The 144,179-nt window shown below is 35.5% G+C and overlaps 10 protein-coding genes and 3 pseudogenes across 12 annotated transcripts; 5 read left to right on the top strand and 8 right to left on the bottom strand.

Annotated features, from left to right (window-relative positions):
- The first annotated feature begins 2,338 nt into the window (after nt 1-2,338).
- LOC142608179 (transcription initiation factor TFIID subunit 7) lies at nt 2,339-6,033 on the top strand. Its single transcript, XM_075779890.1, has 6 exons — nt 2,339-2,463; nt 3,146-3,268; nt 4,263-4,396; nt 4,489-4,608; nt 5,169-5,240; nt 5,724-6,033. Exons 2-6 carry the CDS (start codon nt 3,148-3,150, stop codon nt 5,883-5,885), a joined length of 609 nt encoding a protein of 202 aa, XP_075636005.1. The 5' UTR covers nt 2,339-2,463; nt 3,146-3,147; the 3' UTR covers nt 5,886-6,033.
- Nucleotides 6,034-22,350: 16,317 nt separating this feature from the next.
- Nucleotides 22,351-26,439, top strand: LOC142606712 (IQ domain-containing protein IQM2-like). Its single transcript, XM_075778048.1, has 9 exons — nt 22,351-22,584; nt 23,429-23,950; nt 24,051-24,165; nt 24,254-24,319; nt 24,420-24,508; nt 24,614-24,701; nt 24,789-25,019; nt 25,181-25,282; nt 25,398-26,439. The coding sequence occupies exons 2-9, from the start codon at nt 23,472-23,474 to the stop codon at nt 26,211-26,213; spliced, it is 1,986 nt and encodes a 661-aa protein (XP_075634163.1). The 5' UTR covers nt 22,351-22,584; nt 23,429-23,471; the 3' UTR covers nt 26,214-26,439.
- Nucleotides 26,440-33,973: 7,534 nt separating this feature from the next.
- On the top strand, nt 33,974-38,246 carry LOC142607837 (uncharacterized). 3 transcript variants are annotated; one of them, XM_075779480.1, is made up of 11 exons: nt 33,977-34,238; nt 34,416-34,480; nt 34,702-34,773; nt 36,059-36,287; nt 36,392-36,636; nt 36,751-36,960; nt 37,071-37,163; nt 37,266-37,367; nt 37,459-37,812; nt 37,937-38,016; nt 38,145-38,246. In XM_075779480.1, the coding sequence occupies exons 4-11, from the start codon at nt 36,074-36,076 to the stop codon at nt 38,146-38,148; spliced, it is 1,302 nt and encodes a 433-aa protein (XP_075635595.1). In that variant the 5' UTR covers nt 33,977-34,238; nt 34,416-34,480; nt 34,702-34,773; nt 36,059-36,073; the 3' UTR covers nt 38,149-38,246. The 3 variants fall into 3 exon arrangements, with proteins under 3 accessions (XP_075635596.1, XP_075635595.1, XP_075635594.1); XM_075779481.1 differs by lacking the exon at nt 34,702-34,773 and having other exon boundaries at nt 33,974-34,238; XM_075779479.1 differs by having other exon boundaries at nt 33,998-34,238; nt 37,937-38,246.
- A 2,711-nt stretch (nt 38,247-40,957) lies between these two features.
- On the bottom strand, nt 40,958-44,467 carry LOC142608027 (protochlorophyllide-dependent translocon component 52, chloroplastic-like). Its single transcript, XM_075779731.1, has 5 exons — nt 44,438-44,467; nt 44,250-44,339; nt 43,988-44,171; nt 43,664-43,852; nt 40,958-41,515 (listed from the first exon to the last, which is right to left on the bottom strand). The coding sequence occupies exons 2-5, from the start codon at nt 44,324-44,326 to the stop codon at nt 41,450-41,452; spliced, it is 516 nt and encodes a 171-aa protein (XP_075635846.1). The 5' UTR covers nt 44,327-44,339; nt 44,438-44,467; the 3' UTR covers nt 40,958-41,449.
- A 1,034-nt stretch (nt 44,468-45,501) lies between these two features.
- LOC142608134 (IQ domain-containing protein IQM2-like) lies at nt 45,502-48,354 on the top strand (annotated as a pseudogene).
- A 28,736-nt stretch (nt 48,355-77,090) lies between these two features.
- LOC142606470 (uncharacterized) lies at nt 77,091-77,816 on the bottom strand. Its single transcript, XM_075777814.1, has one exon. It carries the CDS (start codon nt 77,814-77,816, stop codon nt 77,091-77,093), a length of 726 nt encoding a protein of 241 aa, XP_075633929.1.
- A 2,673-nt stretch (nt 77,817-80,489) lies between these two features.
- Nucleotides 80,490-86,569, bottom strand: LOC142608140 (protochlorophyllide-dependent translocon component 52, chloroplastic-like). Its single transcript, XM_075779849.1, has 7 exons — nt 85,772-86,569; nt 84,459-84,646; nt 84,003-84,092; nt 83,741-83,924; nt 83,417-83,605; nt 81,497-81,684; nt 80,490-81,112 (listed from the first exon to the last, which is right to left on the bottom strand). The coding sequence occupies exons 1-7, from the start codon at nt 86,294-86,296 to the stop codon at nt 80,857-80,859; spliced, it is 1,620 nt and encodes a 539-aa protein (XP_075635964.1). The 5' UTR covers nt 86,297-86,569; the 3' UTR covers nt 80,490-80,856.
- A 2,821-nt stretch (nt 86,570-89,390) lies between these two features.
- LOC142606469 (protochlorophyllide-dependent translocon component 52, chloroplastic-like) lies at nt 89,391-94,706 on the bottom strand (annotated as a pseudogene).
- A 5,660-nt stretch (nt 94,707-100,366) lies between these two features.
- On the bottom strand, nt 100,367-105,377 carry LOC142607128 (protochlorophyllide-dependent translocon component 52, chloroplastic-like). Its single transcript, XM_075778551.1, has 7 exons — nt 104,779-105,377; nt 103,356-103,543; nt 102,892-102,981; nt 102,624-102,813; nt 102,309-102,497; nt 101,278-101,465; nt 100,367-100,901 (listed from the first exon to the last, which is right to left on the bottom strand). The coding sequence occupies exons 1-7, from the start codon at nt 105,301-105,303 to the stop codon at nt 100,646-100,648; spliced, it is 1,626 nt and encodes a 541-aa protein (XP_075634666.1). The 5' UTR covers nt 105,304-105,377; the 3' UTR covers nt 100,367-100,645.
- A 13,058-nt stretch (nt 105,378-118,435) lies between these two features.
- LOC142607039 (protochlorophyllide-dependent translocon component 52, chloroplastic-like) lies at nt 118,436-122,865 on the bottom strand (annotated as a pseudogene).
- Nucleotides 122,866-124,565: 1,700 nt separating this feature from the next.
- On the bottom strand, nt 124,566-128,012 carry LOC142606467 (uncharacterized). Its single transcript, XM_075777813.1, has 5 exons — nt 126,918-128,012; nt 126,606-126,701; nt 126,348-126,524; nt 125,522-125,788; nt 124,566-125,297 (listed from the first exon to the last, which is right to left on the bottom strand). The coding sequence occupies exons 1-5, from the start codon at nt 128,010-128,012 to the stop codon at nt 124,566-124,568; spliced, it is 2,367 nt and encodes a 788-aa protein (XP_075633928.1).
- Nucleotides 128,013-134,094: 6,082 nt separating this feature from the next.
- LOC142607330 (uncharacterized) lies at nt 134,095-136,305 on the top strand. Its single transcript, XM_075778779.1, has one exon. The coding sequence runs from the start codon at nt 134,414-134,416 to the stop codon at nt 136,094-136,096; it is 1,683 nt and encodes a 560-aa protein (XP_075634894.1). The 5' UTR covers nt 134,095-134,413; the 3' UTR covers nt 136,097-136,305.
- A 1,984-nt stretch (nt 136,306-138,289) lies between these two features.
- Nucleotides 138,290-143,787, bottom strand: LOC142607332 (putative cytokinin riboside 5'-monophosphate phosphoribohydrolase LOGL1). Its single transcript, XM_075778781.1, has 7 exons — nt 143,523-143,787; nt 143,312-143,409; nt 143,092-143,122; nt 142,921-143,020; nt 142,683-142,753; nt 140,105-140,248; nt 138,290-138,623 (listed from the first exon to the last, which is right to left on the bottom strand). The coding sequence occupies exons 1-7, from the start codon at nt 143,616-143,618 to the stop codon at nt 138,546-138,548; spliced, it is 618 nt and encodes a 205-aa protein (XP_075634896.1). The 5' UTR covers nt 143,619-143,787; the 3' UTR covers nt 138,290-138,545.
- Nucleotides 143,788-144,179: the final 392 nt, after the last annotated feature.

Genomic DNA, 144,179 nt, shown 5'->3' with positions numbered 1-144,179 from the left:
TTTACCAACCAACCACCTGCTACCCTTATTGAAAGTATCCACTTCTTTTTTCATTGCAGCCCATATGTGAGAACAAGGAAGTCTATTGGCATTAGCAGCAACTCTTCTTCTCTAATTACAATATTTCAGCTTCAGCACTTTAATCCAAAGGGCCTCATTTTCAGTGTGGAATCTCCAATTAAACTTAGATAGGAAAGCTATATTCTTGCCTTTAGTTGATTGCAGCCCAAGCCCCCCTTCCTCCTTAGACTTTATCACCTTATCCCATCCAACCCAATGGATCTTCTTGGCTGACTTCAACGATCCCCAAAGGAAATTTCGATTAACTCTATCTAAATCATCCAAAATTCTACGGGTCAAAGATAGCTCTTTATTTTCGTACTCTAAGGTCCATTTGGGATTCGCTTATTTTGCTGAAAGTGAAAATGATAAAATTAAGATAAACGATCAAATTTTACAAAAAACTACCATGTATGACTACATTAGGTTAACAGACACAGAAAGGAGGCAACACGACGACTCGTGTAGTAGGTGGATGGATTACTCGTGTTGGACGGACAAGGAAGTAGACAGATACAAAGTGGACGGTGGCAAAGCCACGTGACGCCCACATGGTTTAATTGGTCCTCAAGGAACTTCAAATGGAAATGACTTATGCTCCACAATTAGCCCTAGTCAACAGAATCTTTATATGGAATGGATCTCGTAAAATACGTGCATTTTTTAGGATATTATCTACAAGGAAATATTCATCTTCACCAAGAAAACAAGGTCAGTTCTACACTATTATAAAAACCCAAAACCCTTAGAGACCAAAGTATGTATAATTCACCCCAACTCTAACACTTTAGAGTTATGAAAATTTTCTAACTTGACCTTCAGATGGTATTTGGCCGACACCACACTGATACTCTTCGTAAGGTTTTCTTATTCTCTTTGTGCTATGTAAGTCTTGTCTGGGGCACGTGAAGACTGTGTGACTTACTGACAATTTTTTGTATTATTAGAAAGTATTGTAGATAAAGATAAAAGTTAGTTGAAATAGTATAGTGGGACCTATGTATTAAGAAATTTAGACCCCAGTTGATAGAATTAACAAATTTTAAACCCAAGTTGTTAATTACATTTAATATGAATAAATATTGTTAAAACAAACAAATATCTATATTATACACAACAAAATAGTAAATAAGACAAGATATGATGATCCAGAAAAACCAATGAAACAAACTAGTTTCAAAATAAAAAACCTGGAGAGAAACCTTTTCGAAAAGCATACTACTATAATAAGAGAGAAGTTTCAGATCTAGTACAAAACCTTTATTTATAGACTCTACAATTCTTGTAGATGAACTTATAGCAGAAACTTTCTACCGCTTCAAAACCTCTAAACTCTTCAATATATGAATGTCACCCTTTTGCACGAATCCCAATATGTGATTAACCAATAGTGCACGAATCTCAGTACATGATTAACTCCAACAACTTGAAGAAAATGTCGTTGGCTACAAAATTTTTCACTTTATCAACTATGAATATCAAGAAGTAATTGGTTACAAAACTCTAAGGTGCAAAAAACGTAGTAACTTCTTACAAAGTAAGGCACTCGGTCACTTTTTCATATGTTATTATATATTCACTCAATGCATATGTGACGGCCTTTAAAATAAGCGTTATATATGTCTAAGGTTGTGAGAAAATAAACCCTATATAAATATTTCAGCACAGGCCGAAAATCAGATATGAAAATTCTGATTTTGTAGATCTCGACAGATTTAGTTTCTGTCGAGCTTTCTTTATTAAATCTCGATAGATACCGTTTTTGTTAAGCTTTTGTCGAGTTTTAATGAACAATATTTTTTCACTTGTTTCTTGGTCAGACTTGCATGACTTCAATACTTAACTTGAACACTTGTTTCTTGAAATACTAAACCCATCTTAGATCTACCAAATTACAAGTAAAGTGCGTTTTGTAAAAAGATTAACAAATTACATAAATATGTTCTTACACTATGAATAAGACAAAAAAGTGTAATGAATCTATGAATAATAGCAAAAGTAAACTGAATGGTAAAATAAGTTAGTTTTTAGGTTGGAGCTAAACGCACACTAGATACCAATTGATTTTGAAAAATGCTACGTTCATAATATTTTTACAGCATTTTCACGACAAATGATAAGAGATTAGTTATTATTAATTTAAGCGAAAATTAAATCTGAGATCTGTTGATCAACCCAGATCTTTTATTTAACAGAGACTTTACCGTGCCCTTGTCTTTCATGCACAATTACTATATTGCCACTTACCTATAAAAATAACAACCAACCCCTTTTATTTATCAAAGTTTTGTTCCAATCTATAACCTCTTTAATTGTTGAAGCTCTGAATGTACAAAAAGAACTGATCTGGGCTCTCTCAATCTCTCATTTCGTTTGGAGTTCGTGGAGTTTAAGGTTTTTGAGGTAAAAATTTGTGGATAATATTTTTGAGGTTCTATTAATCTCTGCGTTTTTTTGTTGTTGTTTTGGGCCTGGGTCTGGCTCTAATAAGCTTCAGAGAAAACTGTGTACTTGATGTGTGAATTGGGATTATGGGTTTTTTTTTTTATGCAAGCTGCAGTCTTTTTTATCTTTATTTCGCGTTTTGTTAGATGGGTGTGTGCATATGGTTAAATTTCTTTGTGTTTGATCAATGAAGTCTTATAGTTATAGCTGAAGTTGAAAACTTGATTCTTGAAACTGATTTTTGGATGTGGAAAACCATCAATTTGGTCTGTGGGTTTCACTTATCTGCGTTTTGATTATTAAAGTTTCATTTTTTTTTTTTTAGTTTCTTTTATTAGGCATATGGAATTGAAATTTTTGGTTCAGTGCCTTGGAACAAGCGGTGATTATAATGCTTTTATAATTATTGTTGATCGGTAATTGTCTTTGGCATGTTTTCTCTCTTTCTACAATTGATTAGTGTTTTTTTTTTTAATTGGTATATGTTATCCTGTTTTGATAATCCTATAATGATATGAATGCAATTTTAATCTAAAATGGATGGGTTTTATATTAAATGAAGAAAATTTTGATTTAGTTGATTTGGGCGGTTAGTTTTTTTTAATTAATAAATTGATCGGATTTGGTGTTGTTTTTGTAGTAATGGAAGAGCAGTTTATACTCAGAGTTCCACCTTCTATTGCAGAGCGATTAGACCGCCTTTTGAGTGAGAATGAAAATGCTTCATCTTCTGAAGACAAGTCATTGGATTTGTCATTTTCTGGTGAGAATGTGCTCTCCCTGGCCAAACTTGCTTTTTATTACAACTTATGTGATGTTCTTGAAAGCAAAATTTGACTAATCTGAAGTCAGAAATTTTTTTTTTAAAGGGAAGCAAAAATTTGCATAGATTTGATGACAATTGACAATATCTAAAGCAAAAAGATGATGCTTTAGGACTGCTATGCATTCATTGATCATTTATGTGCCTAATGGGCTGTTTTGTTCATTAAATCTTGCATTCCCATCAAAGCTCACATTCCCAAAATCTTGGATCATTGGAATCATATTCCTAGGAATGCATGACATTTGGCTTGCCAGGCATGCTAAGTGCAACCGATGATATTTTATAAAAGCACATGATGAGTAACGTTACACTTTTAACTTCTTGTTATTTGTTAATGATCGAATATTGACGTTTCTATCTGTATTTTTTGATTGGTAAGTTACACACGCTCCCGATGGGTCTTGAACCCACGACCTCACCCTCCACCTAAGACTCATAAGGAGTTGCCAGTATAGCTAGAGCTCATTTTGATTTAGTTTATTGTAAGTTAGGTTGCAGCTACAGATTCCCCCCCTCTCTCTTCTTTTTTGAACACAAAGAAATGATTTCCTTTAAAGAAGTTGCCTAACTGAACGTTTTCAAGTTAAGTTGCTACTATTTACAAAAAAAAAAAAAAAAAAAAAAATTTACTCAAATTGGAACATGTATCTTTGTAATAGTCCTTTGTTCCCCTCCGCATGAAGATCCCCTTCTCCACCTCTTTCTCTATGTTGTTCCAACTTCCATTCACCCTTTAGAATATGTTCTTAGATTGGAAAGTAATATCTTTTATTCTGTTAAAGTAGGCTTTGGAAATATATTTTTGTTAACATAGTGGTCTGCCTGGTGTAAGAGCAAACAGTGAGGAAAAAAAAAAGATTTCATATCCAATCATTGTTGGTTGATCTACCTTCTTAGTCTAATTGTGAACTTAAAAAATCTTATGTTGCAGAGGATGGGAGGAGTGGCACATTTGTCATTGGCAATGATCGTTTTCCAGCATCTCTCTTGGAGCTTCCTTGTGTTGTGGAATCATATAAAACATACGATGACAGTGTGTTGATCAAGACTGCAGATCTTGGTCAGGTAGAGTGCACTTTAGTGCTATTGTGATTGACATAATTAAAGATAATATTTTTTCTTCTAATGCAACTGTATGAACTCCTGGGTTGTAACAGATGATTATGGTTAGAGAAGCAGATGATGCTGCTCCAGATGTGGTGGAGTACAGACATGGTCTCACCCCTCCTATGAGGGATGCTCGAAAGCGGAGATTTCGCAGGGAACCAGATCTAAATGTAACTATTAGATTTACTTGTTATTTTTTATAGTAGCTTGTCATTTTGCATTAGCATAAGGGAATTTTTTATCATGACATATTTCTCTAATATAAATATATGCTAAAGTGAGGGAGTGATTAATGAAGCCCTAAACCTTTTCTCAAATCTCTCTCTCTCTTCTCTTCTCCTTTCCTCTTTACTAACCGTAATTTTACAGTTCAACCATATCAAAAAGTCATTGTGAAGCTTTCTCTAGTAACTTCAAATTATATTGTAGGAGAAAGTAGGGGGAACAGAAAATCTACTATTACCCTGGCATAAGAATTTTCATTTCTATAATAATGTATCTGTAATTGTAGAGAAACTTTTATCAAAGAGGAAACTGTTAGTAGTAAGAAAAGTCGCATTATGCATGTAATTTGTGTGCAATATGTCTTCTAATAAGAAGTGACTGTTTTATCAATATTTGAAACTATGTGAAGTCTGGGGTTTCTTAGGATGTTATTATGTGGCTTTCTCTTCATTTTCCTTTTTCAATCTGATGTCTGTACTGATGGAAACTTTGTCACATTCTGCAGCCTGAACTTGTACAGCGTGTTGTGAAAGATATGCTGAAGATCAATGCTGGTGCAACAGCTGAGAATGTTGATATCCTTTTATATTATGTACTTTTACATAATTGAGTTTCTAGATTCACAAGTATTTTTAAGCAACACACACAATTGTACTAGTAGGGAACTAGTCTAAGCTATCAATGTTGGTTTAAAATCCAGCAGCTGATTGGAGTAGTATTTGCAGTAATGGCTGCCAGTTTGATTTGAATCCTAAGATATATGGAGAGTGGAATTGAGTACTATACTACAATTGGAAGTATGTTATGATGCTTTGGTATCTTTGTTTTCAAACGTCTAATGCAACATGTCACTAAGCTGAGTGTGTTAGGTCAAAGCACTTGGTACATGTACATTGTTTCACAGAAAAGCATAATGATAATGGTTAAAGTTTTCCTTCTTGTGAATGATGGAATCAGTCATGTGCCATGATGTAACACTTGGATTGGCAGCTGTTGCGATGTGAAGATTTGCATACCATGTTTTTATATGTTGATAATTCCTTGACTGAGTTGTGCACATGCTGAAATTGCTGAGCAAGAGGAAGATGGAGATGGAAGTGTTCGTAATGCAAGCAAAAAACCTGTGCCTGCACCTGTGACAAAGGCTGATGCTCCAGAGACTGGAACAAATGTTGGGGAGCCTGACAGAAGTGACTCCGACGAGTCAGACGACTCAATTTGACTCTAAGCCGGTTTTAGAATTTAAAATATGTTTATAGGAGTAACAAGAGTTTGCATCTTGCAATTTGGCTGTTTAGTTTGAATATTTTGATGAGAATATCTGAAGTAATATGGTGGTAAATTAAGAGCACTGCCCAAGTCTGCTTGTACTTTTTTTTGTTTGCTTAATTATTGCAATCAGCAATTCCTTAAGTAAGAAAACAGGATTTTAGAATGCTGATCCGGCTTGTCCAACAAATTTGCAATCCTACATGTGAGGTCAGACATATGGACTGTCTACTTTTGTGGAAGTTGAAGTTAGCTCTCCCTATAAAGTGTCATCAACCTCTGAAGAATCAGTTAAGTTATAAGCAAAACAGTTTTGGAGAAAACTCTCTATTTTGATGTCTAGAACTCCCAATTCTCAAAGCCAAGTATTTCCCTAACACTTCACTCTTGGATTGTAAAACTAAACCAAAAATAAAGTGATTTGAATGGAGTCTGATAGGATTGCTTACGGGAGGGTCTACAAAAATATTTGTAGAGTTAAATTGCCTTGTAGATTTTTACCGTATAAGATTTCCCATAGTCTACCTATCAGAGAAGAAAAAGTGATGGACATCTGAAATCATAAGTGTCCATGTATTCTGCAGTAAAGAAGGCACTTGGTCACCTTTTCATTCATTTTGGTTTGGAGTGTCTCGTGCAGTTTGTTTAGGCTGTGATCTTAAATTAGAACTAATTACACAGAGCCAAGCTTAATCCTAGATTATTCAGGGTAAAAAAGACTCAATCCTAGATTGGTTGATTAGCTGGCTTTCATAATTTGGCTCTGATATGGTCAGCTGGGTGAGTTGAGCTTTTAGCCAATGCAATGGGTTCTTTTTAGAAGAACCAGTGGTGTTTGAAACTTTCTCATGACAGAGACCCTTGACATCTTCTTACTTCTGATATTAAATATACAAAGGGATTGCTCAACAATGTGAAAGTGAGCCTTAGGGCCACAACATGCATAAGGAGGCTTTCTAGCTTGACAAAAATGTCTGCAATAACTTTCATGACCCCCCTAAGTGGGAGATAGGCATGCTTACATAGAAATCAGGATGTTGGATTTTTGGTGAATATTTTGATTCCACTGTATTAAAAAGTGTGTTGAGTGTATGATTACAAATCTGGGCCAAACTGAGGCTGACCTTAAGCTGATTTATCTCTAGAATTTAACTTGGGCCTGATCAAAATTTCACAAAGTCAGTGACTATGCAGCATGCAGCCAATGTAGATTGGGTGAGATGAGACATGTTCCATGCATGACGAAGCCAGCTAGTATTCTGACTATCATGCTGGAAATTCTGGAACATGTCTTTAACTCAGTTATACATTCCCATGTGCTCCAAAACCCAGGATGGTTCGACTTCAAAAATTAATTGCCAGATCTGATTTTCCGTAGTACCATATCCTGCCTTTGTACCCAGTATATGCTCATATGCTGTAACAGTCTCTATGTTCTAAACCTTGGATTCCTCTGCATTTTGCAGTAATGGTCATTAATTGTGAGATTTGGGCAACACACTCTGTACACTTATTGGAAGAACTTATATTATTTTCTTCCATAAAACCTTCTGTCATATAAGAGTAGCCCTGATCCTAAGGCCTAGGGATGATTTCATTTTTCTTTCTTTGGTGAAAATGTTCACATGGGTTTGAGCCTAGAGAGTGTGAACTGTGAGGAATTGTTTACTTTAAGCAGCTAACTCTTGATTGCATCCTTTGAACTAGTGAGACTCCATGCACATATAATAATTATTTGAAATCTCTAATGCTATCCTCTAAGGATGGTTGTTGGCAAGTGGCAACTTGGCATTGTGAATTATAAATGCCAGCTTGTTCATTAGGTATGGTGATGGAGCTCTCAGTGTTGACCCTATCCTGTGAGCTTGAATTACAACTTATCTGCAGAACCCTCACTACCAATTTGATTTCCTACCAAATTATTTCTGGGGTTTTGTAAAATATAAATGGTCAACTAGGGTGTGCATGGTCCAGGCATTTGTTACAGTTTTGAGTATGAATCTGAAGCTCATAAACTATCATGTGCTGGACTGTGTGCAGCTCTACTTGAGACATTATGAAAAAAAAAAAATGGACTCAAAAGTTTGTTGTTGCATTTTTTGCTTCTTATTTTGGGGGCTGAATAATGTACTTCATCATATTATGTGGTTTTATTAAGAGCTTAATGAACGGATTATAGCATATATTGAAAATTATTGTTAAATAATAATAATAATAATAATAATAATAATAATAATAATAATAATAATCTGTATTTAAAATTATTTCAACCACTAAACATGTTTCTGATTTGTTTAGCTGTAGGTGTTCTGATCACATCATGCATGCTTCTTTGCCATTGTATCTATCATGCATGCATGCTGCATAATTGCTTGATGTTTTCTTAAATTTTTATTATAAAATTATATTTAAACATATCCAACAAAATCAGAAAACATGTCTATAATTATTACATGGACAACCACTGAACATCTCTTCTTCTTTTTTGGGGTTTCGTACATCTAATGTGCTCACTTGCCATTGTATATTATAACATTGTCTCTGAAACCAACAATGCATGAGAAAGCCCCAGTATCCAACCTAGGTGAAGAAAAGAGGGGAAAATACAAAGCTTGAGTTTTTGATGAGCATAATTACTATGTGTTTTCTACTTCTACAAAGTCAATTTGAAGTTAAATCAACTCGGTGTGTTCATTACTAGTAATATGTCTATTTTTAATGGGCAATTTCTTAGTTGTTGTAACTTAAACTTTTTAATTAAATTTGAACAGAATGATGTATTGACCAATGCTGAATAGTGTTATCTTTCTCATTGTTTTTTTTTTTTTTCCCTTTCTATGTGAAAAATAATTTAATTAAGGATAATTAAATTCAATGCAACCATCTCTTTGAATTTATTTGAAAATTGTAAGGTACAATACCAAATAAATATGTGTGTAAATATTTTTTATTGGTAAGTTGCACACACATTCAATGAATTTTAAATCTATGTTTCCATCCTCTATTTTACTAGTTTAAATCTATGTTCTCATCCTCTATTTTATTAAGCAAGGTTAGGGATACAATTTTTTTTCATATATGCTATAAGCAGTACATATTAAAAGTGGTGCCAATAATAGATCCATGGAAGTAATATTGTTCCAATTACGAAAAGTTATGTCAATAGTTGGGGAACAAATCGAATACATACATTTCTAGATTTACTCAATTATTATTATAAAGCGAGTATTTTATTAGCCTTCAAATATAGAGAAAGTCAACAACAACCTACTGCAAGACCATTGGCCTAATAACTTATTGGTGCTTCATTTCTTCCTTGCAATGGAGGAGATTTATAGATTGATTGATACCTCAATTGTTTAAAAAAGCACTGCACACACACAAACACAACTTGTAGGAAAGATGTGTAAGAGAAAATTGCAAAGTAACTTGAAGGAAATTGATTTTGTGGGGGCAGCAGGAATACAATGGGTTTAGAGTGAATATGCTCAAGCCTTAACCACAACCCAACTAGGGTTGATGCCACCCCCAAACTACAGTCAGTACGATAATCAAAATGGTTTTAAAAAAAGGGGACATTGAGACTCACTTTTTTTGCGATATTAAGCGAAGATTTGGATTAGTTTAAAAAAATATAATTGTATCTTAAAAAAAAAAGTCATACACAAGCAAATAAGTTAAAAGGTTTTTAACAAAAAGAAATTCAAAATGTCATGATAATAATTTTCATTGTGGCATTAGCACAACTCTTAGAAATGTAAGACTCAAAAGTAATTAGCTTGTTAAATAAGAGTGGTACAAAATATAGGACTTAAAATTGGTAGTGGTGGTTAAGTTTTTTGAGAGTTGTTGGGCAAAGGAATAGAAGAATGAGAAAAATGCTTGACTTTTACTTCAAGGATTGAATGGGTTCGTTACTTTCCTCGGCTTTATCTGAATCCATAGGGACAAGTTGAATGTGTCATCCTCATCCCTTTACTAGAAAGGTTGATTTGTCATAGGAATGTGAGACATTTTGGGCGTCTAAAATGGTTAAGAAATTTTTCATAGGAAAAAAAATTGGGCTGACCATTTCCCATTACTTATTTATTTTTTGGTCTTGTTATTTGACAATTGACTCGAGTGCTTGCTTGACAAGTTGTAAGCTACACGAATCACAAAGTTGCTTAACAAGTACTTAAAGGGAGGGGGGTTGGGTCCATCTTATATCCCAACAATTACAGCCCTTTTAATTAAATAATAAATGGAGTAGAACAATAAATTTCATTATTTTTTTAATTAATAAATAATATTTTTGGCATGTACTATTTTAGTAGGTATATGTAAAAGTAATATATGTGGTAGGCTTATGTGAAAGTGGTATTCCAATCATACCCCCACATTTTTCTCTTCTTCTTCTTCTTTTTTTTTTTCCTAAAGTAAGATTTATAAATTATTAAAAAAAAAACCTTACTGTTGAATCAAAAGAATTGTTATTTTGTATAACAAGTATATATAACATACTTGTTTCTCAAAAAAAAAAAAAAAAAAAATATATATATATATATATATATATAACATACTTTTCACATCAGGTGGACTTTATAGATGTTATATATATTCGCTATATTGAATACTACATTGAACCAAAGAGTTATACGGTACTACTTGAGCTAAACGCTTTTGACGATATTCTAATAATAGCTTGTCACCTTGACAAATAGTAAAATTTTGTAACTATCATTGCTCTAAATTATCGACTAATAACCACTAGTGTATCAATAAATAGAAATTGACTTTGACTACATCCTATTTTCCTAAGTAAATGTGGTATAAGAAATACCTTAAAATTGGGTATATAAGGTATTTGAATGATAACTATTCTTCTAATACTACGAGAGCTTGTGACAAAATCAAGTATTCAAATTAAAATAATTTCACTTCTAGTTCCATATATGATGTCTTAACTCTTAACCTATACAAACAAAAATAATAATATGGTTCCCTAGAAGGTTTTGAATTGAATTTTCGGAATTTTTTTTTCTATTTATAATTTTTGCACTTGATTGACCACATCAAAATTCATGCTTTCATTCAACATTCAAAGTTTTTACTTAAAAAAAAAAAAAAAAAAATTCAACATTCAAAACTAGTCATAACCTTTTTTTTTTTTTTTTTGAGAAAGAAAATTAGTCATAACCTAGTGAGTGACTTTCATGAAATTCACTTGGAAATTTCAATGCAAAAGAATTGTTGATGTGAAATGTGAATTGTGAATCAAGGTCAAAGAGCCGACACTACAGCAAACCGACTATAGCTCTTGTAGATAAGACATAACCTTTTTTGTCTCTAAACCCAATATGGCATCATTTACTCATTTGTGGAGCCCACAGTAGCTAGCTACTACCTCAAATACCGTCCATCACATCTGGGTGATGCAAAATCGACGGTGATGCTGATGTTTCGACTTCTGTGGGACCATCCATCTTGAATACTGAAAAAGACCTTTTTGTGGGCCATGGTTACACCCCTTATCAGCCTACCTTGGTTCAAACACTTGACCATTGAATCAATTCATGGATGACCAAAGAGGTAGGGAGAATATTTTGTATACAAATTAAAGTCATGACTCATGAGGCACTATCATTGGGAAAAGATTAAAGATATATGGACACATGTCCAAATTTTAATGCATGCACGGGACAAAAACTTAACCCAAGATATATAAGGTTTATCGAGTAACATTAGTAAACTGACACAATAATGAATATGATTAATAAATTTTAAAAATATAATAAATAAATATTTAAATAACTTTTTGTGATTGATAACACATTAATTTGTAAATGTTGTCTAGTAAAATTTATTATATTCCTAGAATCAGGCCAATAAATTTTACAATATCTATCAAATGATTAAGGTGATAGTATTTGATTAATGTATAATACAAATGAGATAAGTGGTAGTCCTAATAAAAATGATTTTACACTAATCACAAATGTAATACCTCAAGAATGGTGTATTGTTTTGTTGTATTTTGTATAAATGGTCCAATTCTTTTGATGTACTTTTAAGTTCCAACACCTAAAAATGTACATAATTTTTCATCCAAAAAAAGATGTACATAATTTTTTCATTGATAATCTAAGACATAATGCGAAGTGAGAGAGATAAGTACCATCAGATAGTGCATATATCCTCACAAAACTAGGTCCATTTTTATCATTTTCGAAAGTGATCATTATGTTTGAAAGATGAGTAGATAGTGCATATATTCAGAGTGACAAGCACTAATATTACACCTCGAGTCCTCAATGGAGTTAGTACTTTTGCCTCTTATGTTATTTGGCGGTGTGATAGATCTGTTCCAATGATTTTTTCAAAGAATTTTTCACCCATCGATGATGGGATGGCCCCATACTCAATTAACTTTCCATATGATGTGACCATATGACAAGCATTGGAAAGTTAATTGAGTCATGGTGGTCATCCCATCAAACCAACCACAAACCCTCTATGTATTTTTCACCCCAGTGTTACTTTTGCTATTATGTTTAACGAAATCTTGCAACATGTGACAAGCACATACTTCTTACTTAGGTGGAACAAACTTAAAAGACTGAAATGTCCTTCTTCAAAATTAATTAAAATAGCAAGATTCTGTTAAACTTAACAGCAAAAATAACATCGAGGTGCAAAGTGTGATAAGTGTAATAGTTTAGGGTGTAAAGTATAATCTGGTGAATAGTTTAGGGTGGTAAAATATAATTTTCCCTTTTTTTTTTTTTATTAAAAGTGGTTTATTTGCCCATAAAAATTAAAAATATAAAAATAATTAACTCGACTGTATTGGGTTTTTTTTTTTTTTTTCCCTACAGTGTTTCTCAAAGTTTTCACCAGAGACTAATTACTGTTCGAGCCCGGTGGGCCCACGAAGGGGTAAAGCGCTGGCCTAAGAAATTCTTTTCAAAGTGTAGGTAGCAGGACTCGAACTAGGGAGTACACCCAGTCGAGCCCAGTACAAGCACCTTGAGACCGAGAGTCTAACCAACTCGGCCAACCCCTGGGTTGTATTGGGTCTGTTATCCTTAACAAATGGAGAAAATCTTATAATACAATAAAATCTTATAACATTGTCACAAACGCCCTTAACTTGACCTATGGTGGGTCTGAGTGTTATAGTATTATTTTATTTCATTATATTTTAACTTCTGTTAGGCTGACAATTCACCTTATTGAGAACATGTATATTAAATTAGTAGAAAAACCCTAATGAATGCCCTAACCAAACCTGGCCTATTATAAATGATACAATTAATATATCAAAATTACCACGTAACTGTAAAATATTTTAATAAATGTTAGATTGCACTCATTAAGAAGGAATCAATCAAATTCCTCTACATCGAAAAATAAGAAAAACAATTACCCTCTTAACTAAATACTTGCAATTAAATACGAAAGCTAATTCTTTCAAAAAAATACGAAAGCTAATTGATGATTAAAATTATAAATAAAATAAATAAAAACCTTACCCTTAAGTCATGACTTTGACACTTAGTTAACTGGATCCTGTATACTTTTAGCAAAAGTAACCCTTTAGAGCATTCGTATCAACTTGTGCAAAAATTATTGTCTATTTTCGCATAAGAAACTATTTTTTTCTATTTTACATATTCACTTTTTAAAACACCACACATCGAATTATCTATTTTACATTTAATTTCATTAAAATATAAATTTTTCTTGATTTTTTTAATTGTTTCTCTTTCTTCGCGCATAACAACCATCATCCATTTTTTTTTCCTTTATTCTCGAGATATGTAAAAAAATACAGTTATAGTAAAAAAAAAACTTATAAATTTACATAATTAACAATCATCAAACACTATTTTATCTCATTTACCAACTCACCCTACATTCGAATTAGGGGTGTGAAACCCCCTAGTTGCTATTTTTAGCAACCCACCCGCTCAAATTGAGCTTCATTTGAGTGTGGGTTGCTAAAATTTTTTAGCAACCATGAATAGTAAAACAGCACTAGCAATGGGGGATGTAAAAAAAATATCTATTTTACATCCTCAAACACTACTTTATTTATTTTACCAACTCATTCAACAATACACTCAACTTCTAAATTTTTATTTTTAAATACAACCCAATAAAATAATAATAATCTCATCACATGCGCTCCGCACAAGCGATGAGGCTCTTTTTTATTTTGAGTTTAATGTAATTTGAAAATTTATCTACTGTTAGTGAGGTTAGTTACACAATAATGGATTTTTAAGAAACTAAAATTTAAGAATTAAAATGAAATAAATAGCTAGGTTTAGTGTATGCTAGTTTGTAGGGGGAAAAAAGTATTAAACGTGCGTGAGATATATTTAAATAAAGAATAGACTAATTTTTAGGAAAAAAGTTTCTCTATTATTATTATTTTTTAAATTTTGTTGAACTAAATTTTAACCCTACTTTTTATTTTTTTTAAAATAAGTATTATCTAATTAAATTAGAGGTATTTTTGACATTTTTTAAAACCATAACCTATCAACTCATTCTCTCTCATCTATCTCATTCATCTAATTATACTTTCATATACTTTTCATATACTTTTATATGTTGCATTGACGTCTAACAACCATGAATAGTAACGTGTATATACAACCTTTAACAACCCAAAAAAAAAAAACAACACGAGAAGGCACAACACAACTACAAAAACACAAAAGAGAAGAGTTGACGAGTAACGTAGGAGTGGAATTAGGAATAGGAAGAGTGAGACGTGGTTCGAGAAGACAAATCCAGCAAACGTCAACATGGAATGAATCTAACTAAGCTGACCTTTTCTACGCTATTGCTACAACAAAAAATAATTAAATAATAATGTGGTTTTGCTAAATAGTTTGACTTTCTTCTGTCTCGTGTCCACTTTCCTAGTTTTTGTGCAACACGAAATTATGAATACAAAACAGTAGTACAATTTTTAAGAAAGTTTAGTTTGGAACTTTGGATAGTACACAATACCAATTAAAACACGTCGGTGCCGCTTGGTGAGTCACGTACGTATAAACGCGTTTCCATTAGGGTTTCTCAGAGGCTTCACAGTAAAAGCAACACACACTACACAGCCACACCAGCTGTCCTATTTATTTATTGATGACCCGGAGACCAGAGTGTCCTCCAGCCTTCGTTAGGTGGCGGTTACCCTCCTTTGATTATGGGTCCGTTTGGATACAGCTTATTGCTGAAAACTGAAAACTGAAAACTGAAAACACTGTATCAAAATAATTTTTAAATGTGTAAATAGTGCCGTGGGTCCCATTTTTAATTTTAAAAATTCTGAAAAGTGAAGTTTGTGGGTCCCGTGAACAGTACACGGGACCCACAAATTTGCTGAAAGTCAACAAAATCGGCTACTGTTCATGCACAGTAGCATGAACAGTAGCCGCTTCTCCTATGAAACGCGTGAAGCAGAAGGGCAATATGTGGATTTTAAAAATTATAATTCAATAAGGCATACTAGGTGGCGGTTACCCCCTAGTATTTTATAATTCAATGGTTTTTTTTTTTTTTTTTTTTTTATATAGGTTACAATATAAGGCTCTTGGTCATGTGTAAAGATTTGATAAATTATGGTGTTTTTCAACTTTATCCTATATGATTGTTCTTAATCATTATATCAATATGCTTAATTAATTATGATAAGAAAATTTAGGCCCATAGGTTGATATTAAGCTAAATTAATCAACTAGTCACCAATTATAAAACAATAAGTGACAAAGTAATTAATATAATAATTAGAGACAACCCCAGAGGGCTTTTCTTTACAAATGTTCTCTATGTTATAAAAAAAACATATACATATATATATATATATATATATATATATTAATAGCCAAAGTTTAGATAAAATCTAATTAAATTTCAATTGGATTATCAATTTTGACCATATGTCCTATTGAATTTTTAATTTTTGTGTCAAGTGAATTATTGAGTGTAAAAATCAGAGAGTCCAAAGCCAATTAGATTCTAAATTGAATTTCAATTAAGTCCAATTATGTGTCACGTGTCCATTTAATTTTTGTGACAAGTAAATTATTGGGTGCAAAAATCAAAGTCTAAATCTAATTAAATTATCATTATATATATATATATATATATATATATATATATATATAATGAGAAACCATTATATATTTTAGAAATATGTGGTTTAAAAAATATTTAAATTAATACCATGTATAATTTGAACCGTATAATTTTTTTTTAATTGTACTCATACATTAGTCAATATGCATAGAGTTACACTAATAATAATAAAAGAGGTTGGGGACAAAGTGAAAACCTATGGACGCATTCAAAGGAAAACCCGTCACATGGGTTCCCAAGTCCTAAGAAGAAATTCACTAATAAAATTGAAGTTGTACACTTGAAATCATAAATTTGACCATATATTATACCCTGTACATAACTTATTGACATGATCCATGATTAGCTCCAATAAGCCATTTGGACACTTTCATCTTGATTTCCTTCGCAAATCGCATTTGTAACTTCAAGAACCACCTTGAAAGTTTTGATATACACAATAAATGTATTAGGATGACTGTGTGGGTTGAGCCTCAATCACCAAACATAAACATTGTCCTGAGATTTGAATTTTGAACTCGTAAAAAGTAGGTTTAGGGTCTCTATTTTGTGGCATACAACACAAGCTTTCTAAATCTTTTTTTAGTCAACTATAATGTGCCCTTATATAGTTATGCATATAGGGCATGAGTTTTAGGTCATTAACTGATTTAGTGTCCGTTTGACAAAAATTATTTTTGCCAACTTATTTTACTATTCAATTTATTTCTACTATTATTCATGAGTCCTATTGTACTTTTGATACTATTCATGAATCTCACTATACTATTTTAGTTAACTTTTACATTTATCTATAGTATTTTAAGCAAAAAAATTTCAGTTTCAACAAAATAAACAAATCCTAAATAAACCCTTAAATTAAACAAATTAGAAAGCATGATTAGGGCACGAATTTCAAGTCAATAACAAGTAAATCATTAAATGATATGAGATTTACATTCTGCTTTTGGTGTTTGATTAGGTTTGACACTAAATAATTTTGAACTTCTGACCCACAAAAAGAAAAAAAAATACTCACGAACTTCTTCACAAATATTTTTTTTCCCTCCTTAATTATATATAGACACTGAAATATTTCATGTGTTTTATATTACACACGACATTTTCTTAAATTCAAGGTACCTAGCAATTATAATTAATTAGGAAAATATTAAAGCTATTATAAATTTTTTACAAATTAATGTGATAATAAATAAAATTGGTCACACTTCAATAATATAAGTAAAATGTTTAAATTATTTTGGACAAAATTTAGTTACAAAATTGGTTGTAGCCTAAGGTTAAAACTTCATTTTAAAAAAAATTAACATTACTATATGTTTTGAAAATCTAACCATTGAATTGCATTTTTTTTACGCTGTTAATACACATGTCAAATTTTGTGTCAATAAGATATTATCTACTATATAATTTATAAGCTTATATTTTATGCATAATTTTAAATTACAAAAAATTGCAATTTAAACAATTTATTAATTACATAGCTATTGGTATTTAATTTTCTAGAAATTTTGCAAGTATGAAAGATATAAGAAAAAATGAAATCAAATAGTGGATTTATCAAAATTCACTTCCAATAAAAGTATATTGAATAATACTGCAACCAATTTTAGCTAAACTTTGTCCATTATTTTTGCAATAAATTATAAAAAAAATGTTAGATTATTATAATCTCCATTTTTAAGATATTCAAAATATTTTATAAATCGATAATATAGTAACTTAAACTTAAAACTTTTGAATTTAAATTACGTCTTAAACTAATGAATCCATCACCTCCAAATGTACAGGTTAAAAAGTCAAAGTCTAACACACTAATGCTCAGCATTTTACAACACTTAGAATAATAATGCAATTAAGTAATATTCATGTCAAATCTAGATAATTGACAAGAAACCTATACAATATTTTGTTCCTTCTTCTTAGGGGTCGGCATATCTATACACAGTTTCCATGTTATTATCAGACAAAGTCCACTCACTCTCTGTATGCCATTCATGTGATTAGACTGTGATGCAATGAGAGTTTTCTTAACAAATCATTTCCATAAAAAATCATTTCCATGAAAAATTGAAGGTTCCTCCTTGGGCCCTTTTACTACAAAATTTACACTAAGATAGCGCCGACCGGCAAGGGATTTGCTTGTCTAAGGTGTTAGGTACGTGTGTACAACAAAAACCTAGCAGCGCCACGTGGCTGAATGTGAAGCAGACACGTGGAAAAAAATGAGAACACCCAAGTCCACGATTCGTACGGTGCAAAGTACCCATCAAAAATACATGGAGATCTGAAATTTGACAGTTGTAGGTGACGATTATTGTTCGATTTCTTCTGATTTTTATTTCTAAAAAATTATTAAACTATATTATCAAAAAAAATTGAACATAAAAAATATAAAAAATTTGATGGGGTTGACTAGATGTGATTCAAAGAAAACAACTGCACTGGGGACGAGGTTTACATGGACTGGTTCATTTATGAACTACGTTGGCTAAAGTGGGTTCCAAAGGGTTATTTATTTTATATTTTTATTACAGATCATTTTTTTTGGATTTGGAGACCGACTTTTTGATACTTGGATTTTGATATCTTTATTATTATTATTATTATTTCTCAAAAAGTTATGAAAAGACACAGAATTCAAAATGATTTTGTCAAAAAGTTCACTACTAAAATGTTTAAATAATTGTATGATTTTGCTGTATGCTACTTTTCAGCCGACAAAAATACATAATTTTTTTATACTGCACTTGGGTTTTTTCCGGGTACGCGTGATGTACTTTTACAAAAATAAATATGTACACATGATAAATCTAGAAATGATTCGCAGCTAATTATAGCATATGAAGTGTCAAGCTTTATTGTTTCACATTTTACCCAAAAAAAAAAAAAACACTTTATTGTTTCACACACAAACTTGATTTGGTTTATTTTTATTTTCGTTGATTTATTTTATTTGAAACATAAATTAGGTAGAAATATTGCCATATCTATTAGACAATAAAATTTTAAAAAACTATACATAAAGTTAAATAAAATTTATGTCTAATAGTCAGTTCTATTGAACACATTATAATACAAACACGTGTTTCTATAAAATTTATAAAGTAACACATTTTGTGTGCGAACAATACGGTAAATAGAAGTGAAAAACAATATTCTCATTGACATAAGTTGAATCTTTGAGGAAACAGCTAGAAAGCACAACTAGCATTTGGTACTCCCAAAATATGTTACTTTCACTCTGCTTTTAACATTCTAACAAGTAACAATTAATTAGCACCAAAAAAAAAAAAAAAAGAGTAGCTAGCAGCATTGTACAAATTATGATGAGCGAGATCGTTCATATAAGAGAATAGTATGTTGCTCTATTTGATGAGTATTGAATAAATTTGGTTTCCCATTAATATTATTAACCACTTGCAAGTTTGGTACCATTAGATTTCAAACCTTCACAGTACACCAATATTTTACATTGTCCATTTTCTCTCGAAAAGAATATGCTTAAATTAAATCTTTAGGTTATACTGGCTCCTCTTTTGGGGTAAATTAGGATCTTCTTGACCCATAAAGACAGAAAAAGCGACCCCCAAAGCTTTCTTTGGACTTTGAAGGGATCAACTTGTACGTGTGGAATGGTGGTGTTAGAGTCTAAGTATATAGTTTTCTACTAACATTAATGCTACCAAACCTTTTTAATTTTTTTTTTATAGAGTCTCAATCTATTATGTTCGTTTATGATGATTATATTTATTATTATCAAATCAAGATATCAAACGGTTTTTGGTATAGGTGAAAATTGAATCATAAATCTCTTATTAAATCATCAAAGATATTATTAGTTGGACTAACTAGAACTCACTACACTATTATTTCTATATATTAAAAATTTTAGAATTTAATTTAGTGGGGGTATTAAGGCGGTGTACCACAACAAAATATAATTGCACTCGAACCAAAATACATGCGCAATCCTCCATAATCAGTGATAGCATTTATGCATATAAATAATTAAAGGGACAGATAATATCTATGTATTAAAGTGCCAGCATAAGATTGAAAGCTTCACGTATATTATTAAACTAAGGACAAGCTTTAGACTTTAAAAGGACTTTTTGTTGTTATTATTAACCCATCTTACACTTTCCTTTGGTATATTCAGGGTCAACCTGTGGGACATACTTGGAAGAATGCATGGAAGTTTCAATTTCAAAGACCTTGAAAGCTAGCTTTCACTTTCTAAAAAAAAAAAGAAACATTCAAAATATTCACAAGGGCCAAAGCAACAGTATAAGGCAAAAGAAATTTCAACCTAACTCATATATATCCAAAAAAAAAATCCAATAGCAACTATGTCATGTCTTACACCACCGTAGCCTGCAAAGCTTCCTCAAATAATGACTTTGTCAAAGAAATGTAATATAAATACATACATACATACATACATACATACATACATATATATATATATATATATATATATATATATAATAAGAAAGGTTAGTAACTCAAAAAATGTCATAATTCTTGTTACAATTCATCACGTTACGAGTTGTGAAAGATGTAGATATGGATCTACATAAATTTACTATTTTTTTTTCACTACTCATAACTTGTCATGTGGTGAGTTATGATAAAAGTTGTGAAGTTTTTTTTTCACTAGCATTATATATAATCTAAATGATACTCCAACTAAACATGTCATATGTGAGGTAAGCTTAATTGGGTTTAACTGTTTAAGCTTAAACGAAAGGCTTGGGAGTTAAGTAACGTTACTATTTTTGCTAAACAAGGTTACGTTACTTATTCTAGTGGAGGTACCTAATCATCCAAATTAATGACATAAGCAGTGGCGATAGATCATGATGAGTAAGTCAAGTCGCACTTGTTATTGAGTAACTACTATGACTTTTTAGTGAAATTGACACAAACTTCATGGCCATGGAATAGAGTTACGATGATTATTTCCAAGAAAGTTATATATAAAGATATTCCTACACTTTACTATGAACAGAATGAGAACAAATATATGGAACATACCGTCACTCTATTAAAAAAAAAAAAATTGTAGCTTATTTATTTAATATTGTACGAATACAAATTCTCTGTACCACTTTTTGTGTTCTACTTTATATTTTACCTATTACAATTTGTCATGTTTTTATTTTTTTCCATTTAAAACTTTGGCTATATTATAAGAAAAATTAAACAAACATATAATAAGTTGTGATTGATGGAACATAAAGTAAAATACAAAAAGTAGTACAGATGATTTGTATTCCTTAATACAACCTTTTAAAACCTTGTATTTTTTTTTATATGCAACTACATGTTTTAGTTTTGACAACTTTCAGCAAATAATAAAATTGCAAAACGCGCCGGTTCTTAAATTAAATTCAACCATGGTTGCATTGATCTATGAACAACATTTTGTATTTAAATGCCCTTGAAAGAATATATACTATTTTTGCTACATTTAATATAGCTTGTCTCATATCTGTAGACAATGTAACCTTGTAGCTCACATCTTTATTTATTTATTTGAGAAATAGCTTACAACTTTGTTAGATATATGTGAGACATGTTAGCAGTTTTTCTGTGTAAATGAAGAATGTTCCTCTATGCCTTAATAATATATTTACCAAATTATGGCTGAATTTTTTCAATGAAATATTCAGGTTTCTTCTATAAAAAAATAACAATATAATTGAATTCAAATGGAGAATCTTAGATACAACAATACATAAGAAATTGTACATATATTTTACCCATAATTTGTAAATATAACTTCTTCTTCTTTTTTTTTTTTTGGGTAGATCTCATAAAAGCTTAGATGTTTGAAGCACATTCAATGCTTGCTTAATGGCCTAAGGTTAAATTATATCATGGCATACATTAGGATTCCTAAAGTTTGAGGGAAGGAAAGTAATTTGGTAGCTAAATTATCAAGCAAAAGGGAATTACCAAAAAGCAAGAAATTTTAAAAACAAAGAAAATAGAGTTCAGAGAACAGAGCAAAAGGCCATAACTTCTTTTTTTTTTTTTTTATAACTTTATATATAGAACAAAAATTAGACAAAAGGCAAAGAAATTTATACATATACAAATATAAAAAAGAGAAGAAAAGAGAGGGAAATTACGTCCGCAGTATTGTCCTCCCCACGTGGTTGGAAAATCAAAACACATACACACATACACAAAAAATAAAAATACAACACTGAAACCTCTCTCTCTCTCTCTTTCTCTGTCCTACATGCTATATAAACAATCGTCGGCTTTGGTAACCTACGTTCATATTTTTAGCTCTGAAACTTGTAGTACAAAGCTTTTGTATAGGAAAGAAATAGAGAGAGAGAGGGAAGCTATTAACTCTCTCTTTGCAATATTATCAAAGTCCAAACCTCACAAAAAACAGTCAAAGCTTAAATCTTTTTGCACACACCCCATTGAATTCGGAACTCTTTGCTCCCATTTCCTAGCTCCTCATTTGTTGGTTCACTCAGTATAGTCCTTAATTTAAGGTACAGTCCCTAATAATATCTCTCTCTCTTTTATAGTTTTCTATTTTTTCTTGTTTCTGTATGTATTTTTTGTCTATAGAGAGGGAGCTACAACAAAAATGGTATTACAAATGTGACATTTCTGCATTATTGTTTGTTCTTATGCTGGTTGGATTAAATTCCTGTTCTGGGTTTTTGTGAATTTTATCTTCATAACATGGTAATGTGTCTGATTTCTTGGATTCTTTGCTTGAGTATTCGTTTTTTTAGATCCTTTTACTCTTTTTCTTGATGGGTTTTGTGTGAAACATTTGGAAGATTATTCAGCTCATGTAAAGTATTATTCTTTTAAATGAAATGGCAAATGGGTATTCTGGTTTTTCTGTGTTGGCTTTTGGTTACGAAGATATGTGTTTGTCTTCAGAATAAATATATTTTCTGATTTGAAAAAGATTTTTTTTTTTTGGGTTATTGTTTTTGCAGATCGTTGGTCTTTTCTAATGGGTTTTCAGCAACTTGTTTGATTAATAGGATAGTGACTTGCTTGCTTACCTTTAGCTATATCAATCTTTGAATGTTCTACCATATGGATATTAGGAGAAAATGCGTGTCTTTGGCTTTTTGGGGTGCTAGATTCAATTGATTTTATCTGTTAATTTTGCATACCTGGTTGATTATATATTGTTGTTTCCATACGCTTTTTTTAGATTCAAGCTTGTATTTTTGTTTGTCTTGAAGTTTTTTCTGGTTTCCCAGGTTGGAAAGATGATAATTTATTAATTTTACAGTTAATATTGAGTCCTTTAGCATTATCAAATATGTGACACTCCCACTCACATCTTTGTATTTTGTTTTGTTTTGACAGGAATTTGGATTGATTTGGTTGTTTATACAACCTTCCTTGTCAAATGGGGATTTCTTTTTCCTGCCCATTTGCAAGATACAGTGATGTAGAAGATGGCCTCCGGTCTATTATTGTCAAGTCCATCAATTTGGAGGACGATGAACTTAAAACACCAGTGCGATCTATCAGTATAAGCGGTTGTGATTCTGAAATCCCCCCATTGATATCCTTAGGTTCTGGAAATATGACAATAGAAACATCTGTTAGCTTTAAAAATAGAGAACTGGAAAAAATCGTCTCAGTAAAGGCTCCTTCACAAGACGAAGAATGCAATATACCCATTGAATCAAACAGCCCAAAAAGTGAAGTGATGGATAATCAATCCCCAAGACCAGATGGTGAAGTGGGGATGATCCAACAATCGCCAATTTTGGATCCCAACAACCCCAAGCATGAAGCTGCACTAAAGTTGCAAAAAGTGTACAAAAGCTTCCGAACCAGAAGAAAGCTAGCAGATTGTGCAGTCCTGGTTGAGCAGAGCTGGTATGTGTCCTTTTTATTTGCGTGCAGCAACACTGCCCTTTTATTCATGTATCTGATGTGTTTTTATCTTGTGCTAATGCAATTATATGTCATACTATAGGTGGAAACTCTTGGATTTTGCTGAACTCAAGAGGAGCTCTATATCATTCTTCGATATTGAGAAGCATGAAACTGCTATTTCACGATGGTCAAGAGCAAGAACCAGAGCTGCCAAGGTAAATTTCAAACAGATTGATATATGCTTCTGATTTATGTTATATACTTTATCTTGATGTCTAATATCTGTCCTCTTTGTTAATGCAGGTTGGAAAAGGTTTATCTAAGAATGGTAGAGCACAAAAACTTGCTTTACAACACTGGCTAGAGGCTGTAAGTCAATTACACCAGAACATAGTTGGCTTTTACTGATTTTTCCCTGTTTTTTCATCAGCCTTTACTGATTTCAATTCTTATTATTCATCTGAAACAGATTGATCCACGCCATCGATATGGACATAATTTACACTTCTATTATAAAAAATGGCTTCATTGTCAGTGTAAAGAACCCTTCTTCTACTGGTAATTTCCTTTAACCAAAATGATTTGCTTCATAATAAGAATTTTGATTCCAGATGTTCAAAGAATTTGGATTTGAATATACTTATGCTGGTTTTGGGAATGCAGGCTAGATATAGGAGAAGGGAAGGAAGTAAATCTTGAAAAATGCCCTCGATCGAAACTTCAACAGCAGTGTATCAAGTATTTGGGTCCGGTGAGCCTTTATTTCCTCACTTGATCATCATCTATTTCAATTTGTTTTCATTTTATTTACTAATAATTTTTTTCCAACTTTTAATAGATGGAAAGGTTGGCCTATCAAGTTGTTATAGTAGATGGAAAGTTCTTCTACAAGCAATCAGGGGAGGTCCTCCACACCACCAGTGATGCTAAGTGGATTTTTGTACTTAGCACATCTAAGATTTTGTATGTTGGCAAGAAGAAGAAAGGTACTTTCCAGCATTCTAGCTTCTTGGCTGGAGGAGCGACAACTGCTGCTGGGAGATTAGTCATTGAGAATGGCATCCTAAAGGTATAGATATTATATTAAAGTATATAGAATTTCCATCATAAAACATGAAAGAAACTTTTGTTAAAAACAGTTATAAAAGGCTCATAGATTTTTCTTACTATTCACCGTAATCCTCGTTTATGGCAAAATTTACTGACAACAATTTCTACTACTTTCAACAGGCAGTTTGGCCTCACAGTGGTCATTACCGGCCTACTGAAGAAAATTTTAAGGACTTCATCTCCTTCCTCAAAGAGAACAATGTGGATCTCACAGATGTCAAGGTAAAAATAAAAAGCTTAATGTTCTTTAAAATAAAAAGCTTAATCTTTTTTCTATTATTATAAAAAATAAGTTAAGGCCAATATGCTGAGAATGCCATTTTTCTCTTATATTCAGACAAGTCCAGATGATGAGGAAGATGAATCGCTTGGAAAGCAAAGAAGCAGTATGCATCTTAGAAGCCACTCATCTGATGAGGATGTGACTCAGAAGTTGAGTGGTTCGGAGACTGAAGAGAACAATACTGAAGACTTGACTCATGTAAAGACTGATTCAACAGGAGAAGAGACAGATGCTGCATCCGAACTGTCCAAATCAAGCCGATTACGCAGTGTCAGTAGAGAATTGGTTAATCTTGAAATACCAGAAAGGCATGAATTGTATGAGAGTTTAGAAAGAGAAAATCAAGATATTGAACCAAGTTGCAATAGTTTGCCAGTGGAGCCTCTGGCTGATGGTTATGAAACAGCTGAAGAAGGATTTACTTCTGAACAGGATGGCAAGGCTCAAAAGCAGAACTTGTCTGATGAAGAAGAACATGAAGGGAATGAAGTAGAAATCATTCCTGAAGAATCAATTCTCAAAAGGATCAATTCACATAAAGAAATGAAGTCATATCAACTAGGAAAGCAGTTGTCTTGCAAGTGGACAACAGGAGCTGGACCCCGAATTGGTTGTGTGAGGGACTATCCTTCAGAGCTCCAGTTCCGCGCTTTGGAGCAAGTGAACTTGTCTCCAAGAAGTGTTGCAGGTTCAAGATCAAGCTTCTCTCCTCGACTCATTTGTGGGTTGAGCCCAAGGGTATTGACACCATCAAGCTCTAGTAGGGAAATGACACCAAGCACAAGTTCAGTTGAGGAAGGAAACTTATCAGAAAGAATTAATCCCCATTCAAGAGTACAGTCCTCCCCATTGATTAGAGGATCATCATGAATAACAGAATTTCCTAATTTTTCATGAGTTAGAACAGATTACTGATTCATACATTCTTTTTGTGTAAATAGAAAGGATGATATAGAAATTCATTGTCATTCTCTTCATTTACAATCATGTATACGTTTTTTTGTTTATTCATCTTGTACAATATAAGATGACAATTGTAAAATTTCATGGGTTTGATGCCCTTTTAATACAAAAGAAGGTATTCATTTTTCTTAAGCAATGTTCTGTTACCGAACCCTCATACTATGACATTTTGAGCGCATTGAATGCTGTTAATCACTAAGATTGGATGAGATTTTCTAGTCCATTATTGGCCAGGTCAGATAACTCTCACCATTTAATCTATTTACTTTCTCTTCTCCACTGTTGGCTGTGTTTTCTAGTCTTGAAAGCGATAAATTATATGAGCTCCATAGATCCATTAAGGTTTAAAACCATAAATTGGTGCCCAAAAGCTTTAACTTGTATTTGGATAGGAGGGGAGTGAACATACGAATATATTCTTGTAACTCTTTTTGTGATTGTGATTTTGGATTGGATATCTGTGTTTTGTACCAGTGTGTTAGGTGTATACCAAGTCAAATTGGATTATATAAGTGATTATGAGAAGTCCTCATTGTAAGTTTATTAGTCATTTTGGGGTATTGTACAGCTAGTGCTTCCTTGGTTGTGACTCTTCATGTACAGTTCCACCCTAGAGCATGGAAGGAAATCCTGGCCTTGCATGTACAGAACAAAGAGAAAGTAACACAATGGGGCTATTAATGTTGACTCATGACTAGCTCACTAGCTAACAAATTATTAACAGTAACAGTGCTTGTTTGGATAAGTCTTACGCGCTTGCATGTTGACCTCACATACTGGACCTGCAAACTATTGAACAACTTATGGGAGTTGTTAACATTATTTTTTGCCTCAACAACTAGAATGCTCCGTTTGTGATAGGTGGAGCTTGAGTTTGAATGAGATTGTACGTTTTGAAAAACGAGTAAGGGACACAAAAATATATTCATTTGTTACCTCAAGCCGCGTTAGAAGGTAGAGGGCTATAAGAAAAGTTATTGCATTGCTTGTGAATCTTTTGATATGTTTACCATATATAATGTTATAAGGTCCAAATTTATGTAGTATAATTCTGTTTAGTTGGAGAATTATGCTCCAGCCTCGAGGTAGGTATAGTTAAGAACGAGTCTACATAGATAATCACAAAATAAATATTAACTTGTTTCTATTCCACGATATATGTCATTCTCAGAAGCATATATGGTGAACTTTTCCTGCTAGAGTTTTGAACTTGCAAAGAAAAATAAAGAGATATATAAATCTTTCTTAGAAGTGTAATATTTTATTGAAAAAGCATTAGGTCTTGTAAACAAAATAATTGGTAAACGTTCTTTTTTGACTGAAAAGGTAGAACCTTTGCCGGTAAACTTTCAAAGATACCGCATAACTCCTCATATCCACCCTATTTTCCACCGACTAATGTAAGGATCTAACATGGAAATTTTCTCTTAATTTTCCATTTGAATTCATTCTTGTCGGAGAACTATAGGTTAAATCTGTACGTGTATTTGTGAGCTGGCTTGATATTGATCTGTTTTTAAGTTAAAAAACTCCACCAATTTTGAAAATAACACAGTTTTCCTCCAAATCAATAATTTATACAATCATCAATGTGTTTTAATTACATAACTTATTTAGTTATTCTGAAAGTGGTTAAGAATTTTGTGACTCAGTGACATTGCTTGGTTCTCTCTCGAAAAATAATCAACTACAAAAAATCTGAGTTTAGGTGGACTTTTTTTAACGTTGCTATATCCCACGCAATAGTTGCAAAATATATTATGTTGGCAAAATTTGCCAAATAGTATGTTTTTAGAAAAAATTTAGGAAAGTAGCATATAGACGAAGTTAACTAAGTAGACTGTTTTTGAAACTCGAGTTTGTTAAACTCAAGTTTGACAAACTTGAGCTCCAAAAAGTAGTCTACTTAACTAATTAGCTTTAGCTGCATGCTATTCACTATATATATATATATATATATATATATATATATATATATATTCTAAAATAGTACTATTCATCAAATTTTATATATATATATATATATATATATTCTAAAATAGTACTATTCATCAAATTTTGCCTTTTATGTTTGGCAGCAACTTTATAGACTATAGTGAAGTTTTATAAAACTGCTACAATAGAATTTTTAGAAATGTCACAATAGTCCAAACAATACAAATAATCTGAGTTGTTGTTAGGGGTTATTAGACTTTTAAGCCTTTTTAGGGTTAGGGTTATGGTGCTTTCTTGAATGATCCATTTGCTTTGCTATTTGGTTTTTCAAGTTTCTTGAATAATGCTCAATTGAGGTGACCAAAATGTAAAATTGTTTTTGTTATTGTTTTCCATGATTAAAAAAAAAAAAAAAAAAAAAAAAGAAGAAGAAGAAGAGGAAGGAGAATAGGTATTTATTTCCTCTACTAACCCAAGTAGTTGCATTAAGCAGGAGAAGAATTGTTGCAAAGTTCATGGATTGCTTGTGGTTACTTTAATATCAACAGTTCTTCCAGGACCACATTTGATTAGAGTTGTGGCAAAAGTCATAGCGGCACACAAAATTTGTGTTAGACTTTCTCTTATATCAGGCATCAACTAATAAAATTCTCTGGGGCATACGACTTTGATGAGAACCAAAATGACAATCATATTCAAAGATGCAAATCCTTGGCTGAACGGCAATCTAATCATAACTTGAGTTTGTCAAACTCGAGTTTGATAAACTCGCGTTCCAAGCTTCCAATTAGTATTGGTGCATACTGCTTGGAACTCGAGTTTGTTAAACTCGAGTTTGACAAATTCGAGTTCCAAAAATAGTTTACTTAACTAATTAACTTCAGCTGTATGTTATTCACCAATTTTTTTTATTTAAAAATGGTACTATTAGCAAATTTTGCCTATTATGTTTATCAGCACTTTTATAAACTACTGGCCTCATCACATGCGACTCACATGTGTGATGAGACTCTTTTTATTTATTTATTTTGAGTTTAATATGATTTTTTAATTTGAATTTATCTATTGTTAGTGAGTTTAGTAAGGGATTTTTATAAAACTAACATTTAGGATTTGAAATGGAGTAAATTGTTGGGTTTTGCACGTGCTAGTTTTTTTTTTTTTTTTTAAATGTATCAAATATATGTGAGATATGTTTAGATAGAGAGTGTACTAATTTTTAGGAAAAAAGTTTTTGGTAGTTTTTTTTTTGTGAATTTGGTTGAATTACAATTTTAACTCTATTTTTTATTTTTTTAAGAATAAAGATTATCTAATTAGCTTATGAGTATTTTGACATTTTTTGAAGGCATAACTAATTTTTTAAATTCTCTTAATATATAGAGATTTGCAAGTGCAATGAGGCTCTTTTTTTATTTTGATTTTAATGTAATTTTTCAATTTGAATTTATCTATTGTTAGTAACGTTACATCGAAAGGAATTTTTAAGAAACTAAAATTTAGGATTTTTTTTTTGAGAAACACACACACACACACACACACACATATAGGGGAAGAGGGATGAGATAAGTGAATATACTTACACGCTAACACCAAAACTGCATGTGGCAGTTAGTGTCGCAGAGCAAGTGATAAACTTCTTCTCTATATCACATTTTATCGATGTGGGATGACTCAATAACATTGAGTATTATTATTATTTTTTTTTGAGAAACACACACACACACACATATAGGGGAAGGAGGATGAGATAAGGGAATAGTCTCACACGCTAACACCAAAACTGCATGCAACAATTAGGAAAAAATGGAGTAAACTGCCAGTTTTAGTATGTGCTAGTTTTTAGGAAATTCTTTTATCAAATGTGTATGAGATATATTTAAATAAGAGAAATGACATGTCCACAATAATTTTACAACAAATCCTAAGTGGTAGATTGTTATTGGTTGTTATTGTTGGGGTAAAAAAGTAATCTTAGTGTTAGGTTTAAATTTGAACCAATAACAACTAACCATCTGTGATTTGTTGTGAAAATGTTGTGGACATAGCATCTCTCAATAAATAAAGAGTGTGATGCTATTTTTTAGGAAAAAAATTTATCGGATTTTTTTTAATTTTGTTAAATTACAATTTTATCCCAATTTTTTAATTTTTAAGAATAAAAATTATCTAATTAGATTAGGGGTATTTTTGACATTTTAAGAAGCCATAAATAACTTTCTAAATACTCTTAATATCTATCTATACTACTATTTATTTAATACTACTATTTAAGAGGTTTCTCTTGTTTGGATTCCTCATTTTCATGGTTCTAAAATGCCACTATATCCCTATGTTTAAGTGGAAACAAAATTAAAGGACAATTCAGTAAAAATACAGCTTTAACTTCTACTAAAATATTGCCTAAAATATGTAAATTAAAACTCATACACTTTAAAATCCACAAGTTTCTATTTCTCACTTTCTATCTCTCATTCTTATTCAGATTGAAGATATTTAGTTTAGCTCCACATCCTCTTTTTTTCTACTTCTACTTTCGGATTTGATTTCTAAACAATTTAAACCAACAATGTTAGAGGCTCCAACAGTTTTTTAGGTTCTATCTTTTGTAAGTTCCTATTTCTTTTTCTTTTCTTTTATTTATCATTGACTTTCTTTGAGTTCTTACTTGCCATGGCTGCCAAGTACTTACCTGTGGGTGAATGTGATTAGGGATTCAAAGATGTTTGACAGTTATTTATTACTTGAGGGTTGTGACTTAGAAATTTCAAATAAGAGGGTTTGTGCTTGAACTCGCTTCTTGAGAAAGGATATTAGTAAGGCTCTTTCTTTTTCTTTTTGCAAACTCTATTTTGGTTTTTTTTTTTTTGGAATTTACACAATTTTTTTAGAAGATTAGGCTACTTGGTTTGGTCTTTTTTTTTAATAAGAATTTACGCTTTTATTTTTTATTTTTGTAGGGGTAGGAATTTACGCTTCTTTCTATTTATTTATTTTTTCTAAATCTCTTCTTCCCTATTTGAAATGTATTTTCTATTTACGTTCAGTTACTCCTTAGTCCTCCCTTTCTTACTCTCTTATTTTTTATTTTTTTACTCAAATATACTCTTAATTGTTCAGTTACTCCTTTTTGTTTTTTAAATCCTTTTTATAGGGTAGCATGTTGGGTTACTTTAAAGAAAAGAAAGAAAAAATGTAAAAAAAAGAAGAAAATCTCCTATCAAAATCACGGTTTTGTTTTAAATCTCAAACAAAAATAATTAAATTTAAAACAAAGTGATGAACATCAATTGGTTGAAGATAAACTTCTTAGATTCAGATCCTCTACTAATAGATTTCTTTAAATCTTAATCATTTTTTATCTGTACTACTTATAAGACGATTTCTTTCTTTCAACTGGATTATTTTTAAGTCAAAAACATCATACTAATTTCCTTCTTCTTCTTTTTTTTTTCCCCCACGTTAAGACCTTTTTTTTTTTTTTTTTAATTTTTAATTTTTTACTTTCAACAACAGAAGTTGTTAAATTTAGGTTTTTTTTTTAAGTTTCTTTTCACGTTTTTTTTTTTTTTTTATAAATATTTCACAGTCGGGTTCATTCGATAAGGATGAGGTTTTTTGTTTTGCTATATATTTTTCACATTCTTTTTCATTATGTAAGGATGAGTTTTTATTTATTTATTATTTTTATTTATTTTTTTATAGAACTGTTGATGTAGGTTACCGTGGGATAAGGATAAGGGTCACACTAATTCTTCACGTTGATCTTTTCAATTTCCTAAAATTTAGCCTTTTTATTTTCTTTCAAAAACAGATATTCTAAATATTAGGTTTTTTTCTTTATATATATATATATATATATATTTTTTTTTAATACAAGATAGAATTCTACTTTAACCTAATTTAAGTGTATATGTGTGTGAAACTCCCTCCTAGAGACTTGAACCCCAACCCTTGTCCCCCACACCTCACAAGCATTTATACTTGTGGAGTGACCACCGCACTAAGGGTGCGCGGTATATATATATATATATTTCTTTTCACGTTCATTTTTATTCTGTAGGGATGAGGGTTTTTTTTGTTTTATTATATTTATTTTTACCTTTTTCATTTTGTACATACGGATGAATTTTGTTTTGGATAGAATTATTGATGTAAATTACCGTTGGATAAGGATAGGTTTTAAGAAAAAAAAAAATTTATTCAACTTACTGTGGGTTTTTGTTTTGATAATTAGGGTTGTTATGAAAATACGAGTTAGTGGGAGGGTGTTTTTATTTTTTATTTTTAAAAATACTTATCCTTATCCCAATCTTTTCAAATACTACACCAAAAAATAAATTACAGTTATTTATTATTATCATTTAAACAAAGAAATGCACGTTTATCCTTTTTTTTGTTTGAAAAAATAAAATCATGTACTACTTTCAAATACAGTTATTAAAATCACGTTTTAAAAAATATCTATCTTTCATCTCTTTTTTCAAAATTATATTTCTTAGATTGGACTTTTATTTTTTGTTCCAAAATACCCTAAAAAAATAATCAATAACTCCTCTTAGAATTAGGGTTAACAATGTCAAACAAGAAACACCACTCAACCTTCCCTTAAAAACATAAACTCAATGAGCATATGCTTGATTTGATTTTTTTTTTTTTGACACAATATGCTTGATTTGAATTTAAGTTATCATAATTTTTTTTATATATATAACATGTTATCATAATGTTGTATATGCTACAAAGTTCATATTTGTAACAAAAAAGTAATAAATTTTGCAATGTGAAAATAGGTTAATGACAAATGCAACTAGAAAGCAATTAGAATGGGGAACAAAAGATATTGCTCCACCAACTTCTTCACCAAAGCTTGTAGTTTGGATATGATTTTTTTACGATGTTTCTAATGTAGTGAATTTATATACAATTTCTTTTAATGTAAATATTTCAAATTCCTTACACTGATCCATTAACTTCTTAATAATGGATTCCATAAACATTTGCACACACTATTTTTAACTCATTATAATTACAAAATCATATTATACATTTTTTAACTTGATGTAAATTTTTTATAATTATTTTTGATAGCCTAAAAATAAACACTAAGCATGCATTCTTTGTTATTGGAAAAACTAGCCTCTAGGCACACATGTTGTGTGTGCTTAGAGACTCTTTTATTTTTTGGTAAAAGTTAATAATTTATAACTATTATAATTTGAGATTTCTATATTTTTCAATCACAAAAAATAAAACCTAGGTGTATGATGAATATTATACATTTGTGAGCGAATTTTTTTTATCGCACTCTTTAGGTTTTTTTTGTGATTGAAAAAAAAAGTAATAATCTCAAATTATAATAGATACAAATTATTAACTTTTACCTCCAAGATACTAGTATAGAGATAATGACGTTCTATAGAAGTGCCACAATAGAATCATTAGAAACTTCTCGATAGTCCAAAGGGCACTTGGAAACTGCTGCAATAATATTAAGGGCCTATTTAGTAATGTTGTTCTAAAAAAGTTGTTTGTATTATTTGAAAATACATGTGAGTAAAAAAGTATATAAAAATACATATAATATTGTTTAAAATTAAAAATTGTTATTTAAATTGTGGTACCAAATACCCAATAAATTTCAGCCAAATAAAATTTTTTTTGGCCTTTCCCGCATAAAAATACCGTTTTTCCCACCCACTTAATTTTTTTTTTCAGCACTCCCTCAAAACCTCACTCACTCCCTCACAAACAACAAAACCCTCTCTTTTTCCTTTCTCCTTCTCTCTCTCTCTCTCTCTCTCACACACGGCCCAGCCACCGTCGCCGCCGCCCAGCCCAGCCGAGCCACCGTCGCCACCCCATCTTACTCTGCCGCCGCCTCACTCCCTTCCTCACTCCTTCACAATCACGATCGTTCCCTTCTCTCTCTCTCTCTCACTATTTCCTTCTCCCCGATCTGTCCTCCTCTCTCTTTCCCTTAGCTCTTCCCTCACTGTAAGTTTTGATTTTTTTTTTTGAAATTTGGGTTTGGAATTGGTGAAATTTTTTATGGGTTTTGTGGCTTTTTTCTTCTAAGTGTAAATATGGGTTTATTACATGGGTTTTTTGTGTGATTTTAGAGTCATTTGTTCAGTTTAGTAAATTTAAGTTCTTAATTGTTGATTTTGTTAGGTTTGGATGATGATGATGAGCGGTTTGTTGTTGGGGATTCTTTGATTCTAAAAGATCTTGGTCAGGTGATGACTTTTTTGTTTGTTATTTACTAGTTTCAAACGCTAGCAAAAACTATAAAACGCTGCTATAAACCGAAAAATTTATTTAATCATTTAAAATATTTTGGATATTTATTTTGAGTATTAAAAGAGAATATAGATTAGTATATGTTATTGCTAGTAACAATGATATAGTTAGTAAGTGTATTAATAAACTCCTTATAATTTATACTCTTCTTTTGCAGGTTAAAGATTGTGATAAGTTTGGGTTTTTTTATTTATTTATTATAAAAAAGTGTGTGCTTGGCGTTGGCATAGTAAGTTTTCTGCCTAAATATTTGTAAAATGTTATATTTGTGATGTTGATAATTGGTTTTGTGGTGGGTTGTTGAGTTGGAGCAAGCGGGTGGCTTGCATGGTGTTATAAGGCGGTTTCAATTGGTATTGATAGTGTTTATTAGTTTTAAAAATTTGGATGGATATTGTTGAGATATGTTTGTTTGATTATTTCATTTCTTTCACATGCTAAACATGCAAACTAGATATGGTTGTTTATTAGTTTTAAGATTCTGTGTAATCTTATTTGCATGTCTATGAAACTAAGTGTGTATGTAGTTGTGTTTTAAACCTTTTAAGTTAATGTGTACTCCTATTTGCATAGATTTCGCTTATTAGATTGAAGGGCTTCATGACTTAGTCCATTTGACTTGACATGGTTTGTACATATGAATATAAGGTTGACTTGGAACTAAGCATTTATGAAGAAGTTATGTTTTAAACCTTTAAGTTCATGTGTATTCCTATTTTCATGGTTTTTGTTTATTTATTAAGAGCTTCAAGACTTAGTCCATTTGTGTAAATGAAAATATGGATAGACTAGATGTGGTTTGTTTATTAATTTTAAAGTTATGTGTAATCTTATTTGCATGTTTATGAAACTAAGTGTTTATGTAGTTGTGTTTTAAACCTTTAAGTTTGTGTGTACTTTTATTTGCATAGTTTTTGCTTGTTAGATTGAAGGGCTTCAAGACTTATTCCATTTGTGCGAATGAAGATATGGATAGAGTTAATATGGTTTGTACATGTGAATATAAATTTGACTTGGAACTAAGTGTTTAAGAAGTTGTGTTTTAAACCTTTAAGTTCATGTGTACTCCTATTTGCATAGTTTTTGCTTATTTTATAAGAGGTTCAAGAGTTAGTTCATTTGTGTGAATGAAGATATGTATAAATCAGATATGGTTTGTTTATTAGTTTTAAGGTTACGTGTAATCTTATTTGCATGTTTATGAAACTAAGTGTTTATGTAGTTGTGTTTTAAACCTTTAAGTTTATGTGTACTCCTATTTGCATAGTTTTTGCTGATTAGATCAAAGGGCTTCAAGACTTAGTCCATTTGTGCGAATGAAGATATGGATAGACTTGATATGGTTTGTGGTATATTTTTGCGGTTATCTATAGTCTTATATGTATGTTTATAGACCTAAGTGTTTATGTAGTCTACATGTGGTTTTTGCTTATTTCTTAAGAGGCCTAAGACCTTTCTTTGTGTGAATAATGCTATGGATAGAAATAGATATTAATCCTATTTGTTTATATTAGTTCTTGAAGGTAGAAATGAAATTGAGAAGTAGAGTTATACGTGACGGTTCGGTAAGGCCGTCACAACAAAGGCTGTCACGACAAAATCCGTCACGACAAAGGCCGTCACGACAAAGGCCGTCACGACAAAGGCTGTCACAACAAGCTTCTACAGACAATATGGATCATGGGTCACAACAAGAAGTGGGCGAATCATCCACAGATAATTCATCAAATGCACAAAATGCTGGTATTTTATATATTTCTAAGATCAAATATTGATAGTGGTTAATATTGTTTGACATAGGTTTTTATTGCATCACATTGGTTTTAATTATTTTATTTCCATTACAGTTGTGCCACTTGTTGAACGTGCTACTCGTGGTCCTAGCAAGTACTCATACATTTGGAATCTCCCTGAAAATCAAAAGATTGAATTGCCACTAACTAGTAATAACCAACCAGTTAAGAAGGTAGGGAGGCATTTCACAGGTTGGTTGGGTACAATTGCACGAAAATCCCAAATGTGCCCAATTAAATATGAGAGTTGGACAAGAATGCCAAATGAATTTAAAGAAGAGATATGGAATCTTGTTCAGGTATTAATGAAGTTATAATTTATAGGTGTATTATTCTATCTTGTACTAAGTTGTACACAAGTGTTTTAACTTGATATAAATTTTGTAATTTTTTAACTAAACTATTGCATGTAGTCAAAATGGTGTTTGCCTGAAGAACCTACTCGTTTGGAGGCAATGAAGCTAATGACATTGTCAGCAGTTGCGGCTTGTTGGAGGAATCACAAGGCAAAGTTGAAGAAGAAGTATTTTCTAGGAAGCGGAAATAGAGCACAAGTACCACCAAATGTAGATCCTGAAGATTATGAAGCCATTGTTAGGCATTGGAATTTACCAAAAACAAAGGTATTGTTTGACATTGATATGCTTAATTATTGACCACACATTCAAATATCTACTTTGAAAACTATATTCAAATAATACTTTGTTTAAGTATGTAATTTTTTTGAACGCAGGATCTAGCTTTGAAGAACAAGAACAGCCGTTCCAAGCAAAAAAATTTACATACTGGTGGTTCAAAGAACTTTGCTTCATACTCTGAAGAAATGGTAATGACTTAATAATTATCTTGTAAATGACTTATTAGATTGTTCTTAAGTTTGTATGGAATCATTATTCCTAATTAAATAAATGTAACGATTATAATGTAGGTAACAACACTTGGGCATCCTGTAGAGCGTGCAGAATTATATCTTAAACTCCATCTTCGTAAAGATGGTGCTCCTGTTAACCCTGAAGCAGAAAACAACATTGTAAGTAATATCATGATTTTCCAAGTGTAATATTGAATCTATTAACACTGTTACTTTCTAATATGTTCTTATGTTCAATTTTGAATATTAGGAAAAAATCAATGAATTGTTGAGTGAGCCCTCAAATCGTCTACAATCAACTGATCTCACTGGTAGTATTGCATGGGCACCAGATGATATATATTCTCAAGTGTTTGGTAATGAGCGCAATGGTCGTGTTCGGGGTGTGGGATTTGGCCCAACTCCAAGTGGACGAACTATTAAGAATGTTGCTGCAATTGGTCAAATAAGAAGCCAAGAAAGGGATGTTGAAGTGACTCAGTTAAGGCGTCAAGTGGCTCATTTGACAGAGAAAATAACTCGATATGATAACTTGGAGGAGCGAATGACCCAAATGGCTAGCATGATGCAACTAATGCAAAATCATTTTTCAGAAGTTAGTCGGGTATAAAATTTTAATGGTTTAAGAATGTATTTAGTGTTTACATTTTTTAATTATGGCTACTATTATTGTGTTTCTTAATATGATTTCTTTATTAACTTATCAGTTACTCTTAATCTGTATTCAGGGTGGTTTCGCTTTAGATCAACAATCTCCAACTTCTCGTAGATCACAAGCTTCATCACATCAAGAAACTAGCTTCTCGCGGTAAATGCAGTGTTTTAAGGACTCTATGGACTATTAAATAGTTGTTTTGAGCAACTACATTTATTTTGGAAGTGTTGTACTTTGTTTATAATATTGTCATAGTTTTGGTGGTTGTTTTTATTGTGCAGGTAGACAAGTGTTTTGTTAAATTCAAGATGATACTTTAGACATGTTATGTATTGGTACTATATATATTTGAAATCTATGGTTAATATGTGTTAGTTTGGACATTTGTTATTGTGGAATATTGATGATCAATAGGTCTATTTGATTTATTACAAGTTTGTGTTAGTTATTGTGGTATTTATGAATAGGTTTTTATAGTATTTTTAATGACAAAATGATTTAAAAAAAAAAAAATATATGAGCAAGTTTTAGCGGCGTAAACACTTTAGCAATGTTTTAAAACATCGTTATAGGATTGATTATTTGCTGCATTTTAGGAATGTTGCTAAATGTATTTTTGTTATAACGAAAATGTCATATTATTTGCCACATTATTTTAAACGAAGTTTTGCTAGAGCATTTCTTAGCAGGTAGCTGTAATCAATATGTAATTGATTTCATTATGAACTCATGAATAATTATTGGTTTGTGTGATACATAGTAATCCATACTTTTATGAATGAGTAATTTCTTAAGAAGTTTTAGAACGAATTAAATTCTTTAGAATTATAATCTAAATACAAATATTAGAATATAAAAAAAAATTATTAGATAATAAAATTGAAAATGAGAATTTTTTTTTTCATTCTTTTGCAAATAAGAACACTACACATCAATGAATTACACTTAAAAGTCATTCCCATTATGATTCTATAATAGTCTTCACAATGATATCTATTGCATGCTAATATGGCAAACAAATACAAAGCTAAAGAATGCAGCTATCGACTCGCATGTATAACTTGTACGTGGTTGACTTCTTGGTTGCAATTTCCTGGCATAACAACTAGGCCATGAAGACCCAACTCGTTTTCCATGTTTTATTGCAACTTTACTAGTTTACATGTTATTAATATACCATCTTAATACGAGATATCAAGCCTTATACATACTCAATTCATATATATTTCTAAGCTTTATTAGTATATACTGAGAATTTTTAAATGAATAATAATGGAATAGACAGGTTTTTTGTATGCTGTGAATATGGAAAGGCATTAACATGCAGCAGCACAACTTCAACAATGAGTCGCAATATGATGAAAATTACAGGTAGAAACACTGACCAATCTGATAGATTGTGTTCCTCTTAATTCCAATTCACTAGGGCGCTAGTGATCCTATATATCTCTAAAATCAAGTTGATTTCTTATACCCCCACTTTAAGATTAAGGGGGTTGTTAGATTGCATGTTACTCTTCAATACATAATGCTGTACTTCTATACATACCGCTGGCAAGCGCAGTGCATTCAAAATTCATTAGGGTACATAGAGAGCCAATCAACAAGGTTAGCAAACATGAGTTGGGAACGTAAAACCCTTCCTAACTATGGCCAACTTATTTCAAAAGTTTTTTAAAAAAAAAGAAGAAGAGAAAGAAGACAGGTCATTGCATACGTGATACTGAGACATACAACCATAAGTACTTAGTTGCCAAGGTTTTAAATTTTAGTAGTGTTTATTACACACGTTAATACACACCTTTATCCATTTTTAAATTTTAGTAGTAGTTGTTGTTGTCGTTGTTTTATTATTATTTTTCTTGTGTGCAAAGACATGTGCATTATTGTATGTGCAACAAGTATTTGCCTTTAAATATATGTTTCGGTTAAAAAAATCAAGAACAACAAAATATTGGTAAAAACTATTGTAGTCAAGATATTGAAGAATAAAAAAATATTGAGTCAAGAGTAAGGATGTTTAAAGAATTCTATATATATATATATATATATATATTAAAAGGACTTTAGATATTGGTGAAAGTACCTGAAATCTCATAATAAGTATAGCTAATTGGATAATTCTTTAATAATTATATGATTTTGAGCTATAATAACAGCTTCAACAATCCATCCTAACCATTTGAAAATATTGACAAGGGAGTAAGTATGTTCAAAGAACTCTAGACACCAATTTTTTATATCTAATTTTTTTAGAGGCTTGAGATATTAGTGAAAGTACCTGCAATCTCATAATAAATATTAGGTTTTTTTTTTTCCTGAGAAGAATTAATATCAAGGTAATATAGCTAATTGGATCATTCTTTTGTACTTTTTATGATTTCTAGTTATAATAATACCTTCAACAATCCATCCTAACCATTTATTTTAATTACTATAATCACAGCTAGTGATGGACAAATTGATTATCCCAATATAAATGTTTAGGATTATGCGTGTATCATACCCCAAAAAATAGTAGATGTAATTGTGTAAATAGGAAAAATGTTTGAAATATATATATATATATATATATATATATATTCGAATCTCATTTTAGAATATCTTAGAAAATATATGAAAATATTAGGCTAATAAAATATTAAAATAACAATTATTACAAGATCTCTTAGAAGTTTTGTGGTATACTCAAAAGAAGCTCAACCTCAGTAAAAATTATCTCATGAGATGACTTCATAAAATATTTCTCTCATAGTATGCGTGAGTCCTACGTATTGTCAGAAGGGTGGTCTCATAAAACCATTTCATGAGATAACATCTCCAGTGTTCATAGAGCAGCAGAGGAGTGCTGTATTGTTTTCTTGTTTGTTTTAGGCTCATACAACAGAACATTATCTGTGCTGCATATCTATGCAAGGAGGAAATTGGAGGCATTTGGAAAGATTGTAACATTATGTACAATGGTTTTTGATTTTTTCTCTTCCTATATTAATAAATAAATAAATCTAATATGTATAAGCATATGATGTTACCAAATCGTAATAGTAATAAACAAGTGAAAAAAATGAAGTTTGAAGTTCTTGTTGTGCAAGATACAAGTAGAAGGTTGAAGCTCTTGTTGTGCAAGCACACCTGTATCTGAGCATTAAGCAAGTATTTTTACATACAATAAGTTGAGATTTGAATCCAGGTTCTCATTTTTAAGAGAATCAAGTAATGTCAATGAGTTACAAGACTCTTCACAACCATTATGCAAGATATAAACACAAAAACACCAAAAGAGTGATTTTTCTTTATGCCAGTTTCATTAACATTTACTGTACACACATTTATGCCATGCCATATTAACACCACCAGAAATGGTGTTTTAAGGCTGGATACTAAGTTAGACTAGCATCAGTGAAAAGCATGATCATAGCTGTGGTAATGGAAGTTTTTGTAGATGAAGTGAGCCAACAATCTGGAAGTTGCATAGAATAGTACTGCCAGCAAAACCATTGTGGTTCTGGCAAATGCTGAAATTGCACCCTGCTTGGCTGCAGCAGCAATCCCAATTGAAACAATAGAGACAACTTGGAGGACAACTTCAAGTGCATTGAGACCTTTTTATGAAATATTGCAACTTCGGCAGTTCACCACATGGGACCAGTACCTGAAAATGATTGTGAAGGATAATTTTTTTAAACCAATTCTCATATATGAGACGCAGTACCAAGGACCACCACATAAAAAGATATATAAGCATGTATTGACCACATTAGGGACTTCCTAAATCTTCTAAAAGGTCTCAAATTACGCAATAATTTTCAGTGTCCTCGGGCCTTGGCTTTTTACGGACAGAAAAAGAAAAGTCTCAAGGTATTATAACATGTTTAACAGTGTAACAAACAGGTTTAGCTTCTATGCTTCTACAAAGATCTATCATGCTCTTGTAATATGTTCTCCAAAATGATACTAATTTTCAGATTATCAAAAAATTGGTTAGCCATTTTCTAAATCCAATCACAAGGGCATCTGACTTTGTTGGCACAAAACAAGCTTTAAGCCAATTGGCATTCCCTACATCCATTATCTTACGCTCTGGTAGAAAGATCTCAAGAGTCAGATGCTACTACTACAATGTGATAATGCATTTAAAGAACAGCAGTCACAACCAATTTGTTTTTCTTCCTGCATGAGACTCGACTAAAGACTAAAGCTTAGGTGGGAAAAGAAAGAAAACTACACATCACAGCAGGGTAAATCACAATTTCGTAGTGGAAAAATATGTAGGGAGCAATTTCTATCCTATCAAATAAAAAGTTACATTAGAATTGTTGGACATTTACATGGAATGTAATTTTAAAAAATTGAACCATCTCTGTGCAGTGTCTAGAAAATAATAATAGTAAAGAAATGTTGTTATGCTGCTATTAATAATATATGAAAGAAGATTGAACTGGAAAGTGATTTTGCCAGTTACTAGTACTGCCTAGTAAATATTTCTGAATTTTAAATTAAAACTTAGTTTTACTAGCAAAAACAAGAAAATTAATAACTAAATTGAAACGTTGAAGATCCTACATAGTTTAACCAATGAAGTATCATATTTATACGTCAGAAAGAAACACGAGATATATGGTTGTTTTATGGGGAAACAGTGGAAACACAGCCTAAAGAAATGATCCATGATGTATTCATTGGGCAAGTGAAATGGATAAGCAGTAAAAGGAGTAGTGCTATAATCTTCCATGATGAGGATCCAGTCAGAATAGCAATCTTCATGTAATTGTTCACTTTGCCAATGGGGTGTCTGGTACCACTAGAAACTTATAGTTACTAATTTCCTTTCTTAGGGATAAAATTAATGGTCCGTTTGGATTGAGGGGGAGTAAAGTAGAGTAGAATTGACCTAGAATTAACCTATTTTCAGCCAACTCTACTCTACTTCCCCTCCTTCCTCCTCAATCCAAATGGGCCCTAAGGGTTTTGCTTATTGAATTAGGAAAGAAAAGTGAGCTAGAAGGGGTTCTGATGGTTGTAAAGGTTGGCCTTTAGCAACTCTCCCTCTCTCTCCTGGCCAAATAAGGTTTTAGCAACGCTCACTCTATTAATAAAGCTATAGAGTTCACCTGTACACAAGGCTTCTAAGGGTGGGGTCCTAATAGAGCATGGAGTAAAATATTGTAGGTATCATCTCATTTACCTAAGAAATTCCACTAATATTGTCAGTATGAGATTTATGCAGTCTATCTTTTGCAGCCCAAGTGGAAGAAAGGGGCAGCTTCAAGCATTTAACCATTTCTCAAGGATAAGTTCCTAGGGGTCATTTAAGTTACTCAATTAACCCAAACTATTAAATTAATTTTTACACTAATAAGTTGAGAACACAGTAAATAAAAACACTATATTTATGTGAAAAAAGGGTCAGGGATGTTATCTTCCAAAGGAAAACAGATACTATCTTTTCCCATCCTTTGACTTTAGCTCAAGCTGAAGAGGGCAGGGTAAGGAGGGTTGATTCTTAAGTTCAAATCATTCCCCCAAAAAAAAGAAGTATATTCAGTGTTGCTTCTCTTTCACTCTCAAATTACATCTGGAAACCTTGCAGGTTGGATTTATAATTTATTTAGAGTAACATCCTACATTTTTATCTTTTAAAATAGCAGAACCAAGGAATCTGTAGTAAGGTTGACCCACTGATCCTACCAGTAACTTCGATAGTAACTTGTCAAAAGCAAACGTAATGTATAATGGAATAAACCAGTTACCTAGATAAAAAAGAATAATTTGTAATAACATACAAAGAGATGGGAATCACCTCTATGTGTAGAAGATATAAATCAGAGTCTAGAATCAGGTTTTGTCCCACATGAAACATCCATCGTGGCACGACTTTATCAATCCAGACACCAAAGTTTCTTGGGAAGGTCCATATCAATCTGCTATTCCCTGGACTAACTGGAATACAAATGAAAATTAAAATGAAACTCCGTTGCACTGATGTTTCCTGCATCAACCAAGATTTACATAAACAGAAGCACTAAGGAACAAAAAACGAAATAAATAAATAAGAATTAACCAAAAATTTCGCAAGTTTCATTTGTCATTTATGTAGGAAAGATTAATCAATCTAAGGGATAACCTTTTTGGTTCCCACTGACGATTCAGATCCATTAGCTTGATCCACAGGCTTAGTATACGCACAAAACACACATGGGGGAAGAAATTTGCTATTGCTCCATCCCTGATCTGCTTTGATCCCATTGATGTCTAACTCTTCAATCATCAGTTCAAGTGGTCTGCCCCCCTCTCTATCAGCCTTCACAGTGAAGGCAACTTGGTTTCAGTCATCAGATAGGACAGCAAAACTTATTAACTGAACATAAGGATTATTCAAAACTTATCTGTCTTTTGGTCGTCGAGTTTGCATTATTCCATGATGAGCATATGGAACATGAGCAGGGTCCATAAGATTCTCCATCAATACCTCATATCTGAAATTACAAAATTGATATATTCCCCATCAGATTTTCTAGAGTAAGGAGGTAAGATATAAAAAGAAAAAGCAAAACCCAAATTACAGGTGCCCAACTTTTAGTGTGTTTGAAAACCTTCCATATGATACTTATGCCAAATAAAAAGGAAGAAGAAGAGGATATGAACTTTCTTATGACATTAGCCAAAATAAACTTTGTTATTAATACTTTGTCCTTCAACATTACATGTGCCTAAAAGTTCTATAACATATAGCAAGAAAAAAGGCCAGATATTGACTTATTAGAAAAAATGGAGTCTCTAACTCTTTTATAGTTTTCTATTTTTTCTTGTTTCTGTTTGTATATTTTCTGTCAATAGAAAGGTAGCTACAATAAAAATGGTATTACGAATGCGACATTTTTGCATTATTGTTTTTTCTTAAGCTGGTTGGATTAAATTCCTGTTCTGGGTTTTTGTGAATTTGATCTTCATAACATGGTAATGTATCTTATTTCTTGGATTCTTTGCTTGATTATTCGTTTTTTTAGATCCTTTTACTCTATTTCTTGATGGGTTTTGTGTGAAACATTTGGAAGATTATTCAGCTAATGTAAAGTATTATTCTTTTAAATGAAATGGCAAATGGGTATTCTGGTTTTTCTGTGTTGGCTTTTGGTTACAAAGATATGTGTTTGTCTTCAGAATATATATATTTTCTGATTTGAAAAAGATATATTTTTTTGGGTTATTGTTTTGCAGATCGTTGGTCTTTTCTAATGGGTTTTCAGCAACTTGCGTGATTCATAGGATAGTGACTTACTTGCTTACCTTAGTTATATCAATCTTTGAATGTTCTACCATATGGATAATGCTATTAGGAGAAAATGGGCGTCTTTGGCTTTTTGGGGGCTAGATTCAATTGATTTTATCTGTTGATTTTGCATACCTGGTTGATTATATATTGTTGTTTCCATATGCTTCTTTCAAATTCAAGCTTGTATTTTTGTTTGTCTTGAAGTTTTTCTGGTTTCCCAAGTTGGCAAGACGATAATTTTACAGTCAATATTGAGTCCTTTAGCATTATCAAATATGTGACACTCCCACTCACATCTTTGTATTTTGTTTTGTTTTGATAGGAATTTGGATTGATTTGGTTGTTTATTCAACCTTCCTTGTCAAATGGGGATTTCTTTTTCCTGCCCATTTGCAAGATACAGTGATGTAGAAGATGGCCTACGATCTAGTTGTGATTCTGAACCCCACACCCCCCCCCCCCCCATTGAAATCCTTAGGTTCTGGAAATATGACAATAGAAACATCTGTTAGCTTTAAAAATAGAGAACTGGAAAAAATGGTCTCAGTAAAGGCTCCTTCACAAGACGAAGAATGCAATATACCCATTGAATCAAACAGCCCAAAAAGTGAAGTGATGGATAATCAATCCCCAAGATCAGATGGTGAAGTGGGGATGATCTTGCTAATTTTGGATCCCAACAACCCCAAGCATGAAGCTGCACTAAAGTTGCAAAAAGTGTACAAAAACTTCCGAACTAGAAGAAAGCTAGCAGATTGAGCAGTCCTGGTTGAGCAGAGCTGGTATGCGTCCTTTTTATTTGCGTGCAGCAACACTGCCCTTTTATTCATGTATCTGATGTGTTTTTATCTTGTGCTAACGCAATTATATGTCATACTATAGGTGGAAACTCTTGGATTTTGCTGAGCTCAAGAGGAGTTCTATATCATTCTTCGATATTGAGAAGCATGAAACTGCTATTTCATGATGGTCAAGAGCAAGAACAAGAGCTGCCAAGGTAAATTTCAAACAGATTGATATTTGCTTCTGATTTATGTTATAGACTTTATTTTGATGTCTAAGTATCTGTCTCTTTGTTAATGCAGGTTGGAAAAGGTTTATCTAAGAATGGTAGAGCACAAAAACTTGCTTTACAACACTGGCTAGAGGCTGTAAGTCAATTACACCAGAACATAGTTGGCTTTTACTGATTTTTCCCTGTTTTTTCATCAGCCTTTACTGATTTCAATTCTTATTATTCATCTGAAACAGATTGATCCACGCCATCAATATGGACATAATTTACACTTTTTTTTTATAAAAAATGGCCTTCTTCTACTGGTAATTTCCTTTAACCAATGATTTTGCTTCATAATAAGAATTTTGATTCCAGATGTTAAAGAATTTGGATTTGAATATACTTATGCTGGTTTTGGGAATGCAGGCTAGATATAGGAGAAGGGAAGGAAGTAAATCCTGAAAAATCCTTGATCGAAACTTCAACAGCAGTGTTTCAAGTATTTGGGTCCGGTGAGCCTTTATTTCCTCACTTGATCATCATCTATTTCAATTTTTTTTTTCATTTTATTTACTATTTTTTTCCAACTTTTAATAGATGGAAAGGTTGGCCTATGAAGTTGTTATAGAAGATGGAAAGTTCTTCTACAAGCAATCAGGGGAGGTCCTCCACACCACCAGTGATGCTAAGTGGATTTTTGTACTTAGCACATCTAAGATTTTGTATGTTGGCAAGAAGAAGAAAGGTACTTTCCAGCATTCTAGCTTCTTGGCTGGAGGAGCGACAACTGCTGCTGGGAGATTAGTCATTGAGAATGGTATCCTAAAGGTATAGATGTTACATTAAAGTTTATAGAATTTCATCATAAAACATGAAAGAAAATTTTGTTAAAAACAGTTATAAAAGGCTCATATATTTTTCTTCCTATTCACCGTAATCCTCATTTATGGCACAATTTATTGACAACAATTTCTACTACTTTCAACAGGCAGTTTGGCCTCACAGTGGTCATTACCGGCCTACTGAAGAATATTTTAAGGACTTCATCTCCTTCCTCATAGAGAACAATGTGGATCTCACAGATGTCAAGGTAAAAATAAAAAGCTTAATGTTCTTTAAAATAAAAAGCTTAATCTTTTTTCTCTTATAATAAAAAATAAGTTTAGGCCAATATGCTGAGAATGTCATTTTTCTCTTATATTCAGACGAGTCCAGTTGATGAGGAAGATGAATTGCTTGGAAAGCAAAGAAGCAGATTCATCTTAGAAGCCACTCATCTGATGAGGACGTGACTCAGAAGTTGAGTGGCTCAGAGACTGAAGAGATCAATACCGAAGACTTAACTCATGTAAAGACTGATTCAGCATGAGAAGAGACAGATGCTGCATCCGAACTGTCCATATCAAGCCGATTATGCAGTGTCAGTAGAGAATTGGTTAATCTTGAAATACCGGAAAGGCATGAATTGTATGAGAGTTTAGAAAGAGAAAATCAAGATATTGAACCAAGTTGCAATAGTTTTGCAGTGGAACCTCTGGCTGATGGTTATGAAACAGCTGAAGAAGGATTTACTTTTGAACAGGATGGCAAGGCTCAAAAGCAGAACTTGTCTGATGAAGAAGAACATGAAGGGGATGAAGTAGAGATCATTCCTGAAGAATCAATTTTCAAAAGGATCGATTCACATAAAGAAATGAAGTCATCTCAACTGGGAAAGAAGTTGTCTTGCAAGTGGACAACAGGAGCTGGACCCCGAATTGGTTGTGTGAGGGACTATCCCTCAGAGCTCCAGTTCCGCGCTTTGGAGCAAGTGAACTTGTCTCCCAGAAGTGTCGCAGGTTCAAGATCAAGCTTCTCTCCTTGACTCATTTGTGGGTTGAGCCCAAGGGTATTGACACCATCAAGCTCTAGTAGGGAAATGACACCAAGCACAGGTTCAGTTGAGGAAGGAAACTTCTCAGAAAGAATTAATCCCCATTCAAGAGTACAGTCCTCCCCATTGATTAGAGGATCATCATGAATAACAGAATTTCCTAATTTTTCATGAGTTAAAACAGATTACTGATTCATATATTCTTTTGTGTAAATAGAAAGGATGATATAGAAATTCATTGTCATTCTCTTCATTTACAATCATGTATACATTTTTTTGTTTATTCATCTTGTACAATATAAGATGACAATTGTAGAATTTCATGGGTTTGATGCCCTTTTAATACAAAAGAAGGTATTCATTTTTTTTAAGCAATGTTTTGTTACCGATCCTCATACTATGATATTTTGAGCGCATTGAATGCTGTTAATCACTAAGATTGGACAAGATTTTCTAGTCCATTATTGGCCAGGTCAGATAAGTCTCACCATTTAATCTATTTACTTTCTCTTCTCCACTATTGGCTATGTTTTCTAGTCTTGAAAGTGATTAATTATATGAACTCCATGGATCCCTTAAGGTTTAGAACCATAAACTGGTGCCCAAAAGCTTTAACTTGTATTTGGATAGGAGGGGAGGGGATATACTAATATATTCTTGTAACCGTTTTTGTGATTGTGATTTTGGATTGGATATGTGTTTTGTACAAGCGTGTCAGGTGTATACCAAGTCAAATTGGATTATATAAGTGATTACAAGAAGTCCTCATTGTAAGTTTACTAGTCATTTTGGGGTATTGTATAGATGTAGTTAGTGCTTCCTTGGGTTGTGACTCTTCATGTACAGTTCCACCCTAGAGCATGGAAGGAAATCCTGGCCTTACATGTACAGAACAAAGAGAAAGTAACACAATTGGGCTATTAATCTTGACTCATAACTAGCTCACTAGCTAACAAATAATTAACATTTAACAGTAACAGTGCTTGTTTGGATAAGTCTAATGCGCTTGAATGTTGACCTCACATACTGGACCTGCAAACTATTGAACAATTTATGGGAGTTATTAACACTATTTTTTGCCTCAACAACTAGAATGCTCCGTTTGTGATAGGTGAAGCTTGAGTTTATATGGGATTGTACGTTTTGAAAAACGAGTAAGGGACGCAAATATATATTCATTTATTACCTCAAGCCGCTTTAGAAGGTAGAAGACTATAAGAAAAGTTATTGCATTGCTTATGGTCTGCATTAAAATCTTTTGATATGTTTACCATGTATGATATTATAAGGTCCAAATTTGTGTAGTATAATTCTGTTCAGTTGGAGAATTATGCTCCAACCTCCAGGTAGGTATAGTTTAGAACAAGTCTACATAGATAATCACTAAATAAATATTAATTTGTTTCTATTCCACGATATATGTCATTCTCAGGAGCATATATGGTGAACTTTCCTGCTAGAGCTTTGAACTTGCAAAGAAAAATATAGAGATACATAAATCTTCTTAGAAGTATAATATTTTATTGAAAAAGTATTAGGTATTGTAAACAAAATAATTGGTAAACTTTCAAAGATACCGCATAACTCCTCATATCCACCCTATTTCCACCGACTAATGTGAGGATCTAACATGGAAATTTTCTCTTAATTTTCCATTTGAATTTATTCTTGTAGGAGAACCTTAGGTTAAATATGTATGTGTATTTGTGAGCTGGCTTGATATTGATCTGTTTTTAAGTTTAAAAACTCCACCAATTTTGAAAATGACACAATTTTCCTCCGAATCAATAATTTATACAGTCATCAATGTGTATTTTAATCACATAACTTATTTACTTATTTAAAAGTGGTTAAGAACTTTGTGACTCAGTGACATTGCTTGGTTCTCCCTCGAAAAATAATCAATTACAAAAAATCTGAGTTTAGGCGGCCTTTTTTTTAATGTTGCTATATCCCACACAATAATTGCAAAATATATTATGTTGGCAAAATTTGCCAAATAGTATGTTTTTAGACAAAATTTAGGAAAGTAGCACATGGATGAAGTTAATTAATTAAGTAGATTGTTTTTGGAACTCGAATTTATTAAACTCAAGTTTGATAAACTTGAGTTCCAAAAACAGTCTACTTAACTAATTAACTTTAGCAGCATGCTATTCACTATTTTTTCTAAAATAGTACTATTCAGCGAATTTTGCCTTTTCTGTTTAGCAACAACTTTATAAACTATAGTGAAGTTTTATAAAACTGCTACAATAGAATTTTTAGAAACTTCGCAATAGTCCAAACAATACAAATAATCTGAGTTTTTGTTGTTGGGGATTATTAGACTTTTAAGCCTTGTTAGGGTTAGGTTATGGTGCTTTCTTGAACGATCCATTTGCTTTGCTATTTGGTTTTTCAAGTTTCTTGAATAATGCTTAATTGAGGTGACCAAAATATAAAATTGTTTTTCTTATTGTTTTCCATGATAAAAAAAAAAGAAGAAAAAGAAAAGGGAAAAAAAATAAAAAGAAGAGGAAGAAGAAGATGTATTTATTTCCTCTACTAACCCAAGTAGTTGCATTAAGAAACAGAAGAATTGTTGCAAAGTTCATGGATTGCTTGTTTACTTTAATATCAACAGTTCTTCCAGGACCACATTTGATTAGAGTTGTGGCAAAAGTCGTGGTGACATACACAAGTTGTGTTAAACTTTCTCTTATAGAGCAAGCATTAACTAATTAAATTCTCTAGGGCATACGACTTTGATGAGAACCAAAATGACAATCATAATCAAAGATGCCAATCCTTGGCTGAACAGCAATCTAATTATAACTTGATTTTGTCAAATTCGAGTTTGGGCTAGAACTCGAGTTTGATATATTTGCGTTCCAATTAGTATTGGTGCATAATGCTTGAAACTTGAGTTTGTTAAACTCGAGTTTAACAAATTTGAGTTTAAAAAAAGTCCAAAAACAATCTACTTAATTAATTAACTTTAGATGCATGCTATTCACTAATTTTTTTTTCCAGAAATGGTACTATTCTTAAATTTTGCCTACTATGTTTTGCAGCACTTTTATAAACTACTAGAATCATCACATGTGCTTAGCACGTGTGATGAGACTTTTTATTTTTGTTTTTTAGTTTAATATAATTTTTCAATTTGAATTTATCTTTTGTTAGTGAGGTTAGGAAGAGATTTTTATAAAACTAAAATTTAGGATTTAAAATGGAGTAAATTGCTAGGTCTATTGTGTGCTAGTTTTTAGGAAAAAAAAATGTATCAAATATATGTGAGGTATGTTTAGATAGAGAGTGTACTAATTTTTAGGAAAAAAGTTTTTGGTATTTTTTTTTTTTAGAATTTTGTTGAATTACAATTTCAACTCTATTTTTTATTTTTTAAGAATAAGAATTATCTAATTAGATTATGAGTATTGTAAGTGCACAATTGCACCTGGACCCAAAGACAATCACGGGCTCAGGGCCAATGAGCCTTAAACAAAAAAATTTGTAGAGTGTGGGCTTGAAACCTAGGTTAGAAGTGCTGGGAGCTTGATAACAGGCTTTTATAAACAAATACAGGTAAATAACGCACGATAATTGCAAATGGATCTCCTCGGACTCGAGCCGAGGACTACTTCTTTATTATTTCTCTTTCTTCCTTAAAGATTACAATTTCTTAATTTCTTTCTTAGTCACCCTTCCCCCTCCTCTCTGGCCTCCATCCCCCTTAAATACTTCCTTTTTGTCACACTTTTTGGACAGTGACTAGAAGTTTCAGCCCTACCGTTCAGGGGTCACTTCCCCATTAATGCGGCCAGGGAGGTAGGTGCCGAGCTTTTAATGCAGAGGTGGCAGCCTTTGCACTTGATATTTTCTTTAACACTGGTGCATCTAGAAGGTTCAGGGTGTCCCCCTTTAACCATTAGTCTTTCCAGAGTTGTGCCTTGACCTTCATAATGAAATCTTGAATTCTCTTGGGTCGATCCGAGGAGGAATTCACCCTTGGTTGTATCCTCGGAACCTCGGCATATGGGTCGATTCGTAGAGTTTAATTCTGGAGCAGGTCGGCCCTTCATGCTACAGTCCAAAGGCCCATATGCCCATTTGGGTTCTTTTACTCCCCACAATAGCCCCTCAAAACTCTATTTTTCATCATCCGAGGAGAAAAATAGGGTTTTGATCCAACGAACACTTTCCCCACACTTTCTGTAAATAACTACACGTGTGAAAATCGTTTCGCGTTCCAGAGGGTGCCACTTGGCGGTTTTATTTTCAAAAACGTGCGCATTTATTACCGTAAGTTATAACTTGTCCCCCATGTTCAACGGTGAGATGAGCATCCAACGGTCCTTGTTACTCCGTGAAAATTTGGGCGGGACAAATACAATTTCGAGGCCGCTTCCCACACGTCGTGACGCTTCGGGAACCTGCGCCTTCATTTATTTCTCCAGAGGCTAATCCCATCAAAACATCAATGATCACCTTTTGTCTGCACAAATCCGTGGAAACTCGCACAACTTCAAGTCTGTAAGTTCCTGTTCCTTTTTTTTTTTTTTTTTTCTCTTAACCCTTTCTCCTCGGACCCTGTCCTTGGCTCCCCTTGTAATCATTCTCCCTCTTAGAATTTAGCCTTTCGTTCCTTTTTGATGGGAAGGTTCAAGTGTCTAGTTGATACCGCCGCTGGGATGGAAGGCTTTAGAGCCAAGTATCGTATTCCCAGCGACGTAGGTTTAAAATACTGCCCGGTGGAAGCATTGGCTGGTTCTAGGAAGGCTGGAGAGGTTATCATCCCAATGGTAGCCTTCGTAGAAGGTGGGATGACCCTCCCAATGAAGCCTGTAACCAGGGAGTACCTCCGCAACCACCGGTTGTGTCCCGATCAGTGCGCCCCAAACGTTTTTAGAGTTTTGGGTAGCGTCGACGCTCTAAACGAGCAAATGGGTCTGAACCTCACCTGGCATGATGTCGTCTTCATGTACGAATGCCACAAACTCACTAGAGTAGGTTACTACATCAAATCCTGCTCTAGCGTAGTTAGGTTGATCTCCTGTTTGCCCAAATCCAATAAAGGCATGAAGGATGACTACCTCATCGTCTCTGGCAATTGGCACGACGACCCCCACTGCCCTGTTGAGTGGGGAGATCTAGGTGCGACACCTTAGGATCTAACTTCCCCTAACTTCCTAAATCATCTAGGAATATGTATTGGCATTTACTTGAGCGTCTGACTTTGATTTATTATATGTTCTACGTATCTGACCGTATTCTCTTATTTTGATGTTTCTCTTTGCAGATAAGCAAAACGTGCGTCCGCGCTTAAGCCACTGCAACGTTGCAGACTTGAACAGAGTGCTACGCTCCGAGGTGTTTGTAAGCAGAGACCTACAACTTAGAGCGGCCCATTTGATTTTAGGGTACGATCCCGTCTCCTCGGACTTCCAGGAGATCGAGAACGCCATAATCGCGGGTGACCGAAGGCGTAGGAGAATTAACGTAGCCAGACCCCACTTTTTGGCCGACCACGACATCCCTGACGCCCCACATACAGTGTTGTACACACAGCCCATAGCGGTAGTTCCCCTCGCTGTGCACTCTCAGGCTATTGACGTCCCAGAGGAGCGAGTGTCTTCCTCGAACACATTAGACGAGGAGATAGACCAGTTTCGGCTCAAGGACTCCCCACGACCTCGCGGAAACCCGTTTGTTATCATTTCCGACGAGGAAGAAGAAGAAGCTGAGGCCTCTGGGATCGCGGGTCTAGTGATAGCGCGTCCAGACGACAGTTCCATTGAAGAAGAGATGGACAAGCTAAAGGATCTTATGACCGATAGAGGCGCCCGAGTGGCAAAGAAGGGGACACGGGGGTCCCAGGTTCCCCCGGTTTTACCACTACCTCCTCCTCCTCCAGCCGACCCTAAGCCTCCAGCCGAAGATCCCAAGAAGAAAAGGAAAGCGGAGGTTGAGGGGCTGGAGGTGAAAAGCAAAAGAAGATGAAGCAGCCCGTGCTGGCCCAGCAGCAGAAGTTGGACAAGGGCAAAGGGCGCGCCCGCTCAGTTGAAAGCGGGGAGATCAGAGACGTGGCTGAGGTGCGCCGAGCACTAGCTACCTGGTCTCCTGACTTGAGACTAGACGGCGCTCCCATTCCCTGCCATTCCAGCATTAGGGCGGTCCAGCAAGGCCACGCTCACCACTTAGCCGAGGTGCTGGAGCGCCCTCTTCTGCTGCCCAAGGACATGGAAACCTTGGAGAAGATGGGCCAGCCGCAGCTGTTCCTCTCGTTAAAGAGGGATTTAGCTTTGGTAAGTTCCACCTTTCACTCGTATCTTATATTCACTTGTAAATACTTCAACATATTTAACCTTCCAACCTTTTTGCAGTCAATCCAAGAAGTTTTCGCGGCTGAGAAATTCGTGGAGGATTCTCGAAAGCGCGCTGGGATGGAGCAAGAACTAAGGCAAGAGGCAGAAAAGTCCTTAAGCCAGGCCCTAGCCGAGAATGGGAAGCTCACATCAAGGTTGGCCGATCTAAAAAGAGAGAGAGATGGTGACAAGGCCAGCCTAAAGACGATGGAGACCCAAGTGGAGGGACAACGTAAGCTCCTTCGTCAAAAGGATGACGAGCTCGCCCAAGTCCAACAGGCACTCTCTGACTTGGAAAAGGAGCTTACGAGGGCTAAGGAGGAGGCTCGCGCCCATAAGCACGCACTGGAGGCTGCGAAGAGGGCCAGTTATCAGGAGGGGTGACTAGAACGCAAGAAGAGCTGACAGAGGCTTTTACGGCTTTGTGCCGAGAGTACTGTCAGCAAGTCTGGGGAGAGGCCATGAATGCAGTAGGGGTTCCTCAAGCTTCCGAGCTGAGGAAGCCCGAGAACATCTGGCTTCCCCTAGACATACAGGAAATTGAAGACCCTCCTATTGCTGCCTCTCCTGCCCTTCCTCCTGTGGTGGAAGAGCTCGTTCCTGCTCCTACAGAACCTGAAGGTTCCCATAAAGAGAAGGACGAGTGCGGTGGTGCCGAGAAGGAGCAGATCCAAAGCGTAGAGCCCCCCATTCCTTCAACAGACAAAGGGAAACAAGCTTTGTCCACCTTTGAGCTGGAATTGAAGAGTACTGAGGCTGGCAGTAGCTCCCTTCAAGACCCCCTTCCCTAGTTTAGGGCCTAGCATAGGAACTTTCTGTACTCCCCTTCTTTGTATATAATTAATGAAGAAAACTTTTATTCAATTTTCGTTCATGTTGTCTTTGTTTTACTTTATTCTTTTGGTGCTTGCCATGAAAGTTTTCAATAACAAATAGTTAAAGGGAAAACAAAATAAATAAGTATAATTCCACCATGCAAACCACTATGACTTCAAAACAGCCACATAACTTAATTTAGACATCAAATAATGTCACAGTTAGACAACTCACATAACAGTTAAACCTTTTGTAACCTGACGTATTGCTTTCAGTAGGATGTAAGGTTTGAAGACCATTCCTTACAAAAATTTGTGTAACACTTAAAAATGAAGAATTTGAGATCCAAATTAATGAATGGTGAGATAATGATTTCCACAAAACGGGTGATAAGAATAAGAACAGTGACAAGATATTAAGAACAGTGGCAAGGTTTGTGGTCCGAGGACTACACTTAACCAAGTTTCTGTTTGATTCTTAAGACTAGTAACTTCCAATGTTAATTTCCCCAAAGTAGAAGGTCCGATGACACGGCATAACTAAGGTTCTGTTTAACAAATGATAAGATATCAATTTCCACAAGGTTTGTGGTCCGAGGACTACACTTAACCAAGTTTCTGTTTGATTCTTAGGACTAGTAACCTCAAATGTTAATTTTTCCAAAGTAGGAGGTCCGAGGACCCGGCATAACTAAGGTTCTGTTTAACAAATGATAAGATATCAATTTCCACAAGGTTTGGGGTCCGAGGGCTACACTTAACCAAGTTTCTGTTTGATTCTTAAAACTAGTAACCTCAAATGTTAATTTTCCCAAAGTAGGAGGTCCGAGGACCCGGCATAACTAAGGTTTTGTTTAACAAATGATAAGATATCAATTTCCACAAGGTTTGTGGTCCGAGGACTACATTTAACCAAGTTTCTGTTTGATTCTTAAGACTAGTAACTTCCAATGTTAATTTTCCCAAAGTAGGAGGTCCGAGGACCCGGCATAACTAAGGTTCTGTTTAACAAATGATAAGATATCAATTTCCACAAGGTTTGTGGTCCGAGGACTACACTTAACCAAGTTTCTGTTTGATTCTTAAGGCTAGTAATCTCAAATGTTAATTTTCTCAAAGTAGGAGGTCCGAGGACCCGGCATAACTAAGGTTCTGTTTAACAAATGATAAGATATCAATTTCCACAAGGTTTATGGTCCGAGGACTACACTTAACCAAGTTTCTGTTTGATTCTTAAAACTAGTAACTTCCAATGTTAATTTCCCCAAAGTAGGAGGTCCGAGGACCCGGCATAACTAATGTTCTGTTTAACAAATGATAAGATATCAATTTTCACAAAGTTTGTGGTCCGAGGACTACACTTAACCAAGTTTCTGTTTGATTCTTAAGACTAGTAACTGCAAGCGTCAGAGGTACTCATAACTTTGAAATGTTAACTGACAAAAGCACATTTTATTAATAATAATACCTTCTAAGATTATTTACATTCCATGGGCGTGGTACAATTCTTTCATGTAGGTCAGCTAGCCGATATGACCTTATGCCTGCTACTGAAACAATGCGATAGGAGCCTTCCCAGTTGGGTCCTAGCTTACCCCAAGCTGGGTTCTTAGAAGTGCCTACAACTTTTCTTAGTACAAGATCACCAGGGGCAAGTGGCCTTAGCTTCACGTGGGCATCATATCCCCGTTTTAGCTTCTGTTGATAATAAGCCATTTGGACCATAGCTGCCTCGCGTCGTTCCTCGAGTAAATCAAGACCTTTCTCCAGGAGTCCATTGTTATTCTCCGGGCTAAAAGAGCTCGTCTTTAGGGTGGGAAAACCAGATTCCAGAGGCATCACCGCCTCGGCTCCATAAGTCATAGAGAATGGCGTTTCTCCCGTGGACCTGCGCGGTGTGGTCCGATACGTCCACAGAACATGAGGGAGTTCTTCTACCCATTTGCCTTTCGCATCGTCCAACCTTTTCTTAAGCCCACTGACTATGACCTTGTTAAAGGCCTCGGCTTGCCCATTTCCCTGAGGATAAGCTGGGGTGGAGTATCTATTTATGATACCCATGTCACCACAATATTGCCTAAAGGCCTTGCTGTCAAATTGAACGCCATTGTCTGAGATAAGTGTGTGTGGTATACCGAATCTAGTGACAATATTTTTCCAGATAAACTTCTTGGAATCAACATCTTTGATATTTGCCAAGGGCTCGGCCTCAACCCATTTAGTGAAATAGTCTGTTCCCACAAGAAGCCATCTTTTGTTTCCTGCAGCTCTTGAAAATGGCCCCACTATATCCAATCCCCATTGGGCAAAGGGCCAAGGACTGGAGAGAGGGTTAAGAACCCCACCAGGTTGATGAATATTAGGGGTGAACCTCTGGCATTAATCACATTTTCTAGCATAGTCCTGAGCCTCTCTCTGCATATTGGGCCACCAATAACCCTGAGTAAGAGCTCTATGGGCTAAGGACCTTCCCCCAGTGTGCCTTCCACAAATCCCTTCATGCAATTCCTCCAGTAATGCTTTCGTTGATTCAGGGTGCACACACAACAAGTACGGTCCTGAGAAGGATCGTTTGTACATCTTCTGGTCCTCGGACAACCAGAAACGTGGCGCCTTTCGACGTATCTTTTCTGCTTCAGATTTATCCTCAGGAAGGATATCATTCTTAAGAAAAGCTATAACCGGGTCGATCCAACTAGGCCCAGGCCTTATCAGATGAATGTGAACTGTGCTGACGACGGTAAGAGTTGGCTCCAACAAATCCTCCACAAGGATAACCCTGGGCAAGTCTTGAGCCGAGGACGTCGCCAACGTAGCCAAAGAATCTGCATGGGTGTTTGTACTCCTAGAAATATGAGCTAAGACGAAGGAGTCAAATTCAGCTTGCTGACGCTTGACCTGGGCCAAATATTCCTGCATTCTAGGGTCTCTAGCCTCCATGGTCCCCATGACTTGGCCGACCACTAACTGAGAGTCCGAGAACACATGGATTTCCTTTTCACCCATCCTACGTACCATCTGCATGCCTACCAAGACTGCTTCATATTCGGCCTCATTGTTAGTAGCCGAGAATGCCAATCTCAAAGATTTCTCGAAGACAATTCCCTCTGGGGACATTAGAACAAGTCCAACACCAGACCCTCTCTGATTAGCAGCCCCATCCACATACACTTTCCAAATCGAAGGCACTGCGGCCGTGATCACTCCAACTGATTTTCCATCCATATGTGCTTCTTTTAGAGTTTCTTCTAACAGTGGTTCAGTAAACTCTGCCACCAAGTCAGCGAGGACCTGGGCCTTCACCGAGGTGCGAGGCTTGTATTTAATGTCAAAAGCCCCTAAAATGGTTCCCCACTTTGCCACCCTACCAGAGTAATCGGCGCTGCGTAACACCGCCTTGAGAGGCAATTGGGTCAGAACCACTACGGTGTGAGACTGGAAATAATGAGGAAGCTTGCACGTGGCATGAACTATGGCCAGAAGCGCTTTCTCTAAGAGCAGATAGCACACCTCGGCCTCATTCAAAGACTTACTAACATAGTAGACCGGTCTTTGCACCCTGCTTTCATTCCTTATAAGGACCAGGCTGACCGCGTGGACGGCCATTGCCAGATAAGCAAACAAGACCTCGTCCGCCTCGGGGCGAGACAAGATGGGTGGCCGAGAAAGATACTGCTTAAGCTGCTGGAAAGCCAACACGCAGTCCTCGGTCTATTGAAATCCTTTCCATTTATTCAACAATTGGAAGAAAGGGCGGCATCGGTCAGCTGACCGAGAGATAAACCTATTCAATGCAGCAATCATTCCGGTCAGTTTTTGGATCTCTTTTGGGTTCCGAGGCGGCTGCAAATCCTGAATAGCCTTGACCTGCGCTGGGTTCACCTCTATGCCTCTGTGAGTAATCATGTACCCCAAAAACTTCCCGGACCCCACGCCAAAAGAGCACTTTGAGGCGTTAAGGCGCAGTTTGTACTTTCTTAGCACCTGGAAGGTGTCAGCTAGATCTTTGATGTGTGAAGGTATTGTTTTGCTCTTCACCACCATATCATCAACATACACCTCAATAGTCTTCCCTAGTTGCTGTTCAAACATTCTGGTCATCATTCTTTGGTAGGTAGCCCCGGCATTCTTCAACTCGAATGGCATGACCTTATAGTGGTAGTTCCCTGTTGGAGTAATGAAAGCAGTCTTCTCTTGATCCTCCAACGCCAATGGAATCTGATGGTAACCCTGGAAAGCATCCAAAAAACTCATTCGAGGATGTCCGACAGTGGCATCCACCAGTTGATCAATACGCAGTATTGGGAATGAGTCCTTGGGGCAGGCTTTGTTCAAATCTGTGAAGTCCACACATACTCTCCACGTTCCATTCTTCTTTTTAACAACAACCGTATGCGCCAACCATTCGGGGTAGACAAATTCCTTAATAGCCCCAGCCCTCTTGAGTTTGAGCACCTCTTCCTTCACAGCCTTGGAATGCTCTTTGGACGAACGCCGAGGTGGCTGCCTTCTCGGAACAATGGCAGGGTTGACATTCAAACGATGGCAAATGAAGCTCGGATCTACACCTGGAGCCTCATACGGGTCCCACGCAAAAACATCAATATTGTCCTTCAGAAATTCCAACAACTCCATTTTCTCCCTGTATGGCATACGTATGCCGACTTGGAAGAACCTCTCTGGATCATCGGCTATTAAAAACTTCTCTAATTCCTCACAATGAGCCTCCTCTCCAGTCATCATTCTAGATGAATCAGGAGCGGTTAACTGTTATAAGTCTTTGGTGATCGAAGCCGACGACTCGGCTTCTGCCTGGTGCAGTACTGCAGCCGACATGCATTGCCTGGCCACCGATTGGCTGCCGAGGATTTCTTCAATACATTCCCCCGAGGGGAACTTAACCTTAACATGCAAGGTAGAGGAGACAGCTCCAAGAGCGTGCAGCCATGGCCTGACGAGGATGGCTGTATATGGAGAGTACGCGTCAACCACAATGAAATCCACCTCAACCGTTTCTGAGCCGGATTGAACGGGCAAACGGATTTGTCCCTTCGGCACAATGGCTCTCCCTTCGAAGCTTATAAGTGGCGAGTCATAAGGAGTAAGATCTTCCAGCTTCAATCTTAACCCCTTAAATAGATCAGGGTACATGATATCTGCACCGCTGCCCTGATCTATCATCACCCTCCTTACATCATAATTCCCTATCCTAAGCGTAACTACAAGAGCATCGTCATGGGGTTGGATAGTCCCTACCTTATCCTCCTCGGAATACCCTAAAACGGGCAAATTTAGCTTTAACCTCTTCGGTCTGCAGCCCGACTCCTCGGCCTGAGGATGTGAAACGGCCATCACCCTGGTGGGAGCCGAACCGATCCTGCCAGGTGCAGCAAAAATAACATTAATTGTTCCTAAAGCCGGCCGAGATGAATTATTCCTCTGATTGTTTGAGCCAGATTGACTGCCCGGCCCGCTAGGTTGGCACAAGTGTTGCTTCAGTTTTCCTTCACTGACAAGCTGCTCCAAGTGGCTCCAAAGGGTCCGACAATTCTCGGTAGTGTGGCCCACATCCTGATGGTATTGGCAGAAAAGGTTCTGATTCCTCTTCGCAGGGTCTCCTGCCATCTTACCAGGCCATTTGAAGAAGGGTTCCTTACGAACTTTCTCCAACAGCTGATGTACTGGTTCTCGGAACACAGTGTTCACGGCCTGAGGTGCTGCCGAGCCGGACTGCCCAACGTAATCTCTCCTCGGCCTGTTATTGTGGTACCTGTCCGACCTGAAATCCCTTCTCTCCTGCGGGATAACCTTCTCCTTACCCTTTCCTTGCTATTGGTCTTCCTCCACTCTCTTGTACTCGTCAATACGGTCCATGAGGCGATGTACACTGCGGACGGGCTTTTTAGTCAAAGACTTTCTCAGGTCGTGATAAGTAGGAAGGCCTACCTTAAAGGTATTAAGCGCCACCTCATCAAAGTCGCCATCTATTTCATTAAACATCTCCTAGTAACGGTCGGAGTATGCTTTCAGCGTCTCCCCTTCCCTCATGGTCATGGATAACAGCGAGTCCAATGGCCGAGGTACTCTGCTACACGTAATGAACCGCGAAGAAGAATGCTTTAGTAAGCTCCCCAAACGAACCTATAGACCCCGATTTAAGGCCGTTGAACCACCTCATAGCAACAGGTCCCAAGCTAGAGGGGAAAACTTTACACATCAGGGTCTCGTTGTGAGAGTGCACCGCCATCCTCTGGTTAAAATGACTCACATGCTCCACCGGATCAGTCCAGCCATTGTAGATGGTAAAGGTGGGTTGAGTAAACCTCCTGGGAAGCCTCCCCTTCTCAATCCTCCGTGAAAACGGAGATTTGGAGAGTTGGTGCAGCGCCTGACTCATAGCATCGTTCCCTAAGCCCCTGGAAGGAGCCTTCTTGCGTCTGCAAGCTGGTTGGTCATCCTCCTCACCAGAGGACATTGCACTGGGGGGTGAGCATGATCTTGAGCTGCAGCTACCTCCCCGTTCCTCCTCTGAGGAAGGATTAGATGAGGATGGTGAAGACCTACGTCTGGCGCGGCGTAACTTTCTCTTCAAACGATTAATCTCCTTCTGCATGGCTTTAGCTCCATCCCCATGGGTGGTGCTGCCCCCACCATGAGTATGGCTATCCCCGGGGTATTCTATATGGACGCTTCCCTCACGATCCCTTTGACGCTCAAGACGCTCGAAAAGATCCTCCGGCTGTGATCCCTGTGACTCTGCATGGTGAGAACCCAAGCCTGCCATAGTGTTCCCACTCCTTCTAGACTAGAGTTCCCACAGACGGCGCCAATTGTAAGTGTACAATTGCATTTGGACCCAAAGACAATCACGGACTCAGGCCCAATGAGCCTTAAACAAAAAAATTTGTAGAGTGTGGGCTTGAAACCTAGGTTAGAAGTGCTGGGAGCTTGATAACAGGCTTTTATAAACAAATACAGGTAAATAACAAATGGATCTCCTCGGACTCGAGCCGAGGACTACTTCTTTATTATTTCTCTTTCTTCCTTAAAGATTACAATTTCTTAATTTCTTTCTTAGTCACCCTTCCCCCTCCTCTCTGGCCTCCATCCCCCTTAAATACTTCCTTTTTGTCACACTTTTTGGACAGTGACTAGAAGTTTCAGCCCTATTGTTCAGGGGTCACTTCCCCATTAATGCGACCAGGGAGGTAGGTGCAGAGCCTTTAATGCGGAGGTGGCAGCCTTTGCACTTGATATTTTCTTTAACACTGGTGCATCTAGAAGGTTCAGGGTGTCCCCCTTTAACCATTAGTCTTTCTAGAGTTGTGCCTTGACCTTCATAATGAAATCTTGAATTCTCTTGGGTCGATCCGAGGAGGAATTCACCCTCGGTTGTATCCTCGGAACCTCGGCATATGGGCCGATTCGTAGAGTTTAATTCTGGAGCAGGTCGGCCCTTCATGCTACAGTCCAAAGGCCCATATGCCCATTTAGGTCCTTTTACTCCCCACAAGTATTTTTGACATTTTTTGAAGGCATAACTAACTTTCTAAATTCTCTTAATATACAAAGATTTGCACATGCAATGAGGCTCTTTATTTATTTATTTTGAGTTTAATATAATTTTTCAATTTTAATTTATATATTGTTAGCGAGGTTACATTTTTTGAGAAACTAAAATTTAAGATTTGAAATGGAGTAAAATTGCTAATTTTAGTGTGTGCTAGTTTTTAGGAAATTATTTTTATCAAACGTGTATGATATATATATATACTACTATTTAAAGAACTTCCCCTGTTTGGACCGAATTTTTTTTGTTCCAAAATGCCCTTACACCCCTAGGTTTAAGTAGAGACAAAACTAAAGGATAGTTGGGTAAAAATATAGGTATAACTTGCACTAAAACGTTGCTTACAAAATAGAAATACTTTTCAACTAACTCACTTTTTCAAAGTAACTATACGTTTATTTTTTTTTAAAATAGAAAAATAAGTTAAACAACACACAATGCTGTTTTTTTTTTTTCCCTTAAAAAACAAATCCCATGTTTATCCAAAACCAAAACTAATTATCTGAAAAAAAAAAAAAAACTAAATATATATATAGACTTGTTTTTTTGGATAAGTAGATATGTTTTTGATTCATACTAAAGCACTGCCTACAAAACAGAACCACTCTCCTGATGGTTATCAAATTGCTTTTTTTTTTTTTTTGTGGTAAATGTTAATAATTTGCATCTATTATAATTTGAAATTAATAAATTTTTAAATAATAGAAATACCTAGATGTGTGATGAGTGTTTTGCATTTTAGATAAAATAATTTACTCATCACACCCTTAGATTTTTTTGTGATTGAAAAATATAATAATTCCAAATTATAATAGATTCAAATTATTAACTTTTACAAAAGAAAAAAGAAAAAAAGAAGAGACACATGTGCTCATAGACTAGTTTAAATAAAAAGTGTGGTGCTAATGTTTAGGAAAAAAGTTTACCTGATATATATATTTTTAAATTTCGTTGAATTACAATTATAACCCCATTTTTTTTTAATTTTGTAAGAATAAAGATTATCTAATTAGATTATGAGTATTTTTGACATTTTAAAAACTTATAACTAACTTTCTAAATCGTTTTATAGAACTGCATGGGCCTATTTGGTACATATATTTAAATACATATTTTCAATTTTTAAACAATATTGTATATATTTTTACAAATTTTTTCAGCCAATAGTATTTTCAAAAAATACTAAAACAACATTAACGTCCGATCTTTAGAAATGTGGTAATAGTCCAAAGAGCACTTGGAAACTGCTAAACAAATTTTTTTTTTTTCCTTTTCCCGCAAAAAATATCGTTTTTCCCACCCACTTAAAGTTTGTTTTTTTCAGCACTCCTCCCTCAAAACCTCACTCACCCCCTCACAACAAAACACTTTCTTTCTCCTTCTCTCTCTCTCACGGTCCAGCCACCGTCGCCGCCACCCAGCCACCGTCGCTACCCCTTCTCCCTCTGCTGTCGCCTCACGATCGTTCCCTTCTCTCTATCTCTCTCTCACGATCTCCTTCACTCTGATCGGCCCTCCTCTCTCTTTCCCTTAGCTCTTCCCTCACTGTAAGTTTTGATTTTTGTGAAATTTGGGTTTGGAATTGGTGAAATTTTTATGGGTTTTGTGGCTTTTTTCTTCTAAGTGTAAATATGGGTTTATTATATTATTTAGTGAATTGTTTATGGGTTTTTGTGTGTGTGTGTGTGATTTTAGAGTCATTTGTTCAATTTAGTAAATTTAAGTTCTTGATTGTTGATTCTGTCAGGTTTGGATGATGATGATGAGCGGTTTGTTGTTGGGGGATTCTTTGATTCTAAAAGATCTTGATCAGGTTATGACTTTTTTGTTTGATATTTACTAGTTTAAAATGCTAGCAAAAAACTATAAAACGCTGCTATAAACCGAAAAAATTATTTAATCATTTAAAATATTTTGGATATTTATTTTAAGTATTAAAAGAGAATATAGATTAGTATATGTTATTGCTAGTAACGATGATATAGTTAGTAAAAGTATTAATAAACTCCTTATAATTTATACTCCTCTTTTGCAGATTAAAGATTGTGATAAGTTTGGGTTTTTTTATTATAAAAAAGTGTGTGCTTGGCGAGAGAATAGTAAGTAATTTCTGCTTAAACACTTGTAAAATTCTATATTTGTGACGTTGATAATTGGTTTTGTGGTGGGTTGTTAAGTTGGAGCAAGCAGGTGTATTGCATGGTGTTATAAGGCGGTTTATATTCATATTAGGTGTGTATTATATTTTGAATTTTTGGTGGATATTTTTGAATTTTATTTATTTTTCCAATACTTGAAAGCATTCTTAAACATTCAATATATTGATGTTGATAATTGTGTTGGTGTGAATTGTTGAGTTGGAGTAAGTAGATGGCTTGTATGGTGCTAGAAGGTGATTTAAATTGATATTGAGAGTGTTTGTTAATTTTTAAAAATTTGGATGAATATTTTTGAGTTATATTTGTTGATTACTTTTTAAGCATTCTTTATTGTGATATTGATAATTGTTGAGTTGGAGCAAGCGGTTGACTTGCATGGTATTATAAGGTGATTTCAATTGGTATTGATAGTGTTTATTAATTTTAAAAACTTGGATGGATATTGTTGAGATATATTTGTTTGATTATTTCATTTCATTCACATGTTGATTTGCAAACTAGATACGGTTGTTTATTAGTTTTAAGATTACGTGTAATCTTATTTGCATGTCTATGAAACTAAGTGTTTATGTAGTTGTGTTTTAAACCTCTAAGTTTGTGTGTACTCCTATTTGCATAGATTTTGCTTATTAGATTGAAGGGCTTCAAGACTTAGTCCATTTGACTTAGACATGGTTTGTAAATGTCAATATAATGTTGACTTGGAACTAAGTGTTTATGAAGTTGTGTTTTAAACCTTTAAGTTCATGTGTACTCCTATTTTCATAGTTTTTGCTTATTTCTTAAAAGCTTCAAGACTTATTTGTATGTTTATGAAACTAAGTGTTTATGTAGTCTACATTTGGTTTTTGCTTATTTCTTAATAGGCCTTAGACCTTTCTTTATGTGAATAATGTTATGGATAGAAATGGATATTAATCCTATTTGTTTATTTTAGTTCTTGAAGGTAAAAATGAAATTGAGAAGTAGAGTTATATGTGATGTTTCGGTAAGGCCGTCACGACAAAGGCCGTCACAACAGGCTTCTGCAGACAATACGGATCATGGGTCACAACAAGAAGTGGGCCAATCATCCACAGTTAATTCATCAAATGCACCAAATGCTGGTATTTTATATATTTCTAAGATCAAATATTGATAGTAGTTAATATTGTTTGACATAGGTTTTTATTGCATCACATTGGTTTTGATTATTTTATTTCCATTATAGTTGTGCCACTTGTTGTACGTGCTACTCGTGGTCCTAGCAAGTACTCAGACATTTGGAATCTCCTTGAAAATCAAAAGATTGAATTGCCACTAACTAGTAATAATCAGCCAGTTATGAAGGTAGGGAGGCACTTCGTAGGTTGGTTGGGTACAATTGCACAAAAACCCCAAATGTGCCCAATTAAATATGAGAATTGGACAAGAATGCCAAAAGAATTTAAAGAAGAGATATGGAATCTTGTTCAGGTATTAAGGAAGTTATAACATATAGGTGTATTATTCTATCTTGTACTAAGTTTTACACAAGTGTTTTAACTTGATATAAATTTTGTAATTTTCTAACTAAACTATTGCATGTAGTCAAAATGGTGTTGTTTGATATTGATATGCTTATGCTTAATTATTTACTACACGTTCAAATATCTACTTTGAAAACTATATTCAAATAATACTTTGTTTAGTATGTAATTTTTTTGAATGCAGGATCTAGCTTTGAAGAACAAGAATAGCCGTTCTAAGCAAAAAAATTTACATACTGGTGGCTCAAAAAATTTTGCTTCATACTCTGAAGAAATGGTAATGACTTAATAATTATTTTGTAAATGATTTATTAAATTGTTTTTAAGTTTGTATGAAATCACCATTTCTAATTAAATAAATGTAATGATTATAATGTAGGTAACAACGCTTGGGCATCCCGTAGAACGTGCATAATTATACCTTAAACTCCATCTTCGTAAAAATGGTGCTCCCGTTAACCCTGAAGCAGAAAGCAACATTATAAGTAATATCATGATTTACCAAGTATAATATTGAATCTATTAACATTGTTACTTTCTAATATGTTATTATGTTCAATTTTGAATATTAGGAAAAAATCAACGAACTATTGAGTGAGCCCTCAAATCATCTGTAGTCAACTGATGTCACTGGTAGTATTGCATGGGCACCAGATAATATATATTCTCAAGTGTTTGGTAATGAGTGCAATGGTCGTGTTCAGGGTGTGGGATTTGGCCCAACCCCAAGTGGACGAACTGTTAAGAATACTGTTGCAATTGCTCAAATAAGAAGCCAAGATAGGAATGCTGAAGTGCCTCAGTTAAAGAGTCAAGTGTCTCTTTTGACGGAGAAAATAACTCGATGTAGTAACTTGGAGGAGCGAATTACCCAAATGGCTAGCATGATGCAACTAATGCAAAATCATTATTCAGAAGTTAGTTGGGTATAAAATTTTAATGGTTTAAGAATGTATATAGTGTTTACATTTTTTAATTATGGCTACTATTATTGTGTTACTTAATAAGATATATTTATTAACTTATTAGTTACTCTTAATCTGTATTTAGGGTGGTTTCGCTTTAGATCAACAATCTCCATCTTCTTGTGGATCGCAAGCTTCATCACATCAAGAAACTAGCTTCTTGCAGTAAATGCAGTGTTTTAAGGACTCTATGGACATTTAAGTAGGTATTTTGAGCAACCAATTTTGGAAGTGTTGTACTTTGTTTATAATTTTGTCATAGTTTTGGTGGTTGTTTTTATTGTGCAGGTAGACAAGTGTTTTGTTAAATTCAAAATGATACTTTAGATATATGTTATGCATTGATACTATATATATATATATTTGAATCTACGGTTAATATGTGTTAGTTTGGACATTTGTTATTGTGGAATATTGATGATTAATGGGTCTATTTGATCTATTACAAGTTTGTGTTAGTTATTGTGGTATTTATGAGTAGGTATTTATAGTATTTTTAATGACAAAAATGATTTTTTTTATGTGATTGATTGATTATTTGCTGCATTTTAGGAATGTTGCTAATTGTATCTTTGTCATTACAAAAATGTCATATTATTTGCCACATCGTTTTGAACGAAGTTTTACCATAACACTTCTAAGTAGGTAGCTATAAATGGTATGTAATTGATTTCATTATCGACTTATGAATAATCATTGGTTTGTTTGATACATAGTAAAATGGGTAATTTCTCAAGAAGTCTCAGCACAAATTAAATTCTACCCCATATAATATATAGAAATATAATAAATGTTTTTTTTGAATATATTATATTATTTTTTCTTTAGAATTATAATCTAAATACAAATATTAGAATTCAAAAGAATTTATTAGATAATAAAATTGAAAATGAGAATATTTTTTCATTCTTTTGCAAATAATTACACTACATTTCAATGAATTACACTTAAAAGTCATTCCCATTATGATTCTATAATAGTCTTCACAATGCTATCTATTGCATGCTAATATGGCAAACAAATACAAAGCTAAAGCATGCAGCTATCGACTCGCATTCAAAATTCATGAGGGTACATAGAGAGTCAATCAACAAGGTTAGCAAACATGAGTTGGGGAAGTAAAACCCTTCTTAACTATGGCCAACTTTTTTCAAAAGTTAAAAAAAAAAAAGAAGAGAAAGAAGATGAGTCGTTGCATACATGATACTGAGACATACAACCATAAGTACTTAGTTGCCACGGTTTTAAATTTGAGTAGTGTTTATTACACATATTAATGCACACACCTTTATGCATTTTTAAATTTTAGTAGTAGTTGTTGTTGTTGTTTTTTTTTTTTTTTTTTCCTTGTGTGTAAAGATATGTGCATTAATATATGTGTAACAAGTATTTGCCTTTAAATTTAAGCTAGATATATGTTTCGGTTAAAAAAAATCAAGAACAATAAAATATTGGTAAAAACTATAGTAGTCAAGATATTGGAGAATAAAAAAATATTGAGTTAGGAGTAAGGATGTGCAAAGAATTCTATATATATATATGTGTGTGTGTGTGTGCATTCCAATATAAGGCTGCTGGGCATCAGAGGAGTTTGGGCTCACAATCTATTTGTATAGTGAGCTTTTGGATTTCCTACCACGGGTGGCGCTATGCTCGGCAGACCCATTTCCTGAGTCTCCCCTCTTTTCCCACTAACACTCCCCTTTCTTCCTTGGGGATGATTTGTATTACTTTCTCTAGTCTCTTCACTTTGGAATTGCCAACCTCTTCAATTGAATCTTCCCTGCCTATTTATAGTCAAACTTAGTGGAACGGTCATGATTATTCCCCTAGTGGGTAGGAAGGAAGGGTCCAATACTATTACCCATAAGTGGGGGTTTAGTTGGGAGTGGGAGAAAAATTGGAATGACATTGGAATTGGCTCCACCGCTGGATTTGATGCTCGGCAGGGGCGTCCCCTAGGCAATGGAAGGGAGGTCCAATACCGTTTCACCTAAGTGGATGTTTGGTGACGGGAAGGAGAAAATGATAGTGGCGTTGGGACCAGCCCCGCATGCAAGTTCTGTGCTCGGCAGGGGCACGTCACAGGCTGCTTTGAGCACTCCGAGCTCAAACCCCTCGGATGGCACGTGCGTTACCATGTGTGATTAGTGTGGGGCTCTTATAAGAGTTAGTTTTTATGGGCCTTAGGGCGATTGGGCTTAACGGGGGGTGAGGCTCGTACAATAGCCCCCCCTTGATTCATGCTCTGCTTAAGGCGATGAATCAAGGATCCCCGACAAGTCGTAGTGATGGCTTCCTGCAGATGTATATTCTCTGCACACGGCCAGGGCGATCATCATAGTAGATTTCTCGAAAATGGCGCTGCATCAGGTTGTCACGTTAGTAATTAATACATGGTAGTTGGCAAACCGCCTGATAGTTCGTGAATCGTGCCCACGCGTGTGGGGGTTATCTAAGATAGGGATTTGGGAGGGTTTTTTTCTTGCTCCTGGCCTCATTAAACGCTTCAAGGTCCTATAAATAGCCCATTCTGGACTCCTTTTTCACTTTTCGTGTTTATCTCTCTCCCAACCCCTCCTTTGCCAAGCATTCTTCTCCTGCACAAAAACCTCCTCAGTTCTCCACTCCCTAGAGCCCCAAGTAAGTTCTTTCTACCTATCTTTCCTTTTCGATTCTCTTCCATTTCATATTCTAGGAATGGGGTTTTCTCACCTACTTACCCCTAGGGCTGTCTTGGCTAGTTTTAGAGAGACCTTTGGCGTCCCAGGGGATGTCGACGTTGCGTATTGCAATGTGGGTGACCTCGAACTTCAGAGGGCTGCTGACTCAAACGTAGCGTTCTTCTTGCTGATGTTGATACTTGAGGGTGGGGTTAGGTTCCCTGTAGACCCTCTCGTAATAGGTACCCTAGGGTTTTACGGCCTGTGCCCCAACCAGTTTCCCCCAACTTTTATAGGGTTGTTAGTTGTGTCATCCGGTTAAACCACATGTTTGGGCTGCAGTTGAACTAGCACGACATAAATTTCATGTATAAATTGTGCGGCAACTTCACCCGTGGTTATTACTTGAAAACTAGAGATACACGAGTCCGGCTTATATCCTGCCTGCCCGACTCTAATAGGAACTCAGCCGCAGAGTTCGTTCGGGTGCATGGTAACTGGCATGCCAGTGAGCTTCTTTGCCCGCTCTCACCACGTGAAGTTGGTCGGTACCAACAATCCCCATTTGATTTTTTCTTGCGTTTTATATACTTTTTCTTTTATAGCTAATCGGTTTGTTCCTGGACTTGTTGTAGAATCCAAAAGGTTCTTCCTGGATAGTCGACTTATACATGCATGAGACCTCAACTTCGTTCTTAGGTCGGAGATCTTTGTGCACGACGACAGGCAACTTAGGGCGTCTCATTTGATCCTTGGCGTCAACCCCGTGTACACCACTTGGCAGAACTTCGGCCAGGCGCTTTTGGTAGACAGCCCGCTCCTGTCGTACATTGACGTGCGGTATAAGACATTCCTTCCCCCCGGGCTCACCACAAGCGAGGCTCGAGAAAGTGGCCTGCGCTATACCACTGCAGACGTCATCGCGCTTGTGAGGGACAGTTCTGCCGAGCGCGTGTCCTAGAGTCGACGGAGGCACAAAGCGATCGGACAGCCAGAGGACGCTGCCCCCGTAGCCGAGGAACCAGCTGCCGACCACGCGGAGAGAATGGTGAAGCATAGGGAGATGACCATTTCTCGGTTCATTCTTGGCGCCGGTCCTGCGGCTCAAACTCAGTCCCCAAAAGGAATGAGTCAAACTCCTCCCGGGGGTGAAAACAGGAAGAGAAAAAAGGTTGTCGAGAATAACCCTTCTGTCCTGGGTGACGCTTTGCCAAAGACCCCTTTTCGTGCAGCGGGCGGTTCCAGTCTTCCAGAGGGGCCGGTGGTCACACCCCATGCGGTTCAAGCTGGGACCAACGTGGCATCCTTTTCCCGGTCGGTAGTCGGTTGGCAGCACACCTTCCGGTTAGGTGACGAGTGCTTGCTGGAAACCGCCAGCGTTCGGCTATGGGACAGGGGTGCAGGGGGCAAGTGGCCCAAATTTTGGCGCAGGGCCTCATGCTGCTTGAGGATGTCCATTACTATGCATAGGGCGATGACGAGACACTTGCCACGTGACTACAATGGCATTCCATCGCAATAACGCTCTATTCCCCTTGACCGTGTACATTATACTGAGTGGTCTTCTCTTTTCTTTTTTAATTTCACCATTTGGCTACTATCCTATCTCTAGGCCGTATAGATGACCAGCATTGTGACCGGGCGGTTGAAGGATGCGACCGAGGCCTTGGAAGGGGAAAAGGTGCTAAAGGCTGTTGGTGAGGCCACGGCCAGGGAAAAAGGGGAGGCTGCCGCGGCATCGGAGAGGAAAGCGATAGATGCCGAGAGCGCCCGATAAACCACCGAGGGAAAGCTGACCGTCCTAGAGGCGAAGTTAGGCAAGACCGAGCTCAATTTAGTGACGGTGGATAGCTTGAGTTTAGCCCAAGCTAATGAAATCGCCGGCTTGATGGGGTCCCTCGAAGCCTGCGAGGAAAAGTGGTACAATGTCAGCTTCTCGGATGCTGAAAACTCTGCGGAGCCGATTATTCACTAAGCTCGGCACCATGGCTTCGGGGAGGGATGGTTAGCTGCCCTTCAGGCGATGGGCGTAGCCGCGGACTCTCCGTTGTGGGACCCCGAGCAGATCCCTTACTCGGCCCCTCCTCCCCCCGTCATTCAGAGTCGGACCGAGGCTTCAGATGAGGAGGAGACTTCGAGTATGATCGACCTCGTGCAGGATATTGACGCTCACATGGAGGTAGCTGACCCGAAGGTTACAAGCGACATCTGCATTGGGGTCGAAGCTGCACCAGACCAGGTCCTAGCAATAATCGGAACCGAGCAGCCTGTTCCTCCGCCCACACCAACCGACCCTGCCGTTTGATGATCTAGCCTTTCTTTGACTCCTTTTTTTGTTTTGTTTTATTACTGTTATTATTATTATTTTTTCTTTGAAGTTTGAAGAGCTTAAATCGCCGGGCTGTGGCGATGGAACAATTTCCCTGTCTTCCAGACAGTTATAATTAATGTCGTTTCAATGCCGTTTGTGTTTCCCTGTTGCTTGCTTGGTAACTGCCGATTCTGTACATGATTACTTTCTTAAACGCTAATCTTGTTGGTAGGTGCCATTATACCTTACTTTCCCGCCTTTGGGGGCCGGGAGTAGCCCCTTTAAATTCAAGCCGTAGTGGCTTATGTGACTGGACGCTCGGCGTGACTGGCTATGCCGAGAACGGGTTCTTGTACCTAGGCGAGAATAGCGTAGGGTTTTCACCTGCCCGGTGATAGGAATTGGACCGAGGGCAGGTTTCTGTCCTTAGATAAAATAGCCTAAGGTTTTCACCTTCTCGGTGATAGGAATTAAACCGAGGGCAGGTTTCTGTCCTTAGATAAAGTAGCCTAAGGTTTCCACCTTATCGGTGATAGGAATCGAACCGAGGGCAGGTTTCTGTCCTTAGATAAAGTAGCCTAAGGTTTCCACCTTATCGGTGATAGGAATCGAACCGATGGCAGGTTTCTGTCCTTAGATAAAGTAGCCTAAGGTTTCCACCTTTTCGGTGATAGAAATCGAACCGAGGGCAGGTTTCTGTCCTTAGATAAAATAGCCTAAGGTTTTCACCTTCTCGGTGATAGGAATCGAACCGAGGGCAGGTTTTTGTCATTAGATAAAATAGCCTAAGGTTTTCACCTTCTCGATGATAGGAATCGAACCGAGGGTAGGTATCTGTCCTTAGATAAAGTAGCCTAAGGTTTCCACCTTCTCGGTGATAGGAATCGAACCGAGGGCAGGTTTCCGTCCTTACCGTGAATGAGTTGCCTTTACCCTCGCGATTTTCTTTATAATTCTTGCCTGGCGATAATAACATGAAATAAGAAAAGTGGAATTCAGCTGAATAAATGCCTTCGTATTAAACATGCAGTAATGCAAGGTTACATCAAGTTTATATCTTTGGAGGGTGTCCGGTCACTGATAAAAGTTTTTCAAATTGCGAACATTCCATGGCCTGTGGAGCGATTTTTCCTCCAAATCCTCCAGATAGTAGGCCCTTGCTCCGGCAATAGCAGTCACACGGTAGGGCCCTTCCCTGGTCAGAGCTAGCTTTCCTGCGCTCGTCTCTCGCGTATTCCCCACTACCTTTCAGAGTACCACATCTCCCGCGGCGAACTCCCTCCTTTTGACGGCTCTATTGTACCTCCGGGCAAGCTTCTGTTGATACTCTGCCAGTCGAATGGTGGCCACATCTTGGTGTTCCTCCAGCAAGTTCAGCTCCTTGGCCATCAACTTCTCATTCTCGTCAGAAGCGAATCCCGCAACTCGGTCACTACATAGGTTTACTTCAGCAGGGATGACTGCCTCCGCCCCATAAGTTAGAGAGAATGTCGTTTCTCCTGTGGATCTCCTCGGAGTGGTTCGGTATGCCCATAGGACGCTTGGCAACTCCTCGGCCCATCTACCCTTGGCACCCTCCAATCTTTTCTTCAAACCGTTCATGATAGCCTTATTTGTCGCTTTTGCCTGGCCGTTACTTTGCGGGTAGGCTGGTGTGGAGTATCGGTTTCGGATACCGAGGTTCTCGCAGAATTCCTGGAAAGCCCTGCTGTCGAACTGCAGGCCGTTGTTCGATATTAAAGATTCTGGCATGCCGAAACTTGTTATAATGTTCCTCCACACGAATCTCTTAACGTCAACATCTCGGATGTTGGCCAGTGCCTCAGCTTCTGCCCACTTTGTGAAATAGTTTACTGCCACCAACACGAACCTTCGATTGCCCGTTACTCGGGAAAATGGTCCGACTATATCCAGCCCCCAGTAGGCGAATGGCCATGGGCTGCAAACCGGGTTCAAGTTCCCGGCCGGTTGGTAGATTATCGGCGCGTGCACTTGACACTGCTCACATCTCTGAGCATACTCGGTTGCTTCCTTCCTCATCTGCGGCCACCAGAACCTCTAGGTCATTGCTCGGTGTGCCAGCGAGCGTCCCCCCACGTGGCTACCGCAGAATCCCTCGTGCAGTTCAGCTAGTAGCTCTTTAGCCTGGCTGGGGCGAAGGCACTTCAGATACGGCCCTTTGAACGATCTGCGATATAGCTGTCGATCGGTAGATAACCAGTACCGAGTGGAAGTTCCCTGTACTCTGGCTTCCTCTTTCTCATCTTCAGGGGCTCGATCTTATGCAAGAAAGTCGATGATTGGATCCACCCAACACTTCTCGGTTTCAGTGATCTGTAGAATTAGTGCCCTGATTGTAATACTTGGCTCGGGCACCAACTTCACCCTAATCAGCCGAGGTACCTCGTCAGTTATTGATGATGCAAGAGTTGCCAAAGAATAGTCGTGCCGGTTCTGTCCCCGGGCTATCCGCTCGATCTTGACCGTCACAAAGTTACCCATCATCTGCTTTGCTAGTCGCGGATATTCTATCATCCGGGGATCTTTGGCCTAGAAGTTCCCTTGGACCTGACTTACTACTAGGAAGGAGTCCGAGTACACTTCCACCTCCTTTGCCCCCAGATCCATGACAATCCTTAGTCCGGCCAGCAGAGCCTCGTATTTGGCCTCATTATTAGAAGCCCTAAAGCCCAATCTGAATGAGTGTTCTAGCTTCAGATCTTCCGGGGTGATGACCACGATCCCCGCCCCCGCTCCAGTCGCATTGGATGCTCCATCTACGAATACCTTCCATGGCTTGACTTTTACTATGCAGGTTATGTCTGTACCTCTCGGGGAGAACTCGGCAATAAAGTCTGTAAGTACCTGTCCCTTCACTGAGTTCCTCGGCTTGTATCTGATGTCAAAAGAGCCCAGCCGAGTCCCCCACTTGGCTATCCTCCCGGTAAAGTCAGATTTCCTCAACAATGACTGGAGCAGGTACTTGGTCAAGACGTGGATTGTGTGGGCCTGAAAATAATGGGGTAATTTTTGGGTGGAATGCACGAGTGCCAGCACCAGTTTTTCCAGCGGTAAGTACTTGGTCTCGGCGTCGACTAACATCTTGCTGATGTAATAAACCGGGAGCTGTACACCGCTATCCCTCAGTAGTACGGCGCTCGCTGCATGCTCGGATACCGAGAGATACATATACAAGTCTTCTCCTGGTTCTGGGGCTGACAACGTCGGTGCCCGCCCAAGGTAATCCTTTAGATCTTGGAAGGCTCTGTCACACTCCTCGTCCCACTGGAACCCTTTCCACTTCTTCAGAAGTTGGTAAAAGGGTTGGCACCGATCAGCGAACTTGGAAATAAATTGGTTAAGAGTAGCCAGCATACTAGTCAGCTTTTGAACCTCTTTCGGATTGCTCGGCGGTTTGAGACGTTTCACGGCTTCAATTTGATCGGGGCTGACTTCGATCCCCCGTTTAGTAATCAAATACCCCAGGAACTTGCCGGATCCAACCCCGAATGCACACTTATCGGCGTTGAGGCGCAGTTGGTGTCGTCGAAGTATCTCGAATACTTCTTTCAGGTCGTCAATGTGCTGTCCTTCTTGCTTGCTTTTTATCACCATGTCGTCAATGTACACCTCGAAAATCCGTCCAATCTTATCCCTAAACATCCTCGTCATCATTCGTTGATAAGTGGCTCCCGCATTCTTCAAACCGAACGGCATCATGGTATAGTGGTAGTTAGCATCAGGCATTAAGAATGCCGTCTTCTCCTGATCCTCGACGGCTAGGGCAATCTAGTGATAGCCCTAGAAAGTATCAAGCAAACTCATTCTTGGGTGCCCGCATGTAGCGTCCATCAATTGGTCAATTTTCGGCATTGGAAACGGATCCTGATCGGTAAAATCAACATAAACTCTCCACTTAACGCTCTTCTTTCTCACAACCACCGTGTTTACGAGCCATTCCGGAAAGAATGTTTCCCTTATGGCCCCTGCCTCTTTCAGCTTTCCAACTTCCTGTCTGACGGCTTCCACATGCTCCTTAGCCGACCTTCTCGGTCTCTGTTTCTTGGGAGGGCATAGCGGATCCACATTCAGCTTGTGAACTATGAACTCGGGGTCGACACCGGGCACCTCATATGGATTCCATGCAAACACATCCTTGTTTTGTATGAGGAACAGTAGTAGCTGCACCCTTTCCCCATCATTCAAGCCTGCCCCTATCTGAAAACTCCTTTCACTTCTAGGTAAGATCTTTACGCTTACCAAATCCTCGGCAGTGCTGGTCCCTTCCACCTGGGGATGCTGTAATTTCTATTGGGGCGCCTCCTCGACTGATTCCTTCTACTCCATTTGTTTGTTTGCTACGGCTACCAAACACTGTCTGGCCGCTTGCTGATCACCCCTTATTACTGTAATCCCTTCATCAGTTTGGAACTTGACTTTTACGTGCAAGGTGGACGGCACAACCCCCATGTCATGTATCTATGGCCTTCCGAATATTGCCGTGTATGGTGAGAAAGAGGCGACCACTATGAATGTCACCATTACCTCCCTGCCTCCCATGATAACTGGGAGCAAAATCTGCCCTTCTGGAGTCACCATATGCCCGTCAAATCCCATTAAGAGTGTATCATACCTAGACAAGTCCACCTTTTTCAGGCCGAGCCCCCTGTATAGGTCCGGGTACATTACATCTGCGCCACTCCTTTGATCTATCATTATTCTCTTTACTATGAAACCCCTTATTCAAGCTGTGACTATTAAAGCATCGTGGTGGGGCTGAGTAGTACCTTCCAGGTCATCGTCGCCGAACGCTATGGGTTGTCTACTATACCTCGGCTTCTTTCCTGGGGATTGTTCACTCGCGCTTCCTTCTGTTGACACCACGGTCAACACCCCTTTTGCTGTGGGTGCTCTAATTGCCCTCGGTGTAGCGTGGATGACCTCTATCACTCCCAAAGGGGGTGGGAGAGGGTTTCGACGCAGCCGATTTGCCTGCCCGGTCTCCTGATTCCCTGTCTCCACCAGAAACTCTTTCAAATGCCCCGCTTTCACCAACTGTTCCAAGTGATCTTTCAACACCCTACACTGCTCGGTGGTGTGCCCTTTATCCCTATGATAGGAGCAATACAAATTCTGGTTTCTCCTTGATGGGTCGCTTGCCATCCTGTTTGGCCGCTTAAAATATGGCTCATTTTTTATCCTATCAATGATGCAGTGTATGGGCTCTTTGAACGTCGCGTTGACTCCCCCAACCGCCGGGCTGGGCTCTTGAATTCTCAAATCCTTCTTGTGTTTGGGGTTGAAGCCGTTGTTCCAAGGATAACTGATTATCGGCTCCTTCCCTTTGGACTGCAGCTGATCATCTTCTAAGAGCTTGTACTCTTCGATACGCCTCATCAACTGCCTCATATCCTCGGGAGGCTTTAGGGTCAACGATTCTCTCAGCCAAGATTCTTCGGGTAGGCCCATACGAAAGGTGCTTGCCACGATCTTTTCATTACCCCCCCAATCTCGTTATACAACTCCTAGTATCGACTGGCGTAGTTGCGAAGGGTCTCTCCAACCCCCATCTTCATGGATAGTAACGAGTCCACGGGCTGCGGCACCCGGCTGCAAGTTATGAACCGCACTCCGAACTCCTAGATCAGTTCCGAAAATCTATGGATCAAACCCTTCTTCAACCCGTTGAACCACCTCAAAGCAGTGGGGCCAAGCCTCGAGGGGAAAACCTTACACATTAACGTGTCATTATGGGAGTGTAAGGACATCATCTGAATATAGTGACTTACATGTTCCACCGGGTCTGTCTTCCCAGTGTAGGAATTGAATGGTGGGCGTGCGAACCGGCTAGGCATAGGCGCGCTCTCGATATCTCTAAAAAATGGAGACCGGGCAGCTTGACGTAATGCTCGGCTCATGGTATCCATGGCCGCATTACGTGGTCGCTCCGCGTCGGGGGAAGTTGATTCACGGTCCGCATACTCTCGCAAGCGGTCGCGGTGCCTACAAGACCCGGATTGATGAGATCCTACCTCACGGCGATTCCCCACACTTACTGACCTTTACCTTCGTTCTCCCTGGTCCCTTCTCCTGCGTCGGCCCTGTGCTTGCAACTCTAAATCCCTGATCGCCCTGCGCAGGCACTCGAGCTCTCAGTCCCTCCGCTCAAGCTCCTGGTCTCTTCTGTCAAGGCGGCTGCGGCCCGAGGTGTTAGACATTGTCTGGAGGGTTTGGTACGACTCTTCTCCGGGCCCAGACTCTTCTACCTCCTCATGCCTTCTGTCCTCTTGCCTTTTTTGCCTCCTTTCTCGCCATGTAGACCCCCGCGACGACCCTCTAGTGCCGCTCTCTGCATGGCTTCTCTATCCGCTTCCAGACATCTTTATGAGCGTGCCAAGATAGCACCACAGCTACGTAGGAGTTCCCCACAGACGGCGCTAATTGTGCGTTCCAAAATAAGGTTGCTGGGCCTTAGAGGAGTTTGGGCTCACAATCTATTTGTATAGTGGGCTTTTGGATTTCCTACCACGGGTGGCGCTATGCTTGGCAGGCCCATTTCTTGAGTCTCCCCTATTTTCCCACTAACACTCTCCTTTCTTCCTTGGGGATGATTTGTATTACGTTCTCTAGTCTCTTCACTCTGGAATTGCCAACCTCTTCAACTGAATCTTCCCTGCCTATTTATAGCCAAACTTAGTGGAACTGTGATGATTATTCCCCTAGTGGGTGGAAGGAAGGGTCCAATACTATTACCCATAAGTGGGGGTTTAGTTGGGAGTGGGAGGAAAATGGGACTGGCATTGGAACTGGCTCCACCGTTGGATTTGATGCTCGGCAGGGGTGTCCCCTAGGCAATGGAAGGGAGGTCCAATATCGTTTCCCCTAAGTGGATGTTTGGTGACGGGAAGGAGAAAATGATAGCGGCGTTGGGACTAGCCCCGCATGCAAGTTCTGTGCTTGGCAGGGGCACGTCACAGGCTGCTTTGAGCACTCCGAGCTCAAACCCCTCGGATGGCACGTGCGTTACCATGTGTGATCAGTGCGGGGCTCTTATAAGAGATAGTTTTTATGGGCCTTAGGGCTATTGGACTTGATGGGGGGTGAGGCCCGTACAATATATATATATATATATATATATATATATATATATTTATATATAATTTTTTTATTTTAAAAAAGGACTTGAGATATTGGTGAAAGTACCTGAAATCTCATAATAAGTATAGCTAAATGGATAATGCTTTAATAATTTTATTATTCTTAGCTATAATAATAGCTTCAACAATCCATCCTAACCATTTAAAAATATTGACAAGGGAGTAGTATGTTCAAAGAACTCTATACACCCATTTTTTATATCTAATTTTTTTAAAGGCTTGAGATATTAGTGAAAGTACCTGCAATCTCATAATAAATATAAATTTTTTTTTTCTGAGAAGAATAAATATCAAGTTAATATAGCTAATTGGATCCTTCTTTTGTACTTTTTATGATTTCGAGTTATAATAATACCTTCAACAATCCATCATAACCATTTATTTTAATTACCATAATTACAACTAGCGATGGACAAACTGATTATCCCAATATAAATGTTTAGGATTATGCGTGTATCATACTCCAAAAAATATTAGAGGCAATTATGTAAATAGGAAAAATGTTTGAAATATATATATATATATATATATATATTTATATATATATATTGGAATCTCAGTTTAGAATATCTTAGAAAATATATGAAAATATTAGGCTAATAAAATATTAAAATAACAATTATCACAAGATCTCTATCTAAGGTTTTGTGGTATACACAAAAGAAGCTCAACCTCAGTAAAAATTATCTCATGAGATGACTTTATAAGATATTTCTCTCATAGTAGGTGTGAGTCCTACATATTGTCAGAGGGGTGGTCTCATAAACCGTTTCATGAGATAACATCTCCAGTGTTCATAGAGCACCAGAGGAGTGCTGTATTTTTTTCTTGTTTGTTTTATACAACTGAACATTATCTGTGCTGCATATCTATGCAAGGAGGAAATTGGAGGCATTTGGAGAGATTGTAGCATTATGTACAATGGTTTTTGATTTTTTTTCTTCCTATATTAATAAATAAATCTAATATGTATAAGCATATGATGTTACCAAATCTTAATAGTAATAAACAAGTGAAAAAAATGAAGTTTGAAGTTCTTGTTGTGCAAGATACAAGTAGAAGGTTAAAGCTCTTGTTGTGCAAGCACACCTGTATCTGAGCATTAAGCAAGTTTTTTACATACAATCAGCTGGGATTTGAATCCAAGTTCTCATTGTTAAGAGAATCAAGTAATGTCAATGAGTTACAAGACTCTTCACAACCGTTATGCAAGATATAAACACAAAAACACCAAAAGAGTGATTTTTCTTTATGCCAGTTTCATTAACCTTTACTGTACATACATTTATGCCATGCCATATTTACACCACCAGAAATGGTGTTTTAAGGCTGGATACTAAGTTAGACTAGCATCAGCGAAAAGCATGATCATAGCCGTGGTAATGGAAGTTTTTGTAGATGAAGTGAGCCAACAATCTGGAAGTTGCATAGAATAGTACTGCCAGCAAAACCATTGTGGTTCTGGCAACTGCTGAAATTGCACCCTGCTTGGCTGCAGCAGCAATCCCAATTGAAACAATAGAGACAACTTGGAGGATGACTTCAAGTGCATTGAGACCTTTGTATGCAATATTGCAACTTCGGCAGTTCACCACATGGGACCAGTACCTGAAAAAGATTGTGAAAGGATAGTTTTTTTAAACCAATTCTCATATATGAGACACGCAGTACCAAGGACCACCACATAAAAAGATATATATGCATGTATTGACCACATTAGAAACTTACTAAATCTTCTAAAGGGTCTCAAATTACGCAATAATTTTCAGTGTCCTCGGGCCTCGGCTTTTTACAGACAGAGAAAGAAAAGTCTCAAGGTATTATAACATGTTTAACAGTGTAACAAACAGGTTTAGCCGTTTAGCTTCTATGCTTCTACAAAGATCTATCATGCTCTTGTAATATGTTCTCCAAAATGATACTAATTTTCAGATTATCAAAAAATTTAATCCAATTGGAGCTTGAATCCACATTGGTAGTTGTATGAATTACCTATCCATCAGCTGCTCTTTAGGAGGAGTTGGGGGAAGAGCCCCACTGTACTTGCCTCTCCAATCAACTTGACCACCAGCATACTTGTTTAGCCATTTTCTAAATCCAATCACAAGGGCATCTGACTTTGTTGGCACAAAACAAGCTTTATGCCAATTGGCATTGCCTACATCCATTATCTTACGCTCCTGTAGAAAGATCTCAAGAGTCAGATACTACTACTACAATGTGATAATACATTTAAAGAACAGCAGTCACAACCAATTTGTTTTTCTTCCTGCATGAGACTCGACTAAAGACTAAAGCTTTGGTGGGAAAAGAAAGAAAACTACATATCACAGCAGGGTAAATCACAATTTCATAGTGGAAAAATATGTAGGGAGCAATTTCTATCCTATCAAATAAAAAGTTACATTAGAACTGTTGGACATTTACATAATTACATGGAATGAAATTTTTAAAAATTAAACCATCTCTGTGCAGTGTCTAGAAAATAATAATAGTAAAGAACTGTTATTATGCTGCTATTAATAATATATGAAAGAAGATTGAACTGGAAAGTGATTTTGCCAGTTACTAGTGCTGCCTAGTAAATATTTCCAAATTTTAATTTAAAACTTAGTTTTACTAGCAAAAACAAGAAAATTAATAACTAAATTGAAACATTGAAGATCCTACAAAGTTTAACCAATGAAGTATTCATATGTATATATCAGCCTAAAGAAATGATCCATGATGTATTCATTGGGCAAGTGAAGTGGATAAGCAGTAAAAGGAGTAGTGCTATAATCTTCCATGAGTATCCAGTTAGAATAGCAATCTTCATGTAATTGTTCACTTTGCCAATGGGGGTGTCTGGTACCACTAGAAACTTATAGAGTTATAGTTAGCAATTTCCTTTCTTAGGGATAAAATTAATGGTCCGTTTGGATTGAGGGGGAGGGAGGGGGAGTAGAGTAGAGTAGAATTGACAAAAAATTAGTCTATTTTCAGCTAACTCTACTCTACTCCCCTCCGTCCCCCTCAATCTAAACGGGCCCTAAGGGTCTTGCTTATTGGATTAGGAAAGAAAAGTGAGCTAGAAGGAACTCTGATGGTTGTAAAGGTTGGCCTTTAGCAACTCTCCCTCTCTCTCCTGGCCAAATAAGGTTCTAGCAACACTCACTCTATTAATAAAGCTATGAGAGTTCACCTGTGCACTGCACAAGGCTTCTAAGGGTGGGGACCTAATAGAGCATGATGGAGTAAAATATTGTAGGTATCATCTCATTTACCAAAGAAATTCCCTTAATATTGTCAGTATGAGATTTATGCAGTCTATCTTCTGCAGCCCAGGTGGAAGCAAGGGGCAGCTTCAAGCATTTAACCATTTCTCAAGGATAAGTTCCTAGGGGTTATTTGAGTTATGCAGTTAAATTCCTAGGGGTTATTTGAGTTACGCAATTAACCCAAATTATTAAATTAATTTTTATACTAATAAGTTGAGTACACAGTAAATAACAATACTAAATTTACGTGAAAAAAAGGTCAGGGATGTTATCTTCCAAAGGAAAACAGATACTATCTTTTCCCATCCTTTCGCTTTAGCTCAAGTTGTAAAGGGCACGGTAAGGAGGGCTGATTCTTAAGTTCAAATCATTCCCCAAAAAAAAGAAGTACATTCAGTGTTGCTTCTCTTTCACTCTCAAATTACATCTGGAAACCTTGCAGGTTGGATTTATAATTTATTGAGAGTAACATCCTACATTGTTATCTTTTAAAATAGCAGAACCAAGGAATCTGTAGGAAGGTTGACCCACTGATCCTACCAGTAGCTTCGATAGTAACTCGTCAAAAGCAAAGGTAATGTATAATGGAATAAACCATTTACCTAGATAAAAAAGAATAATTTGTAATAACATACAAAGAGATGGGAATCACCTCTATGTGAAGAAGATATAAATCAGAGTCTAGAATCAGGTTTTGTCCCACATGAAACATCCATCGTGGCACGACTTTATCAATCCAAACACCAAAGTTTCTTGGGAAGGTCCATATCAATCTGCTATTCCCTGGACTAACTGGAATACAAATGAAAACTAAAACGAAACTCCGTTGCACTGATGTTTCCTGCATCAACCAAGATTTACATAAACAGAAGTACTAAGGAACAAAAAATGAAATAAATAAATAAAAATTAACCAAAAATTTCGCAAGTTTCATTTGTCATTTATGTAGGAAAGATTAATCAATCTAAGGGATAACCTTTTTGGTTCCCACTGACGATTCAGATCCATTAGCTTGATTCACAGGCTTAGTATACGCATAAAACACACATGGGGGAAGAAATTTGCTATTGCTCCATCCCTGATCTGCTTTGAACCCATTGATGTCTAACTTTTCAATCATCAGTTCAAGCGGTCTGCCCCCCTCTCTATCAGCCTTCACAGTGAAGGCAACTTGGTTTCAGTCATCAGTTAGGACAGCAAAACTTATTAACTGAACTTAAGGATTATTTAAAACTTATCTGTCTTTTGGTCGTTGAGTTTGCATTATTCCATGATGCGCATATGGAACGTGAGCAGGGTCCATAAGATTCTCAATCAATACCTCATATCTGAAATTGCAAAATTGATATATTCCCCATCAGATATTCTAGAGTAAGGAGGTAAGATATAAAGAAAGAGAAGAACCCAAATTACAGGTGCCCAACTTTAGTGATACACTCATTTGAAAACCTTCCATATGATACTTATGCCAAATAAAAATGAAGAAGAATTACAATCAGTCAAGAGGATATGAACTTTCTTATGACATTAGCCTATATAAACTTTGTTATTAATACTTTGTCCTTCAACATTACATGTGCCTAAAAGTTCTGAAACATATGGCAGGAAAAAAGGCCAGATATTGACGAGTAGAAAAAATAGTCTCTATTTTCCAAGATAACAGGTTTTTGTCAGAAGATAGTGGCAGACCATACCCATAAGGAATATCTCTATTTCCCATTGAGTTAGTAAATGAAGGATCATCTATCTCTGGGATGTAGGGGGGTTTTTTCTCCATAAGAATATCTTTGTATTGAGGATCTGAGTTTGGCCAAAACCAAACGATGTTGTTTTGCACAGTACTTGGATAAACAGCTACACATGCTTTCTTGACTGTGTGCACCTGCATAATTATTTGGAAAGGTTAATCACTATTGCATTGGTCAATTGATATTGTATGTGTACAATCCTTTAGCTTCAATTGATGCAAAATCACATTATACAATCCCAAAACCAAATTCCATATGCTATTGTAAATAATTCCCGAATGTTTGACTCTGTTCCTTCTATTTTTACAAGAAAATAAAATATGATAAAACAAAACAGTGACGTAAGAGCAAGCTTTAGAATATCAAAAAAGGCCCCCACACTCCTAGCAGAATTTGAGTAGAACAATTGTCACTATAAAATAAGAATTGAGTGCTACATCAGATCTTAATCCCTCAACAAATGAATGAAAAAATACAAGATGAAGCAGAAAAATATAACTATTAACTAGATATGATTAGATACTTTAACTCTGGTCAAGAACAATTTCATATTTTCTTAATTTATTTCTTTATTTACTTTAATGGAAGGTTGACAAGAAGGCAGAGAGTTAGCCATTAGAAAGAGGGAATGAATGCCACATTTTATCCTGAAAAAGGATAAGTGGATCACTGAACTTATATTCACATTAGGTCTAATTGTACATGGCTGCAGGTGAAGCTGCAAAGGAAGCACTGTGGTTGCAGGGGCTTGTTGAAGAAATTGGTTTGAACCAAGGAGGATTTCAGTTGCATTGTGACAGTTAGAGTGCCATTAACTTGGTCAAAGCCCGAGAGCGAGTAGGACATAGTCTTTTGGGCTTCCCAGAGTCTGAGGCTTCCCAGAGTCATCTTCCTAACAGTAAAGTGTAAAACATGGCCTAGTTTTCAGTGAATAAGCTTGTTTGTGTTATGATGAGAAAAAGCTACAATAAAATCATTTCTGTTATGCAAACAATACAAAGATCCAATCTCAAAATTTCTTCTTTACTTTACTGATTGTTCTGTGTTGTGATGAGAGGCATAAGCAAAGCATTGAAATTTGGAATCTTGTCCAGCTTAATATTGAATGAAATGTAACAGATACTAAGTTTATCACTCATATGAGACAAGAATCCTATCCAAATATATTTATATTTAAGGAATCAGAACCATGCATAAGCATTTGCAAAATGTTGATCCCAAGTTCTTAACACAGGAGATTTCAATTCAAGAGATTTTACCGGAGGGCCTTCACGAGGTGCTTGAGGGATGAGCTTGCAGTCACCAGAACCATTAAAACACCAACCATGGTACACACACTGCAACCTACCCCACTGATCAATCCTCCCTTCAGACAATGGGGCCAACCTATGAGGACAACTATCATCAAACACTTTCCAAACTTCCTCATTCCTATCCCACCACACAACCACATCAAGACCTATCACTTTTTTAGCATGTGGCCTCCTCTTGTCCAGGTCACAGACTGGCATAACTGGGTACCATTGTGAATACCAATCAAATTTCTCACCTTGGCTGTGAGTTTCAAGCGCTGGCTCAGGTGGGTTTGTGGGTTCTGTTGAAACCGTGGATGATATGGTGGTAAAAGCCTTGAATTTTGATTGTTTTTTGTGGACTAACGAGAAAGATGAACTGGGAATTGGATTGAAATTAAAATTCAAGAACACGGGCCTTCTGAATTGGGTTTTATGAAGTGTGGTATTTATGTGAAGTGAAGGAAAAGAGGAAGCTCTCAGAGCTTCCATGGCTGCTTCTTTCACTGCTCTAACTAAAGAAAAGTGAGAAACACTTGAGGCTGTTCAAAACTTTATTATGGTGGAAGTTTGTGACTGTACTTGAGGCTCTGAATTGTTGAGAAATAAAAAAAGTAGAAAACTTTGTTTAGAAATGGTAGTAGCCAGTAGGTTTTGAATTATTTGTGTTGATATTTAAGTAGATATAGTAATGTGAAAAGTGAATGTGTGGCTGTGGCTCACTGGCTCTGCTTGTGGTTTTGGAACCGATGAATCGACAGCCATGCTCTCCGTGGGGAGAGGATGGCCAGTCTGTATCCTCGCTCAAAGTTTCAAGCCTCTGCACACGTGGATTTGGCACTTTGCTTGTCAGGGCATTTAAGGAGATTTGAAACGTGTTTCACCTTCAGTTCGTACAAACAAAAGTTACAAATCTATACAATTTTTTTAAAATTTTATTAAAAAATTAAAATAAATGCATTTGCAATTATTTAATAGTTTGATATAAATGTAAAATTTAGATGCATTAAGCATCCACAGTAGTGGAGCTAAAATTTTAGCAATTTAGCTCCACAAAAAGTTACTTTATTTATTTTACCTATTCACTTTACAAAACATGCTACAGCAGTGGATCTATTTTAGCTTTCAACACAATAAAATAACATAAACATTACAATAAAATAATATTTCTACTACAATAAAATAATACATCTCACCAAACAAAAAAAACACCACAACCGATCCACCACCACTGCCAACCAACCAAGATCAACCGCACACAACCGTCCAACAAAAACTAACAAGCCAACAACCACCCACAACCACTACCAAAAATCCAAATTAGCCAAAAATCACTACACAAATTACAAAGAAACCCACACCAACAAACCCACACAAATCACAGAGAAAAACCACCCCACCAACACAGCCATAGAGAAACCCACGAACAGGTCGGCGGTGAGACGGACTGGGCGAGATGGGTCGGCGGCGTGGGACAGTGACGTGGGCGATGAGAATGAGGATCGGCGGCGAAATGGAGGACTGGGCAAGATGGGTCGGCGATGAAGGTCGACGATCCAGAACTTATCGGCGGCGAGGCTTAACGATCCAGAACTTATCGGCGGCGAGGCTCGACGATCCAGACCTTATCGGCGGTGAGGCTCGACGATCTAGACCTTATCGGCGGCGAAGCTCGCCGATTTAGACCTTATCGGTGGCGAAGCTCAGCGATTCAGCAAGAATCGGCGGCGAAGCTCGACGATTCAGCAAGAATCGGCGGCGAAGCTCGACGATTCAACAAGAATTGGCAGCGAAGCAGAAAGTAGATGAGGGAGAGAAAAAAAAAAAAAAGAGAAGGAAAAACGATGAAAGAAGAGAAGCCAGAGAACGAAAAAGAAAGAAGAAAAAATATTTTTTAAAGAATAGAAGAGAGAGAAATTTAATAAAATAATATATTTATTTTTACCTTTGAGCTACAGTACACATCTATCTTTAGATGTGTACTGTAGCTGGAAGCAAAATTTTTTTTGCTATAGCTCCACTGCTGGAGCACACTTTTTATGGTTAAGAAGCTAAAATATAGCAATATAGCAATATGCCACCACTGCCTAAATGGAAAGAGTGTCATATGTATAGTTTTTAGACCCTTGTAAAACACAAGTTGATTAACCTAATTAATTAATCAAGTGAATACTTGAGTTTATTATTCAGATCTAGGATGAAACAAATAAATCATATCATTGACAAATATGAAAAATAAATAACACAATGGTATGATGACCCAGGAAAACCAAGCCGGTAAAAAATCTGGGGAGGATTTAACCTAACTATTTTCAAGGTAAAAAAGCAAATCCACTATGAAAGAATTGAAATTTGTACAATAGAACTTAGACCACTAACATTCTATTGCTACCTCGAGTAGAAAACTTATTACTACGACCCATGATAGTTTCGAGTTTACGGACTATTTCTTTCTTGGATTCCCAGCAAGCACAAGCATTCCCGCTTGTATATCTTTAAGTTCTTGAATTTGCAACTAAATTGATCACCAAGCTCTTGACATCAATCTAGATCTTGATAACCCTAAGTGTATGTGAAGGAAAACACCTCTAGATCTCACAAAAGATTCACACACAAAGCATAAGGAGCAATCCTAAAGCGTGGCTAGGGTTTTCCCTTTTATACTTAAGACAAAATATAAAACCCTACACGTAGACAAGCTTGGATTGAGTTGGAAAATTCTGCAGAAAAACAATCTGCACGAGCTTTGATTGATCGAGTGTAATTTTCGATCGATCGAGTAAGGCAGATTTACATGGTAAATCCTGCAGTACATTCGATTCCAACTTTACATTTAAACATACTTTGAGCAAGACTAAAATAAAGATAAACGTTTTGATCATGGTTTGCTAACATTACAAATTGAAGTTCTAATACATTTAAACCTAAAGTCTTAGAACCCAACATCATATAATGTGCCATTTGACAGAATATTATGCTTTCCCACATAAGGTTTATGCTTTTACATATATATTGATTGATTTAAAACATGTTTCACTTTCAATACGTACAAACTACAAACTGTCATGTTATTTGATAGAGTAGTTAAATCTTAAAGATAGAATTTAAAGGTGTAATAGATAGAATTTTGTTTTTGTTGGAGGATTTTTTTTTTCAATTACATATGAGAATTCAGAATAGCCACGTTGAATTTTATTTTCAATAAATATTCATTCTTCATTCATTTTTTCCTTATTTCCATTTTATATAATCACTTTTTTAAAATACCCGCATCACTCACACTAATTGAAGAAGTGAAAACTAAGAAATGAAAAAAATGAGCAAAAAGTCTATTTTTTTCCTCAAAATAAGAAAATGGGAAGGGGAATCAAACCATAGTTCTCCTTATTGGGAGATAATTAGGTAATGTCATTGAACTACAAGAATTCTTGGTGAATATTAAGCAAGTTATAAACACATAAACACCAGAAATGTGCTATTTTTCTTTATGCAAGTTTCATTGACCTTTACTGTACACACATTTATGCAGAAGCCATATTGAAACCATTGAATATGGTGTTTTAAGGATGGACAGTAAGTTAGACCATCAGTGAAAAGCATGATCGTAGTCTTGGTAATGGAAGTTTCTGTAGATGGAGCGAGCCAACCATCTTGAAGATGCATAGAATAGTACTGACATCAAAACCATCGTGGTTCTGGCAGCTGCTGAGATTGTACTCTGCTTGGCTGCAGCAACAATAGCAATTGAAGCAACAGAAACTACTCGGAGGACAACTTCAAGTGCACTGAAACCTTTGTATGCTGCACTGCAACTAGTGCAGTTCACCACATGGGACCAGTACCTGAAAAAGATTGTGAAAGATAATTTCTATGAATCAATTCTCATAAATGAGACAAGTGGTGAACATGTGTGTATTGTTCAGATTAGGAATTTCCTAAATCTTCTAAAAGGTCTCAAATTAGGCCATATCTTCCAGTGTCCTTGGCTTTCCACAGACAGAAAAAGAAGTCTCAAGGTATTATGACAATTTCCACTGTTTAAGCCGTTGATGTAAGTAAAGTTTGTACATGATATCTTGCCGATAACAAGAAACAGGTTTAGCTATTTATTATATGCATTTACAACTGTATAATGTTCTAAAAAATGATACTATGTCTAGATAATAAAAAGAAGTATCAAATTCTAGCTTGAATCCACATTGGTAGTTGTATGAATTACCTGTCCATCAGCTGCTCTCTAGGAGGAGTTGGGGGAAGAACTCCACTGTACTCGCCTCTCCAATCAACTTGACCACCAGCATACTTGTTTAGCCATTTTCTAAATCCAATCACAAAGGCATAAGATTTTGTTGGCACAAAACAAGCTTTCTGCCAATTGGCAGAACCAACATCCATTATCTTATGCTCCTATAGAAAGAATTCAGGAGTCAGAAGCAACTACTAAAATCTATGTGACATAATACATTTAAAGAACAACAGTCACAGCTAATTTGCTTCTCTTCCTACAGGAGACTGGACTAACGACTAGGGCTTTGGTTTAAAAAAAAAAAAAACACTAAACTACACATCACAGCCGGGTAAATCTTAGTGAGCAATTTCTACCTTATCATATAAAAAGTTAAATTTCAGAAAAAAAATAAAAATAAAAATTTGTATTAGATTAATCGTTAGACATTTACATGGAAAGAAAGTTCTAAAAAATTGAACCATCTCTGTGCAGTGTTTATAAAATAATAATAGTAAGCAATAATCTATGAAACAAGATAGAACTGGAAAGTGATTTTGTCAGCTACTAGTGCTGCCTAGTAAATAATAATATTTCCAAATTCTAATTCTAATTTTAGTTAATGTAATAGAAAAATCAAGAAAAATAATAATTAAATCGAAACATTGAAGATCCTACATATTTTAATCAATGAAGTATCATCATATGTAGACATATGAAAGAAATACAGGATACATGGTTGTTGTTCAGTGTCGTTTCTCTTTCACTCTCAAATTACATTTGGAAACCTTACAAGTTGGGTTTGTAAAATATTGAGAATAATTATCTTTTAAAATAGCAGAACCCATGAATCTGTAGTAAGGTTGATCTGGTGAACCTATACCGGTAACTTCGATAGTAACTCATCAAAAGCAAAAGTGATTTATAATGGAATAAACCAGCTACCTAAATTGAAAAAAGAAAAAAAGAAAAGAAAAGAAACTTGCAATAACATACAAAGAGATGGGAGTCACCTCAATGTGTAGAAGATATAAATCAGAATCTATAACCAGGTTTTGTTCCATATGAAATATCCATCGTGGCACAACTTTATTAATCCAATGACCATAGTTTCTTGGGAAGCTTCATATCAATCTGCTACTCCCTGGGCTAACTGGAATGCAAATTTTTTTTTTTAAAATTTCCTTCTGCACAGATGTATCCTGCATCAACCAAGATTTACATACATAGAAGTACTAATTAAGGAACGAAAAATGAAATACATAAATAAGAATTTACCAAAAATTTTGTTTATCATGTATGTATAAAAGATTAACCAATCTAATAGATAACCTTTCTGGTCCCAGCTGATGATTCAGATCCATTAGCTTGATCCTCAGGCTTAAGAGATGCATAAACCAGGTATGGGGCAATAAATGTGCATCTGCTCCATTCCTGAACTGAACTATATTGAACCCATTGACGTCCAACTTTTCAATCATAAATTCAATCGGTGTGCCCCCCTCTCTATCAGCCTTCACTGTGAAGGTAACTTGGTTTCAGTCATAAATAAAGACATCAAAACTTTTTGGCAGAACATAAGGATTATTCAAAACTTAACTGTTTTTGGATGGTAGAATTTCCATTACTCCGTAATGTGCATAAGGAACATGAGCAGGATCCATAAGATTCTCAATCAATACATCATATCTGAATTTGTAAAAAATCAATATATTCCCAATCAGATCTGCTAAAGAGAAAGGAGGTAAGATATAAAAAGAAAAAGAAAAGAAAAGCATAACCCAAATTCAGGTGCCCTACTTTTAGTGATACACACATTTGAAAACCTTCCATATGATATTTATGCCAAATAAAAAGAAAGAAGAAACCATTTACAATCAATCAAAAAGATATGAACTTTCTTATGACATTTGCCAAAATGAAATTATAAAATATTAATACTTTGTCCTTCAGCATTACAGGTGCCTAAAAGTTATATAACATATAACAGGAACAAAGGGCAGATGTGGTTTCATATGTGGAAAAAATATAATCTATATTTTCCAAGATAACAGGTTTTTGTCAGAAGAGAAGTTATTGGCAGACCATACCCATAAGAAATATCTCTATTTCCCATTAAGTTAGTAAACGAAGGATCATCTATTTCTGGAATGTAGGGGGGTTTCTTTTCCACAAGAAGATCCGAGTTTGGCCAAAACCAAACTATGTTGTTCTGCACAGTACTTGGATAAACAGCTACACATGCTTTCTTGGCTGCATGCACCTGCATAATTATTTGGAAAGGTTATTCATCAATTGCATTGGCTAATTGATATCGCACATGTACAATCCTTTAGCTTCAATTGATGCCAAATTACATCATTCAATCCCAAAACCAAATTCCATTTGCTATTGTTCAAAGTTCCTGCTAAAACATTGGCATACCATGTTCCTTCTATTTATACAAGAAAATAAAATAGGATAAAACAAAACAATGATTTTAGAGAGAGCTTTAGAATGTCAAAAAAGGGCCACACATGCCAAGTAGCAATTGAGTAGAACAGACTACAGAACAAGAATTGAGTGCTAGATATCTTTATCCCTCACAAACATTCAACAAATGGATAAAAGTATACAAGATGAAGCAGAAAAATATACCGATCAACCAGATATCACTACAAAATGGAAAGTTGATATAATCATATAATCATATATGATTATATCCTTTTACTCTGGTGAAGCACAATTTTTTTCCCCTTAAATTATTCATTTACTTTAATGGAAAGTTGATAAGAAGGCTGAGAGTTAGCCATTAGATAGAGGATATGAATGTCACATTTATTTTTGACTTAGTGTAAGTAAATAACTAGGCTTATATTACATTGAATTAAGCTTGTTTGTGTTATGCTTGAGGTCATATAAATGAGGAAAATCTACATGCAAATATAATTATTTCTATTATGCAAACAATAATTTGATAGTTAAAGTAAGAGAAGGAAATTTGAACCTTGGATGTCTTGGAAACACTAAGAGGTGCCAACCAATTGAGCTAAATGGGTCTTGGCCAATTAAGCAAACAAGAAAGCTCCAATCTCAAAGTTTCTTCTTTACTTCCCTGATTGTTCTTTGGAGGGAATAAGAGGTATTGGCAAGTAGGGGCGGAGCCAGAAATTTTTGTTTGGGGGCCATAGGATCATAGGATCACCCTAACTTGGAAATAAAATTAATTATCATATGTAAATTTTATAAATTTTATGATTTTTTTATCCTTAAAAAATATTTTTAGGCTCAACATAATTACACCTTGAACAAAATTTAGCAACAAACTTGGTTGTAGATTAAGACTACAACTCAACTCAATATATTTTTATTGGATGTGAATTTTGGCAAATCCATAATTTTTCTTCTTAAATTCTCCATACTTGCAAAATTTCAAAAAGATGAAATATCAATAGTTATGTCATTACTCAAATTTTCAAATTTTGAATTTTTGTTGTCTAAAATTATACATAAAAAATAAGTTTATAGATTAAATAGTAAATAACTTCTGATTGACATGAAATTTGACATATGTTTTAAGAACATAAAGAACATACAATTTAACATTTAAATTTTCAAAATATGTAACCATATTAATTTATTTAGTGAGAGTTGTAGCCTTAGGCTATAGCTTAGTTTGTAGTCAAATTTTTCTTTAAACTTTGATCCCTTAACAATATATTAGGACCTTACAAACAAAAGACAAAGCCCAAGAAAATCTTTAGAGAACTAAAATTTTGAAAAAGATGTAATTTACACATCGATAATGAGACTATCATGCAATGATTTCAAAAATAAGAAAATTCAAAAAGGAAATTATAAGACTTTATGTCTTTGTGTGTGTATGTGTTTTATTTTTTATTTTTTATGGCCAATATATGATTTTTTAAAATTAAATTTTGTATAATTTAAGTTTCTTAATAATTACCTTCAAAAATATTCTTGGAGTCGTCACTGCCCTGCTGGCAAAGCATCGAAATTTGGAATCCTGTTATAGCCTAACATTGTATAAAATGTTACATATACCAAATTTTCCATTCATATGTGACAAGAATCCTATCCAAATATATTAAAGGCATGCCAACACATGCAAAAGCATTTGCAAAATGTTGATCGATCAACATTTTTACCTTAATTAGGACCATTAGGAGGTGCTTGAGGGATGAACTTGCAGTTACCAGAACCATTAAAACACCAACCATGGTACGCACACTGCAACCTGCCCCACTGATCAATTCTCCCATCAGACAATGGAGCCAACCTATGAGGACACCTATCATCAAACACTTTCCAAGTTTCCTCATTCCTATCCCACCACACAACCACATCAAGACCTGTCACCTTTTTAGCATGTGGCCTCCTCTTGTCCAGGTCACAGATTGGCATAACAGGGCACCATTGTGAATACCAATCAAATTTCTCACCTTGACTGTGAGTTTCAAACACTGGCTCAGGTGGGTTTGTGGGTTCTGTTGAAACCTTGGATGATATGGTGTTAAAAACCTTGAATTTCGATTGTTTTCTGTGGACTAATGAGAAAGTTAAACTGGGTATTTGATTGAAATGAAAATTTAAGAACATGGGCTTTCTCAATTTGGTTTTATCAAGTGTCGTTCGGATGTGAAAAGAAGGAACAGAGGAAGCTCCCAGAGCTTCCATGGCTACTTCTTTCACAGCTCAAACTAAAGAAAAGTGAGAAAGGCTGTTCAAAACTTTATTAGAATGGTGGACTGAACTTGAGGCCTGAATTGTTGAATATAAAAAGATGAAAAATTTATTAGAATATTTCTAGCTATTGATTTATTTGCGTCTGATAATCAGGTAGATAAAAATGGTAGGAATATGTGAACGTGTAGCTCGCTGGCCCTATATGTAGTTTTGAAACTGAATCAACAGCAAGCCGTCGCTAGGAATTTTTATTTTATATCACGAGAACAACCTTAATCAAGAAATGGCGGTGGGTACAACAAACCGCCATGCACAAAAAGCATGTATTATTTCCGTCGTGCATTAATGTGGGTCCACCTCCATGTGATAGGGAGATAATTGAACTGGATGAATGTAATAACCCTCCTCAGCTCCTCAGATAGGGGTGAGTGTCAGTGGGGTGTTGTATTGCATCTGCAGGAGGAGAAAGTATACCTTGCAGCAAGTATATACAGCATATCTCGTAGTTGGGTCACACAGGGGCAGAGCCAGATGGGAGCGAGGGGGTCACCTTGCCCCTATATAAAAAGTCCATTATATATGCTTGAGTATGCTCCTAATATAAAATAGAAAAACAAAGAAACTTTTTCTCTAAACAGTATTTTCACAATACTCTTATTTTTAGTTGAGATGGATTTTAGAACAATTTTATTTTATTTTATTCTGATCAACAATGTACTAACACCTCAATTTATTGTAAAAATATTATGAGATTTTGTGGTGTTAATAAAACAACTCCTCTCACTTCAAATACTTGACACAAAATATTCACTCTTCTTCTTCTTCTTTTTTTATTTATTTATTTATTTATTTTTTAATTTTTTTTTTCAAATTGGAAAAGAATTTGCTGCAAATTAAGTTGCGGCAACTCCTGCAAAAATGCACACATGTCAATACCTTAAATAAACACCTATCTAAACTTATATTTAAATGAAAACTTCTTTCTTAAGATTGAATTTTTTACTAAATGACCACTTGATATATGTGCATTTTGCAAGAGTTTTTACAACTTAGTTTGCAGCAAATCCTTACTCTTTTCCTTCTTTTCATTTCAAAGTTCAGCTCGTGGAACTAAAATTTCACAAAAAAAAAAAAAAGTCTTGTATGGTACTAAAGCATTAAAATGTCCATTACTTTTTTCTCCTTCATCTCTTGCATTTTCATAGTTTCAAAATTTGTGTTCCTACCATAAATCCAAAATTTTAAATTATTAGAAGAATAGATAAAAGTTGAAATTTAATTTGAGGAATCGAATTAGATCTCTAAACTTTTTGTATATAGATTAATTTCTTACTTTGATGATTGAGCTTCAGTAACTATAAATTAGATGTTTTACAATTGTTTAATTTTAATTGATTTTGTATGACAATTACTGTTTATTTATAATTTTATTATTAATATCAATTAATGATTTTAGGTTTTTTTTTATTGTCTTTTGATCTCCCCCCCCCTCCCCCCGGGAATTAAAATCCTGGCTCCACCACTGGTTACGCACATAGGTGGAGTCTACTTGCTGTGAGAGAGATACTATATATACCCACTACAAGGTATAATTTTGGAACGTGAAAAATCTTATTACACGCACATTATTACACTATTCATTTTTAAAAAAATCGTGTTTTAAAATTTAAAATTGTGAAAAAAACACGATTTAATAATTTTAACTGAAATCATGTTTTAAAAACACAATTTTAGTTCATGTGACAGTGTTTATATAGTGAATGTTTAATAAAGAGTTTGTATATGGTAAATGTGTAATAAGTAGTATGTGACTATTATTGGAATGCAATATTGTTGGATCTTGATGGTTGTCTCAGGAGAGGTTACATTTTTTTTTAAGATCATAATATTAAAAGAGATCAACCATACAAATATCCACATGGGGTTATATCAAAAGATACAAAATTCTGATGTAGTTTAGTTCCCTTTATCGTCAGTGCATCAACACACTATTAGCCTATCTAAAGCAATGCCTAACTATTGATTGGAAGATTCTAAGAGAATATTCTAATGCTCCGCCAAAGGTCCTGAAATGAATTGAACACAAAATTGTTTTTTTTTTTGTAACCAGAGGTTCCAAATGCCAAAATGAAAAAAGGTTCCCCAATGAATTGGGTTTTATGAAGTGTGGTATACGTACATGTGAAGTGAAGGAAAAGAGGAAGCTTTCAGAACTTACATGGCTGCTTCTTTCACAGCTCAAAACTAAAGAAAAGTGAGAAACTTGAGGCTGTTTAAAACTTTGTTAGAATGGTGGAAGTTTGTGACTGAACCTAAGGCTCTGAATTGTTGAGTAATAAAAAAAAATGTAGAAAGCTTTATTAGAAATGGTAGTAGCTATTGAATTTGTCTTAATAGTTAAGTAGACATAGTAATGTGAAACGTGAATGAGTGGCTGTGGATTACTGGCTTAGCTCGTGGTTTTGAAACTGAATAGACAGCCATGCTCTCCAAGGGAAGCGATGTAGAATAGACAGCACATACTTTCCTGGAGTAGCAGAGGCGCTAGAAGTCATAACGCAAGCTCAAAGGGAGTGTCAGTAGAGGCCATCGGGGCAATAATGTCGGAATTGCATGAAATTTGGCAGGTTGAAGGGAAACTGCAATCTGATCCAAACTCATTAATATGAGCATTGCTAAAATTTAGGCAAATTCCTTAGTTAAGGGCTTGAAAACAATGTTTTTGCTATTTATAGTAATATTAGTTTTTCCTTAGTAACTTTTAGTTTAAAAGTCAGAATAAGAGTTTTATAATTCTGCATTTAACTCAATTTTTTCATTTTTGATAAATTTCGGTATTTTGTCCACCTAATCACGTAATTAATGCGAATTAGAGTTTTAGACGTTTTTCTCATTATTTATATGTTTTGTAGTCGTCAGAGGCAAATCAAACTATTATCAATAAACACAGATGTTTTGTTATTTTTTTTAAAAAAAATTTTTCTGGTGGATTCCAGTTTTTATCCCTCATGGATTCAGGAAAAATCCATCGTGGATTCGAGGTTTACTACTAGAAACTAACTGTTTGGTTTCTGTCCCATCGAGAGAGTATTGTGCGTGCTTTCTTCAAGTTTCCGCAACATTAGGTAGAGGGTGGCCAGTCAATCTCTATGTTCAAAGTTTCAAGCCTTTGCATGGATTTGGCACTTTGCTTGTCAGGGCATTTAAGGATACTAGCTGATATCTCGCATGATGCGCAGTGCATTTTGATAAATTTTCTAAGAAGTTATTTATGACCCATTCATGAATACTATTATAATTAGTCATTATTAGTCTTTGAAATTTTGTGGTAAAACAAAATTTAAACTAAATACATTGGGGAAAAACTTCCTCTAATTCATGCAACCAATAAATGTCACTAGATCATAGTTTACATTATCACCTACAAACCTATTAATTCCTAGGTGTTTTTCTTGTATGATTTACACTTTATATATAGATTTTATAGTGTTAATTTCTACATTTCTTATGCCACTAAAGTCTCTATATCAACACCTACAATTTTAATGTCAGTGAAAGTAGCTTTTCATTGATTTCAAAATTGATATAAGAGATAATATTAAGGCACATTAACATTTTAATTGGAGAAAAGTTTGATTTTCAAAGATCGTAAAGATAATAGAGTGAAAATTGATAGAAAGATATCTTAATCAATTAGCTATAAAAATTGCTAGAATTTTCATGATACAACAATAGAAAAATAATGCCATAGTAATGCAATAATATCACAATTTAACCTCCAAATTTTAAAACTAAAAGCAACCAAAACACCAAAAATATTACAAATCCTTACCAAGTATATGTATCATATGGAAAATTAAAAATCTCAATTCGCACATAATATGAAAAAATTAGCCTAAACACATTAGAATGCTACATCAGTAAAAATGAATACATAAAATCTAAACAAAATATTTAAGATAAACATAATATTTTGGAAATTAACATACCTTTCAGAAAGTGAATCAAAGATATTGTGAGAGAAATTATGGAAGTTTAATTTTTAAGTCCAAATGAAATGAGGATTTATATTGGATAAATGTGGAGACAAATAATCATATTACCCAATTTTTTGAATCTAACTCTTGCAATTTTTCATTGAAGTTAGGCTTATGCAGAAAATTGAAAAGTTTTCTTAATTTGTACTTTTCCCATGACTTTTTGGATCCATTCGTATATATCCAAAGCACTTTAAGTTATAAATGTGTACAAATTCTTTAAATTATATTAATACATTGAAATAAATGCACCTATCATTACTTAACACTTTGACATAAATGCTAAATTTGGATTAGGTGGAAGCCTAGATAGAAAGAATGTCATACAATGCGCTATTTGACAGAACATCATGCTCTCTCGCAAGGGGTCTCTGCTTTGATAAATTTTGTAAGAAATTATTTATGACCCATTGATTTCATGAATACTATTATTGTTAGTCACACTTAATCTATGGGGTTTTCTACTAAAACTAAATTCAAACTAAATACATTGGGAGAAAATTCATCTAATTCATGCAATCAAGAAATGTCACAAAATCATAATTTGCATTGTCACCTACAAACCTGTTGGAGGTGTCTTTCTTGTATTATTTATATTTTATATATCAATTAGCTATAAAAATTTCTAGAATTTCATGATACATCACGAAAAAAAAAATGTTATAGTGATGCAATAATATCACAATTTGAACTCTGAATTTTAATTGAACTAAAAGTACCCAAAAATAAATCCTTACCAAGCATACGCATCATACAGAATACCAAAAATATAAATTGGCACATAATATGAAAAAACTAGCCTAAATAAATTACAATGCTACATAAGTTAAGATGAATGTAATATTTTGAAAATTAACATACCTTTCAGAAAGAAAAACAAAGATATTGTGAGAAAAGTATGGAAGTTTATTTTTAAATCCAATGGAAATAAGGATTTATATTGGACAAATGTGGAGACAAATGATATTTACCAAATTCATTGAATTCGACTATTGCAATTCTGCATTGAAGTTAGTCTTATGCAGAAAATTGAAAAGTTTTTTTTTATTCCCACATTTCCCATGATTTTTTAAATTTATCCATATCAATTCAAAGCATGTAAAGTTATAAATGTATACAATATTTTTGAATTTTATTAATACATTGAAATAAATGCATTTGTCATTACTTAATAGTTTGACATAAATGGAAAATTTAGATGAGGTGGATGCCTAAATGGAAAGAATGTCATACAATGTGCCATTTGATAGAACATTATACTTTCCCACATGAGGTCTATGCTTTTATACTTTTATATATATATATATATATGTGTGTGTGTGTGTATTTGATTGATTTGAAATGTGTTTCACTTTCAATATGTACAAACTACAAACTGTCATGTTATTTGACAGAGTAGTTAAATCTAAAAAATAGAATCTTAAAGCTGTAATAGATAGAATTTTTTTTCAATTACATATGAGAATTCAGAGCAGTCACGTTGAATTTTATTTTCAATAAAATATTTATTTTTCATTAATTTTTTCATTATTTCCATTTTATATAATCGCTTTTTTAAAATACCCGCATCACTCACACACTAATCAAAGAAGTGAAAACTAAGAAATGAAAAAATGAGCAAAAAGTCAATTTTTTGGCTTAAAATAACAAAACGGGAAGGGGGATCAAACCATAGTTCTCCTTATTGGGAGATACTTAGGTAATGTCATTGGACTACAAGAATTCTTGGTGAGTATTAAGCAAGTTATAAACACATAAACACCAAGAATATCAAAATTTTCTTTATGCACGTTTCATTAACCTTTATTGTACACACATTTATGCTGAAGCCATATTTACACCGTTGAATATGGTGTTTTAAGGTTGGACAGTAAGTTAGAACTTAGAATAGAATCAGCGAAAAGCATGATCGTAGTCATGGTAATGGAAGTTTCTGTAGATGAAGCTAGCCAACCATCTTGAAGATGCATAGAATAGTACTGCCATCAAAACCATCGTGGTTCTTGCAGCTGCTGAGATTGCACCCTGCTTGGCTGTAGCAGCAATCGCAATTGAAGCAACAGAAACTACTCGGAGGACAACTTCAAGTACATTGAAACCTTTGTATGCTGCATTGCAACTAGTGCAGTTCACCACATGGGACCAGTACCTGAAAATGATTGTGAAAGATAATTTCTACAAGCCAATTCTCATAAATGAGATAAGTGGTGAATATGTGTGTCTTTGTCAGGTAAGGAATTTCTAAATCTTATAAAAGGTCTCAAATTAGGCCATATTTTTCAGTGTCCTTGACTTTCAACAGATAGAAAAAGAAAGAAGTCTCAAGGTATTAAACTGTTGATGCAAGTAAAGTTTGCACACGATATCTTGCCGATAACAAGAAACAGGTTTAGCTTTTTATTATATGCATCTACAAAGATCTACCATGCTCTTGCATAATGTTCTAAAAAATGATACTATTTCTAGATAATCAAAAAAAGCATCAAATTCTAGCTTCAATCCACATTGGTAATTGTATGAATTACCTGTCCATCAGCTGCTCTCTAGGAGGAGTTGGGGGAAGAACTCCACTGTACTTGCCTCTCCAATCAACTTGACCACCAGCATACTTGTTTAGCCATTTTCTAAATCCAATCACAAGGGCATCCGATTTTGTTGGCACAAAACAAGCTTTCTGCCAATTGGCAGGACCAACATCCATTATCTTATGCTCCTATAGAAAGAACTCTGGAGTCAGAAGCCACTATTAAAATCTATGTGATATAATACATTTAAAGAACAACAGTCAGCTAATTTGCTTCTCTTCCTGCCGGAGACTGAACTAAAGACTAGAGCTTTGGTTTAAAAAAAAAAAAAAAACACTAAACTGCACATCACAGCCGGGTAAATTACAGTGAGCAATTTCTACCTTATCATATAAAAAGTTAAATTTCAGAAAAAAATTAAAAATAAAAAGTTGTATTAGAATCGTTAGACATTTACATGGAAAGAAAGTTCTAAAAAATTGAACCATCTCTGTGCAGTGTTTATAAAATAATAACAGTAAAGAAATTTTGTTATGCTGCAAGCAATAATCTATGAAACCAGATAGAACTGGAAAGTGATTTTGTCAGCTACTAGTGCTGCCTAGTAAATAAGATTTCCAAATTCTAATTCAAAACTTAGTTAATGTAATGGCAAAATCATGAAAAATAATAACTAAATCGAAACATTGAAGATCCTACATAATTTAATCAATGAAGTATTGTATGTATACATATGAAAGAAATACAGTATATATGTTTGTTGTTCAGTGTCGTTTCTCTTTCACTCTCAAATTACATTTGGAAACCTTACAAGTTGGGTTTGTAAAATATTGAGATTAATTATCTTTTAAAATAGCAGAACCCATGAATCTGTAGTAAGGTTGATCTGGTGAACCTATACCAGTAACTTCGATAGTAACTCATCAGAGGCAAAAGTGATTTATAATGGAATAAACCAGCTACCTAGATTGAAAAAAGGAAAAAAGAAAAGAAAAGAAACTTGCAATAACATACAAAGAGATGGGGGTCACCTCAATGTGTAGAAGATATAAATCAGAATCTATAATCAGGTTTTGTTTTATATCAAATATCCATCGTGGTACATATTTATAAATCCAACGACCATAGTTTCTTGGGAAGCTCCATATCAATCTGCTACTCCCTGGACTAACTGGAATGCAAAAAAAAATTAAAAAAAATTCCTTCTGCACAGATGTATCCTGCATCAATCAAGATTTACATAAATAAAAGAACTAAGGAACGAAAAGTGAAATACATAAATAAGAATTAACCAAAAATTTTGTCTATCATCTATGTATAAAAGATTAATCAATCTAATAGATAACCTTTCTGGTTCCAGCTGATGATTCAGATCCATTAGCTTGATCCTCAGGCTTAAGACATGCACAAAACAGGTATGGGGCAATAAATTTGGTTCTGTTCCATTCCTGAAACTGAACTGTATTGAACCCATTGATGTCTAACTTTTCAATCATAAAGTCAAGTGGTGTGCCCCCCTCTCTATCAGCCTTCACTGTGAAGGTAACTTGGTTTCAGTCATAAATAAAGACAGCAAAACTTATTGGCAGAACATAAGGATTATTCAAAACTTATCTGTTTTTGGATGGTAGGATTTCTAATATTCCATGATGCGCATAAGGAAGATGAGCAGGGTCCATAAGATTCTCAATCAATATCTCATATCTGAAATTGCAAAATCGAAATATTCCCAATTAGATCTGCTAAGAGAAAGGAGGTAAGATATATATAAAGAAAAAGAAAAACCCAAATACAAGTGCCCAACTTTTAGTGATGCACATTTGCATACAATATTTATTCCAATTAAAAAGGAAGAATAAACCATTTACAATCAGTCAAAAAGATATGAACTTTCTTATGAATTTACCCAAATGAAATTAGAAAATATTTACACTTTGTCCTTCAGCATTACAGGTGCCTAAAAGTTATATAACATATAGCTGGAAAAAAGGCCAGATATAGTTACACGAGTAGAAAAAATTGAATCTATGTTTTCCAAGATAACAGGTTTCTTTTCAGAAGATAGTGGCAGATCATACCCATAAGGAATATCTCTATTTCCCATTAAGCTTGCATATGAAGGATCATCTATTTCTGGAATGTAGGGGGGTTTCTTCTCCACAAGAATATCTTTGTATCGAGGATCCAAGTTTGGCCAAAACCAAACTATGTTGTTCTGCACAGTACTTGGATAAACAGCTACACACGCTTTCCTGGCTGTGTGCACCTGCATAATTATTTGGAAAGGTTATTCACCAATTTCATTGGCCAATTGATATTGTACGTGTACAATCCTCTAGCTTCAACGTGAAATTACATCATAAAATCCCATAACCAAATTCCATCTACTATTGTAAAAAATTCCTGCAGAAAAATATAACGATCAACCAAACATGATTATATCAGTTTTCATTGTTTGTGTGATGCCTTGAGGTCATATAAATGAGGAAAATCTACATGCAAATATAACTATTTCTATTATGCAAACAATAATTTGATAGTTACTGGGGCTGTCCAGGCTATCCAAAAACCCGCTGGAACCGACCAACCCGACCGGAATCGACCCGTCACGGCCAGACTGACACCTCCAACGGGTCGGTGGCGGGTTTCGTTCTTAAAAACTTGAGCTACCCAACTTGCCCGAGAAAACCTCAAAGAAGGCCGAAATCCGGCAACGATTGGGCTTCTCAGCTCCGATCCAGTCGAGTTTGGCCTTCCTTTACTTAGATATGCTTAAATCCGGCGAATCTAACCTAGATCTACTCAAACTTGGCCAAACTTTGGTAAGTTCAACTCTAACTCGGCCAAATCTCGTTAGATCTCGGCCAAATCTCAGCCAGATTTCCATAGATCTGAAGGAATATCGGCCAAATCTCGTTAGATCCAGCCAGATCTGACAAAATCCGACTAGATTTTGGCCAAAATCTAGCGATATCAGAAAACTTGAAACCGATCGATTCACACCCGAAATCCGATATGACCCGACCCAGTTGATTTGAAACCTCATTCGGGTCGGTTGTGGGTTGAAATCTTCCCCACCCGATAAGGTTTGGTCAAGTCCGGGTTGAGCACAAACCTAACCCGTGGATACCCTTAACAGTTACAATAGGAGGAGAAAGATTTAAATCCTAAATATCTTAGAAAAACTAGGAAGTGCCAAACAATAAAGTTACAATGCTCTTGGCCAATTATGCAAACAATAGAAAGATCCGATCTCAAAGTTTCTACTTTACTTCCCTGATTGTTCTTTGGAGGGAATGAGAGGTACTGACAGAGCATCGAAGTTTGGAATCTTGTCACAGCCTAACATTGGATAAAATGTAACAGATACCAAGTTTTCCATTCATATGTAGCAGTGATTCTATCCAAATGTATTAAAGGAATGAGAACACATGCAAAAGCATTTGCAAAATGTTGATCCCAGGTTCTTAACGTGGGATATTTGAATTCAAGAGTTTTTACCGGAGGGCCATCAGGATTTGCTTGAGGGATGAACTTGCAGTCACCAGAACCATTAAAACACCAACCATGGTACACACACTGCAACCTGCCCCACTGATCAATCCTCCCTTCAGACAATGGAGCCAGCCGATGAGGACACCTATCATCAAACACTTTCCAAGTTTCCTCATTCCTATCCCACCACACAACCACATCAAGACCTATCACCTTTTTTGCGTGTGTCCTCCTCTTGTCCAGGTCCCAGATTGGCATAACAGGGTACCATTGTGAATACCAATCAAATTTCTCACCTTGACTGTGAGTTTCAAGCACTGGCTCAGGTGGGTTTGTGGGTTCTGTTGAAACCGTGGATGACATGGTGTTAAAAACCTTAAATTTTGATTGTTTTTTGTAGACTAATGAGAAAGTTGAACTGGGTGTTGGATTGGAACGAAGATTTAAGAACATGGGCCTTCTCAATTTGGTTTTATCAAGTATTGTTCGGATGTGAAAAGAAGGAACTGAGGAAGCTCCGAGAGCTTCCATGGCTGCTTTTTTCACAGCTCAAACTACAGAAAAGTGAGAAACGTGAGTCTGTTCAAAACTTTACAATAATGGTGGACTGAACTTGAGGCCTGAGTCGTTGAATATAAAGAGTTGAAAATTTTATTAGAATATTCTAGAAATTAATTTAGTAGGAATAATGGGTGAACGTGGATCACTCTGGCCCTCCTTGTGTCTCTGAAACTGAATCAACAGCATGCCATTGATAGGAATTTTTGTTTTACATGACGTGAATAGCCCCAATCAAGGAGGATCAAGGGCGGTAAGTACAAAACAACAATCTCCAATAGGAAAAAATTTTCAATCATACTCTGCATGCGTCCCCTCTCAGCAGACCGTAATGGTACTAAATTGTCAGATTGTTATTAACAATTCACCTAACGAAAATAAGGCAACATTGATGGTGCTATTCCCTGATGCAATCCTTGTTCGTTTCTTCTTTTTCTTTTCCTTTTTCTTTTTTTCTCTGCGGCTTCTCCTCTCTTTCCCTCTTTTTTTTTTTTTTTTTTTAATATTATTTTCACTGTTACTCTCTTCTCTCTTTCTCTTCTTCTTTTTTTTTTTTTTTTTTTTTTCACTGGTATTTTTTTTTTTCCTTTCTCTCTCTTCTTTTCTCTATCTCTCCATTTATGTGAGTTTGGTGGTGGTGGTTGATTTTGGGCATGGTTTTGTGGATTTTGATTGTAGTGGTGGCGGTGATTGATTTTGGGTGTGAGTTTCTTGGATTTTGGCTGCGGTGGTGGTTAAGTTTAGGAGTGGATTTGTGTATTTTGGTTGTGAAAAAAATACAATGGAGCCAGCTTCGAGAGCTTCCATGGCTACTTCTTTCACAGCTCAAACTAAAGAAAAGTGAGAATCGTGAGGCTGTTCAAAACTTTATTACAATGGTGGACTGAACTTGAGGCCTGAATTGTTGAATATAAAAGATTGAAAAATTTATTAGAATATTTCTAGCTATTGATATATTTGCGTATGATAATCAGGCTGATAAAAATGGTAGGAATATGCCAAAGTGTAGCTCGCTGGTCCTGCATGTAGTTTTGAAACTGAATCAACAGCAAGCCTTAATCAAGAACAACCTTAATCAAGAAATGGCGGTGGGTACAACAGACCGCCATGCACAAAATGCAATTATGGTTTCCCTCTCACATGGGGTGCATTGTGGGTCCACCTTCATGTGACAAGGAAATAATTGCACTGGATGAACGTAATAACCCTCCTCAGATATTGGGGTGAGTGTCGGTGGGGTGTTGTATTGCACCCGCAGGAGGAGAAAGTACACCATGCGATTATATGCAATCTATCTCTCACAGTAGCTGGGTCACACACAAAGACAGAGACCAATGAAAAATTATTAAGTATTCTCGAAGTACTATAAATGTGTAATATTTTCTCTCATATGAATTTAATTAGTGAGACCTATTATTCATGTGAGAAGAAGGAGTATACATTTATGGTACTCTGAGAGTACACAATAATTTTCTCGAGCCAGAGAGGGTGAGAGGCACCTCCCTCCTCCTCCTCCTCCTAAAAAGTCCATTATATATGCTTGAGTTATGCCACTGACATAGAATAAGAAAAACAAAGAAAATTTTTCCCTAAATAAACTGTACCTTAGATAAAATAAATAATAAAAAACAAAATTTCAAATTAAGAAAGTTTAGAGACATAATAAAATCTCACAATATTTTCATAATACTTTTATTTTTAGTTGAGATAGATCTTAGAATAATTTACTTTATTATATTTTATTCTAACTAATGAAGTACTAACACTTCTATTTATTATAAAAATATTATGAGATATTGTGGTGTTATTAAAACAACTCCTCCCACTTCAAACAATTTGCTTGACACAAAATAAATGCTACCAAACTTGTTGAGTCTGTCTACACTTCCAATATTCATTTTTTTTTCCACTTATCCAAATTGGAAAAGCATTTGCTGCAAATTAAGTTGTAGCAACTCTTGCAAAAATGCGCACATGTCAATACCTTAAATAGACACCTGTCTACACTTATATTTAAATAAACACTTCCTTGTTAAGATCGAATTATTTACCTAATGACCACTTGACATGCATACATTTTGCAGGAGTTGTTACAACTTAGTTTGCAACAAATCCTTACTCTTTTCCTTCTTTTCATTTCAAGTTCAGCTTGTGGAACTAAAATTTCACATAATAATAATAATAATAATAATAATAATAATAATAATAATAATAATAATAATAATAATAACAACAACAGATTAAATTGGGTTAGGAGCTGGCGTAAAGGGTGTGTTTTACGCCAGCCAATCCTGACCTAACACATCAGCCAATTGAGTTTCATATATCTCTCTTTCATGACAAGCTCATCTCTCTCTTCTCTTTTTCCTCTTTACCCCTTAGTTTATCTCTCACGTCTCTCATCACAACACCTCTTTCTTCTTCACCTTTTTCCTTAGGTCCCTTTTTTTTCTTCTTTAGTTCAAGATTCACAAGTCACTTTTTTCTTCTGTCTTTTTTTTAATTAATTAATTTTTTTAATCTTTATTCAACTATGCATTTGAAGGTTTTTTGTTGCAAGCCCTGTGAAGTAAAATTGCTTTATATTGTGGTTGAGTTTTTTTTTAGTAATATTGTTGTCTATGTTGTTCTTTGTGGCTTGGGTATTGCAAGATTGAAGTAAAATTGCTAGTTGAAACTGTTGGGTTGATTCTTTTTTTTTTTTTTTTTTGTGGTGGATCTGAGTTTGTGGCATGGGTTTCTCACTGTATTTTGTTGTGATTTCCATTGATGGTCGGTTTGGGTGCGTGAATAGCACCCCTTTGCTGGGATTTCTTTGTAAAATTTGCAGTTCTTTTAGAAGATTTTGCAGAAGAGAAGGAGATATGAAAAAAAAAAAAAAAAGAGATTGTGGCTCCTTCGACTTTGCTTCAAGCCTTCAATGTTTCTGGAAAAGTGAGGGAGACGGGAAAAGGAGAGAGGAAGAGAGAAAATAGTTTTTTATTTATTTATTTTTATTTTGCTGATGTGTTGGGTCAGAATTGACTAGCGTAAAACACACATTTTACACTAGCGATATGGGAAAACTTGAAATCGACCGATTCACACTCGAAATCCGATACGACCCGACCCGGTTGATCTGAAACCTCATTCGAGTCGGTTGTGGGTTGAAATCTTCCCCACCCAATAAGGCCTGGTCGAGTCCGGGTTGAACACGAACCCAACCCGTGAACACTTTTAACAGTTACAACAGGATGGGAGAGATTTAAATCCTAGATATCTTGAAAAAACTAGGAAGTGCCAAACATTAAAGTTACAAAGCTCTTGACCAATTATGCAAACAATAGAAAGATCCAATCTCAAAGTTTCTTCTTTACTTCCCTGATTGTTCTTTGGAGGGAATGGGAGGTACTGACAGAGCATCGAAGTTTGGAATCTTGTCACAGCCTAACATTGGATAAAATGTAACAGATACCAAGTTTTCCATTCATATGTGGCAAGAATCCTATCCAAATGTATTAAAGGAATGAGAACACATGCAAAAGCATTTGCAAAATGTTGATCCCAGGTTCTTAACGTGGGATATTTGAATTCAAGAGTTTTTACCGGAGGGCTATCAGGATTTGCTTGAGGGATGAACTTGCAGTCACCAGAACCATTAAAACACCAACCATGGTACACACACTGCAACCTGCCCCACTGATCAATCCTACCTTCAGACAATGGAGCCAGCCGATGATGACATGGTGTTAAAAACCTTAAATTTTGATTGTTTTTTGTAGACTAATAAGACAGTTGAACTGGGTGTTGGATTGGAATGAAAATTTAAGAACATGGGCCTTCTCAATTTGGTTTTATCAAGTATTGTTCGGATGTGAAAAGAAGGATCTGAGGAAGCTCCGAGAGCTTCCATGGCTGCTTCTTTCACAGCTCAAACTACAGAAAAGTGAGAAACGTGAGTCTGTTCAAAACTTTACAATAATGGTGGACTGAACTTGAGGCCTGAGTTGTTGAATATAAAAAAGTTGAAAATTTTATTAGAATATTCTAGAAATTAATTTAGTAGGAATAATGGGTGAACGTAGATCACTCTGGCCCTCCTTGTGTCTCTGAAACTGAATCAACAGCATGCCATTGCTAGGAATTTTTGTTTTACATGACGTGAATAACCCCAATCAGGTATGGGCGGTGGGTACAAAACAACCGTCGTCCACTCCAATAGGAAATTTTTTTTCAATCATACTCTGCAATATGTGTCCCCTCTCAGGGTGATTGGGTTCCACCATGCATTCAGAGTAATAGTACTAAATTGTCAGATTCTTATTGACAACTCACCTAACAAAAATAAGGCAATATTGATGGTGCTATTTCCTGATGCAATCCTTGCGAAGCTTGAAGAAATTATTTAAAAGCCTTGGAGGAATCTGTATTTACAGGGCCGGCTCAACGAATTGGGACCTTAGGCCGAAGCTTTAAACTAGGCTTTTTATTATATTTAATTATAAATTTATATATATTTTTCAATTAAATTTTTTTTTTTTTTTAGAGCCAAAATTACTAATTAAATTTTTGTATTCAAGTTTTGCTAATATTTCATTTTCAATTGATAATATGGCTAATCCACTTAATATTTTTTGTGACATAGTTGATTTTAAATAGGATTTTATTAATTTTAATTTTGACATTTGTAATTAAAAACTATTTATGAATAAATGAAACACAATTTATAATAAAAAATTACAATTTAACTAGAATAATATAAATTTAATGTATAAAACAATAGAACTTGGTTTATCAAAAGCACAATTGTAGCTTTATTTAATATGATCACTTTACACTTTAAACCTGCATAAAAAACTAAAATTAATATTGATACAAAGTAAATTATTCTAAATTTATAATTTTGTTATCAATACTTTTTTTTTTTATAGCAGTAAACCTTTTTATTTTAGCAAGGACTCAACTTGATCCACTAAGACTAAGACCAGCCCCTCCATGGCTCCATCCCACTAAATATGATTTCTTAGAAAAAAAAAAAAGAAGAAAAGAAAACAAAACGTGTAAGACTTCTAGAGAAATCTAAGACTTCTATAGCTTTTAACTCTTTAGTCTTTAAGTGGGCCCATTGACCAATGACCATTTAATTCTATAGCCTTCTAAAAAAATCTAAATTTAAGAGAACAAACGAAAAAAAGAAAAAAAGAAAAAGTAAAGAGTTGCAGCAACTAAACTAAAATTCGGCCAAAACCCAAAAAGAAGAAAAAAACCCAACAGGCAGCCAGCAGCAAACTCCTCTTCCAAAAAAAAAAAAAAAACCCAAACACCCAACAACAAACCATGAAGAAGACGAAAGAGGCAAAGGAAGAGAAAACAAGAAACGAACCTGAAATGAAGATCTGTGAACATACCAAGTCTATTACCGACACCAATTGATGAGTAAGCCAGCTAAAAAGAGTTTTTTTTTTTTTTTTTAGAATGAATGAAAATGGAGAGAGTTAGAGAGTGAAGAATGTTTTTTTTTTTTTTTTTTTTGCCTTTTCTTATTTGTCTCTTCTTTCAATTTTCTGCCTTTTGTAATCTTTTCTTCTGCAAGCTAAAGATTTAGTGATGGGATTAGCCTTCATGTCACTTAGTAATGGGACTAGCCTTCTTTTTTTTTTAGATGAGATCTGCAAAGCTAAAGATTTGGTGATGGTGATGAGATTACTCTTCATGTCACTTCAACCTTTTTGCTTTGTGAGAAACAAGTTTTTTTTTTTTTTCTTCTTCAGATGAAAAACCAATATTATATAATATATTATTATTATTGGGCCCTTCTTACAAGTGGGGGCCTTAGGCAGTGGCCTAAATCGCCTATAGCTTCAGCTGGCATTGCGTATATATAGCCACCAATGAGCTACAGTCTAGTGTAGCTCAAAAATAACAAATAATATTTTTTATCCTATTATCAAATAATATTTTTTTTTATACTTTTTCTCTTGTTCGTTTCTTCTCTCTCTTTTCTTTTTTTTCTTTCTTTCTCTGGGGCTTCTCCTCTCTGTCCCTCTTTTTTTTTTTTTTTTCACTGGCTTTTTTTTTCTTTCTTTCTCTCTCTTCTTTTCTCTATCTCTATATCTATGTGAGTTTGGTGGTGGTGGTTGATTTTGGGCATGGTTTTGTGGATTTTGATTGTAGTGGTGGCGGTGTTTGATTTTGGGTGTGAGTTTCTTGGATTTTGGCTGCGGTGGTGGTTAAGTTTAGGAGTGGATTTGTGTATTTTGGTTGTGAAAAAAATACAATGGAGACAGCTTTGAGAGCTTCCATGGTTGCTTCTTTCACAGCTCAAACTAAAGAAAAGTGAGAAACGTGAGGCTGTTCAAAACTTTATTACAATGGTGGACTGAACTTGAGGCCTGAATTGTTGAATATAAAAGATTGAAAAATTTATTAGAATATTTCTAGCTATTGATTTATTTGCGTATGATAATCAGGTAGATAAAAATGGTAGGAATATGCCAAAGTGTAGCTCGCTGGCCCTGCATGTAGTTTTGAAACTGAATCAACAGCAAGCCTTAATCAAGAACAACCTTAATCAAGAAATGGCGGTGGGTACAACAAACCGCCATGCACAAAATGCAATTATTGTTTTCCTCTCACATGGGGTGCATTGTGGGTCCACCTTCACGTGACAAGGAAATAATTGCATGAATGTAATAACCCTCCTAGATATTGGGGTGAGTGTCGGTTGGGTGTAGTATTGCACCCACAAGAAGGGAAAGTATACCATGTGGCAGGAATATGCAATATATCTCTCACAACAGTTGGGTCACACACAAGGGCAGAGTTAGAGGAAAAATTATTAGGCACTCTCAAAATATTATAGATGCGTAGTTCTCTATCTTGCATAAATGATGAGTCCCATCATGATCATTCATGTGAGAGAAGAAAGTAAACATTTATAATACTTCGGGAATACATAATAATTTCTCGAGCCAAATGGGGTGAGGGGGTGTGACAAGGAAATAATTGCATGAATGTAATAACGCTCCTAGATATTGGGGTGTGACAAGGAAATAATTGCATGAATGTAATAACGCTCCTAGATATTGGGGTGAGTGTCGGTTGGGTGTAGTATTGCACCCACAAGAAGGGAAAGTATACCATGTGGCAGGAATATGCAATATATCTCTCACAACAGTTGGGTCACACACAAGGGCAGAGTTAGAGGAAAAATTATTAGGCACTCTCAAAATATTATAGATGCGTAGTTCTCTATCTTGCATAAATGATGAGTCCCATCATGATCATTCATGTGAGAGAAGAAAGTAGACATTTATAATACTCCGAGAATACATAATAATTTCTCGAGCCAGATGGGGTGAGGGGCACCTCCCCCTCTTCCTAAAATGTCCATTATATATGCTTGAGTTATGCTACTGACATAGAATAGGAAAAACAAAGAAACTTTTTCCCTAAATAAATTGTACCTTACATAAAATAAATAATAAAAAACAAATTTTCAAATTAAGAAAGTTTAGAGACACAATAAAATCTCACAATATTTTTATAATCCTTTTGTTTTTAGTTGAGATAGATCTTAGAATAATTTATTTTATTCGAACTAGTGAAGTACTAACACCTCCCCATCAAAAAAAAAAAAAAAAAAAGTACTAACACCTCCATTTATAATAAAAATATTATGAGATATTGTGGTATTACTCAAACAACTCCTCCCCCTTCAAACAATTTACTTGACACAAAATAGATGCTACCAAACTTGTTGAATCTGTCTACACTTTTGACCAATATTCATTTTTTTTTCCACTTATCCAAATTGGAAAAGCATTTGCTGCAAATTAAATTGCAGTAACTCTTGCAAAAATGCGCACATGTTAATACCTTAAATAGACACCTATCTAGATTTATATTTAAATAAACACTTCCTTGTTAAGATTGAATTTTTTACCTAATGACCACTTGACACATGTACATTTTACAGGAGTTGTTACAACTTAGTTTGTAGCAAATCCTTACTCTTTTCCTTCTTTTTATTTCAAGTTCAGTTATTGGAACTACAATTTCACTTAATAATATAATAATAATAATAATAATAATAATAATAATAACAGATTAAATTGGGTCAGGAGCTAGCGTAAAGGGTGTGTTTTACGCCAGCCAATCCTGACCCAACACATCAGCCAAGTGAGGTTCTTTTCTCTCTCTTTCATGACAAGCTCATCTCTCTCTTCCCTTTTCGCTCTTTACCCCTTAGTTTATCTCATCATAGCACCTCTTTCTTCTTCGTCTTTTTCCTTAGGTCCCTTTTTTTTCTTCTTTAGTTCAAGATTCACAGGTCACTTTTTTCTTCTATCTTTTTTTTTTTAATTAATTTTTTTTATCTTTATTCAACTATGCATTTGAAGGTTTTCTGTTGCAAGGCCTGTGAAGTGAAATTGCTTTATATTGCGGTTTTGAGTTTTTTTTTTTTAGTAATATTGTTGTCTATGTTGTTCTTTGTGGCTTGGGTATTGCAAGATTGAAGTAAAATTGCTAGTTGAAACTGCTGGGTTGATTCCTTTTTTTTTGGGTGGATTTGAGTTTGTGGCATGGGTTTCTCACTGTATTTTGTTGTGATTTCCATTGATGGTCGGTTTGGCTGCGTGAACAGCCCCTTTTCTGGGATTTCTTTGTAAAATTTGTAGTTCTTTCAGAGGATTTTGCAGAAGAGGAGGAGATATGAAAAAAAAGAGATTGTGGCTCCTTCAACATTGCTTCAAGCCTTCAATGTTTCTGGAAAAGTGAGGGAGATGGGAAGAGGAGAGAGGAAGAGAGAAAATAGTTTTTTATTATTTTCCTGATGTGTCGGTTCAGGATTGGCTGGCGTAAAACACACCTTTTATGCTAGCTCTTGACCCAATTTAGTCTCTAATAATAATAATAATAATGTCTTGTATGGTACTAAAGCATAAAAATGTCTGTAAGGGCGCTATTTGAATCCTAAGCCCAAGAGGTAATAGGATTAACGCCCAAAAAGCCCAATACAATGAATTTGTAGAGAGTGAGCTAAAAATTAGGCTTTAATGAATTGAATAAGGCTCACAATGGACTAAAACTGATAAGAAAGCAAAGAAAAATATGCTTTTTGCAAATAAATCCTTCCTCGGCAAAGTCCGAGGAGAATAGTTCTTGGATATATTTCTGTTAGACTTGATTACAGTTTCTGTTCTTGCTGCTATAGTGTTTTTTTTTGTCGATTCTTCGATAGCTCCCCTCTCTAAAGGGCTTCTTTCTCTTTTATATTATCCTATTTCTTTCATCTCCACTCTCCACGTGTAGGTCAAGTTGCTGGCTTTAATCCTTGTCCCATCAGCACATTCTTGAAGTCTCTGGAGTAGCTGTAAGGCTGAATATCATTGTTCAGGTATCACCTACACATTAATGCGGATAGAGAGTTAGCTGCAGAGCATACAATGCAATGGTAGCAACTTTTTCTTAGATATTTCTTAGCTTCCTTTTTTTGTCCTATGCTTTCTTGATGTTTATCCTTATCAATAGAATCCTTCGGAGTATTGCTCTTGATGGCAGACTACACATTCTGACCTCTGCTTTGCTTAGCCAAGGAGACATTCCTCCTCGAACTACCTTCCCAAATACTTATAGATGTGATCTTTTCGTAACCCACTGATTCTTACCCCTTCACCAACATTTCCTTATCCTCGGACTACTAAGCGTCCTCGGATAAGGCCTACGGCCCAATATACATTTCTGGGCCTTTTACTCCTACAATGTCCATTAATTTTTTTCTCCTTCATCTCTTGCATTTTCATAGTTTCAAAATTTGAGTTTCTACCTTAAATCCAAAATTTTAAATAATTAGAAGAATAGAGAAAAGTTGAAATTTATTTTAAGGAATCAAATTAGATCTCTGAACTTTATGTATATTGTACGCACCCAAATACGACTAGTGGGCCTAAGAGGTATTTGGGCTCACAATTTATTTGTATGGTGGGCTTTTGGATTTCCAATTATGGGTGATGCTGTGATCGGCTCTGTAGCTTAACCTTCCTCTAGTACCTTCCTTCTTTTTTCCCGGTGATGACTCTTTCGCTCTACAACTTCTCACCCTAGAATTGCCAACCCCTTCAACTGAGTCTTCCTTACCTATTTATAGCCAAACTCAGTGGAGTGGCCATGATTATTCCCCTGGTGGGTGAAAAGAGGGGTCCAATACTGTTAACCTTAAGTGGGGGTTTAGTTGGGAGTGGGAGGAAGTGAGAGTGGCATTGGAACTGGTTCCACCGTTGACTGTACTACTCGGCAGGGATGTTCCCGAAGCCTTTATTGGACTCACGGGGACCCGACCTTCCAGGCGGTCATATTCTCCGAACAGACAGGATTCTGCATTTACAGCGTGCCATCGGTGTTCCCCTTATTTCGAGTTGGGTGTCGAGGATCATCCGAACGGTACTCATAGGCCCGGTTTCACAAGTGATCTTCAAACATGATAGTTCTAGAACTCGAATCCCAGCGATTCGTGGGCTTTGTGTACGCGACATTGTTGAGATGGGATTTAGTGAGTATTGGGCCCGCGAATGAATAGCGTCCTGTACATATATAGATTAATCTCTAACTTTGATGATTGATCTTCAGTAACTATGAATTAGATGTTTTACAGTTGTTTAATTTTAATAGATTTTGTATGACAATTACTGTTTCTTTATAATTTCATTATTAATATTGATTAATTAATGATTTTAGGTTTTTTTTTTTTTAAATTATTGTCTTTTGATCTTGCCCCCCAAATTAGAATCTTGGCTTCGCCATTGGTCACACACATAGGTGGGGTCGACTTGTTGTAAGGGAGATAATGTATATACCCACTACAAGGTATAATTTTGGAATGTGAAAAATCTTATTACACGCACATTATTACACAATTCATTTTAAAATCGTGTTTTAAAATTTAAAATTATGAAAAAACACGATTTCATAATTTTAGCTTAAATCTTGATTTAAAAACACAAGTTTAGTCCATGTGGCAATGTTTAATAAGGAGTTTGTATATGGTAAATATGTAATTAGTAGTATGGGACTAACTGACTATCATTATTAGAATGCAATGTTGTTGGATCTTGATGGTTGTCTCAGGAGAGGTAACATTTTTTTTAAGATCATAATATTAAAAGAGATTAACCATACAAATATCCACGTGGGGTTATATCAAAAGATACAAAATTCTGACGTAGTTTAGTTCCCTTTTTTGTCGGTGCATCAACACACTATTAGCCTATCTAAAGCAATGCCGAACTATTGATTGGAAGATCCTAAGAGAATATTCTGATGCTCTGCCGAAGGTCCTAAAATGAATTGAACACAAAATTGTTTCTTTGTAACCAGGGGTTCGAAATGCCCAAAAAATGAAAAAAGGTTCCCGAATGAATTGGGTTTTATGAAGTGTGGTACGTGCATGTGAAGTGAAGGAAAAGAGGAAGCTTTCAGAACTTCCATGGCTGCTTCTTTCACAGCTCAAAACTAAAGAAAAGTGAGAAACTTGAGGCTGTTCAAAACTTTGTTAGATTGGTGGAAGTTTGTGACTGAACTTAAGGCTCTGACTTGTTGAGTAATTAAAAAAAAAATGTAGAAAGCTTTGTTAGAAATTGTAGTAGCTACTGAATTATTTGTGTTGATAATTAAGTACAGTGCCCATCCTAAGTAGATGCAGTTGATGCTTTCACTTAAGGTCTCACGTGGAAAAAGGCTTCCAAATTTTAACCAATAAGGTTATTTTTTTTAATTAATTAAGCCTAAATATTAGCTAACAAATAAAATAATTTTTTTTATCAAATGAAAGAAAATAAAGAAGAAGAGAAAAATGTTATGTCCACAACATTTTTCATAATATTCTTACAAAAAAATCTTAAGTAATAAATTGTTACAGGCTGTTATTGACGGGAAAACAAATAATTTTAATAGTAGGTTCAAATTAGAATTAGTAACAATTTAACATCTAAGATTTGTTGTGAAAAATATTGTAGATGTAACACTTCTCAAAAAATAAAAAGAAAGCAATGCACAAAAAAAAAAAGTTCACAACATTTTTTACAATAGTTGAGTTGATAACTTTTACTGGTTCTTATTTAAGTCCACCACTAATATCATTTTTTTTTCTTACCACTATTAACCTATCACATCAATAGGTGTGAAAAGATTTGTCAAATTTTTTGTATCTATAAACTTTATAAAAACTTTTTTTTACGTAGTTCATGTTAATTAATAATAATTTTGCATATAAAATAAAATAATAGAGTTTAAGTAATATTTAATTTATACTTTAACATAATCTAAGTGTATAAGTGTGTGAAGTTCACTCCTAAATACTTGAACTCCAGCCCTTGCTCCCACACCCCACAAGCACTTATACTTGTGAAGTGATCATCGCATTAAGAGTGTGCGGTGGTATTTTTTTGAGTTAAAAATAAATAAATATATAAGGGCTTAATATTAGTTTTTGCGTTGCGCCCCCAAATGAATCAAGCACCTCTAATTAAGCCGAAATACTAATGTGAAACGTGAATGTGTGGCTGTGGCTCACTGGCTCTGCTTGCGGTTTTGAAACTAAATTGGCAGCCATGCTCTCCAAGGTCGATGGTGGCACTTTGTGTTCAAAGTTTCAATCCTTTGCATGGATTTGGCACTTTGCTTGTCAGGGCATTTAAGAATATTTGAAACATGTTTCACTTTCAATACGTACAAATTACAAACTGTCATGTTATTTGACAGAGTAGTTAAATCTAAAAAATAAAGTCTTAAAGGTGTAATAGATAGAATTTTGTTTTTGCCAAAGGATTTTTTTTTTTCCAATTACATTTGAGAATTCAGAATAGTCACGTTGAATTTTATTTCAATAAAATATATATTCACTCTTCATTTTTTTTTTCATTATTTCCATTTTATATTATCACTTTTTAAAAATAACCGCATCACTCACACACCAATGGAAGAAGTGAAAACTAATCAATTTTTTTGCTTAAAATAAGAAAAAGGAAAGGGGGATCGAACCATAGTTCTCCTTATTGGGTAATAATTAGGTAATGTCATTACTACAAGAATTCTTGGTGAGTATTAAGCAAGTTATAAACACATAAACACCAGGAATGTCATATTTTTCTTTATGCTAGTTTCATTAATCTTTATTGTACACACATTTATGCTGAAGCCATATTTACACCATTGAATAGGGTGTTTTAAGGTTGGACAGTAAGTTAGAATAGCATCATCAGCGAAAAGCATGATCGTAGTCATGGTAATGGAAGTTTCTGTAGATGAAGCGAGCCAACCATCTTGAAGATGCATAGAATAGTACTGCCATCAAAACCATCGTGGTTCTTGCAGCTGCTGAGATTGCACCCTGCTTGGCTGCAGCAGCAATCGCAATTGCAGCAACAGAAACTACTCGGAGGACAACTTCAAGTACATTGAAACCTTTGTATGCTGCACTGCAACTAGGGCAGTTCACCACATGGGACCAGTACCTGAAAAAGATTGTGAAAGATAATTTCTATGAACCAGTTCTCATAAATGAATTATGAAACAAGTAGTGCTATGAGACACCACATAAAAGGAGGAATATGCGTGTACTGGTCAGATTAGAAATTTCCTGAATCTTCTCAAAGGCCTCAAACTACACCATAATTTCCAGTGTCCTTGGCTTTCCACAGGCAGAAAAAGAAAGAAGCCTCAAGGTATTATGACAGTTTAACTCTGTAAGCTGTTGATGTAAGTGAAGTTTGCACATGATCTCTTGCCAATAACAAGAAACAGATTTATCTATTTATTCTATGCATGATGCATCTAGAAAAATCTATCATGCTGTTGTATAATGTTCTTAAAAATGATACTATTTCTAGATAATAAAAAAAAGTATCAAATTCTAGCTTGAATCCGCATTGGTAGTTGTATGAATCACCTGTCCATTAGCTGCTCTCTAGGAGGAGTTGGGGGAAGAGCTCCACTGTACTTGCCTCTCCAATCAACTTGACCGCCAGCATATTTGTTTATCCATTTTCTAAATCCAATCACAAGGGCATCTGATTTTGTTGGCACAAAACAAGCTTTCTGCCAATTGGCAGGACCAATATCTTACGTTCCTATAGAAAGAACTCAGGAGTCAGATACTACTACTAAAATGTAATGCAATGTTATTCTGAATCTCAATTTTTGTGACCAGTATGTGATATAATACATTTAAAGAACAACTGTCACAACCAATTTGCTTCTCTTCTGGCAGGAGACTTGAGTAAAGACTAAAGCTTTGGTTGGAAAAAAAAAAACTACACATCACTGCAGGGTAAATCACTATTTTCTGGTGGAAATATGTAGGGAGCAATTTCTACTCTATCATACAAAAAGTTACATTTCAGAGAAAAAAAAAAAAAAAAAAGAAGTTATATTAGAATCATTAATCATTTACATGGAAAGAAAGTTCTAAAAAATTGAACCATCTCTGTGCGGTGTTTAGAAAATAATTATAGTAAAGAAATGCTGTTATGCTTTAAGGCTTAAGCAATAATCTATGAAACAAGATAGATCTGGAATGTGCTTTTGCAAGCTACAAGTGCCACCTAGTAAATATTTCCAAATTCTAATTCAAAACTTAGTTAATTTAATATCAAAAACAAGAAAAATAATAACTAAATCGAGACATTGAAGATCCTACATAGTTTAATCAATGAAGTATCATATGCATACATATGAAAGAAGCACAGGATATATGGTTGTTGTTCAGTGTCTTTTCTCTTTCACTCTCAAAATAAAATTGGAAACCTTAGAAGTTGGGTTTGTACCATATTGAGAATAATATTTACATTGTTATCTTTTAAAATAGCAGAACCCATTGGTGAACCTATACCATTAACTTCGATGGTAACTCGTCAACAACGATAGTGATGTATAATGGAATAAACCAGTTACCTAGATTAAAAAAAGAAACTTGCAATAACATACAATGAGATGGGAGTCACCTCTATGTGAAGAAGATATAAATCAGAGTCTATGACCAGGTTTTGTCCCATATGAAAAATCCATCGTGGCACAACTTTATCGATCCAATGACCAAAATTTCGAGGGAAGCTCCATATCAATCTGCTACTCCCTGGACTAACTGGAACACAAAAAAAAATTAAAAAAGAATTCCTGCTGCACAGATGTATCCTGCAACAACCAAGATTTACATAAATAGAAGTACCAAGGAACGAAAAATGAAATGCATAAATAAGAATTAACCAAGAATTTTGTTTATCATCTATGTATAAAAGATTAATCAATCTAATAGATAACCTTTCTGGTTCCAGCTGATGATTCAGATCCATTAGCTTGATCCTCAGGCTTAAGACATGCACAAAACAGGTATGGGGCAATAAATTTGCTTCTGTTCCATTCCTGAAACTGAACTGTATTGAACCCATTGATGTCTAACTTTTCAATCATAAAGTCAAGTGGTGTGCCCCCCTCTCTATCAGCCTTCACTGTGAAGGTAACTTGGTTTCAGTCATAAATAAAAGACAACAAAACTTATTGGCAGAACATAAGGATTATTCAAAACTTATCTGTTTTTGGATGGTAGAATTTCCATTATTCCATGATGCGCATAAGGAACATGAGCAGGATCCATAAGATTCTCAATCAATATCTCAAATCTCAAATTACAAAATCAATATATTCCCAATCAGATCTGCTAAGAGAAAGGAGGTAAGATATAAAAAGAAAAAGCAAAACCCAAATACAGGTGCCCAACTTTTAGTGATGCACATTTGCATACAATATTTATTCCAATTAAAAAGGAAGAATAAACCATTTGCAATCAGTCAAAAAGATATGAACTTTCTTATGAATTTTCCAAAATGAAATTAGAAAATATTAATACTTCGTCCTTCAGCATTACAGGTGCCTAAAAGTTACATTACATATAGCTGGAAAAAAGGCCAGATATAGTTACACGAGTAGAAAAAATTGAATCTATGTTTTCCAGGATAACAGGTTTTTTTCAGAAGATAGTGGCAGATCATACCCATAAGGAATATCTCTATTTCCCATTAAGTTAGTATATGAAGGATCATCTATTTCTGGGATGTAGGGGGGTTTCTTCTCCACAAGAATATCTTTGTATCGAGGATCCAAGTTTGGCCAAAACCAAACTATGTTGTTCTGCAAAGTACTTGGATAAACAGCTACACACGCTTTCTTGGCTGTGTGCACCTGCATAATTATTTGGAAAGGTTATTCACCAATTGCATTGGCCAATTGATATCGTACTTGTACGATCCTCTAGCTTCAACTTGAAATTACATGATAAAATCCCATAACCAAATTCCATCTGCTATTGTAAAAAATTCCTGCAAAAACATTGACATACTCTGTTCCTTCTATTTATACAAGGAAATAAAATAAGATAAACATTCAAAAATGGATGAAAAGTATACAAGATGAAGCAGAAAAATATAACGATCAACCAGACATGATTATATCAGTTTTGATTGTTTGTGTTATGTCTTGAGGTCATATAAAGGAGGAAAAGCCACATGCAAATATAACTATTTCTATTATGCAAACAATAATTTGATAGTTACAATGGAAGGGGAGAGACTAGATGTCTTGGAAACACTAGGAGGTGCCAAACAGTAAAGCTACAAGGCTCTTGGCCAATTTTGCAAACAATAGAAAGATCCAATCTCAAAGTTTCTTCTTTACTTCCCTGATTGTTCTTTGGAGGGAATGAGAAGTACTGACAAAGCATCGAAATTTGGAATCTTGTCACAGCCTAACATTGGATAAAATGTAACAGATACCAAGTTTTCCATTCATATGTGACAAGAATCCTATCCAAATATATTGAAGGAATGAGAACACATGCAAAAGCATTTGCAAAATATTGATCCCAAGTTCTTAACATGGGATATTTGAATTCAAGAGTTTTTACCGGAGGGCCATCAGGATTTGCTTGAGGGATGAACTTGCAGTTGCCAGAACCATTAAAACACCAACCATGGTACACACACTGCAACCTGCCCCACTGGTCAATCCTCCCTTCAGATAATGGAGCCAACCTATGAGGACACCTATCATCAAACACTTTCCAAGTTTCCTCATTCCTATCCCACCACACAACCACATCAAGACCTATCACCTTTTTTGCATGTGGCCTCCTCTTGTCCAGGTCACAGATTGGCATAACAGGGTACCATTGTGAATACCAATCAAATTTCTCACCTTGACTGTGAGTTTCAAGCACTGGCTCAGGTGCGTTTGTGGGTTCTGTTGAAACCGTGGATGATATGGCGTTAAAAACCTTGAATTTGGATTGTTTTTTGTGGACTAATGAGAGAGTCGAACTGGGTGTTGGATTGGAATGAAAATTTAAGAACATGGGCCTTCTCAATTCGGTTTTATCAATTGCTGTTCGGATGTGAAAAGAAGGAACTGAGGAAGCTCTGAGAGCTTCCATGGCTACTTCTTTCACAGCTCAAACTAAAGAAAAGTGAGAAAAGTGAGGCCGTTCAAAACTTTATTATAATGGTGGATTGAACTTGAGGCCTGAGTTGTTGAACATAAAAAGTTGAAAACTTTATTAGAATATTCTTGCTATTGATTTAGTAGGAATAGTGGGTGGGTGAACGTGTATCACGCTGGCCCTGCTTGTGTCTTTGAAACTGAATCAACAACATGCCATTGCTAGGAATTTTTATTTTATTATACGCGAACAACCCCAATCATGTAAGGGCGGTGGTGGATTCTTAAAAAAAAAAAGTAAGGGCGGTGGGTACAAGACAACAACCCGCACCCGCTCAGATAGGAAAAAATTTACAATCATCCTGTGCATGTCTCCCCTCTCACACAGTAATGGTGCTAAATTGTCGATATGAGAAAGTTGATTTTGATGAGAACTGAAAAATGATTCTCTCAATCATTTGAATCAATAGCTATACAAATATATATAAGAAAAGAAACCAAACTCTGTTCTATAACTAACTTAACACAAGGATACACGCGTGAACAGGACTCAACAAACTTAACAAACTTTACACGTGCCTGACTAAACTAACCAAACTAACAAACAAAACGACCCACAGTTTTTGTACACATATCAGATAAGCTACATTGTCGTTTAGATGAAATTGCACATTTCTTTAGTGTCTTCAACTCTGTAGTACAAGATAAGACCTCTAGATTACTACTTGAAGCTTCAATCTGAGTTTCATCTGCTCCTAGCTGCTGCACTATTTGGCAAGCTGAGCCGCACTAGTGTAGCAGCTGGTGTTTCATCTGCTCCTACATCAGCTAGTAACTGATGTGCTTGTCTTGCTTGGTCAAGTTTTGTCTAGGTAACACTGATGCACGAGCTGCTGCACTGTCTGCTGCATTGTGTGGCATGCTGGGCTGCATTGGTGTGGCAGCTGATGCTTAAGCACCCGGTGCACTAGCTGCTGCACTATGTGGCAAGTTGAGCTGCACTGGTGTAGCAGTTTATGATACACTCTCTTGTCTTTGACATTCCCCCTCAAGATGGACTGAGAAAGAATGGACATTAAGCAGTCCCATCTTGGATACCAATTCAGAGAATTGTTTATAACCAAAAGCCTTAGTTAACAAATCTACTAGCTGGCAGTGTGTTCTCACATGATTCAATTTAATCACCTTAGCCAACACTTTATCCCTTACAATATGACAATCAATCTCTATGTGCTTAGTCCTTTCATGAAAAATTGGATTGGACCCTATGTGCAAGGTTGATTGGCTGTCACAAAATAGCAATGCCTCCCTATCATGCCTAATCTGCAAATCTCTTAGCAAATAAAGAATCCACACAAGTTCACAAGTTGCCACAACCATGGCCCTATACTTTGCCTCAGCTGAAGACCTTGGCACAGTAGTTTGCTTCTTTGATTTCCAAGAAATCAATGAATCCCCAAGGAAAATGCAATCTCCCGTGACAGATCTCCTTGTGTCTGGACATGATGCCCAGTTTGCATCATTGAATCCTTTGACATGAAATTCTGATTGTGCAGAAAAGAAAACTCCTTTCCCTAGTTCATTTTTAAGATAATGAAGAACCTTAAGTGCTGTTGCATAGTGAGGCTTTCTTGGCTTTGCCATAAACTAACTGAGCTTGTGGACTGCAAATGTGATGTCAGGCCTGGTAATAGTTAAGTATAATAGTCTCCCTACCAACCTTCTATATTGACTTGGGTCATTTAACAGATCACCTTCATGTTTGCTAAGCTTTAAAGTGGGATCCATAGAAACTTTAGATGGTTTGCACCTAGTAGACCAGCATCTTCCAAGATCTCTAGAGCATATTTCCTTTGGTACAAGGAATTGCCCATATTTGTTCTAGCTATCTCCAAACCAAGAAAATATCTCAAGTCCCCTAAATCTTTGAGCTTAAACTTCTGGTCTAATAAGACCTTAAACTCCTCAACTCCCTTTTGATCATTGCTTGCAATCAGAATATCATCAACATAAACCAATAACATAATGAAGGAATCTCCTTGCTGTTTGGTAAACAATGAGTAATTTGCCTTAGACTGAACAAAACCAAGATCAATTAAGGCAGTTGAGAACTTAGAAAACCACATTCTAGATGCCTGTTTAAGGTCATAGAGTGATTTATTGAGCTTACAAACCAATTGAGGTTGCTCCCCCTTGCTGTGAAGGCCTGGTGGAAGTGACATATAGACCTCCTTATGCAAATCTCCATGGAGAAATGCATTATTAACATCAAGCTGACTGAGAAACCAGCCTTTCACAACAGCAACAACAAGCACAACCTTAACAGACACCATTTTAGCAACAAGTGAGAATGTATCAATGTAATCTAGCCCCTCTTTTTGGGAGAAACCCTTAGTAACCAATCTAACCTTATACCTTTCAATAGAACCATCAGATTTGTACTTCACCCTATACACCCACGTACAATCTATGGGCTTTTTACCGTGTGGCAAGGAAGTAACAGTCTATGTATTATTAGCTTCTAAAGCTTAAATTTTAGCATCCATGGTTTCCAGCTACTTGGGGTTACCAACAGCTTGGTGATAAAAGGTAGGTTCAATGATGGAAGATAAAGCACAACAAAAACGCTTGTATGGAGAAGACGGTTAGTATAAGGCAAATAGGAATGAAAGCGATGGGAAGTACCTGAAATAGGAGTGGAGGACCTTGGAATGGGAGCTTATGTGACTTGATTACAAGGATAAGCCTCAAGGTAAGAAGGTGGTTTAGTAGGTCTGGTAGACCTCCTAAGAACAATAGGCCAATCAGATGCATTAGGAGCATCATGTGCATCAGGAAAGTCTTGAATGTCCTCATCAAAATCTTGATGAATTTGGACAATGGTGTCATCAGAAATAGGCAGAGAAGAAGGAGTAGAGAAAGGCAAGAGAAGTAGAGGAAGAAGGTGAAGGGAAAATAGGTAAAGGAATGAGATCATCACACTTAGGAGAAGTAGCTGAAGCAAAAGGAAAAATGGACTCATAAAACACAACATCTCTAGACAGAAAAATAGTGTGAGAATCAAGGTCAAAGAGTTTATAACCCTTGACATTGAAGGGATAGCCTAGAAAAACACACTTCCTGGCTCTAGGAGTGAATTTGTGTTTATGAGGAGTGAGATTAGTAGCATAACATAAGCAACCAAAAGTTCTAAGATGTGAATATGAAGGAAGCTTGTGGAAAAGAAGTTCAAAAGGTGTCTTATGATTAAGAAAAGGAGATGGAAGTCTGTTGATCAAATACACTGCAGTAAGAACACAGTCACCCCAAAAAGAGAGAGGAACATTGGATTGAATCTGTAATGCCCTACCAGTAGCAAGTATGTGTTAATACTTTCTCTCCACAACTGAATTTTGTTGTGGAGTGTAAGCACAACTCAATTGATGAACAATTTCCTTAGAACTGTAAAAATCATGAAAGCCAAATTCTAAGGCATTATCAGATCTAATGGATTTAATCTTGGTTTCAAATTTAGTAAGAATCATGTTATATAAAGACACAATAAGTGGTCTAACCTTAGATTTAGCTTTTAGCAAGAAAACCCAAGTTGCTCTAGAAGCATCATCCACAACAATAAGAAAATACTTGTGACCATCAAATGTTAAAACAGAAAAAGGACCCCAAACATCCATATGAACAAGATCAAAATGATGAGCACACTTATTATTATTGAAAGGAAAAGGAATTCTCTTCTGTTTTTCCAAAGGACAAACAGTATAGGGTTTATTACAACAATTCTTAAGAAAAGGCAAAGTAATGCTCAAAGATTAAACCTTGACATCAGAGTGGTGCCTAAGCCTTGAATGCCAAAGTGAAAACACATTCGTGGAAAGAGAAGAAGAACAAACAGTTGAGAAGCACTTGAAATTCTGCTTGGAAAGGAAATCAGAAAGAGATGCAGTGGCTTGAGACTAGCTTGAATCTTGCAACAAGTATAAACCATCATGCGTTTTCCCCATTCCAATCGTGCTCCAACATGTAAGGTCTTGCATAAAGCATAGGTTTGACAAAAAAAAAAACAAGCATATAGATTGAGATTTAGTTAAGGCACCGACTGGCAGAAGGTTAAAGGTAAAAGAGGGTACACAAAGAACATTGGTGAGAGTAATGTGAGATGAGAGTTGAATGGTACCAATGGGTGTAACAATGGCTGCTTCGCCATTAAGCAATTCAACCACAGTATGTAAAATTTCAGTATAAGAAGTTAACAATTGAATGGAACATACTATATGATCACTTGCACCCGTATCAATGACCCATGTATGAAGATCATAAGCTCTTCTATTAAATATTTTAGCAGAAAAGACAGAATGCTTGAAGTTAATGGAATTACCTACAACAACATTTGAGGGACAAGTCACAGAATTCGCAGCATGAAGTTCTTGACTTTTAAAGGATTGTTGAGTAGAACATGAACCAATCAAGGTCAGAAGCTGCTGGTATTGATCATGAGTGAAGGCTAGAGCCTGAGATACATGCATAGATGAGGCAAAATCAGTAACCCTAGCAAGGGCATTGCCTTGAATTAATTCAAGATTGGATGAAACTTGACGAGCAGTTGCATTTTTATTGTTCTTGAACTTGAAACCTGGTGGGAAACCATGCAGCTTATAACATTTGTCCACAGTGTGGCCTAGGTTTACACAATGAGTACATAAAGGCCTTTCTTTGCCTTTGAAGTTGTTTCTTGAGTTCTTGGCAACTAAGGCAGTGGATTCAACTCTAATAGCATTGTGCACAGACCTTTGCATCTCTTCTTGGATGAACAAGGAGTGAGCCTTATTGATAGAAGGCAATGGATCCATGAGCAAGATCTGTGTTCTCACTTGGGAAAAGGAATCATTCACTCCCATAAGAAATTTCATTGTGGACTCTTTAGCTTGAAAACTCTTCAACCTTTGATTGATACTACACACACATTGTCCACAAGTACATTGGGGAAATGGACTAAGATTCTGAAGTTTATCCCATAAGACTTTGAGCTGAGTGGAATAATCAGTGAGTGATTGCTGTCCCTGATGAATCTCAACGATTTGCTTCTGGATATTGAAGACCTTTGTGCCATTCCTTTGACTAAGCGTGTCTCTGAGATCAGTCCAAATCTCAAGAGCAATGTCTCTGTATATGATACTAGCTTGGAGCTTTGGTGAGACAGAATTGATAATCCAAGTACCAACCATATTGTCCGCACGAATCCAAGCTTAAGTAGCAATTGGTGAATTCACCAATGGAGATGAAATAGTTAAAGATCCATCTATAAACCCAAGCTTGTTCTTGGCAATCAATGATTTTCTCACTGATCTTGCCCAAGCAGGATAGTTCTCTCCCCCAAACAATGGTTGAGAAGTGAGAAGAACTACTGGAAATTCTCCAGGATGCAAAAACAGAGGGTTATTGAGGCTATATGAATCTTGCAAAGAAGATGAAGATTCAGTGGTGGAAGCATTAGTAGCTGTTGCTTCTGCCATTGAAGAAAAAGAAAAGCTCGAAGAAAGTAACAATGGAGGATAGGAAAAAGCTTGAAGAAATCAACAATGATGAACGAGAAATTTGACATATCCCCAAATTTGATCTGATGAACCCTAGAAATAGAAGTATCTAGAAGTTTGCTCTGATACCATATGAGAAAGTTGATTTTGATGAAAACTGAAAAATGATTCTCTCAATCATTGAATCAATAGCTATACAAATATATATAAGAAAATAAACCAAACTCTGTTCTATAACTAACTTAACAGAAGGATGCACATGTGAACATGACTCAACAAACTTAACAAACTCTTACACGTCCCTGACTAACTAACCAAACTAACAAACAAAATGACCCACTGTTTTTGTACACATATCAGATAAGCTACATTGTCGTTTAGATGAAATTGCACATTTCTTTACTGTCTTCAACTCTATAGTACAAGATATGACCTCAGGATTATTACTTGAAGCTTCAATCTGAGTTTCATCTGCTCCTAGCTGCTGCACTATGTGGCAAGCTGAGCTGCACTGGTGTAGCAGCTGGTGTTTCATCTGCTCCTACGTTAGCTAGTAACTGATGTGCTTGTCTTGCTTGGTCAAGTGCTTGTCTAGGTAACACTAATGCACGAGCTACTGCACTGTTTTCTGCACTGTGTGGCATGCTAGGCTGCATTGGTGTGGCAGCTGATGCTACAACACTTGGTGCACTAGCTGCTGCACTATGTGGCAAGCTAAGCTGCATTGGTGTAGCAGTTGATGATACACTCTCTTGTCTTTGACAGTCAAATTGTTATTTTTAACAACTCACCTAACAAAAATAAAGCAACATTGATGGTGCTATTCCCTAATGCAATCCTTGTGAAGCTTAAAGAAATTATTTAGCTTTGGAGGAATCTATATATATAGCCACCAATGAGCTGTAGTCTAGCAATTGAGCTACAGTCTAGTGCAACTCACAAATATCAAATAATATTTGTTTTTTCTATTATCAAATATATATATATATATATATATATATATATATATATATATTTCTTTCTTAATTTTTCACACTTTCTCTTGTTTGTCTCCTCTCCCTTTTTTCATTTTTCTTTTTTCTCTTGGGCTTCTCCTCTCTTTCCCTCCTTTTTTTTTTTCTTCTTTCTTTTTCATTGCTCCTCTCTCTCGCTCTCTCATCACCGGTTCTTTCTTTTTCTTTTTTTTTTTTTTTTTTCCATTTCTTTCTTTCTTTCTCTCTTCTCTCTTCTCCTTTCTCCTTTCTCTATCTCTCCATCTTTGTGGGTTTGGTGGTGGTGATTGATTTTCAGTATGGTTTTGTGTATTTTGGCTGTGATGGTGGTGGCAATTAATTTTGGCTTTGGCCATAGGTAAAGGTGTGCATGGGTCGAGTTAAGGGAATTTTTTGACCAACCCACCATGGTAGGTTAAAAAAAAATTCAACCCAACCCAACCCAACCCACATGGGTCAAATTGGGTCGGGTTGAACCCATGAGTTGTACAATTTTTTATTATTATTAAATTGAGTAGAAAAAAATATAAATATAAATATATTTAAAAAACCTAAAGATTAGTATCAATGTAACTTCTTAAAGACAAACAATACTAATGATTAAATAATAATAGTAATTTACTAGGGTTTGTGTGAACTAATTGGCTTTTATATAGAATAGGAAGATCTATTTATTTAAAAAAATTATTAATTATTTAATATATTTTAAATATATATATATATTAAAAATATGGGTGGGTGGGTCGGGTCGGGTTTGACGGGTTTGAAATTTTAAGACCTAAACCCAACCCGACCTGCTATCAATAAAAATTTTATAACCCAACCCAACCCACCAAACCCTACAAACTGACCCAACCTGGCGGGTTGGGTTAGGTCGGGTCAGTTTTGGCAGGTTGGCTACACACCCCTAGCTTTAGGTTTGGGTTCGGTTGTGGCAGTCGCTTGTGGCTATGATGGTGGGTTGTTGTGGTTGGTAGCGGCGGTGGCTAGTGGTTTTTTTTTTTTCATTTGCGGTGGGTTGTGGCAGTTTTTGTGGTTGTTGTTTTTTTAATTATTTTAATGAATTATTTATATACATGAAGTACTAAAAAATAGAATTTTTTATGTTTGGTGTATTATAAAATAAGTTGGAAAAATAGATAAAATAGTTTTTTTGAGGTGCGAAAAGCTAAATCTTTTAGTACCGTCACTATGAAGGCTCTGAGAGGGGGATACATGTACCGGATGCATGTAATAACCCCCTCAGATAGGGATAAGTGTCAATAGGGGTGAGTGTCAATGGGGGGTTGTATTACATCCCTATGAAGAGAAAGTATACCATGCAGCGAGAATATGCAACATTTTTGTCATTGCAAGTGGATCTCGTCTGCTTGCTATGAGAGATATGTTGTATATACCTGGTACAAGGTATAATATTCCCCTGAGAAGGATGGCTAGTTGATCTTTATGTTCAACGTTCCACATAAATTAGACACCTTGCTTGTCATGCCTATTTTGGAATGTGAAAAATCTTATTACACACTTCATTTTGAATCATGTTTTAATTGTTAAACTTTTGGGGAAAAAAAAATACAATTTTAATTGAAATCGTGTTTTCAAAACATGATTTTAGTCTATGAGATGTGTGTACGGTGAATGTTTAGTAAGAAGTGTGTATACAGTAAATGTATAATAAGGAGTGCGTGACTATCATTATTTGAATGAAATTTTGTTAAACCTTGATGGTTCGTCTCACGAGAAGTAACATTTTTTTTAAGATCATAATTTTTTTTGAAATATTAAAATAGATCAACCATACAGACATCCACATGGGTTATATCACAAGATACAAAATCATGATGTAGTTTAGTTCCCTTTTTTGGTCGGTGCATCAACACACATGTTAGCCTCCCTAAAGCAATGCCTAACTCTTGGTTGGGGGATCTAAGAGAATACTCTAATGCTCTGTTGAAGGTCTTAAAATGAATTGAACACAGAATTGTATCTTTGTAACCAGAGGTTCCAGATGCCAAAATGGAAAAAGGCTCCTTAGTGAAAGGAGGGTGCCAGGCATGGTGGTCAAGCTGCTAGCATCAAGGTTGTCAAAATCGAGATCCTACGTAGGATCGTAGGAGGTAGGTGAGATCGTGGATCGTAGGATCGGATCGTAAATCGTAAGATCCTATATTATTTGAGAAAAAAACAAAAAAAATAAACATTTGTATGTTAAATAATCACATAAATTATACATTCATTAATATAATTACCATACATCACTATATTCATTTATAAGCATCATTTAAAGAGGTCAAAAATCTCAAAACATGACACTCTATTGGAATATTTTTTATTCGGATCCAACTGGCACACTCTCTACATTAGAGTTGAAAAATTTGGTCTATTGGGATTTTATTTTTCATTTAAGTCCAACTGAGCAATTTATTAAATTTAAAAACATTACAAGAAATAAAAATCGTTTGGGATCGTCAAAATCGTGTGATCCTATCGATCTTGAACGATCGCAAAGATCCTTGAAAGATCTTAATCGTTTTGAGCAGATGAGATCGTAAAATCGTAGGATCGTAGGATCCAGATCGGGATGAATCAGAGATAACCCATGTAGCAATTCTTTAACAATGAATCAGAGAGCAAAGCCTTTCTAAACAAAAAGCTTGATTTTTGGCCGAATGTCCAAAGACCATATCCAATTAACTGCAGGGAATAATTGCCATCTGGATCCTTTAATTGTTAATTGGATATGGTCTTTTTTTTGTGTCTTTCTTTTTTGTCGTTTCTCAAAAAAAAAAAAAAAACCATATCCAATTAACAATTAGTCCTAGAGACATTTTTATCCCTAGCCCCGTTAGCATTCGTTAGTCATTTTAATTTTTTTTTCTTTCTCAAAGGTAACAGGTCTCTGCTCTCTCTCTCTACCTCTTTCATTCTTCTCTCCCTCTAACCTCTCTGCTCTTTTTTTTTGCTAATCCTAAGTCCTAACCTCTCTGCTCTTCTTTTCCCTCAGGCCTCTCTCTCTCCAACCTGACCTAAACTCCTCTCTTTGTCTCACCCTTTTCATTTATCTCTTTCTTCTTTCTAGTAGTGGCAGTGGTGCATGGGTTTGGTGGTTTGGATTGGTTGTGGATTGTGGTTATGATGGTTGTTGGTTGCCGATGACGGGTTCTGGTTTGTTGTGGGTTCTTTGGTGGTGGTGGATTCCGATCTGTAGTGGGTTTGTTGTGGGTTTGAGTTTTTTTATTTGGGTTTTGTGGTCGATGGTTGTTAAAGGTGGTGGTGGTGGTGGGTCCGATTTGGGGTGGATTTGAAATGGAGGTGGTTATGGATTTCGATCTAGGGTGGATTTGCAATGAGGTGGTTGTGGGTTACAAGTGGTGATTGGAATTTTTGGGTTTGGGTTTTATTGATGTGGGTTTGGTTGGGTTTTGTTGCCAGTGGTGGTGATGGGTTCCAATATGGAATGGATTTGCAATGGGGGTGGTTTTGGGTTTTGATGTGGTGGTGAGTTTTCTATGTGTTGGAGAATTTGGATATTGTTGGGGTAGATTTGGCTTGGTTTTGATATGGGTAGTAAAATTTTGTTGTGGCTGATCTGAGAAGTGGTTGTGGCTGGGCCGAGGAGAGGGAGAGTGAGGGAGGAGTGAAGAGGGAAGAGTAACAGAGAGAGACAGAGAGAAGAGAGAAAAACTAATGGAGGCCAATGTTGTTTAGTGGTGTTTAGGGACTAAATAGTCTTTATGGACTAAATTGGTCAATTTTGGAATGTCTTAGACCTTAGTTGGTATTAACCCAAACCTCAGGGTATGTTAGTAGAATTTACACTAAAAAAAAACTAATGCAAAATTTATTCTCTAAGTTTCATTAGAATTTATTTTAGTCATTTAATTTTGTTTTTGTTCATTTCAGTTCTTTAAGTTTCAAGTTTATTTAATTAAGATTTCTCCCTCAACTTTTGTGAAATGTTACGATTAATTGTCCAAAATTTTAAATTTTTTCTTCAAAATTTTTAAATTAAAAAATTCAATTAATCATTGAAAAATATTTTCTAGAATTAAAAAAATTTAAAGGAATATTTTTTTGGAGAAAAATTAACGGAATTTAATGGAGAAACATAAATTGAATAAATTTAAAATTTAGAGGACTGAAATGAATTACAGTGAAATATAAAGTTTGAGTTTATATATATATATATATATATATATATATATATATATATATATATATATATATATATAGGGAAAAATTTAGCTACAAAATTGGTTGTAACCTTAATCTACGAACTCACTCAATAAAATAAATATTACTGCATGTTTTGAAAATCTAACCGTTAAATTGCATGTTCTTTACGCTCTTAATACATATGTCAAATTTTATATCAATCGGATATTATTTACTATATAATCTATAAACATATATTTTATGCATAATTTTAAATTACAAAAACTTGTAATTTAAAAATGTATTGATAATATAACTATTGATCTTTAATTTTCTTGAAATTTTGCAAATATGAAGGATATAAGAAGAAGATGTAATCCAATAGTGGATTTGTCAAAATTTACTTCCAATAAAAAGATATTGAGTGAGTTTGTAATATAAAATTACAACTGATTTTGTAACTAAATTTTGTCCATATATATATATATATATATTTTTGGGACTGTTTATCTATTGACAAAAAAAAAAAAATGGAAAAAAAAAAACGTAAACAATTATCATGCTGACATGGCATTGCTTATGCTAAACCACTTTCACCAACTGATGCAGACAATCCAACACACACTCTTTACTTTGACAGCTTGGCTTCTTAACATACTACATACTCCAAACGAAAATACAAGCAGACAGATCTCCATAACATACCAAACATCCACACTCCACAAGTGTGTAATCAAAGTCATCTCTGCCAAAGACCCATCAGATCTCCATTTTCAGCTGTAAGTGAAAACCCTAACCCAACTTCTCTCTTTTCCACTTAAAGTTCCAAACTTTATTTCATTCTTGCACTAGTTTCAAGATCTGATTGCTCACTGAATCAAAAAACTGAAAAGGGTATTTGGGTTTTTTTTTTTTTTCATTAAAGAGTGGAGAAAAAATTAAAACCCCATGAAAGACTCAAATCCAAGCACTGAGCCCATTGGGCAAAACCTAATAAAACTGATAAGCAATCTGTGTTTCTCAGTGTTTGTGTTCTTTGTACTTATAATTACAGTAATTGCCATCACTTACCAGCCTCCAGATCCATGGCTTGAGTCTGCTCCGGCTCTGACCAAGCTTTTCACTGAATCTGAGAATGCCACTTTCCAAAATGACAATTCTATCCTCAAAACTGGGGAAGATTTGACTTTTGGGAAGGCAGAGTCACCGGCTTCTGGGCCGGTGGGGGTCTCAATCACCGAGGCGGTGATTGCGAAAACTGAAGAGAGAATTGCCAATTTGACACTGAAATCTAATTCGGGTTGTGATGAATCACGGGTCTTGAACTGTTCTGATCCCCAGGTTTTGCTTGCGGTTGAGAAGTTCAATTTGAGGGTTTTTAAGTCCATTGTGTTTGTGGATTATCAGACTCCAGTTAATGGGTCAAAAGAGGAAGAGTGTGATGTGTCTTGGAGGTTTCGGAATAAAAAAGAGAAGTCTTGGAGGAAGTATAGGGATTTTAGGAGGTTTAGGCTTGGGGTTGGAGAGAATTGTACATATAAAGTGGTGCATGCGGGTGGGTGGCATTCGGGTATTAATGCCCGACGGTCTAGGAGTAGAATCAATAATGCCACGAAGGGCAGACCAAGCAGTCCTAAGATTGCCCCACCTGTCCAGGATGAGGAGATCAATGACACGATCCCAAGTTTGGGGTCAGAGATGAATTTTAGAAAAGGGAAGTACTTGTACTATTCGCGTGGAGGGGATTACTGTAAGGGAATGAATCATTACCTTTGGAGTTTCTTGTGTGGTTTAGGGGAGGCTATGTATTTGAATAGGACGTTTGTGATGGATTTGAATATGTGCTTGGCAGCAACTTATAATCCAAGTAATAAAGATGAGGAGGGAAAGGATTTTCGGTACTATTTTGATTTTGAGCATCTTAAGGAGGTGGCATCAATTGTGGAAGAGGATGTGTTTTTGAAAGGTTGGAAGAAATGGGATCGGAGCCATAAGAGGAAACTGCCTGTTAGGAAGGTTGTGAGCCATAAGATGACACCGATGCAACTCAAGAAAGATAAGAACACAGTAATATGGAGGCAGTTTGATGCTCCAGAGCCGGAGAATTATTGGTATAGAGTATGTGAAGGGCAGGCTGCAAACTACATCCAGAGGCCATGGCATGCTATTTGGAAATCAAAGAGATTGATGAACATTGTTTCAGAAATCAGTGGGAATCTGGACTGGGATTTTGATGCGGTTCATGTAGTTCGAGGGGAGAAGGCACAGAATAAAGAGCTTTGGCCTCATTTGAATTCTGATACATCCCCTGACGCAATCCTTGCGAAGCTTAAAGAGATTATTCAGCCTTGGAGGAATCTGTATGTAGCCACGAATGAACCATTTTACAATTATTTCGATAAATTGAGGTCTCAGTATAAGGTCCATTTGCTTGATGATTACAAGGAATTGTGGGGAAATAAAAGTGAGTGGTACAATGAGACGATGATTCTAAATAATGGAAGACCAGTTGAGTTTGATGGGTACATGAGAGTTGAGGTGGATACTGAGGTCCTTTATAGGGCAAAGACACGTGTGGAAACCTTCTACAATTTGACCAAAGATTGCAAGGATGGAATTAATACTTGCTGAACAGGTTGGATAATACCCTAATGCATTATTACTTGAATTGAATCATGCTCTTACTTCTTTGATTCAGTTTCAGAATGATACTTCTGAGTCAATTCAGGTTTCTTTGTATTTTAATGTTCTTTTATTGTATTGATGAACCTTCTCTATGACTAGCCCATATGTGTACCATAGATTCAACTTATTGAAATGTGCACTCTAATTTTTTTCAATACCAGCTGTTGAGTTTTTATCTTTTTATTCTTGTGTAAGTATTATCAGTTGTTATCTTCCACGAGTAAATGAATTCTTTTTCTTTGTGACTCTTCTGTTGCATTTAAAGATTCATATGTGAACATGCTGACCAGTTGGGAATTAAGGATGGACTGGTGGTGTAAATTGCTAATGTAAGAAAGAAAGATTTCCTGGGACCCTTGTAAATTGAATTGCATGACTCTTATTGCACTGGTCAGTGAAACAGAACTGTATTATCACTCAGGCCTGAAACAGCTGTTTGAATGCACTGCCATCTCCTTAATGTGGTGTTGCTATCTGAAGGTGATAGATGGCTACTTATATAGTTTCATAATAAGCCTTCCCAGTTGTAGCTTACCCATATAGGATGAAAAATTACTATTTAAAAAATATATAATAAATAGAAAAGGCAACCTGTGCAAATGCATTTTTCTTATTGCAATGAAAGTATTTGTTCCTCTTAGCATGCATATGTGGATTTCCTCCTTGATCAGAACTTGCAAGATAGAGGCATGTTTTGTTTGTCTTTATCTAATTAGAGGAACCATGATTTTGCTCTTTTGCTTTTTGAGGTGTCTATGTCTCTATCTCCATTTAAATATATGGAAGTGCCCAGTGGTTTTCTTCCCTGTTTTTGGCAAATGGTAGAAGAATAACTGTCTTACAACCTTCCACTGCATCCATAATTGCTCAAACCCAAAACTTGTCTTGCTTTGGTCACTGAAATTGAAACCTGAATCAGCTATGGAACTGCACTGCTACCTGTTTAACTGTTGCTTCCTGAGAATGTTGTGCTAATGGTCTTAATTTTGCGAAAGAGATGGGGAAAAAGGGAAAATCAGGGGAAGAGGAAACTGTACAAATGATATTTCCGCTAGCAAATGAAGCTTTTTATTTATAGCATGCACATGGGAATTTATCTCTTAGATGGAATGATACTCCAAGCTAAAGGTGCTTCTTTTTCCTGTGCAACTGGAAGTAGGGTAGTTTTTTCCCATTTGGCTTGTGGTTACAATTCATGTATTTGTGTCTATATTTCAATATATTTTGGTGTGTATCAAACATAATGTCCATGTTGGTCGATTCGTTTAAGATTTCTGTGTTTGAGGAATAGGTTTCTTAATTAATGAGCAACATGGGATTCAAATCCATGCATCAAAGCATAACATATTAACATCTTCCCCCTAATTTTAGTGGTGACTGTATGGGTTCCATTGCAGCAAGAGCCAATAGCATTTTACACTGATGTCAAGGGTGTGTATCCAACCTACTAAGGTGACAAAATTGACCCAACTCAACCCAACCCGATGCCTTGGGTTGGGTTGGAATTTTATTTTGAATCTCAAGTTAGGTTGGGTTTGGTTTTGGTTGATAATTTTTCAACCTTTTCGACCAAACCCAACCCACTATGTAGAAGTTTATTTTATTATTCTTATTCTTATTTTTATTTGTTTTGTTTGATTCATTTTGGTATTTTAAGAATTAGTTTTGATGAATTTGAAAATTAGGAATATAATTTTTACATTATTATGTGAATTGTAATAGTTTATTATAAAAAAAGTAACTAAATAATTAATGAAAGTTCAATTTTTTACGAGGTGTGAAACATGTAAACATAACCCACAAATCCAACCAAACCTAACTGTTGGTTTCTACACATGTAATCGATTGGATTGGATTGGGTTGGGAATTTTCTTAACCTGACAAGCTTAAGTTGGGTTGAAAAAATGCTCCATCTCGACCCAATCTGACTTGTGCATACTCTTGCTAATGAGTAGCCTGAAGCTAAATTATATCATGCACAACAGCACAAGCAGCAATGTTCCAAAATCCAATTGATTTGATCAACCTGTGATTGTCTGCTTATAATGGTTTGATTCTGCTGTGTCAATCCCACTGCTATATCAAAAACATTCACTCGGGAAAAAAAAAAAAAAAAAAAAACCACATATTCACCTGCAGTGGCATGTTGAAGCTATACTATATTTATTCCTTTTTCAGGAAAATATAAATATTCATTTTGTGAAGTCAGTCTATCAACGCACAAATCAAGAAAGGTTCTTTGTGAACAAGTAGCACCCCCTATCCATTTGGAATATCAATTCTCTCTTGTGAATCTTTGTCCGCTTGCACGCGCAATGCCAACAGCCTTTTAGAAATATGGTGTTGTTGTAAATAAGGCCCATTTCATTCTTGGATGGCAAACAAAAGTGAAGAGCTACAAACTTCCGTTCTGGTTTCCCTCTATGTTCCAACTTTGTTTTGGTGCTACTTGATCATGCACGGGTATATATTCCTGTAGAAACATGTCTGACTTCAAGAACCAATTGATACAAGAGAAATGCTTTGTGTTTATCATATATGATAAAATGCTACAAGTACAATCATGTTTTGCCTGCTCAATACCTTTGGTTGATTTTACAATGTAAGAAAAAAAAATCCAATTCGAAGTAATATATACTGTCATTGACCCTTTCATTTTGTCAAGAGAATGGTCTTGGAGCTTTAATAAATCTCAAGCTTTGAAGGTGACCTAGATTCTGCCATGGTCAGCCATACAGTACACCTAAGAATTGGCGAGCCTATATATAAATGCCTCACTATGAATTAACCTATTTCATTTAATCAATTCAAGATGAAGTTTTTATTTTTATTTTTTATGGTGTCTCATATTTGTGGTTTGAACCTCCTCTTCCTCTCCTCCACTATCTAACTATCTCAACCAAAAAATAAAAAAATAAAAAAATAAACTAAATGAAACTAAAAGTGGATGAAACTCGAAGGGGAGTCAACACCAAGTTGGAAATTCAAAGAATTTTTTAGAATTGAAAGGTTTTAATGTGAAATATGAATAAAAAAATTATATAGAGCATAAGTTTAGTAAAAGTGGAATCAAAGATAAAAGAGTTGTAAGCTTGTTGGTTAAAAATACCAAAAAGTAACTATTTTTGATGTTTTGGATTAACAAATCATAATGATGGGGAGATTGAAAAAAATGTGAATCATATCATAAGATTAAGATAGATAAAGTGGAGGAGTACATTAGAACTATTGTGTGATTGTAGAAAACTTATTAAGTTAAAACAAAATTTATAAGAAAAGTTATACTCTATGGTATTTAATATTGAGCTATTTAGAAGCAATATGTTCATAAAATAAGTGTAATTAAAATGAGAATGTTAAGAAAAATAAGTATAAATACCATGAAAGATATGATATGAAATGAAGAAATTTGTTTAAAAATTTGTAGCTCATGAGTAAAGGAATTTGTAACTCATGATATGAAAGAAATTTGTTCATAAAAATTTGTTTAAAAATGGGGGGAAGTCGCTTAAGATAGTCATGAGTAAAGGAGAATGACTAATGCGTTAATGACAAAAAGAATGATTTGATTTAAGTTGAGGGAACAGGAAGGGGGTAGAGGAAGACCCGAATTAATATTGATAAAGTAATAAAAAAAAATTGACAAATTCAGTAATGTGACAAAAAGTATGATATTAGATAGGGTAGAATAGAATGGCGAAAAAGAATACATGTGTTCGATTCCTATTAGATTGTTAAGTACTCATATTGATCCCAAAGTTATGGGATTAAGGTTTTTTTGTTGTTGTTGTTTTTGCATATAGCCTCCAATGGTATTTTCTTATTATTCCCTCAATATTTTCTTCTTTTTGTCATCTATTCCAGCACTGACGGAATATACTTATGCAATTTTATCAAAATACAAAATTTGTATTAGTTTTTATGTCATTAATCAATGTACAAGTATATTTGTACCTCCATCTTCTGTAGCAGCTCTCGAGAAGTTTGTGCAGATATGACAATATTCCTAGCAGGTGGATTAATAAATCCTTCTTCCACTCCTTTGTCAAACAATCCCAGCAAGCAATCATAATATCCATCAATATTCAAGAGACCTACCTGTTTTAGCAACCAAATATGAAAATTCAAATTTGTTTGTCAAACTTGTAAGTTTGTAACATGTGGCTAAAAAGGGTCCAAAAAAAAAAGGGTCACAACTCAGGGTAAATAACCATTAAAGTCAAGGTTCCTTTTTTCTTTTTCCTTGAACTGTTATTGTTTTTTTACTGAAATAGCATTCTCACCGACTTTTCCTTGATGTGTACATCAATTTTTTTTTCTTATTTAAAATTTTGATACATACATTGCATGAAGGTGATTGCTGTGACAATGAAGACACCATTAACTCTTAATTTTGGCTCTAAAGATACTATAAAACCATATTGTCAAAGAAAGATTAGGTTAAGTGTGGACCTAAAAATGGGTGTTAAGTCTACTTCATTGCAATTGTTGTCACAATTGGATAGCTGTCAAGTTTGGGGGCCAGATCTAGCTATTAACCACATACTGCTATACACTTATTGCCCAAGTTGGTTTGACTGATTAAGAAATTAAAAGTTTTTTTAATTATAAAATTGGGATTCGGAGAGGCATTAGAAACTATCAATGGTTTCCAAAATCAAAATGTCAACTCCCATGGATTTCTTTTCTTTTTTAAGAAAATAAAATAAAATTATATATGGCTTCTTCTCTACTTAATGAGTCAAGCACTCTTGAGTTATGAGGCATTTACTTGGCAAAGTTTGGAGCTAATATAAGATTGAACCCCAATGCCCAACACCCTGCCCTCAAGCAAAATTTAACTTTAATTTTTTGTTTATGTTCACAGCCAACTTATGTAAAAATCTTAAAAGTTTCACTATTGTTTTATTATTATAAAAGTAAAACTATACTTTTCCAAGATCCCAAATTACTTTTTAAACAAAATAAGCTAACAAAAACAAGCTAATTCAAATGGACTCAAAAGTATCTAAGAAAAAACTTTTTTTTGGGTCAAACAATTAAAATGAATTTTGGGTGTTTTAAGTATAAATTGCTAAATCTTCTGATGAAAGGAATATTAAACAGGATTGAAATGTTCAAAAAGCATTTATTATTTGAGAAATTGTATTTCTGATACCATTTTCTCCTACTTTAATCAAGGAATACTTTCATAATTATAAATGGATGTTCAAATATTATGGGGTTGTGCAAAAAATAAAAAGGGAACATTTCTTAATCTTTTCTTAGTTGAGCTAAAACCATGTTACTGGGATCAATAGGTTATAACTTGAACTAGGAGTAGCAAAATATCAAGTTGGATAGGGTGAGTGATCAACTTACTTAAACATGTTTAGTGATATATCACAAAGAATAATGATAAACATAATTTGTTTTGGCTGAGTCAATGAACCCAAAACCTTTGGAATGTAACTCTTCTCAAAATCAAGGATAGAAGTTGTGTTACTATTTAAGAAAAAAAAAAGGGAGATGACAAGGGAGAGAAGGTGAAAATAAATATTAAACAAAAAAGAAAAAGAAAAATTGGCATGATTGATCTTGGTCAAAACCGAATTACATTTAAGCAAGAGAAATAATAAGGAAAAGGACTACAACCAGCGATGTCAAGTACTAAACATTGATATTTTTTAAACCAACTAACCATAATATTTTTCTCGAAATCTGCATGTAGTTCTATTAAATGAATCTCTAACTTCAAGTTGCATCCTAACAAACACCAAAATAATACTCTCAATGTGAACCACACTTTCGTTTTCTTAAATGAATAAATCAAATCTAGATATATCAAAACTTCCACTGCAAATATTCCAAATCATAAAACTACAAGCAATGTGACTTGAGTGTAATTAATTACTTATACTTCAGAAGAAAATTAATTTAAAATATATAAGTTGGATGGGCAGCAGGGAAGATTCCTTTGGCCATTATAACATCAATATTACCCTTTCTTGGACTCTGAGGGAAATAAATAGTTTAATGCATGCTATCGCTATTAGCGTAGGTCATTACAACTAATTAAGAAAACTAATCATTCATCAAGTTCTCTAGCTAGCTAGGGTTGCTTAGTGCTTTGCTGCATTCCTTTGAAGCAGTGTACAGACTTTTTGATTTTTTTTCCCAAATTGATTTGAATTACATGACAATTTTTAAATGACCAAAACCACAAATATATATATATATATATATATATATAATATTTAAATAGCTTATTAAGTAATTTAAACAAGTCAAATGTTTTTGAAATAAATTATTAACTTAAAAAACATGTGGATGATCACTTTAATTGCGATGTATTGGATGATGAAAAATATGACTCAGCTGCTGGAAGCCAAGTTTAGAAATTGTCAATAAATTAAATTGAGGAAACTTTTGGAACTCTAAATGTACAAAAAATTAGTGTTTTCTAGATAGTATAATGCTTGGGGAAGCACTATTAATTTGCAACTTGTCCTTTCAGGTAAAATAAAAAACATGCATAGGCAATTTAACTTACTGGTTTGTCATGGATGCCAAGCTGGGACCAGGCTATTATCTCAAGCAACTCTTCCATAGTACCATAACCTCCTTCACATTTATATATAGGAAAGAAAAAAAAAATCAAAAGGTTGCATCAATATTATCTTAAAAAAATGAAATCCTCAGTATATATGTATAAAATACTAACCAAAAATAAATTTTTATATTATAGTACAAAATATTTCTTCTTTTCTAAATAACATATATTTGCATACCAGGAAGAGCAACAAAAGCATCAGCTCGACGAGCCATTTCAGCCTTTCTTTCGTGCATATCTGATACAATCAACACTTCTCCCACTGCATGGCCAGATATCTGAGAGCAAGTCATAATTAGTAATCACATCCACACGAGAGAGATTGAGAGAGATGTTCGTGTTCATGTACCTCAAGTGGAACAAGTGCATTTGGGATAACTCTAACCAAAAAGGAAAGAAAGAAAAGTTAGAACAAAAACAAGATGTGCATGAATACATGAATTGGACCAAATTTCTTGGTCTATGTAAATGGATGTATATGCACTAGAAAGAGGCTTTCATATACTTCATCAAAGAAATATTACTGTAAAAGTTTAATACTCATTTGCTTCCCCCATTGAATTCCTTACCCTAGAACATGACATCCACCATTAAAAACTGTTTGAGAAACCAACCCCATCAGCCCAACACTCCCTCCTCCATACACCAAATCCATCTTCTTCTCCACCTGCAAATAAACCCTCAAATGAATCTTTGAAACCCCACCTATGTGGTGTTGGTGTGTGTATATAAGAGAGAGAGAGAGAGAGAGAGAGAGAGAGAGAGAGAGAGAGTACATACCAATTCTCTTCCAAGATCAAGAGCTGCATCACCAAATATCTTTCTATTTCCTGAATTACTTCCACAAAAGACACAGACCCTTTTGAACTTACCCATCTTAATTTCTCTCTTCACTCCAAAGTCCTAAAAACTACAGAAAACATATATTCACTATACAATACAATTAAGTCCTCTACACATCTCTACACATTGATATATCACATATACATAAATATGACAATATTATTTTAATATTAAAACAATCCAATGCTAGGTGTAGGACGTGCGTGACACGTGAGACATGTTGTTCATGGCCCATATATATGTATGAAAGTTTTTTTTGAGTCAAAGTCTATTCTCTCTTTCTTTTCCACCTTTTGTTTTCTATATCAGATTTGTTTTAATTTGGTGGGTGCACCAATAATATACACTATTCATCACCTCTTTGTGATTCAGGGGGCAGGTTCATCTTTCCTTGGATTTTCAAAATCCAATTAGGTGTCTGTGTTTGGTGGCTAGTTGATTAGTTTTGTATCACATAAAAGGTCACTTCTTCCACGCAGCTTTTTTTTTGGGTGCTGCTCATGTTGTCCCTAGGCACTCCCATTGAAGTGGAAGAACAATAATATGTATATTCTCTTAATTTTATTGGTAAACCGTGGGATGTTTTCATCTAAT

The sequence above is a fragment of the Castanea sativa genome, chromosome 8, assembly GCF_040712315.1.
Source record: "Castanea sativa cultivar Marrone di Chiusa Pesio chromosome 8, ASM4071231v1".
Lineage (NCBI taxonomy): Eukaryota > Viridiplantae > Streptophyta > Magnoliopsida > Fagales > Fagaceae > Castanea > Castanea sativa.
This window is presented reverse-complemented; position numbering and strand designations above follow the sequence as displayed.

Coding starts and splice junctions, on each gene's coding strand:
- LOC142608140 (XM_075779849.1), bottom strand. CDS start 86,296: ATGGAAGCTCTGAGAGCTTCCTCTTTTCCTTCACTTCACATAAATACC. Junction 84,093..84,458: donor AATAGAGATATTCCTTATGG/GTATGGTCTGCC, acceptor TTGCAATTTCAG/ATATGAGGTATTGATTGAGA. Junction 83,606..83,740: donor CGTCAGTGGGAACCAAAAAG/GTTATCCCTTAG, acceptor TGGTTGATGCAG/GAAACATCAGTGCAACGGAG.
- LOC142608179 (XM_075779890.1), top strand. CDS start 3,148: ATGGAAGAGCAGTTTATACTCAGAGTTCCACCTTCTATTGCAGAGCGA. Junction 4,397..4,488: donor AGACTGCAGATCTTGGTCAG/GTAGAGTGCACT, acceptor GGGTTGTAACAG/ATGATTATGGTTAGAGAAGC. Junction 5,241..5,723: donor CAACAGCTGAGAATGTTGAT/ATCCTTTTATAT, acceptor AGTTGTGCACAT/GCTGAAATTGCTGAGCAAGA.
- LOC142607128 (XM_075778551.1), bottom strand. CDS start 105,303: ATGGAAGCTCTCGGAGCTTCCTCAGTTCCTTCTTTTCACATCCGAACA. Junction 103,544..104,778: donor CAAATCCTGATGGCCCTCCG/GTAAAAACTCTT, acceptor ATAATTATGCAG/GTGCACACAGCCAGGAAAGC. Junction 101,466..102,308: donor TATATCTTCTACACATTGAG/GTGACCCCCATC, acceptor TTCTTTCTATAG/GAGCATAAGATAATGGATGT.
- LOC142606470 (XM_075777814.1), bottom strand. CDS start 77,816: ATGGGCCTACCCGAAGAATCTTGGCTGAGAGAATCGTTGACCCTAAAG.
- LOC142608027 (XM_075779731.1), bottom strand. CDS start 44,326: ATGGAGAATCTTATGGACCCTGCTCATGTTCCATATGCTCATCATGGA. Junction 43,853..43,987: donor CGTCAGTGGGAACCAAAAAG/GTTATCCCTTAG, acceptor TGGTTGATGCAG/GAAACATCAGTGCAACGGAG. Junction 41,516..43,663: donor TATATCTTCTACACATAGAG/GTGATTCCCATC, acceptor AATCATTTTCAG/GTACTGGTCCCATGTGGTGA.
- LOC142606712 (XM_075778048.1), top strand. CDS start 23,472: ATGGGGATTTCTTTTTCCTGCCCATTTGCAAGATACAGTGATGTAGAA. Junction 23,951..24,050: donor GTCCTGGTTGAGCAGAGCTG/GTATGTGTCCTT, acceptor GTCATACTATAG/GTGGAAACTCTTGGATTTTG. Junction 24,320..24,419: donor TACAACACTGGCTAGAGGCT/GTAAGTCAATTA, acceptor CATCTGAAACAG/ATTGATCCACGCCATCGATA.
- LOC142607837 (XM_075779481.1), top strand. CDS start 36,074: ATGAAATTGAGAAGTAGAGTTATACGTGACGGTTCGGTAAGGCCGTCA. Junction 36,288..36,391: donor ATCAAATGCACAAAATGCTG/GTATTTTATATA, acceptor TTTCCATTACAG/TTGTGCCACTTGTTGAACGT. Junction 37,368..37,458: donor CTGAAGCAGAAAACAACATT/GTAAGTAATATC, acceptor TTTGAATATTAG/GAAAAAATCAATGAATTGTT.
- LOC142607330 (XM_075778779.1), top strand. CDS start 134,414: ATGAAAGACTCAAATCCAAGCACTGAGCCCATTGGGCAAAACCTAATA.
- LOC142607332 (XM_075778781.1), bottom strand. CDS start 143,618: ATGGGTAAGTTCAAAAGGGTCTGTGTCTTTTGTGGAAGTAATTCAGGA. Junction 143,021..143,091: donor ATGCACTTGTTCCACTTGAG/GTACATGAACAC, acceptor ACTTGCTCTCAG/ATATCTGGCCATGCAGTGGG. Junction 142,754..142,920: donor TGCTTTTGTTGCTCTTCCTG/GTATGCAAATAT, acceptor ATAAATGTGAAG/GAGGTTATGGTACTATGGAA.
- LOC142606467 (XM_075777813.1), bottom strand. CDS start 128,012: ATGGTTGGTACTTGGATTATCAATTCTGTCTCACCAAAGCTCCAAGCT. Junction 126,525..126,605: donor GGCACCACTCTGATGTCAAG/GTTTAATCTTTG, acceptor TTGGAAAAACAG/AAGAGAATTCCTTTTCCTTT. Junction 125,298..125,521: donor AGGCTTATCCTTGTAATCAA/GTCACATAAGCT, acceptor AATAATACATAG/ACTGTTACTTCCTTGCCACA.